This window comes from Lontra canadensis, unplaced genomic scaffold (genome assembly GCF_010015895.1).
Source record: "Lontra canadensis isolate GAN:19392208 unplaced genomic scaffold, GSC_riverotter_1.0 scaffold10, whole genome shotgun sequence".
Lineage (NCBI taxonomy): Eukaryota > Metazoa > Chordata > Mammalia > Carnivora > Mustelidae > Lontra > Lontra canadensis.
In genome coordinates, this window is record NW_022631004.1 from 19227590 (window position 1) to 19371768 (window position 144179).

General features: G+C 36.0%; 2 protein-coding genes across 6 annotated transcripts; one reads left to right on the forward strand and one right to left on the reverse strand.

Annotated features, from left to right (window-relative positions):
- Positions 1–5296: 5296 nt before the first annotated feature.
- CEP44 (centrosomal protein 44) lies at positions 5297–28715 on the reverse strand. Of its 4 annotated transcripts, XM_032855760.1 has the most exons (13): positions 28604–28715; positions 27271–27380; positions 26349–26380; positions 21288–21426; positions 18364–18511; positions 17115–17261; positions 16635–16757; positions 13274–13444; positions 12089–12295; positions 11173–11248; positions 6568–6692; positions 6277–6314; positions 5297–5505 (listed from the first exon to the last, which is right to left on the reverse strand). In XM_032855760.1, the coding sequence occupies exons 4-13, from the start codon at positions 21374–21376 to the stop codon at positions 5463–5465; spliced, it is 1167 nt and encodes a 388-aa protein (XP_032711651.1). In that variant the 5' UTR covers positions 21377–21426; positions 26349–26380; positions 27271–27380; positions 28604–28715; the 3' UTR covers positions 5297–5462. The 4 variants fall into 4 exon arrangements, with proteins under 4 accessions (XP_032711651.1, XP_032711654.1, XP_032711653.1 ...); XM_032855763.1 differs by lacking the exon at positions 6277–6314; XM_032855762.1 differs by lacking the exon at positions 27271–27380 and having other exon boundaries at positions 28604–28652.
- A 466-nt stretch (positions 28716–29181) lies between these two features.
- On the forward strand, positions 29182–78114 carry FBXO8 (F-box protein 8). Of its 2 annotated transcripts, none has more exons than XM_032855766.1 (6): positions 29182–29435; positions 48766–49102; positions 52043–52169; positions 73861–73979; positions 75063–75259; positions 76701–78114. In XM_032855766.1, exons 2-6 carry the CDS (start codon positions 48774–48776, stop codon positions 76886–76888), a joined length of 960 nt encoding a protein of 319 aa, XP_032711657.1. In that variant the 5' UTR covers positions 29182–29435; positions 48766–48773; the 3' UTR covers positions 76889–78114. The 2 variants fall into 2 exon arrangements, with proteins under 2 accessions (XP_032711657.1, XP_032711656.1); XM_032855765.1 differs by lacking the exon at positions 29182–29435 and adding an exon at positions 46211–46312.
- The last annotated feature ends 66065 nt before the right edge of the window (positions 78115–144179 follow it).

Below are 144179 nucleotides of genomic sequence, written 5' to 3' on the forward strand. Positions count from 1 at the left end.
TGGCTTCTGTAGTTGAGAAAAGCTTTTAAAGGAAGGTACAGAGAAAAAAGCCTTTTAAGGAAGGTACAGTGTCTTAGAAGATAAGCCAAATGGAGGGAAAATCATTCTCTGCAAAAGAAATAGTGTGCAAAAGGGGTGCCTGGTGGCTCAGTGGGTTAGAGTCTCTGCCTTCCGCTCAGGTCATGACCTCTGGGTCCTGGCATGTCCCCCCACCCCGAATCAGGTTCTCTGCTCAGCAGGGAGCCTGCTTCCCCCACCCCTCTCCCTGCCTGCCTCTCTGCCTACTTGTGATCTCTGTCTGCCAAATAATTAAATAAAATCTTAAAAAAAAAAAGATTAAAAAAATAAAACAAAACAACAAAACAAAACAAAGAAATAGTGTGCAAAAGCACGGCTAAAGAGTCCTATGTATACAGACAGTAGATGTGTAGATGATGACTCTAGAAATGTAGATGAGACTTTAAAGAAAAAGATCTTCACTGTCTAGGGTAAGAAGTTTGGGATTTGCTCAGCAGGAATAAGAGAAATTTAAAGAACATATTAAGGAGCAGCGCAGCATAATCAAAGAAAAACTTCAAAAAACACACTTTCCTAGCAGTGTGGCTACATTAAAGGAGGCAAGGCTATAAGCAGAGAAGATTAGTGAACAGTGCAAACAAAGAACAGAAGTGGGAATGCAGTGGCGATGGGAAAGGAGTTTGATGGGTAAAATAGTATAAAGGGTAGGATTTGCAGTGGGATTAGGAGTAGTCATCTGGCTGAGTGAGATTCTGTATTGTGTTGATAGCAACTGTCACTTTGTAAAGCAAGCAAAAAACTGAACTACCTGAATTAGGATTTAGAGAAGCTAACACATATTTCTTTTCTTTTCTTTTTTTTTTTTTTTTTTGCTAATTTCTTCACCAAAGTGGGGGATGAGAGAAATGGAAAGTGAGTCAGAAGTAATGTGCCTAGAAATGATCAATCATGGCACCATTTTAATTTGAATGAGTTTTACACTTTTATAATAATCACTAACCAGTCAATATTTTATTTTAAAAAACTTTTTCATAAATATCCTAACAAGGATACGTTCTTAAAGAATCTCAGAAGTTAGTTTCAGAGGCAAGCAAAATAACTAAAGAAGTAGAAACACTGTCTAGTGAGGACCCAGAAAGAAGGAACTTGGGCGGGTAAATTTTACTGATACACCACAAAAGTGAAAAGCAGTAGTAGATGGAGAGACCTATGGTTCCATCCATTGGGATGATCAAAAGACATTTAAAAAACAGGTATAGAATAATTCTAGTGCATATCTATGTGCATGTCTTTATAATTCTAGCTCATGTCTTTCAGGATTTCAACACCAAAGAAACTGGAGATCTATAACCAATGAGTTCATAAATTGATTGCTGTCCAAGTGGTACAGATCAACTTGAGGAAACTGAATGATTGGGTCTATAAATTAGGACTTAGGCCACGACATTCAGCTTTCCCATGTCTCTAAGTTCCACAGTTCAACTTTCTTGAGTAATTAGTACTGATTCTCTGCTTTTTCTTACCACCTATCCATAATATAAAATTCAAATAATTTACACGTTTGGGATACTTAAGTCTTCTGTTCTTAATTTGAAATGTTGAGTTGAGCATCTAAAACCCTTTTTGCATCTAAACCCTTTTCACAAAAATCAAATTACAATTTCCTATTAGTGATTTAGTTGGCTTCAGAGAGAAAAATAAGGCATATATGATATATAGTCCCCATTCCTACAACTATTAGCTATAATGAAAACCATTATAAAATTAATATAAACTTTCACCACCACCATCCCAAATAAATTTGCAGGTTCTTAGTGTGATACTGTTGTCAGTACCGGTTTTCCAGCTTCCTCCTCTCTGTGAATAGTATAAGAAACTTGCAGTTTTCACTAGAAACATTAAAACTCAAGTAACACTACAATTAAAGATTTAATTTTGTAGTTTAACTTTAAAGTTTTACCCTACTCCACCTCTTCACCCTTTCTACAACTTTCAGCTTGAAAGAAAGGACAGATGAACCTGGGGATTGTTAAAAAGTAAAAATTGAATCCATAATGTTGTTACTTAAGCTCCAAAAGTGTTGTAGTCTGTAAAATTGACAAGGTCCTTTAATTTTTAATGCTTCCCTAAGTGCCTGTCAATTATATAAAGCTGCATGTAATGAATGTTATAAAATACTCTTCCAAAGTCTTTAAGTTTTATTTTTCAGTGAATATATTTAGTCCACGTACATTATGTTAAAAATACTAGAATAAAAAAAAAAGAGCTACTTTTTCCAATGTATTAATCCTTATCTTTGTCTACAATTTTCACACTGTTTAAAATTTTTTTTAAGGTTTTATATATTTATTTGACAGAAAGAGAGATCACAAGTAAGCAGAAAGGCAGGCAGGGAGAGAGGGGGAAGCAGGCTCTCTGCTGAGCAGAGAGCCAGATGCGGGGCTTGATCCCAGGACCCTGAGACCATGACCTGAGCCAAATGCAGAGGCTTAACTCACTGAGCCACCCAGGCACCCCCAGGATTTTCACATTGTTGATGTTACTTTTCTTTAATCTGTTCTAACTAGTATTTTACCTCAACATATTCTTTATGTAACTGTTCCTAAATAATCTTTATCCAGACCTATTCACAAAGTATAGTACAGATAGAGCAGCACAAGCTGCAGATGTTTTTGTTGGTAGTATAATAAATACATTTTATCCAGGTTATGGGAGAATTAAGGGAATGGAGTTAGTGAAAATTCCAATTAATTAAGACTTTAATAACGTAGCTCCAAATAATCTCTCCGGGATTCTCTTCTCTCATTTTCTCAAGGCCCTCAAGTTAATCAAAAAGGGTTTAAGGTTACAAGCTACTTACCAAATTATGAGAGAAAACTTTTCTACTATTTCTAGAGGAGCTAAGAAATAATTTGGCTCTTCAATAACTTCAACAAAGTCAAAATAGCTTTGTTTTCTGCAAAGATTGTGTTGTCAGGGTAGTACTGAGATTCTTTGTAAGTGTAGATGTATAGTGTTAATATGAGTTGATTTACCCCTTTTTGTTTCGAGTTGTTACATAAAAATATTTTTTAATTGGATTCCAAATTTCCACTTGATAATGTAAGACATCTTTCACTATATTTTCAATAGCTATTTATATTTTGTATACTGTATGTAAATTCAAATTAAAGAAGTTTCAAATAATCTAATTGTATATACAGTTGACCCTTGAACAACACAGGTGTTGGGGAGCCTACTGTCCATGCAGTCAAATCTGCATTTAACTCTGGACTCCCCAGAAACCTAACTACTAATAGGTACTGTTGACCAGAATCTTTTCCGATGACACAAAGTTGATGTAACACATTGTTTTTGTTATATGTACCACATGCTGCATTCTTTTTTTTTTTTTTTAAGATTTATTTATTTATTTGAAAGACAGAGATAGAGACACAGAGCATGAGCAGGGGAAGGAGGCAGAAAGAGAGGGAGAAGCAGATTCTCCACTGAGCAGGGAGCCCCATGTGGGCCTCCATCCCAGGACCCCAGGATTCTGACCTAAACTGAAGGCAACCGACTGAGTCACCCAGGCACCCCATACATGGTATTATTACAATGAAGTAAGCTAGAGAAAACAACAACAACAATGTTATTAAGAAAATCATAAGGAAGAAAGCACCTGGGTGGCTCAGTCGGTTAAGCGTCACCTTTGGCTTTGGTCATTGTCCCAGGGTCCTGGGATTAAGTCTCTCATCAGGCTCCCTGCTTAGCAGGGAGTCTGCTTCTCCCTCTCACCCTCTCAGAGCTTTCTCTCTCTCTCTCAAATAAATAAAATCTTTTTTAAAAAAAGAAAGAAAAAGAATCATAAAGATGAGAAAATACATTTACAGTACTGTGTTGTAAAAACAATCCATGTACAAGTGGACCTATGCGGTTCTGGGCCATTCACACCCGTGTTGTAGAAGGGTCAACTGTGTATGTATGCTATATAAAACAGACAGGGAGGCAAGAAAAAGACAAAGAGAAAAGAAGACTTCTTCTTCTGTGTTGCACAAGAAAACTTAAAATATTTCTTTCCTAAATTGAGTTTTTTAAAAGAGAAAATATAAAATAAGTTTTTATAGGAAACCCGCTGTTTTAATAGAAGGTAAAATATTGACATATGAACCACAAGGTGGAGCTATAATTCCATGCTGGTACTGATAGTTTAGAAGTTAATAGATTTTTCTTTTACAAGAAAATCTTTTAATCTTGATTTCTGTAATTTTTTTTATAATGGAAAAATCTAAGTGGGTTCATTAATCCTAGAAATATTTGCTGAAATTCTACTAAATTTAGGCTTGTATGCTAACTTTTAAAATTCATAAATTTTAAAGTTTAATGACTGAACACATTAGAATACTAAAAATGCTTTATTTCTACAGCGAATATAATGTTAATATTAACTTTTAATGTTTAGTCTCATGTGACAATATCAAATTACACACAGAATATAAACAGATAATAAATAAGTAAAATACAATCAGATAATCTAAATAATAATAAAAAAGGAAAAAAAACCTCCTTTTTTCCTTCCAAATAATGGAATCAATTTTCTTAAGAATTTCTCAGGCCCGTTATTACATTTTTTACGTACAACATTTTTAAAAAGATCATCTGTCTAGTAATGTATATAGTAATTTAAAGTGAATTTCATTTTTCTCTTGATTTAACTTCATCTAAGACCTTTTCTCTCTCTAGAAAAATATATAACTTCCCATCACTTAAAAGAAAACAAAAAACCATACTGTGTATCTTGTAATATTGGATGGCCACCATCTGTGTCTGTATTGCTGGTCTTAAAATGTGTTATGGAATAGAGCACTAAAATACTCAACACACTTTTCGTGGTGAACTTTCTTACCTGTTGCCAAATACAAAAAGAAAATCAGACTCTCACTTTTTCAATGTTAACTAAAAATGTATTACTGCTTTTTGATTAAGCATAAAATTGTATTTTTATTTAATTGTCAATGAGCATTTTAAACTTTTCATTACAACATATTAGTCAGTACAGATGGCAAGATGGTATGCATGAGAGCCTCCTGGGTACAATACGCAAATCCCAGCTGGAATGTTTCCAACAGGATGTAAACCATGGTCCACAAGCCTGTACTTTAAAAAACATATTACTTAGCACACTGCCAACAAATGTCAACACAAAAACATACTGCTGTAATGACTTCACTCTCTAAAAGAAATGTACTGGCACATAAGTTTTTCTTAAAAAAGTAAAACAGAGTAAAGAAGTGTAATCATAGCATAAAAAGTATTTATTCAATATTGAAAAAACTCATATACCAAATGGAATTCAAATTCTTCATAAAAACATTGTAGCATATTAAAATTTATAGAGAATTCTTAAATATACAATATGTACAGTAGCCAAAGTCCTAGAGAAGTTGAGGCAGACAATTCTATAATTAGTGATTTGGACATTTCAGTAACTCTGCGGTTTCTTCAAACCTGCAATACAACAAATAAATCATATTAAGTAAAAAAAAATTCATAATGAGGCATAGGTTTAAGTGGCTGAAATTAGGCTTTTGAACCTAAAATAAATTTTAGTATTTTTCTTATTTAAAGGTATAAACAGTAATTAAGTATATACTATGGCCAGAGGGGAGAAATAGCAACCAAAGTGAATTATGAGTCCTTAATTCTTAGGCCTAAGTTATTTTAATACCTAGCAAATTTCAAAATGATATAGTTCATTAAAGTAGTAGACTTCATAATAATCTTACACAAGTTCATTTCATATTTCCTTTTAATTGCTCTTTAATAACCATTGGTAGTTCCACATTTGTACAAGAAACAAGTATCATTTTTAGTAGTGCTTTACCAATAGCTGTCTGAAAGACTGGCAATACTCTAATAATATTTAAAATGTCTCCAAACCAACCACCGACATATATTAAATATTTTGCTACATTAGTTATCAAAAGTACATAATACCCTTGATTAACTTTCAACCACAAATATCTTTGCACTGCTTAATCCCACAATTAATTCCATTAACAATGTTTTACATCACTTGTTGGAAACCAAAACAGTGACTCATCTCACAAACACGTAACTGTAGGTGGATTTATTACCCACTGGAGTCCTGAAGGGAATCCCACACCTGATTGAGAGACCTTTAAGGTTTGAAACACACATGCACTTTCCATATATACTGTAATCCTATACAATTCCCTATAGAGAAATGAATTTCTGTTGCCCCTTTCTGTTACTTACATTTTTTTCATCCTTTCCATTTTCTGGATTGTTGTTTCCTTTAATTTAAAAAGCAACAAATTTAGGCAATTTCTCAAAATAAACCATCATCAAAGATGGACCATGAACATATAAAACACATTCTAAAACATTGCATTAAGTACTATTTACTTATCATAAAGAATTTTTACGAGAGATTAAGATTTACAGTTTCACTATTTTTTCTTGCCAATGGCATCTGCAACTAAATCTAATGCTTGCTCGTTCGGACCTTAGAAAGGAAACCATCTAAGCAGCTGCCAGTTTTCTTACCTCTGAATTCTCTTTCAAACCACAGTAACTACCAGCTGAGGTTCTGGGAGTTCCATCTGATGACACCGTACTATAGCCAGAGGATAGAGGAATACTTGTTTGCCTCTCCTCTTTTCTTTTTCCAGCTGTGGAGAAATTCATTTTTAGGTTACCTTTTCCTTTCACAGTGGAGTCATATCTAAAAATTTCATGTATATATTGAAGAGAAATAGACATTTTAATATGAAATGACTACTGGTGTAGACCCAGATAAATTTCTATTATTCTTTTAAGATAATGACCTAGACATAGAGAACTAGATGTTCAAAACAGGCCAATAAAAATGACCAAAAGGTACTATTGCCTTTATCACAGCAATCAATTGAATAAATAGGCAAGTTCACAATTTTTAAGTATAAGCTACTGACTCAGCTATATAGTTTTCTTAAAGTGGTGGTAACTATTACTAACACTGACTATACTTTTTGAAAATCAAGAAATATTCTATCCTAAATATGCATGGGGAAAAAAGGGGGGGGTTTACAGGTTTTTTTTTTCCTAAAGAACTGAACAACTTTCCAGTTCCAGTATGCCGATACCATTCACTCAATAAATGATGGTAAAGTTTTCCTACAACTCAATCAATTATAAAACATCATAGATAAGACATGCTGCTATTAAATCTAGCCCTATGTTTTAGTCAAGATACATATGGCTGCAAAATCAAGGTAAAAAAAAAAAAGACACCCATTTAAGGTAGTATACATAGGACAGTTTTATTGTAAGCCTACACAGACAACCTCAATTAGGAAAAAAGTATTACCACCTGAGGACGGAAACAACTAGACTTTTACTTTCATCTCAAAGGGAGAAAGGCTCTTTTGTCTACTTCTATTACTTATTTACTCCATTCCTCTGCTGGCTTATCAACATGAATTTCAACAAAATGGCCACCCCATTCCAGGCTCAACACCTTTTGGATTGGTATTCCCTGGGTTGGGTGTCTACTTTTGATCCAGTTGGGTCAAGATCACATGGTAGATTAGCTACCCCCAGGTCTTTTAGCAGGGGCTGCTGGCAATAGGTAATTTCAAGTAATAACTTGACACTAGGTAGGAACTCTATCTACCACTCCCTAATCTTGGGTTATTTTCTATGAATAGAGAGAAGTCCTTTGAAAGGACACTTCTGAATTAAGCTGTTCAAAAATAGGTGGGTTTTGAGTCCAAGGAAAGGAAATAAAGAGTGGGAAGACAGAGTAGAAGGTGAAGGAATGGCTCTGTCTGCTGTTTTCTGGGGCCTAGCCTTGGAGGTATCTATCTAGCCTTCAAGGGTGTACCTCATGATGGGAGAAACCTGGTATTAGGCAGGCTAGGGGGCTATTCAGAGAGCCATATACAGCATTCCAGAGATTACAGGGGCATATACTGCACACCAGCCACATGTGATAGCCAGATCAGCTAAGTGTGTATTACTTTCTGTGACGATTTTTCCTATTGCGTTCCTGAGCCTCTAGTACAGTCTTCCTTGTACAAATGTAATGGTTTCTTAGCTGTGCTATGGGAGATTTGAGAAAAGACTGGTAACTAAGCTCAGGCTAGAAAGCAAAGGGGAGAGTAATGGCCCTGAAGGGGAGTTTCCGAGTCGCCACTAATAGACCTCTGTGAAGAAAGCAGATCTCTAAGATCTAGATTTTTTAGCCAACTCTCTCCATATGACCATTAAGCTTTCACTGCCAACTTTGGAGAATTATGACCTGACTGCATTAAGAGAACTAGTTAGGTCCTTTGCCATTTAACTATACAGGTATCTCCCACTTTGTCAGTTTTTGAATTATGCACTTTACTTTTAACAAAAGACCCACATTAGTATCTATTTGCTAACCAAAAGAAATCAACGAGGATGTTGACTTTTATGAATAAAGGTGAAAAATGAAAATAGTGTTCAGCATTTGTTTTGCAGCGAGTCATTACAGAGGCCTCATACCCTGAGCAGCGAGAGTGGCCCGGCCAAGAGGCTTCCTTGGGAGCTACACTCAGCGGCTTTCCGGGGAACTACACTCAGCGGCTCAGCACCAGGCCTCCACAGCTCTGAACTGCTCCTGCGAGCAACTGTGCTTTATCACAATTTAACTGTGCTTCTGTTAGCAAGATGTGTCCGTAGGTATCAGAAAAGTCTAAGAGAAGTCATTTTTGGGGTCTGGGAATGGTTAAAGAAGTTTTTATATAAATTAGTGGTAACTGTTTCTTTGCTTTATGCCATTTAGGCTTATGAAAGGTTTCACAGTAATGCTCTTCTGATAGCAGGGAAACCTATAATTTATAAACTAGTACTTCCCAATCAGGGAAAAATTTACGTCCAACTGATTTCTGGATATTTTGTCTTAAGTATATCATACACAATTTAATATTTTCAAAAGTGAACTCGTTATTTTTTCCCAAGCCTTCTCTTTCTCTATTTTATTAAGTATTTATTAATAATTTAATAAATTATATTAAATCATATTATTTAATATTAATCATTAATTCAATAAATTGTATTATAAATTATTAATTGATATTTATTTTATTATTAATAATCCTCTATTTTATTAAAGTAACAATTAGTTACTTTGATAGTTACTTGTATAACCAGTCATACAAGTCAAACATAAGTGATCAGTCTTGACTTTTTCCCCCTCCTTCACCACTTCTACTTCTATCAGCAATCAAGGCCTATCAATTCTAACAGCTAAATAAATTACTTCCTCTTTATTCTATCATAGCCTTGGTAGACACCCCCATTATTCTGAAATAAAGATAACTGAAAGACCCTTCAAATTACTCTCCTTCCCAGTGTTACTTTCCTGTAATGAATCACTATTCTGTTTTAAGATGACTTCCCTGAAACAAATCTGATCATTATCAGCTTTGTTAAAAATCTACACATAAACATTATTTTGTCTTTCTACTCTTCTGCTTCAGTTTCCTTCATATACCCACATGTACCCTTCCTTCTAGTCATACTGGAACCACACTCTTGTGATATCATAACTTTATTTTCTTGGGAGGAAAAAGGCACAAAAAAAACCCCAAAGCAAAAACAGAAAGAGCCTCAATGTCATGGCCTATCTAGTAATTAACAACTAGATCACTGCATCCCCTCCTAAACATAAAAAATTTCACAGAAAATGAACATCATCCGAGGTCACTTCATTACCGTCATGAAACAAAATAAGACTGCTGTCACGTATGAATATAGACAAGGACAGAATATAAGTAAATACACAAATCACCAGCTATAGTGATCTCCCAACTAACATGAGTGCTTCTTTTCCACTGAAAATTTCAGCTCTTTTTTTTCATTCTTATTATCAGTCATCAAACCGTTCCTGCTTCCTGAAAGCACCCAAACTAGAAGAACCCTTGCTTGTTTAAACTGTCTCCAAAATCACCCCACATAAGCCCAATCAATAATAAAAACCTCTTCTCACTGATTTTTACCAAGACAGAGAGATGCCTACAGCCATGGACACACTATTTCTGATAAAAGGGAAACAAATCAGGAATTTCACAAAACCATTCCCAACTTAATACTAAAATCAGCTTGGTGAACTATTGCTTTCAACTCCTGAGATCAAACTCTGCTTCCATGTAGCATATATATGCAAGGTGCAAAGTATAAGAATTTACATATAAGTTTGACTATTTTAATTGATCACATTTGGATTATAAGCTTTGAGACCAGACATTTACCTTGTTCGTAATCCATAACTCATTTCAGATGTGGCCTGTCTGCCCATCAGTAAATTCTTACCCCTAACACCTGGTCCAGTACCCTTAGCCCATCAGTCTAAGTCATAGCACAGCGGCTTAAACTTGTATATATTTTAACTAAATGGGCTAAAGCTATGTTCTGTAATAACATTAATAAAATTATAACTATGAAAATGCAAAAGCAAAGTCGGAAAAGGCAAGGTTTTTTTTTTTTTTTTTTTTTTTTTTTTTAAGATTTTATTTGTTTGTCAGAGATCACAAGCAGGAGGAGCAGCAGGTAGAGGGAGAAGCAGGTTCCTTCCTCGCTGAGCAAGGAACCCCATGCAGGATTTGATCCCAGCAACCTGGGATAACAACCTGAGCTGAAGGCAGCCGCTTAACCAACTAAGTCACCATCCCAGGAAAAGGCAAGGTTTTGCAAATAGTAGGCATTCAGGATTCTTTCACTATATAAAAAATTGAGCTCTATTATATACAGATATTGGAGATAGAAATACGGGCCTATTTTCTGCCTGCTAGACAGAATACAAGGTAAGATCTTGATTTCAAGGACCTCACAGTTAAGCTTTGGAATTTTTTGAATAAATCAATGACAAATGCAGAGAGGAAACATTTTACCAAATCTGAAATGTGTAGTCTAATAAATTTAGTGCCCAAACCACTATGTCATATAAGATATGTAAGCTGGCTTTTTTTAGCAATGCTTGGCTTCAGTAGTCTGTAAGTTCAATACTGTTTTTGTTCTAGGGGTGCCACAGTTTCTAAAAAATAAGGCTTGGGAATATAAAAATTATCAAACACCTATATAAATCATCCTCCTGAAAACTTCTTGCCATACCACCAATACCACTGCCATAACATTAGAACTTACCGGGACTCAGAATATCCATGTCGTTACTAGATTCGTAGTCTTCATTCATTTCACTGAAGTCTATATATTCATTATTCTAGAATAATACAGATTAGTATTTAGAATAAAATGGAAAGAAAAATGTACTCATTTTATATTCTTACTGTTAAGCATAAATATAAAGATGACATGATGAATGTTTAAACATTTTTAACTGAACCAGAAATTGAAATCCTAAGTAAATAAAAAAACAAATTTCTTAGATTTGATAAGACCATGGCAAATTTGGTTAACTGTTTCTATGAAATTTATAATTTGATCAGAGCAAATGAATAAAAACAGGAAGTCATGATTTTAATTCTTCCTGTCCATTTTTTCGTTTCTCCATAAAAATAGGCCATTTAGGCTACTAAAGAATACAATCTCAAGCTTCTCATAAAAATCAAACATTAGGGTGCCTGGGTGGTTCACTGGGTTAAGGCTCTGCCTTCGGCTCAGGTCCTGATCTTGGGGTCCTGGGATCAAGTCCCACATTGGGCTCTCTGCTCGGCGGAGAGCCTGCTTCCCCCCTCTCTCTCTGCCTCCCTCTCTGCCTACTTTGTAATTTCTCTCTCTGTGTGTCAAATAAATAAATAAAATCTTTAAAAAGAAAATCAAACATTATCTTACCTTATTTTAAATGCTTAGAGCTGTTCAAGTATTAACAGCTCTGAAAGCGGAAGCTAGAGAGTTTTGCTAGGTTATCTTAGTTGATAAAGAGAAAAACAATAACCACAACAGCAACAAAATAGGCTGTATCCAAACAAAACCTCATTTCAACTATGTATCCACTACCTTAATATTATCATAATTAGCTTTTCTAAAAGAATACACACTTTACAATGAATGAAAACTTAATTGTATCTGAGATCCTAGAAATGTTAAGGAAAGAAAATACCTTTTTAGACAGAAGCATTTCTGTTTCAAGAAGAGTGATACGACTTAGAAGATTAGTCCACATTTTTTCATTTACCATCACTTTTCCTTTCATTTTTTCTTCCAAAGAGTCTAATCTACTCTCTACCAAAGTCAGTTTCTGAAGCTTTTCTTGGCATTCAACAAGCATAGTCTGTAGTACAGTAATCTCAGGATTGATTTGAACATCCTAAAACGAATACAGAGGTTAAAAATTATACTACACCAACTAAAATTCCCTTAAAATTCAATGTATCCCATTTTTCAGTGTACTGTGTTATTTCAGTAGTTACAACAGGCAGTATAGTGTGAGAATTGAGTGCGATCTGGAGAGATAGAATGCTCAGACACTGAAACTACCTCATCTGAGGTGTATGACCTTGGGGTCTCAATTTCCTTATATACGTTAAAACAAACAAACAAACAAAAAAACAACCCAGTACCTACTTTACGTGGTTCCTGAGAGGATTAAATTAATTTGCATGAAGCTCTTAGAACAACACCTGGTGGTATGAGAAAACTGTCACAAACTTTTTTGTAAAAGCCCCTAGCACAAAGCTTAGAGGGAGTGACAAAGAAATGACAGTGCATTGAGACTGTTCAGTTTGCTACAAAAAGGAATTAAGCTTCATGACCCTGTGTTAATTTTTATAAGGGACAACTGTATACTGTGATGTAGAGAAGTTATAAGAAAGAGAAGAAAGAAAAGTTTAAGCAGGAGAAATACAGATTAGACACTATAATAGAGTCTGTGACAATAAAGTAATAGGAAAGGTATTCTCAGAGTGAGAGAGGGACGGTGAGGGCCCAAAAAGGAAAATGAAATGGCATGAGTATACTAGTTTTTCATTCATTAATGACGGGCATAGATAAACAACAGAACCCTCACTGTACAAAATAGTATATTACAGTCTCTCACCAGTGTAAATTCCCTGAAGCAGTAAATTCTTACCCGTAACACCTGGTCCAGGACCCTAAACATAAGCAGCAAATAGTATCTGTTGATCCTATACAGTACACTTATTTATTCTTAAATAATGGTAAAAGGTGTTATATTATGATTCGTGACTCAAAAGGTTAGAGGCATTCCAAAGTTTAGATGCTGAAGTAATCATGTACATCAAAGCAAGAAATCCTTGCATCTGTTAAAGAAGACCAAAATTCTTACTTGTTGTTCAGACTTGATTTCAGGGAACTTTACTTCAGGAATCTTTGTTTCAGTAGTCTTTAAGTTACACACATCAAATGTTTCACTAACATCTGTTACAGTACTTATCGTATCTTCAGGAATGTTAACACCATCTTCATTATACAGGTGACGGATCACCACAGCTTTTTTCTGCATAAAGGAAAATACATCAGAGCTGCTTCAATGGTTTCCTCATAAAATTATTTTAAACATAGACACAATAACTTTTCAGAAGAAATATCTTTCTTCCCTTTAAGATTTACCAAAGTTTAAGTAACATATTAAGGTATATATCAAACACTATTGATTAAACTGTTATTACTATTACTAATATTTTGTATGATGAAATTGTAGTCCTGATTTTTAAAGCATTCTCATGGACCAGAAAAACTGAAATACCTATTCAATGATGTCTGGGATTTGACTCATTGTTTCAGATTTGGGGGGAAAGATGCTAGAAAAGTGGTTACAATAAAGATGAAACAAGATTAAGGACGGGCTGGGACCCCTCGGTAGTTCAGTTAGTTAAGAGTCTGCCTTTTGGGGTGCCTGGGTGGCTCAGTGGGTTAAAACCTCTGCCTTCGGCTCGGGTCATGATCCTAGGGTCCTGGGATTGAGCACCACATCGGGCTCTCTGCTTAGCAGGAAGCTTGCTTCCTCCTCTTTCTCTCTGCCTGCCTCTCTGCATACTTGTGATCTCTGTCTGTCAAATAAATAAATAAAATCTTTAAAAAAAAAAAATAGAGTCTGCCTTCAGCTCGGGTCATGATCCCAGGGTCCTGGGATCAAGTCTCACATCAGGTTCCTTGCTCAGCAGGGAGCCTATTTCCCCCTCTGCCTGCCACTCCCCCTGCTTGTGCTCTCTCTCTCTCTCTAACAAATAAATAAATAAAATCTTTAAAAAATAAAAAAAAAAAAGATTAAGGAGGGGTTGATAAACTTCTAATAGTGGGAATGGGTAATTTTTAAAAGATTATTTATTCATTTATTTGACAGAGAGAGAGAAAGAGAGCAAGCAGGGGGAGCAGCAAGCAGAGAGAGAAAGAGAAGCAGGCTTTCTGCTAAGCAGGAAGCCCGATGTGGGGCTCAATCCCAGGACTTGGGATCATCACCCAAGCCCAAGGCAGATGCTTAACCAACTGACCCACCTAGGCTCCCTGGGAATGAGTACTTTTATGAATGTTTGGAACATTCCATAATAGGTTGCCACATAATTTACATATAAATAATCAAGAACTGGCTCCATGAAGGAGACCACTGCAATTTTTTTTCTAATAAACAAGCCAGAAAATATTAGACCTTCATCTAATAATTCAAACTTAATAATGACAAAGAGAAAGTCCTAAGAGTAAGGCATGAGGTCAAACTATGCACTCACACAAGCCTTTTCTGCCTACTTCCTCTACTACAGACACACTGCATATGCACTATAAAGATGTCATATAATGTACGATAGAATTCACAAATCATATTCTACAGAGAAGATACTGGGAAAAGAAACCATTTGCTTTAGTATTGACTCAATCTCTACCCATAAAGTAGTGACTCTAACTTTTCTAAGTTGGAAAGATTATTTATTTCCAACTTTTCTAAGTTGGAATACTTTTAAAATTTACTCAAATTTCTGTTAATTAAAGATCTGGTGGCACTGATTAAATTTTGATTAATAGGGAAAGCTGGGTGGCTCAGTTGGTTAAGCGGCTGCCTTTGGCTCAGGTCATGATCCCAGGGTGCTGGGATCGAGCCCTGCATCAGGTTCCCTGCTTGTCAGGAAGCCTGCTTCTCCCTCTGCCTCTGCCTGCCACTCTGCCTGTTTGTGCACCCTCTCTCTCTCTCTGACAAATAAATAGATAATCTTTTTAAATAAATAAATTTTTATTAATGACAAAGAATACTTTGTTCTAAGAAAACGAAAACAAACTTAATGCCTTTAAGTTTTGCACCTTATTGGGGCAATTTAGATCATTACTCAGCCCCAAAACTGAAATAGCAGATTGAAAAATATATTTAGTTTTATCAGCTCATATTTAGTAAGTGCTTACAGTGCCTGTGCTAAGGACAGGAAGGTTATAAAAAAAGCTGTATAATAAAATTCCTGTTCATATAAATTCTAGTTGGGGAGGGACACTATATATAAACCATTTAGAAATTAGAAAATAAAATATAAAACTAACAAGAGTTAGATAAGTTAGAGATTCAAGTTTACAAGAAGTATGGGCACTTATTCAGAAACAATGTGTCTCTTAATTCCTTTTCTTATTGCTCTTTTACATGTTGCAAAATGGTTATATTTAAAAAAGTAATTAAGAACATTTCTCCCCCAGTAAAATGTCATTTTTTAATAGATTCTACTTTTAATAGATTCTATTAATACAACTCATGCAGTTTTGACTAGGGAGAAATAATTCTCTAGATTTTATCTCAATCAGAAACTATTCATATCTTTTACCTAATTATACCTTGATTATTTGATAATTCTATCCTTCAATTTCAGAAATGGTTTGCCCAAAGAGAAAGACAGCTGAAAATATACTAATTGTTATAAAGTAATATTTTGGCCTCAATGTCTCTTGGAGATAGAAAAGCTATCTCTAAAGGCATTAGACTCATTCATCCGCTAGTGCTCGAAGGCGACAAGGGTAGGTTATTTATTAACAAAAAAAAAAAAATGTTCAAAAACCTAACCCAAAACCAGATTATATGTGTAGGGACTATCAATCACTGGATAATATACACTCCTGGTATCAAAATATGAACATATGCAAATGAATCATCATAACCTATCACTATAAGTAATGGTATGCTCTTCAAACATTCCCATGTTTTCAAAAAACTAGATACATAATTAAGAGTACAGGTCAAGACCACGTAACATAACCTTCCCAAATCACTGTTATTCTACCTGGGCAATGAGACAGAAGTAAGCATTAGAAACATAAAGAGAAACATTCGTCAATTTTACATGTCTAACCTCTTATAATGTGAGGACTGTCCTCTGGATAATATGGTATACATTGTTAAAAATCTTTTACTATCTGATTATTTTTTAAAGATTTTATTTACCTGTTTGACAGAGAGAGAGATCACAAGTAGGCAGAGAGGCAGGCAGAGAGAGAGAGGGAGAACCAGGCCCCCACTGAGCAAAGAGCCCAATGAGGGGCTTGATCCCAGGACCCTGAGATCATGACCTGAGCTGAAGGCAAAGCTTAACCCACTGAGCCACCCAGGTGCCCCTGACTAAAATGTTTTACTAGCTACCAGTCAGAAAAGTGAAACTTGTACACTGATTAATTAGGTAGATAATTCTTAGCACTAACACATTTTCTTTCTATTTTTCTACCTTTCCTGAAGTCATAAACCGGCCAGTGATGTCAATGCCAACAGGTTCTGTAGATGTCTTCTCAGTGCTTGAAGAAGGTTCTGACTTAACAGAACTGACTTTCTTTCTCTGTTGTGAGGGAATCTTAAAAAAAATAAAATATTAAGACTTATTTTATATGAAAGCTGACATATATTTAAATTATATTATTTAAATGTTCATATATGAATACAACTGCCAAATGATAAGAAACTAATGAGACATACATGTCTTTTGAAAACTAAGATGTGAAGAAAATGTGTTGTCAGAACAGTTAGCTTAGGACTAGTAGCTCAAAGTCACAAATGTGTAAAAACAAGTGACCAGTATTTAAAGCAAACATTCAGGTGTACGGTTATCCAGTAATTGTACATCTGTGTTAGTTTGCTATCTAGGATACTGACTTCATACATTAAAATACTGGGCTACTTGGAGTAAGTTAAAATCAATTAACAAAATTACCTTCTCAAGACTACTCAATTCCTTGTGCTTTTTCATCACGCAATTCAAAATATCACAAATAATTTGAATTTTCCATTCTGCAAATCCACACTGGAGAAACTGCTTTTTTGTCAAGATTGGTTTATAATTAAATTGATCACGAAGAAGCTGTAAAGAGGGAATAGACCAAAATCCAAAAATCATAAATGGCCACCCAGTCAGGAATGTAATAACATCTTTGAGAGGAAAAGAAGGACCAAGCCATTAGATTAAGGGTATTAAAGAGATTCATAGGGGTGATATGAGTCATAGGAGGAGATAGGTATTCACATAGGAATCAGCAGAGAATAGATGACTATCTAGGAAGATGAAAAAATATAGTAAATGATCAACAAGTTCAAATAGCCTCATTGGTACTAGAAAAACTCCTTAACTTACTAGATAATAAAGAATAATACCATGCCAGATGTCACAAAAATCATAATTTAATTCCTCCACAACATGGTCAGTAGGTCTCTGTGTTTCAATGTCTCATTTGTAAAGCAAAAGAAATAGAGTAGATCAGCATTTTTCAAAGCCTACATTGTAGAACCCTAGGATTTCTTAGAAGTGCCTCTTAGGTTTCCATGGAAGCTTGTTGGGGTTAGAGGCAAAGACAGGGAAGACTAAAAAGAGACTCTACACATAAAAGGTACCATTTCATCAAATGCAATTGGTTATTTAAAAAATATTAGATTTGATAAACGGGTTTTATTAACAGAAGTGAGAAAACCAGTGCTTGAGTAAAAATTAATGATAATCTGGAGGTATTTTTTACTCGTGAGATTAAGTTCAGTGTACATACAGTATAGATATAGATACTGGACTAGATATAAGACATGGTTCCAGACATCAATGAACATAAAATCTCAAAGTTATAGTTTCCTCTTACTAATTACAGTAGTCATAATTCTATAAACTACAAATTTTACTCAATAAAGTCACATTTCTAAATTCTGCCAATATGCCAAATATTACTAAAATTCTGATATAAAAAGAACAAACGGTAACCAATGACAAATTTTTACCAAGTGCCACTTATTAGATTATAAAACATAATGGGAACTTAAATTATCTTGATTATAATAGGGACTGCGTCTAAATGAGAAATACATATCAAAATACTGTTAAACAGATGTGGTTCACATTTAATTAAGGGGTTATAAAACATTACTCTTAAAAAAATCATTCAATGACTTCTGAAAGAATTATTTCATAAACTCAAAAATACCTTATAGACGGTATCTATAAAGCGCAAGTCATTCTTCGCTATGAGCTCTATATTGGATTCCATCAGAAGTTCTGCTACATAAGGTGAATATGAGGTAAGGGAATAGCTGATGATGGGCAAAGATGCTGCTGTATCTCCCTTTACCAAACTGTTCAGGAGAAAAGGGAAAGACTTAATGAGCATAATACCACAAACTCAGATAAGAAAGGAAATATAAAATATGGTGTCAATAATTTGTAAATTAACACTACAGCCAAATAATTAGGAGATACACAAAACGCTTTAGATTCCATCTCCTACTCTAACTCACTATAGCCAAGTTACTATGAAATAAGTTCATTTAATTAAGCAGTTAGCTGTTTAGTAATAGTATAGTCTATTTACCACAGTATTTTGAGTTTCCAAAGCTTAGTCTTACTTGATCAGTCCATTTTCTCTAATTAAACAAGTAAACCACTTGAATATACTTGCAAACACTTGTTACATTACCTCATTTGCTCTTTATGATAAACCTGCAAGGGTAAAATATTATGAATTCTACGTTACAGAGGGGAAACAGGCTGGAAAAGGCATCTACTGCAACTGGGCTGATTAGTTTGCAATCCTCCACTTGTATCAAGCTCAGCAGAAATCTGTGCCTTGGTAGAGTATGCTAATTTCTCCAGCCTAGAACGGTATCCCATTCTTCTTGGCCTGTTAGTCCCTCTTATGAACTATTTGGCAGATCTCAAGCCTCCCAGAGAGCCACCCTCAATTTTCTGATCCACACTGATCTCTCACAGAATGAGTCCCAGGGCATTCAGTCTCTGATGCCTTAGGCTCTGTCTTGTACTCTTTTCTACTTGTCTACATATGGACCTTATTTTCTCAATGGGAAGTATCTTCACTGATTCTCCCACAACAAAGCAAGGAGGTATTTCTTCAATTAGCCAGTTATATGTGTCCGACGGAAGTAAAAATGCACTTACAGAAAACATTCGTTTTCCACAAAATTCAAGACATACATAAATTTCCCCATCCTCACCTGAAACTTTTTTAAAAGGCAGAGAACAAGTATACAATGATAAAATAACATTTTATTTTTCAAGACAAATATAATTGTTTCTTTTACATTTATACATATGATAATACTCTACCCAATGAGAAAACTATTCTAGCAACCTTGTGTATTAGCTCAAAACAGGAAATGAAAATAATACTTTTGAACAGCAAAATCTGTCCATTTTATGCACATTATGACTATAAGGCAGCTGGGGTCTACATTTAATACCACTTGTTTTAATTCAAAAATCTTGATTATATAGTTTCTAGGGTATTTGATTAGAAATAGTAATAAACAGTTATAAACTAGCAGACTAACAGGAGATGCTGAGAAAAAGGTTAAAAATGAGTAAGAAATATAAGAATCAAAACACGTGTGGTGGAGTGTGTTGTGGGTGAGGGGGGCACCCTGAATAAGCAGCTGCAAGTAATGTGACTTATTTCAAAAGACCCTGCAGAGTACTATGTTGTGAAACAGTCTAAAAATTATTATTCTTAATGATATTCCTGAGTCAGCTAAAAAATCAAATATTAAATTCCAAACTCAAAAGATAGTGGAATAATTGGTACATTTTCCAAGTATTCCTATCCAGAATGTATCTTAAAATGATGCTTCAAGTAGGAAGAAGAAAATGTGGCTATTCAAACTGGTTAAATCCCAGCGAGACAACAACATAGCATGTCCCTGTGTTAAGGAAGCAGGATCTGATTGGTACATGCTGTGGAGCAACTTCTGATTCTCACACAGAAGGCCTGGAATCCGTCTTTAGAGCTCAACTTTCTCCCATGGTCCTCATTATCCTTTCATTTTGCCATCTCTTGGGGTTAGCTCTCCCTATGGTCCATCCACATGTATATGTAAAGCACATCCCTAGAACATCCACGCTTACATGTAAAGCACATTATTCTAAGATTCTCTTTTTTTACTGTTTTAACCAATTTTACTCTACTACTTGAACATATAGCTAATCTGGACTTGTCCCTTGACACTTATTCATTGAATGTCTAGTTAGCTCTAAAGGCACAATTCTAGATGTGGGGATACTGTGATGAACAAAACAAAGTCCCAGTCTTCAGCTTATATTCTAGTGGGGAATACTTTATTTGACAGAGAGAGACACAGCAAGAGAGGGAACACAAGCAGGGAGATTGGGAGAGGGAGAAGAAGGCTTCCTGCTGAGCAGGGAGCCGGACGGACATACCCCAGGACCCTGGGATCATGATCTGAGCCAAAGGCAGATGCTTAACGAGTGAGCCACCCAGGCGCCCCATAGTGGGGAAAACTTTTAATCAGTAATCCCAAGTAAGAAGAGAAAAGAAATATGAAGGGGTAGATGATGAGAGTACCATATTTAGATAAGCATGAATATAGAAGAAATGCAAGTTGCTACATACTACAAAAGCAAGTAAGTCATATTTGGAAAGTGAAAACTATAGCGAAAGGTTCAAGTGGGGTCTATTAAATGAGTTAGCTTAATAACAATCTTAGCATGTGGTGTAAATTGTCATAAGAAACCCGTCAACTAGAATCTTCCGAATCAAAAATACCATCTAACTGAATGTGAGAGGATAGCAAATTATATAATTAATGAGAGCCATTTTACTTTAATGAGTTTAAAAGTTGTATAGAAACCATACCTTGTACCACTGTATTTCGTGGTTCTACTTCTAAAAGGTGTTTTAAACCTCTTGAGTTAGAATTTTTCACTCATACTTAGCAAAAAACTCCTGTAATTCCCTGCCTTCTAAAACATTTAATCATTTCAAGGAAAATTTTTAAACAACCCAGTAAAACCTGTCTCTACTTAGATAGACCCTTAATGTCCAATCTTAATTCAAATCATTATCAAAAAGAACACAAATAAGTTTGATATATAGCTCACCCAACACAATCCACCTCTTGAGGATAATTTAGTGAACGAAGAACTTGTTCTAGGTTCCGTAAGCTTCTTTTTAAGTCACCTGTTGCCATTATTTAACATTACATTTGGCTCCAGCTTTTGAAATAATCTAATATTTCACCTAAAAATAAAAATCCATAAAACACTTCTTAAGTCTATTTCTTTTTTTTTAATTTAATTTTATTTTTTTTATTTTTTATAAACATATAATGTATTTTTATCCCAAGGGGTACAGGTCATGGTTAAGTCTATTTCTGAATCTTTTATATTTTGTTCACATCTCTTACACTTACCATACTTATCTTAGCTATTTCTCCACTAACTTATCTTCCCTACTGGTCCAGTGCTATCATCTATCTACAGTATATTCCCAAATATAAGATAATGCATTTTCCCCAAATACTTTTTCCCTACAAAAAAATAAGTTTGCCTTATGTTCATATTCTTACAATGTGTCTCATGATACTCTCCCTAATAGTTTATTTTTAACAAAGTACCATTTGGGGAGAGAAATCAACCTGAAATAATCTCCATCAATGGCTATCTTAGATGCTTATAATGGTTACATAATAAAATCAGTAAAAAATGAAGACAAAGAAATTTATTACAGATTTAGTCATTATTCCCAGGGCTTTGATCTCATATAGTTGCCAATAAGATGTTTTGTTTAAAAAATAAAAATAGATTAGTCAAAAAAAAATTAGGATTCGCCTTGTAAAATATGGCAGATTAAATGCATGTTATCTTTATTTCTTTTGTTTAAACATCACTAAAATGAAAGTAAATGATTAAAACCCATATACACTCAACAGGGCAAAATGAATTAGAGGGGATTCCACATGACAGAAAGTATCAACAAAGTTTTGGAAGATGGAAAGCAGATGATTAAGTGAAAACCAACCTAGCAAAGCAGAGACAGGCTAATTTTATCTGCCCATTTAAGAGGAAACAAACAGCCGCAAGATAAGTCCAGAAATGAAGGGCCTCTAATGCTTAGGAAAGGCTAAGGGGTAAGGCCAAGGGGGTTGAAATAAGGATGATTATTTCAAAGTCCATGTAGGAGCTGCTAAACCCTAGATTTTTATTTTCTCTCCCCCCACATCCCCTCCCACATATTTTGTTCAGCTAAGCAACTATCTCTCTGCTTCCCCAGGTTTACCTATGAGTTTTTAGGTAATATCAGAGCATTATCAAATGTTTAAAAAATAAGTTGTATATCATTAAAATGTAAAACTTCTTTTCTAAAAAGACATGTCAAGAGAATGAAAAAATAGTTCACAGACTGGGAAAGAATATTTACAAAAATACATATTGAATAAAAGACTTGTTCCCAAAATATACAAATAACTCTTACAAGAGCAAGGAAAAAAAAAAAAAAAACCCAGCCAATTAAGAAATAGGCAAATATCTGAACATTCATCTCACCAAAGAAGACATACATATAGCAATAATCATACAAGATCCTCAGTCTTACATATCATTAGGTAATTGCAAATTTAAAAAAAAAGAGAGAGACCTATTATAATGGCTAGAATCCAAAAAACTGATGATACCAAATGCATATGGGATATGGAACAACAGAAACTCTCACTTATTGCTGGAAGAAATGTAAATGGCACAGTCATTTTGGAGGGCAGTTTAGCAGATACAAAGCTAAATAGTCTTACCAATACAATCAGCAATCAGGTAAACAAGGTATCAACCAAATCAAACTTAAAAAGTATGCACCCTACATCCTGCACACGAATGTTTATAGCAGCTCTATTCATAATCGCCAAAAAGTGAAAGCAACCAAAATGTCCTCCAATTGGTGAATGGATGCAAAGAATCGTGGTACATCCATACAACAGGATATTAAGTCAGCAATGAGGAAATGAGCAGCGACAAAATGACATGGATGGACCTTACTGCATCTTCCTAAGTGAAAGAAACCAGTCTGAAAAGGCTACATACTGTACGATCTTAATTATATGACATTCTGGAAAAGACAAAACTGTAGTGAAAGTGAAAACAATAGAGATCAGTGGTTAAACAAGGACGCAGAGGGAAGGAGAAGAGAGGGCTGAATAAGTCAGCCTAGGGAAATTTTTGAGGGTAGTGAAAGTATTCTGTATGATACTGCAGTGGTAGATTCACAACAGTATGCATTTGTCAAAACCTATAAAACAGGATAGCACAAAGAGAATCCTAACGTATGCAACCTTTAAAACACCATTTAAAAACTGGGAAACAACCTCATAGAAGGGGATGCATGGAAAAGATGTTAACTAAGTAACTTTGGAAATGAGTGCAAGGCTAAAGACAAAACCACTTGCATATAAACACTGTATGCTGGTTTATAAACTACATGTAAGTTTAGAAAGTTGTTTCCCATGTACTTATGCATTAAGTCTGATACATCTGTGCATGAGTTACTACAATTCCAGTAACACACACTGGGAACTGAAAAATTAAGTAAACAAGGCAGAACAGAAGTCACGTTTCTTATTGCTAGAGTAGGAATTTATAGATCAGTAAACAGAGGAGACTAGAATGAGCCATGCCTGCCTAATGCATTAGAGTTAGAAAATTCCAGTATGAACTCATGTTCAGCTTAATGTAGATACAAAGTTACATACTGAAGTATTTCTCCATAAGTGTATATAGACAGCTAGTATATATACGTATTGCCTTCCTCTGCCAGCTGAAAGTGATTAAAAGCAACAACACCCCAGCAGTAAAGATCACACACTTCACATTCAAATCTTAGTGTGTATAATGTTAGTGTGTATAATGTTCTCCAATAAAAGGAACAAGGACTCTCTGTAGAAATGGTTAATTCTAAGGCTGGGACAGAACATATACAAGATGAGTCTAAAGTATTACATAGTTCCAGAAAGTGAGAATGTATACACAAAATAAACCAATCCCCATGTGATGGGGATATGTCAACAGGACACAGGAGACAAATGAAACAGTTCCCAATGGTCAAAAGTAAAACTATCTGAAGGACAAAATTAATTGAATACTATTGGACTATAATCCAAAATATAAGCAAAACAAAAAATGAATTACTATAATGTCAGTGCATTAACAAGTAAAGGAGAAAGTGTTATCCTACCAATACATTTCATAAAATTCAACATTCGCTCATAATATAATTCTTAGGACATTAGAAAAGAAGGAATTGTGTGCATTTGATAAAGGATATCTACCAAAAAAAACCAAAAACAAAAACAAACAAAAACCTACTGCAAACATCATGCTTTATGGCGAATAAAGGAAACCTTCTTCCCGAGACTGGGAATGAATTTTGTTCCCTCTCATCATTTCTCTTTAACCTGGTACTAGAGGTCACAGACAGTACAAAAATGCAAGAAGAAGAAATAAAAGGAATAAATGCTAAAAAGGAAGAAATAATATTGTCCTTATTCACAGATGACATTAACTGTGAATAAAATAAATAATAAAAGAGTCCAAAAGAAATAAGTGAATTTAGCAAGACTGCTGGATAGAAGGCCAATACATAAAAACTAGTTGTACTTCTCTGTATCCCCCAAGTAATTGTATAATTTTAAAAACAGATTTTCTATGTATAAATCAAGTAGCCTCAAAAGTATCACAAACATGTGAATAAATCTAGAAAAGATGTTTAAGACCTCAAAACAAAAAACCCTAACTTTATTGAGATGAATTAAAGAAGCAATAAATAGAAAAAGTATACAACGTCTTTAAGGATTGGAAGACTCAAAAAATTGATCCAGAGATTCAATGAATTTCCCCCTTCAAAAAAACTCTCAAGGGTTTTTTTTTTTTAATGGAAATTGACAAGCTGATTTGAAAATGTATCCAGAAATGCAAAAGATAAAGGATAACTATCAATCTTGATAAAATTCAAAATTGGAGGACTTAACCACTGGATATCAAGACTCATTATAAAGTTACATTTGGAATTAGTGAAAATGTACAAATAAAACAATGGAACAGAAAAGTCCAGAAAAAGACAATGCTTATAGTGACACTAGATTTATAACAAAGTTGATGCTGAGTAGCCCTGGAGAAAAGATGGTCTTTTCCAATAAATGGTACTGTGTCAACTTAATACCCAGATAGAATAAATAAATCTTGACCCCTTGATGTAAATGGTACCTCACATCTTTTACCAAATTAATTCCAGGTTTGTTGAAGATCTAAACATAAAATGTAAGACAACCAGGTTTGCTGGAGATCATAGAGGAGAATATCTTTGATCTTTAGGTAGAGAAAGATTTCTTATCTTATAACTATTAAGATGAACCACATTAAAATTAGCAACTCTGTTCATCAAAAGACACCTTCAAGAGAGTGGAAAGATAAACCACTGAGAGAAAATGTTGCGATAGAGCTATAAAACCAATAAAAGAAATTCATATCTAGAATATGTAAAGAATTCCCTTCAAAGCAATAAGAAAAGGAAAGACAATAGAAAACGGGAAAGAGACCTGAACAAGAACTTCACAAGAGTAAACATGTGAAAAGATACGCAATCTTATTTATCATTAGGGAATTCCAAACTAAATCCAAAATGTGAAACTATAGAACATATGAAACTCATATAATGCTCTGGAAGGGTAAATTAGCATAATTACTTTAGAAAACTTTATGGTGCTATCTACTAAAGCTGACATATAAAGGGCCTATGAAATAGGAATACAACTCCAGAGAACATATGTATGAAACAGTATGGTATGTATATATGCACCAAAAGACAGAAACATTATTTGAGATTTTAAATAAAATAGTTTTTTAAATTCCAAAGAAAACACCATGGGATTATATTTTTAAATGACTCATTGCATGGTGTAGGGCTTTCATTAGATTCTCGAAGACTATTCTCAAAAGAGGTTCATATAATAAATAAATATTGACAGGTAATTAAATGGTTAAGAATCTGCTAGAAAGAGCTAAAAGGCTTCTAAACTCTAAGTTTAGTCAATCAGTAAGGCAGTGCCCAATAACACACTTAAAAAGATCTATTTGTAACTGTCCATGGACACTCCATAGAAGGAAAATTTATAACAATACCTTGAATAATGAATCCTCTGGGAATGAAGCTCTTTTAAAATGAAGTCATTGACATTAAAAACAAAACAGAACAATTCATAAATTAGGTAGAGTTAGTACAATCTTTTTCCCCAGTCAACATTCTAGCAGTTGCACAGGATACAAAATATTCCCTTACACTTTTTCTCTGTATTTATGTATAACTAGAGGTAATAAGGTCAGCAATTTGCAAATCCCAAATTTAGTAGGCTTTCTATTTTAAGCCCATGGCCACCAAATTCTGCTTCCCCCCCTCTTTAGGAACACAGTATCTTCCTGCTCCAAGACTCCTCTCCTTTAGCAACATAGTAAAGAACAGGTTATTGAGTATAATTTATATGCTCATGCACGGATTCTAGTCAGTATTTTTCAGTTAATCAATTACTACTAAATATTCACATTTTTAGGTAAAGGGAATATCTGCCAAATGGGAGACAACAGGAAAAAAGAAGTGATCCTGAAATCACATTATACAAAACATTAGCCAAGAAGATAAGCCTTATTAAATATCTTTTAAGATGACTAGGGGATAGATGGACATAAGGAAGCAGTAAGAAAGGACTTCCCAAGACCAGCCTTTACTTTCCCGGGAAAGATGAAGTGGGAATTAATCTGGTTGTAACTGCAAAATATATGTATTCTTAGGTACTGCCACTGGCCAATATAGTATTTATTGTATTAAGTTCCAGACCCACCTACCTTAATATGACTCTTCTAGGGGTACCTTTTCCTAAGGCATTCTACAACTTTAATATAAATTGTATCTCCCTCTGTAGACTTTAATTCTTCCAAATATATATTCCATGTTTTTAGTACACGTAATTTTGTTTTACTTAGCACTTTATGGTATCTTTCCCTTCTCTGGAGTCCTGGAACATAGATCAATGTCTCATATTATTTCTACCTCTGATAATGGACTTTCTGACAACAAAGTATGTCCTTGGAACACATCCTCTTCAGTATCAGCAGAATAAATATTTTTGACGGAGAGTAAGATACAAGTACAGGTTGGATCTGTAGGTGAAGGAGGTAAATAATAGAACAGGATAGAAAAAATAAAGGGATTAAAAAGTGAGTATTATACCAAAAATTGACAGCCACTATTCTACCTTTTCATGAGACTTTGCTAAATCTACTATGAAACTGAAAAACACTAAAACCAAGATATTAAGACAATCTACAAGTCATGCACATTTTAGCACAGTACTTTCAGAAATGAAAAAATAACTTACTTTTTAAAAAAGGATTAATGTTTTCCCTTTATAACCCTTATTAAAAGAAATTAAGGGAAAAGAGCCATTACTCTGCTTGTAGCATAGTTTCAACCATTAAGATGGATTCAATATTGCTTCCCAGCATCCTCCAGAGAATTTTCTCTGCAAGTCAGACTGCTCGACTACACTTATTGGGGAGACATAGTGAAAAGGGTATACAATAGCAGTTTATGATTTTTAATCTAGCTCAATCTCATTGTGATTATAAGTCTTAAATGATTCCTCCCAATGGAATGCCATTGAACTCAGAGTGATTTTTTCTTCAGAACAAAGCAAGTACACTGACTTTAATGATTATATAGTCCACGGCTAAGAGTTTGTGACATATCTTACAACACTACATATTATCTAAAAACCGTATATAAAAATCGAGTAGATAGAGGTAAAGTTCAGTTTATGAAATTTTCTCAAAATGTATTAGGGGAAATACTGTTCTAAGAGTTAGGTAGAAAGGTCTAGAAAAGGGAAAACACAGAAAATTGGGCGAAAAACAATGGGGGTATAGGACAAGAATATGGCTCAATAGGACTGCTGTGTTCACCTATAAAACTGCTCAAAATACAAAATATTTGTGGATAATTTTAGAAAGTCTTGTGTACCCATAATTTCGGAATCAAAATACCAAGATGGATTTTCTTCGCAGCGAGGGGGAAAAACTGTAAGTTGTCTAGAAAGCAGAGATATAAGGAAACTCAAAGAAATGCAGGCAAGAAAAACTCACTACTTTCACCTCTTCCTTCTAGTCAATGTTTCGGAGGAGTAGGATCCTTTCCTCAGCTCATAGGTTCCAACTGAAGGAATCGGTCTGTAATTTCCCAACCCTCACCCTAAACTAAGAAAATTAGATACCACGATTCTTCCTATTTCGCTGTTTATCACAACGCTATACCAGTTGGGTTTATAGGCAAGGCATATCTAGGGCTCCCCTCCCTCCATTTGATTTAAAAGAATGAAAAGGCAGACCTGGTCATTTGCTCCCTTCCGTGGTTTCCGTAAGGGCTACAGAGACAGGCTTCTTCCCCTGCTTAACCTGGGGCGCACTCTCGCCAGCTTCCCCAGCAGCCGCCAAGCAAAGAGGACCCCGAAGGCCTCTGGCCCCTCACAGCCGGGAGAGGGGGAGGTAGCATATGCGACCAGAGATAGCCACCGGAGCCCAGCCTCCAACAGCTACTTGCTGCAGCCGGACGCCTGCACCTCCGCGCACCTCTCGAGTCGACCGTTGGTATTTAAACAGTGGGTCGAAGCCCGCCTCGCGCCGCGGGAAGACCTTCAAAGCAGCCGGCTCCTCGGTGCTTCACGATTCCTCGCCGCAGATTCCACACCACATTTGTCCAGACCGCTGAGGAGACTTGACTCTGCGGAGAGGTTTTTCAACAGCCAGTCCGACCCCAAGTTGCAGATTACAATTTTGTCTAGTGTCGATGGTTAAAGTGGCTTGGGTTGCGATGTGAGAAACGGGGAATCTATAGCGAATCGTAAACACCGGGAATAAAAATGCTTCTTCTCTAAGGCTCAGAACCCTAACGTCACTTCCGGCAACAATAGGAAACGTCAAAAGTCGGACAGGCGGCCGCTCTGGCTGCTGCAGCTTGAGGTGCGCTGAGTTCAGAGGGATCCTGTGCTGCTTCTGCTATTCTCGCTGCTGATACCTCCACCGGCGTGAACAAGTAAAGTTTGAACCGGCATCTCCATGGCCTGGGCACCAGTTCCCGGCTGAGCCATTTTCTTTTTGACTAAAAGCCCCCGCCCAGAGGCCGATTCGTCGCGGCGGCGGTGGGGATCGCAGGTCGCTCAGGTACAAGATATTTCAGAACTCTTGCGTCTTTTCTCTACATGCCCTTGCTTTTCTTCTTGGAAATAAAGACAACCGGTGTTTGCCAGTTGGCAGAAACTTGCCAACCAGCAAGACTTTGGGACCAATGGCAGTGCAGAGCACTTTGAGTGACAGCTGTACTGGCGTGTTAAAATGTAGACTCTGTATCAGGAGGCGGGAGAAGGTGTGTTCCTTGTGTTTCTAGGCCACTGGAGTATAGGTTAAGTTGGGACCCAAGGTGGTGTCCCAGCCCCATCATGAAGTAAAGCCGACAATGGCAAAGATTACTCTTTTCTAGCCCAAGTGTTGCTTTTCAAGTCGAGTGTTTTCTTGATGCATAGGCGGTTTTCGGTTCTTTACTTACTTTTCAGTTATGTGAATGCAAACACTTTTACTTAAGATCATGATGGCTTTGCCGGGTACTTCAGCCATCAAACTTGTGTTACAAATTTGGCAGATTATTAATTTATCTCTTATTTGTTTCTTTGTAACTGGTCTCTACTCTCTTCTGTGTCGGGTTTTCCAGTTAAGTATTATACATAAATTCCAATGACCATTCATTCAAGTTTTTTTGTTTTTATTTTTAGGTTCTGTATGTAATTAGTAGTTTAATGACTGAGGCTACTTATTTTAACAAATTGAATTTTTATTTTCAAGGATCCTAGATGTTTCTCTCCAAATCAATATATCATGATCTTTGCTACTGCAAAGTGAAGCTAATTTATGTTTTTCATTTCTGCTTTCTTTCTCCTTTTAATATTTGGAGTATGGTGACCATATTTATGGCATAGGAGGGTTTTTACCTCCCTAATGGCTTACAAAATCGACCAGATCTGAGAATGAAGGAAAATTTTATTCTGTTTTTCAAGTTGAGTAGGAAACTTCCCATTTTTAGCCAGTTAATTTGATAATTTGTCTGAGATACTGTATTAGTTATCTATTGCGGGGTAAAAAATTACTCCAAAATTTAGCAGCTTAAAACAACAAATGTTTATTATCTCACAGTTTCTGTGGGATGGAGATTTGGTTACAGGTTAGCAAAGAGCCTCTGACCCAAGGCCTTTCATGAATTTGTAGTTTAGCTACAGGTGGGGACTTTGATCCCATCTGAAGGCTTACTGAGGGGTAGGAGGATCTGCTTCCAAATGCATGCACATGGTTGTTGGTAGGCCTAGGTTCTCTACCACATGGGCTTTTCACACAATAAATTGCTCCCATAGGGTGAGCAATAAAGAGTGCACAAGACTGTCCATAGTCTCCTATGACCTAATCTCAGCAGTGGTATCTCACCACTACTGCCATTGTATTAGAAGTGAGTAGTAAATTCAACCAGAAGTTTTGGGGGCTATCCTCTAGACTGCCTAACCCAGCCTGGCTGATAACATTTAGGAGTTACTAGATAGGGATAACTAAGCAAAAATGCATCCAAGAGAAGTGTAGTCAGACAAGGAGCAACGTCAACTTGTAAAAAAACAAATTTGTGCAAGGATTATCTCTCTTGGAAAAAAAGTTGTTCTTATTTTTTGTCCTTTTTTCCCCTACTAATTATCAAAGAAGCATTTACTATTTTTCTTGGGAAATTATGCCTCATGAGGGATGATGTGCGTGAGAGGAAATGTTTGTATTTTTAGGGTCTACATGAGCAAAGCATATCTCAACTGGAGATTGTGTATTTCTTACTCATTGTCATTTTCTAGGTTGACACTGTACCAAAATAAACATGACCATAGGTAGCTCTTGAGGAGGAGAGAGATTAGAAAAGCTAGAGGTAATGCTTTTCTAGTATAGAAAGAATGCAAGTCATTGGCTGTCTTTATGTTGGTGTGAGATCAAATAAGGATGGGAAAGGTGTATCTTAGAACAGAAGTGTGTTTTTCATGTCTGCTTTCAGCATTATTATTCGGTGGCAGGTACCACCTTCTATCAGCATTACCTGGCTGTCCATCACCAGCACAGCTTCTGTCAGTGAATCACATAACCTTCTTACAAATTAAAGGTACATATAGGCTTTCAGGGCTTGTTGTGACACTGTTTGAAGGATGATCTATGGTAAAACCGCATACACTTCTTCCAGGTTTGAAAGATGTTGTAAAGCCTTACCTATTAGTAAAGTATTAGTCAGGTTTATCTTTTATAACTTAAGTGCTTAACACCAGCCTAAATGTGTCAATTCTCAAAGTGTAAGTTTGACTTTTAAGTTGAGATTCCCTGTCAGGTTTACATATTTCATTTATAGTAGGTTATAGCCAATTAATGAATGTGATTTGGGGCCCTTATATATTTGCAAAATTTTAAACATTTGCTTGAGAAAAATAACACAGTTGAGACGCTTCCAGCCACGAAATACCTTACGATACTAATGGCTAAATAAGTGAAAACATGCATTGTCATTTATTATGTGATCAATTTAATAGGGAATGTTTGTGTGTTTACTGTGCTTTTGTGTAGATTGAGTCATTTTCCTCTTTTCATAATATAAAACAATTGATTTACCAAGAGATTATCTTACTTGATCACAGCGCATTGAAGTTAGTCATGCAAACTTAATGATTTTACCGTTTACTACTTATCCAAGTGCTATGTTCAGCTATTCTGCATTTTGATTCAAATTTGGAAACTGAGGCTAAAAAAATCCTTTGGCTGGCCTGTGATTAATGCATCAAAATCATTGTCTGTGAAATACACATCTAACTCATTGCTTTCTCATTGAATTATTTTACTATTTTAAAACAACTTTAAATATATCCACTTCTAGGAATTTGTATTCCCTATTTCTTTTATTTTCTTATTTTGTTTTTCTGACAAGTTTATTGATGTACATTCTACAATAAAACTAAAGCACCCTGACTTGATTAAATTTTACATTGTATTTGGGACAAATAACTTTAGTGACATAGAGATGATAAAACATAACTGTGGTTTCAATGTTAGGCATTGGGTTTAGTCATGAACATAGGGGAAAAGAGATGGAAAGAACAGATGCTTACACACACACATTCACCCTTCCATCACCTCTTCATTTTATTTATTTATTTTTAGGATTTTTTTTTTCCTCACTTAAATTTTATAGAATCATAGAATTTTACAGCTAAAAGAGATCTTAGGGATTGATCATCAGGTTCAAACCCTTTGTTTTACAGGTGAGGAAACTGAGACATAGAAAATTAAGTGAATTTCCCAATACAGTTGGTAAAGAGGAGGAGTCTGAATCAAATCTAGGTTTCATGTCTCTTTATTACTAGATATTTTGTCATCTCATTTCTGACTTTCATTTTACTTAGGCTGCCCTCAATATTTTAGTATCTTGTTTTATTTGTCTAAAAGCTGTTCAGTGAGAATTACAGTTTTTGTTTTGCTTTGTTTTTTTAATTCCTCAACTTCCATAGAAATGACCATTTTGGTTAGTGAGCATGGAGTGTGGTGTGCCACAGGGAGGTGGGTTGGGATATGGTGCTGTGGCAGTTGCTGATTACAAGGGGTTTGAGTAAATAGTGCAGTTAAGTAAGAACCAGTAATGCTGGTGAGAAGTATAATTGTTTTTGCTTTAAAAGTTAAAACAAGTGAGAAGTATGATAAATTTATTTTATTTAAAGATTAAAACAGTGGGGTATTTCTTGTAAACTAAGCCAAAAAAAATTAAGTAAGGCTAAAATTCTCAGCTTTTGGATTACATTTAAATGACACATTTTAATTTTTGCATTTGTTTAAATGCCATTTGGTAACACTCATTTTAGAATCAAATTACAGAACTGGAAAAAAGCTTCAGAAAGTAATATTGTAAATCTTTTTGAATTAAAAAGAAAACCTACAAATGGTATGCCTTTTAGTAACACAAGCTGCTCTTGTAGAACCAGATCTTTAAATTTAATGAGTGGGTTTTTTTTTTTATGTGTTTAACGTACCTTGTGACCTCTTAGTACTTAGCTATTTCCCTTTTTCTCCGTAGAAAGACCTCCTTGTGGGCTTACCCTTCCTTCTTTCTCTACAGTGGTTGCCATTCAGTTTTAGGGGTGTGATTGGTTATCATGTTTTTTTCTTCTTCTTCTTCTTTTTTTCTTTTTTAAATTTCTCCACCTAGTGTGTTCTAAACTACTTTGGTGGTCTGTTCTTTTGGAAGTAGAGAAATAAATGCTGGGCTGCCCATTTGATTCTAAATGTATTGTAGAGAATATTTCATCAGAGCATTCCTCATATTCTTATGCCATAGAGTAATATCACATCACAAAGATTTTTAAAACCTAAAATAATCAAAATCTGATTGTTACTTTCTAATTGAAAATATTGAAAATCTCTAAAAAGATAAAAGGAAGTGAATCACCTTGTCTTTAAGTCTTTATAAAATTAACATTTTAGAGATAACATTTCTGACACACATCTTAGATCTTTATCTAAGATAAGAAATGTTTTATTTCTTATTCACTGTTCAGTGAAATTCCACTGTTCAGATGTTTAAGAATTACTGAATAAAACTAACTTTGATAATGAGTTATTTTAATTAGATTATTTGTATGTCAGTCCTCCCACACCAGTGCTTTAACAGTGTTTGCTCAGGAAGAGACTGATGAAATTAGTTTGCTTCAAGCAAAAGTATTTAAACACAATTGCTTTTTTGATCCCCCAGACTCATTTCTATTCTTCCCATCTTACACATGTATTTTCTACTTAAATGGTGTGTAAGCCATTCTTTATTACATAAAGTCATTTCCACAGCATGTGCTATTTGAATGCTTGGTGCCATGGAATTACTAAAAGCACTAGTGCAATTACCCTTTTCTTATAGAATAGCATTTTATTTAATGTTTAATTTGTTACCTAGACACATTTTGATTAAAGTTGCTTACCATTTTGTAGATAAGCTTTGTATTAGATATATCAAGGACTATTAATAAATCCTATATTGTGCTTTTTTGAAAATACTCTACTCTTGAAAAGAGTAACAAGACATTACAAATACAGTCAAAAATACTATCTATTTTAGAAACATAGCCATGTACTGCATAGAAAAGTGTTACGGTTCTTAGAAACTTTAATAAATTGGTGGCTAATACAGTCATTGGTGATTGATTTAGACTGCCTTTAGATAGAAGTGTCATTGTGTGATGTTATACTAGATTCATGTTGTCTAAAACTGTATTTCGCTTTTTAAAAATGAGAAAACTACCTCTAAGATCATGTCAGAAAAGTATTATTCTTTCTTGGATTTTTGCATTAGAAAAAAAAAGTGGGTCAGGACCTACATACTGTTTTACCAATTAAAAAATGTCTTTAGGGGCACCTGGGTGGCTCAGTGGGTTAAAGCCTCTGCCTTCGGCTCAGGTCATGATCTCAGGGTCCTGGGATCGAGCCCCGCATCGGGCTTTCTGCTCAGAAGGGAGCCTGCTTCCTCCTCTCTCTCCACCTGCATCTCTGCCTACTTGAGATCTCTGTCAAATAAATAAATTCTTTAAAAAAAAATATGTCTTTATATGTTATCTCAACTAAGACATACAGCAATCCTGTAAAATAGACAGGAGTGATTTCCCCCATTTTATAGGAAACAGAAGCTCACAAACCTTGTTTGAAATATCTAAGGTCACACAGCATATGGCATAATTGGAGCTGTAACTTTTAAATTCACGCTCCAAGAGTAGCTATGTCAAGAAATCTTACACATTTTTCTCAAGCAGACATCATATAGCCTGCATTCTCTAAACTCAGCATAATAAAACTAGAAATAAACTTCAAAAAGTCAAAAAGGCCTGAATACCTATTTTTTTAAAAAATAGTCTCTTCCAAATAATTATTACATCAATGCACAATGAAAGTATTATTATTAATGTTGCTGTTATTTTAATGGAAACCAGGATATGTAAGAATTTAGGAGATTTAAACAAAACTTACTCTGATTTTTAAAATATTTTTGATAAAATTATGTCTATACCTTAGAAATGATATCAGTTGAAGCAATCCAAATTTACATTAGTTTATGTACTTTGATGTATAATTACCTCAATAAAAATCAAAGTTTTCTCTTTAATGTATTTTGCATTTAAATGTTTATTAGATCAAGGAGGAGGCACACAAACATCAATCCTTTAGCATTTATACATTTACCCAATTATGATACAGCCTATGTAAATAGTTAAAACATAGTGTTTGTATCTTTAAGGATTTGTATCCTTGATCAAGTCTTCTTTTGACCTATACGGTAAATTCCATGAAATCAGAGAGGATTCCTAGGGTGTCTTTATTTTTTTTAATTTAAAAAAAATTTTTTAAAGATTTATTTATTAGAGAGAGAGAGCGTGCGCACAAGCTAGGGGAGAGGGAGAGGGAGAGAGAACTTCAAGTAGACTCTCTGCTGAGCCGCAGAGCCCTAGGTGGCTCTCAGGACCGTGAGATCACGACCTGAGCCAAAATCGAGAGTCAGTGCTCAACCGACTGAGCCACCCAGGCACCCCTTATTCTTTTTTTAAAGCCGTTTATTGAGGTATGATTCACATACCATAAAATTCACCCATTTTAAGTATACAATTTGTCCCCCCCTTTTTTGAGGTAATTGTGGATGCACATGCAATTTCAAGAAATAACACAGGTAGATTTCTTGTACTCTTTACCTAGTTTCCATGGATGGTAACAATTTACAAAACTATAATATACTATCACAACTCAGACATTGATATTAATAGTCCATCTTTTTTATTTATATTCCCCCAGTTGTATTTTTACTCCCATGTGTAAATGAGTATATGAAATTCTGCACAGGTTCACGTATCTGGCATCACAGTCAAGGTACTGAACAGCTCAGATACCACAGGGATCCCTCATATTACCCCTTTATGATTGTAACCACTTCCCTCCTGGGTAATGATGGTAAGCATGTCACCATATGCTTATGTGCCATTTGTTATATCTTCTTTGGTGAAATATCTATTCATGTCTTTAATTGAAATTTTTTATTTCTTTACTGTTGAGTTTTGAGAGTTGTTTATGTATTCTAGATACTAGTCCTTTGTCAGATATGAGGTTTTCAAATATTTTTTATCAGTCTGTACATAGCTTGTGTTTTAATCTTCATATGGTCTTTCGAAGAGTGAGTTTTTGGTTATAGAGGTGCACCTTGTCTGTTTTTACTTTTATGGATCATGCTTTTCATGTCAAGTATGAGAACTTCTTGCCCAGTCCTGGATCCTTAAGATTTTCTTCTATGAATTTAAGGTGAAGTTTAGGTCAAGGTTCATCTAAATTGGTTTTTATTTTTATCATTGCTTACCATTCATCCATTTGTTCATTCAGCAAATATTTACTGAGCACTTTATAGATCTAAGTACTGGATTTATCCATGTAGCCTATTGTGTGGAATCAATTCCTCATCTTAATACTTACAGTCAGTACTTACTTTGCATGGTACCATGTTAATTGAAATGAGCATATTAGAGATGGGGCCTCACTTTACACTGTCCCATGGTTACTATTAATCTCTACCCCAATACTGTACAAAGCAAGGACTGCCTCTATACAGGCATACCTAGGAGATATTGAGTATTTGCTTCCAGACCATCACAATAAATTGAACATCACAATAAAGCAAATCAGATGAATTTTTTGGTTTCCCAATGCATATAAAAGTTGTTTACTCTATACTGTAATATATTAAGTGTGCAATAGTATTATATCTAAAACATGTACATACCTTAATTAGAAAATACTTTATGGCTAAAAGATGCTAACCATCATCTGAGCTTTTGGTGAGTCCTGATCACTGATCACAGACCACCATCACAAATACAATAATGGAAAAGTTTATATTGAGAGAATTACCAAAATGTGACATAGACTCAAAGTGAACAAATACTGTTGGGAAAATGGTACTGATACACTTGCTTGTTGCAGAGTTGCCTGAAACCTTCAATTTCTTAAACTCACTATCTGTGAAGTGTAGTAAAGCAAAACACGATAAAACAAGGTCTGTGTGTATATACATTTTTTAAAATTTGTATTTCTTTTAATAAACTAAATAATAAACTTTAGGGATTCCTGGGTGGCTCATTCAGTTAAGCAGCTGCCTTCGGCTCAGGTCATGATCCCAGCATCCTGGGATTGAGTCCCACATTGGGCTCCTTGCTCCACAAGGAGCCTGCTTCTCCCTCTGCCTCTGCCTGCCACTCTGCCTGCCTGTACTCTCTCTATTTCTCTGACAAACAAATAAATAAAATCTTTAAAATAAATAAATAATAAACTTTAAAAAGCACAATAGATAGGTGAGTTTTAAAGTATTGTCTTAGTGAACATATTTGAGTAAATATTAGTATTCTGTAATTAATATGCTTAAAATATGAATCTCGACAATTGCAGCATTGATTTTAAAGATCTAAAAAATTAACATACTATTCACAAACCACTTTAAAAATTTAATTACTGGGGCACCTGGGTGGCTCACTGGGTTAAAGCCTCTGCCTTTGGCTCAGGTCATGATCCCAGAGTCCTGGGATCGAGCCCCGCATCGGGCTCTCTGCTCGGCAGGAAGCCTGCTTCCCTTACTCTCTCTCTCTGCCTGCCTCTCTGCCTACTTGTCGATCTCTGTCTGTCAAATAAATAAAATCTTTTAAAAAAAATTTTAATTACTGGTCTTCTAAATATCTGTAGTAGAAATTTCCTCTTATTAATTGACAGATTTATTTTGTGATACTGCCAAAGGAACTTTGACATGTTGAATCTTTCCGTGAAGTCTTAAAAGTTTTCATTTCTAGAAACATTGATCAGGACTAAAGATGGTAGTAGTACTTAAGTGCCAAAAAGTTATCTCTCTTATAACTGACTGATGACTAAGTATTTGCTTTACTTGCCAAACTTTGTTTATATATATATAGTAGGTAAATCTAGGCCAAGTTAGTTGATGCTTCTTACTTAAGTAAGTACTTAGCAGTTTTTTTCTCCTAGCAAAGGTAAATGTCATCTCTCCAAATTTCACAGATCCTAAATTAATGAAAATTAGAAGCAAGACTATAACGACTCTAATTAACTAATTAAATCCAAAATAATTGTATGTACTCAGAAATGAAAAAAGCAACATAAGATTATTATTTAAAGAGGGTTGAGAGATGAATACAAAACTACCTGTTATTGTAAATTACCTGCTGTTGGCTAGGTTTTCTAAATGTTAGCCCCTCTAAATCCCATGGGGTAAGAATTATCCGTTATTGGGACACCTGGGTGGCTCAGTAGGTTAAGTTTCCGACTCTTGGTTTTGGCTCAGGTCATGATCTCATGGGTTCTGAGTCCAGCCCCATATGGGGCTCTGTGCTAAGCATGAGGTTCTCTCTCTCCCTTTGTCTCCCCTCCCCCATAAATAAATCTTTAAAAAAAATTATCCATTATTTTACTGATGAGGAAAATGAAGACCACAGACTATAGGTAAATCAGATTCTGTGTCGCAGTTTGAGCCAGATCTTTTTTCACATCAAAGCCTATGAGAAGAGAGCTGCAGCTGGGAACAACAATGGAGGTAATAAGCAGTGACAGAGAAAGAAGAGATGAGAGCCAGTGATGAAGAAACAGATGGTAGATTGCCTTTGCCATCTGTGGGCTCAAACAATTCTGGGCATAAGGTTTGGTGGTTAAGAATAAAGTCTTTGGACTCAGACCTAAGTTTGAATCCTAAATTTTACATTTCTCAGCTAGGAGATCTCAGGCAAAGTTGCTTAACCTCTCTGGGTCACAGTTTCCTCAGGTATAAAATTAGAATAATTTCTACCTATTAAGATTATTATGAGGATTAAAATGAGATCATATATAAAAGCTTTAACAGAGTGCTTAGCACAGAGAAAGTATTAAATGGTGGTTTATAGTACAAAAACAATATTATTGTTTAATATTTTTATTAGGTATTATATACATAATATGTACAGGAGGAGGGAACACAGCCAGGAATTCCAAGCCTTAAATATGAACAAAAAAAGTTAAAGGGTATTTTTTCCAACTTTATTTAAAAAAAAAAATGTCCTCCATCCTTTAAAAATTTTGGTCAAAAATAATTCTTGCTATTTTGATATTTTCTTTGATAGAGTCTCCTACTTCTCTTAAGCCATAATGCCAGGCATTTATTTCTAAACCTTTGAGCGGTAATTTTTAAACTGCATGTACACCTAACAAAGAACTTTTTCAAATTCACATACCTGGATTCCACACCAAATTTTTGTTTACAGAAAAGTTGTAAGAATAATAAAAATAACTAGTATGTACTCTTTACCGATATTCCTCAATTTGAAAATTTTTCCAACATTGCTCTATCACTCTCTCTGTGTAGAGATAGATATTACTGTTCTGCACCATTTGAGACTAGGTTGCATATATTATGCCGTAATACTTCAGTGTATTTCCTAAAAACGAGAATATACTGTGATACAGCCACTGCACAGTTACCAAATTCAGGAAATTTAACATCGATACAATATTTTATCCAGTCTTCAGCCCATATGCCTAGTTTTTCAGTTATCCCAAAAATGTCCTTGAACTATTCCTCTGCTTTTCTTTGGCTTCACAGCATTTTTGAAGATAAAAAATTTCTGTCATTTTGCAGACTCCATTTGGGTTCATTCCTCTGATATGCCTCATGTTTAGAGTCCGCTTACATATCCACGGTTGGCTGGAATACTGCTAATGGATGGTGTGCCCTTCTCAGGGTATCATGGCCAGAAGCACATGTCGTCCATTTGTCTCTTACTGATAAATGTTCATTTTGATCGTTTGGTTAAAAACTATCTTCATAATTCTGGTAACTAATGAGTAATATGTGAGAAGATACTTGATACTTGGAGATGCTGTAAGTATTCCATTCTTGACCAGATTCCAGATCCAGCATCCACTCATAATTTTTGCCAGAATTATTTTTCCCACAATGATTATAAAATGATTCTTCCAACCCATTATTCCTTTTATCTTTATTAGTTGACATTTTCCTGTAAAGGAGACCTTTCTTTTCTCCTTTATTTATGTATTTATTGATCATCAGTGTAAACTCTTGGATCCTTTTCTTTTATGTGATGGATTTTAATCTATTACTGTCCTTATTTTATTTTGATGCTCAAATTGTCCTGGGTTTGACCAATAGGAGCTTTTTCATAATAGCGCCTAACATCCCCTTTGACATTCTCTAATTGCTTTTGTTTTGTTTTGATTTGATTTTCTTTAGCTCACTGGACATTCTTTTTTTTTTTTATTTCTTTTCAACAAAACAGTATTCATTGTTTTTGCACCACACCCAGTGCTCCATGCAATATGTGCCCTCCCTAATACCCACCACCTGGTTCCCCCAACCTCCGACCCCCCCGCCCCTTCAAAACCCTCTGGTTGTTTTCACTGGACATTCTTAACCTGCACTTAAGAAACACTGCCTTAGGATTTTTTGGTAGCCCTTGAGGGGGTCACAAGTGGACTAGAAAAGTTAAAGTTGGGAGAAAGATGTATCTTTTTGCCATATTTATATGTTACAGAGCTTCAGTTCGTTCCTTCTCTAAGCAAACTCTCAAAAATGTGTAATATTGGGGCATCTGGGTGGCTCAGTGGGTTAAACCTCTGCCTTTGGCTCAGGTCATGATCTCAGGGATTGAGCCCCACATCAGGCTCTCTGCTCAGCAGGGAGCCTGCTTCCCCCTCTCTCTCCACCTGCCTACTTGTAATCTCTCTCTCTGTGTCAAATACATAAATAAAATCTTAAAAAAATATATATGTAATAGGTAGAGTTTTTTATTTTGTTTATTAGATTAAAATTAACTTGTTAACTTTTGTCAGAGTGTCACTGGATGAAATCAGTAAAAAATAAGCCAAGCAATCCTTGTGCAAATGCTTCAGGCACACTTTAATGATTGAACTTTGCATCTTTAAGACAGTAACATGTTGAATTGTAGGTATATGCACTTGTATAGAGCTGGTAGCCCTTGCTTTGGGATGATTAGTTTGATAGCCATTATGCTGGGCCACTTATAAATGTTAGAAAAGAAGGGGAGTCTTTTCTCTAGGGTTCAGTTTCTTTAGATGAAATCCTAGGGTTCAATTTCTTTAGATGAAACCCTTTTTCATTCAACCTGGATAAGGGAAAGGGGTTAGAGTATATGTCTAATAATTCTAGATACTTTATGTTTATGTTTTGTCATCCCATATTATTTCATTTAATTTTCATAAAGATTGTAAAGGAACTGATCTTTTTCATTATTGTGTAAAGATGGAAATAGTGACCCAGTAATCCCTTGATTTTTGTTTCTCATTTTAGTCTCATTTATTTCCATACTTACACTCTTTGGACCCCCAAAAGCCTTTTGAGGATCCTCCAAGGTACATAAGCTTCTGCTTAACTCTCTGCACTATTCCATTCTCTTTCTGCTTTTTCTTCATGGCTTCTTTAGTAACCACTACTCCTTCCACTTTCATATTACAGAAATCTATTGAAATGTTTTGTCCACTCAGCAGCCTATTTTCCCCTCTCTTTTAGGCTTAAATTTTCCCTTTTTTAAAATTTCTTTTCTCTCATCTTAATAGGAAGAAAAAGTGATTAAATATATGTGCTCAGTCTTAAAATTTTAACAAGAAGCTAGGAATTGACTGTAAAAGATTTTTCTAAAACCGAGTTAGAATATTTTTCTATCTACTATTGTCTAATAGGTAGCTCATAAATCACGTTAATGAGATGGTATGCTACCATTTATATTTATCCTGGTCCTGGCTTAAGACTTATTCCTGAAATCACATTAGCATGAATCAAAATAATTTTATGGTTTAAGACTATTAAAATCAAGCTATGTAATACTGAAAGAGCTTTCTCAGAAGGGAATCATAACCTGGATGTAACATGCCTAAAATATTGTCAGGTAGAGGTGAGACAGATCATTAGAGGTGATAGTGCCTGTTTGCTCCATAAATGGACCTTAGCTAAGCAAGAAGCTTTATTCACTTTTATTGATAAATATTTTTCAAAGACTGTTTATTTTTTAAAAATGCTGGAATCCTCCTAAAGCCATGTTAATTTCCATTTATGTTATCCCAGGTACTGTGCCATGGTAGCATAAGAGTTTAGGAACACAAAGTTAAATTTGAAATGTAAGATAATAAACAAAAATAATAAATTCCTTATGCATGGGATCAAATTAATAAAATAGCTGTCTCTTTCAGCTAATGTGACATATTTATACACACTGCCGCTGAGTTTTCAAAGCTGTTCAGTCGCATTACCCATTCCATAACCAGTAGTTCCAAGGCTTTTGAGTCTTCTATCCATGTGAAACATTTGCATATACATGTACTTATGTACATGAGTACATGTGCAAGTAGTACAGAATTGAATATAAATATTTGGCCCTTACACAAAAACAGAATGTAGTAGCTCTGACATATAGAGAGCATTACTTGACTACCATTGAAAATGAAAATTAATTAAATTGAAAGACATGTTCAAATAATTCCAGGAAAATAGAAATTCTTGCATAACATTCATTTGCATGTTTGGCCATTTTTTTTTAATATTTTATTTGTTTATTTGACAGAGAGCTAGAGAGAGAGCACAAATAAGCAGAGCGGCAGGGAGAGGGGGAGAGAGAGAAGCAGGCTCTCTGCTGAGCAGGGAGCCCGATGCGGGGCTCGATCCCAAGACCCTGGAATCATGACCCGAGCCGAAGGCAGCCACTTAACCAACTGAGCCACCCGGGCGCCCCGGGCCATTGTTTTATTTGAGATTCTTCATCCATTTTAAAAAGGCATTCTGAGATTTTTTTTTTTTTTTTTTGCATTACTCATTCTCTGGAAAAACGGAAATTTAAACTTACTAAATAGTATCTAAATCTTCGTTTATAATTATCATTCTGCGAAAATAAGAAAATACAGCATCGTAATTGCCTTGTTTCTTTTTCTGATAATTTTTTCTTTTCTCTGCAAGGAAGAATTTCAACTTTGAAATCTTGTATGGCATTTTTGTTAGAATAATTTCTCCTCTGTAATCTACATAATTATGAAATTTTAATTTATTTCCATCAGCTGAGAAATAATGAATCATTGTTCTACATAATTATAAAATTTTAATTTATTTCCATCAGCTGAGAAATAATGAAGCACTGTTTCTAACTTTGGAGACCAAGAGAAAATATCTTTGGTTTCATTTTGAAGGTCCTTAGCATTTTATAAATTCTCCGAACATGATAAACTTTAAATAAAATAAATTCAAATTTGGAGGAAAAGGCATCAGATATTTTAAATTGTATTCATTACAGTCTATCTTCCTTTTTTGCAGATTTTGTATTTGTGAAGTCTTCTACTCACTAAAATTTATGTTTTTATACCCCAAATCGATGCTCTTGGCACTTTCATAGTCATTCTCTGACATATACAGACAGACCTGCAGAAAATTTGTGTCTCTGACATGCTGTTCTTGCATAAGGTCAAATAAGGCGATTGCTCTGCTCTCTTAGATCTCATATAGTGAACAAGTATCCTTTTTGTAATCTATTTAGTGGCACATTTTTTACATTTTTGTGCATTTTTCGTTGATGATTTCACTGTTTTAAATGGCCCCACGCTTATTGATGAAGTGCTGTCTAGTGTCCTAAGTGTAAGAAGGCTGTGATGGTTCTTTAGAGAGAAAATACCTGTGTCAGATGAGCTCTGATCAGGTTTGCTGAGTTCAGTGATAATGAATCTACAATGTATATTAAACAAGATATCTTTAAACAGAAATACGCATAAAACAAGATTATGTATTAATGAGTTGGCAAAAATGTGGCCAGAACCTTGCAGGAACCTAACTCCATGTATCTCCTGGGAATAATGGTTCAGTATTGGCTAATTCACTGTAGTGACTTTATAGAACATAACTACCAGGAATTACAAGGATTAACCATATTTCTTTTATTTGTACATTAAACAGACTAACTATGCTCTTATAAGAGTACAATTTCCTAGAAGTATCTATATTCCTCAACTTATTTTGAGTGAACAGATTATCAGCAGTGATTTTATCACAAAAATCCGTACTTACAATGAAGTATTTATTTCAAATACAAAAAAAATTCTTTTGTGTTTAGTTCTTTTTTTCAGTTTGAAACTCTGTATATTCAATGATTCCACTATGCAGCTTGATGTTTATTGGACTGAATTCCTGGCACAAATGACAGAGTACTGTATGTTTTATGATGTTATGTTTTAATGTTGAAAATCTTTATACTAAGATTTTTATTAAAACTTTAATAGAAATCTGAAAATTTTATACTTTGAAGTCAGATTTTTATTGATTCCGTTCAAAAACCTATTTTCAAGAATTTTGAAATCATGTAAGACCCCAGCATGAAACTCTATCATATTTTATATCTTTTAGAGACAGATGTTGACTCATTACTAATAATAACACAAGGATCTGTTTCATGCCATTCTTTTTTTTTTTTTAAGATTTTATTTATTTATTTGACAGAGAGAGATCACAAGTAGGCAGAGGCAGGCAGAGAGAGAGAGAAGGAAGCAGGCTCCCTGCTGAGCAGAAAGCCAGATGTGGGGCTCCATCCCAGGGTCCTGGGATCATGACCTGAGCCGAAGTCAGAGGCTTTAACCCACTGAGCCACCCAGGCGCCCCTGTTTCATGCCATTCTTATTGGCACTATCATAAGACATGCTGCAGTTTTAAAATTTTGTGGAACATAATACAGGCTTTTTGGTTTTTCAGGTTTGGGTTTATTTGGTTGATTGGTTGGTTTGGTCATCAGTATGAAAGAATGGGATTTACGAGCAAAAGAATAACCATGGCTGATCAAGTATCAATATGAACAAATGAGTTTATTCAGCAGGCATAACATCTGGACAACTGAAGTATCATTAAATTTTACCAAAGTTCTTCTCATTTTCATTTTATGAAAATAGGATCTTGTTACAACAAACAAATAGCCAATATTGTCATAGCTGTGAAATGAACTTTATATGCATTATCTCATTCAATTCAACAACCTTTTGAACTGTAGGTATTATTTAATATGCAAATGATCCCATTACATATGAAGAAACTAAATCTTAGAATAGTTGAATTCCCCAAGATCCTGTTAGTAATAACCAGTGGAGTCAGGATTTAAACTCAAGTCTGTTTGATTTCAGAGTCCACAACATTGTTCTCCCTCCATGACTTACTATACAGCTTCTGCAGTGGATGGCATGTCATTTTAAGAATTTTATCACTTTTCTGACAGTTCCACCCACATTCCACATCCCTGTTACCCTAAGGAGAATGGGGATGGAACTCTGTAAACACCCTTTCCTTTCCCCAGAGCACAATTTTTTGATATTAATCTTCCTCAAGTGGTTTACCATACTTTGTTTTTGCCCAGTATGAAGAACTGCTTTAAAGGGAAAAGGATATTCCAAAAAGGCAATTTGTGGTGTTATTCATCAGTAGGAAAATAGAAAATGCAGTTTTCTTTGTCTAAATTATGTGTATATGAACCTCAAACTTCCACCCTCCCCATCAAGGTTTTGTTGGCTTTTTTTTCCCCCCCTCCAAGAGCCAGCTGCTAGCTTTACCTCTTTCTACCTGCCGGATGCTTTCTGAATCACATTATCCAGTGCTCAACTTAAGTGATCCCCATTAAAGTCCAGAGCCTAGGGAAATCACCCTGATTCTGTGTTCCCTAGCAACATCCCTGAGAATAACAACAGCTGCTTAACAGCTGCTTAACCAGAAAGATGCTGCAGGGGAAATACACAGAAATTGATATTACATGCTTTAAATCTTGAGACTTCAAACATTATAGTTACCATGTTGTATTATTTACCTTTAGTGATACAAAAACAAAAGAGAAAACTAAATGTGATCATCAGAAAAAAAGGACAAGATATGCTGAATGACCTTAGCAAGCAAGGTGATTCTAGATATTTTCTTGCTATGATAAACAGGGAAATAACCATGATGGAAATAATATACCTTTCTTTATGATTTTGAATATTAAAATGTTATATTTGTGTCAATTAAATTATACTTATGTTGTAATATGACATGACATTGTTTAAACACTTAGCAAACTTAAAATTCCCTACAAATTTTTGTTGATATTCTTTATTTTTTCTGTTAATCATTTTTACTCTCTCTGTAATTTGCCTTTTCCATCCAGAATGTCAAATAATTGGACTCATACATTATGTAGCCTTTCCAGATCATTTTCTTTCTCTTAGTAATATCCATTTGTTTCCTCCATGTCTTTTCATGGCTTCCTAGCTCATTTCTTTTAGTTCTAAATATTTCATTGTATGGATGTACCAAGGTTTATCAATTGACCTATTGAAAGAAATCTTGGTTGCTTACAAGTTTTGTAGTTAGATTAAAGATGTTACAGACATTTGTGTAGAAATTTTTATGTGGACAAAAGTTTTCAACTTATTCGGGTAAATACTAAGGATCACAAATGCCGGATCATATGGTAAAGAAACTGCCAAACTGTTTTCCAAAATGAGTGTACCATTTTGCATTCCCACACCTTTGCCTGTATTTGGTATTGTCAGTGTTTTGGATTTCAAGCATTCTAATATATGTATAGCATTGATTATCTCATTGTTTTGATTTGAGATTGTAGAGTAATACATGATGTGGAGTGTGTTTTCATAAGCTTATTTACTACCTATATATCTTTTTTGGTGAGACATCTGTTGATCTTTTGCAAATTTTTAAGTAGGTTCTCTTATTGTTGAATTTTAAGAATTCTTTGTATATTTTAGATACTAGTCCTTTGTCAGATAAGTGTTTTGCAGATATTTTCTCTGTCTTGTCTTTTCAGTCTTTTAATATCCTATATTAAAATGCAAATTTGATTATTATAGCCTAATCACTAATTTAAGAACTGCTACCATTATTATGGTATGTATTTTAGGGATAAAAGATTATTTTTTATGGTTTCTTTGTAAAAATAAATCTCCCCACATTTAAAAACTACTAATATGTTCCTTTTCTTAGAACCCCCCCATCCCTTTATACCTTAAATTCTTGGAATTCCAAGCAGTTCACTGTGAAGAAGAGTGAAAAATTATCCTGGACTGTTTTCCTGTTCTGATCAACAAGTAACCCATTACAGTAGTCATTATCTGAATAATAGCCAATAACTCAGTAAACATACATGTGGAGCATGTCTTTTTAAATACTGAAAAAGTAATATCTTTGACAATCTCTGAATTTCCTAATTTTTAAAATTTCTAGTCACCCCTGGGTGTTTTTTATTTTCTTTCTTTTTTTGTTAGTTCTCATTATAAACATCTAATTAAAACTATTTTATAGATAGGCCATGCTATAAAATTTATTTTATGATTTTCTATGCAAATCAGTCCCCCTCCCAATTTTTAAATTACACACACACATATTAGTAGCCAACTCAGATTTATAAAACAAGAATATTTTGTTTGGAAAAGGGATCATGGAAGTACCTATATTAGTTAAAATCTCTTCCTGATTTTATGTTCCTCTATTTATTTATTTACCTAGGAAAAATTACTTATTTTAAAGCCAAGATCAAATAGAAAGTCTAGGCCAGTAGTTTCCTAACATTTGTAAACTAGCTAGTCCAGTATTTCTTAACAGATAAGTGTAGAGCCCCTCTGGTTGGAGGTCAAATGAAGTTAGAGGAGGCTGGAGTACACTCTCTTCTATCTTTTCCCAGGTACCTCTAAGGAATCTACAGGACTATATGGAGAAGAACTGGAAAATTAGACTAAATTATGATTTTTATTTAAAGTAACAACAAAACCAAATAGTCATTACTAAGCTATTTATCATGGAGTTCTAGGTGTCTAATTTATAAGGTTTCTGAATTAGACTTCAGGGCCTATGTTACATTTTATTACAGTCTACAATTTAAGTGTAGACTGGCAAGAATTAAAGGAAAAGCCTGTTTCACAGCTGTTATGCATCTGGGAGTTTGTTTAAAAGGGTCTAGCTTAGCTTAGCCTGAGTTGTGATAAAAAGCAGGGTCTAGAGGCCTTTTAACTAAAGTCCTGTGCTCTGATCAGAGCTGTATTTAATACAGGCCCGTAAGTCCACATAATTATAATTTGTAAGAGTCTTTAGGACATCAGTAACTTTTAAATCTTACCATGTGAAAAATGATTATGTCACCTGTGGACTTTAAAAGTAGTTAGCAAACTGGGATAAAAGTAATGATCAAATCAAATATTTCTGCAACTTTCTCTGTCCAAGTTTCATACTTACGATGTTCCAGCTATATTTTGTAACATACCGCTCCTTTTAATGTGCTTTAATGAGGAATGTTAATTCTAGTAAATTAATGCTTCGTGTCACAGTTAACCGTACTACATTCTGGCTTTCTCCCAGGCTTGCAGATGGGTCAGGGGCTGTGGAGAGTGGCCAGAAACCAGCAGCTACAGCAAGAAGGTTATAGTGAGCAAGGCTACCTCAGCAGAGAGCAGAGCAGGAGGATGGCTGCCAACAACATTTCTAACACCAGTCATCGTAAACAAGTCCAAGGAGGCATTGATATATATCATCTTTTGAAGGCACGGAAATCTAAAGAACAGGAAGGATTCATTAATTTGGAAATGTTGCCCCCTGAGCTAAGCTTTACCATCTTGTCCTACCTGAACGCAACTGACCTTTGCTTAGCTTCATGTGTTTGGCAGGACCTTGCGAATGATGAACTTCTCTGGCAAGGGTAAGTTCAGCCTAACGTGTTTGATTCAGATATCTCTAAACACAATCATGCTTAGATGTTTTTATTATTATTACACACACACACACACACAGACACACACACGTGTTGTGATCTATTTCTTTTTAACCTTGGTTTGTATTTTAACTTTCTCTTTATTAAAACCCAGAAAGATAATGAGGCATCATCACAGTCAAATTTGATATTGGGAAAAGAAAGACAGTATAAAGGTAAATGACTCTACAGTTAGAAGTTACAAGTGAAGAGATGTCAGTTTATTCTAAAAATACAAGTTGTTGAGGTGCCTGCCAGCCTCAGTCGGTAGAGCATGCATCTAACTCTTGATCTCAGGGCTGTAAGTTCTAGCTGCACATTGGATGTAGAGATTACTTAAAAAAATAATAAAATATCTAAAAAAGAATACAAGTTAAGTGAGAATTTATAATCCAAAATTTAGTGTTCACACCCCTGGTATAGTTTGTGCTTCCCATATGAAGATTGTGTGTTTACTAATTTACATCCTTCTTTCTATCACAGAGGTGCTTGTTAATATAAACTGTGATAACTATTTCATCAAGTTTTTATTTTTTCTAACCAACATTTCATCAATGGAGTAGGAAAATAGCAGAATGCAAGGAGATACTCTGCTTGCTGAAGTGAAAGTGGACTGTAGAAATTATAGCAGCGATTATATCAGTTTAAATTTAACCTATAAATTTAAGAATGTTTGAAATAGAATCTATTTTATGTATAACTTCAGTCTTCAGTTACTCCTTAAATAGCATCATATACTTGAGTCATAAATATGTTACCAAACTTAGAAGAGTCTTTGGGATCTTCAACTTCTGGTGTCTAAGGTTTATTAATATCATTATTTCTAGTTATTTAAAACATGTCTAAAAACAAAGGTCTTTTTGTGACTTTAAATAATTTCTAAATGAAAATCTAATTGAGAGAATTAGTAAATTATCCAAATAACCAAACTTTAGTAAAAATGTATTACCAATAATGACATTTCTAACTCTGGGCTTTCTGATGCTACAGAATTACAGTATTAATTATATAGTTAATTTCTCAACCTCTAAATAGATAAAAATCATAAGTGTCATCCTGTTACTCTCATTGTCTTGTTATAGTGAAGGTACTGTGAAAATACTATTATTAGTAGTGTTTATGGTTATTAATTTCTTACTCAGTAAAAGAAGTAAAAATACTTCTAAACTGGCTCATTAATTATTAAAAATTTCTGCATCTTAGTATTTCCAGGAAACTTAATTCGTAATCCTATATTTGAACTCTGAAGAAAAAGTTTATTTCTAAGCTTATCTGAACCCAATCAGAATGTCCTCTTTACCTGAGATTTAATTCTGGATGTTCATTTCTGAAAGAAATGCTTCCTTTATTTTTACCACATAATTATGCCTATTTTTATGACACTTGCTTTTTTTTTTCTTAGTGGTAAAGTGCTTCTATTTTAAAGTCCAGCTTAGTTTTTATTTTAACTTTAGATGTGTGAAACATTTATTAATGTTGAGAGGTTCTATTTTCACATCACTCAGTAATAAAAGTCAAAAGCTATAGGACTAAAGCTTCTGCTAAAATATTGACAATTTTCTAAACAAGTTCCTAAACTCACTAAAACTCACTAAACTCAAACGAAATCAGGGATTTCATTTGGTTGGTAAAAATAATGCAAGGATATAAATAACTATTAAGATATTCTCATTAAATTACATATTTTACCCACTATGCTCACAATTTTTGATGTTACAGTCTGAGACAGTAACTTTTTCTTGCTGCCCTACACATTGTATGTGTGTGACATGAAATTTGAGTCAAAAATCAATAATGATTATCAGAAAATGATAACTATTTTTAATATCACTACAAGTAAGTGTTTTGAACACACAAAACATCAGAAAATTTTGAGATAGTGTCATTAAAAGTGTACTAAAATATAATTGCAGTATTCTCTATATCTCTAGAGTAATGTACTTTTAAGATTTAATGATCTATAGTCTAATGATCCAGAATTTCTAGGCACTGTAATAAGATAAAATGAGACAAAACTTAAGCATTCAAATAATAACCAGTAGCTAATGGCTTTGTATAGAGTTGGACACAACTATCCCAAACTGCAAAAATAGTATGTTTTGCTATAAACTATTAGCATTTTAGGTTTCCTAGAATTTTTAAACAATCATGTATCACTGTGATGTTAAAACAAACAAACAAACAAACAAACAAAAACGTGTTCTGAAGCAGCATCTTAAAAGCAAGTACGCTTAATGTCATACCCAGCTTTTGATGTATGTACTAAAGTTAATAGCATTGTAATTTCTATGTTTATTTTGCCTGTTATCAATATATATATTGTTAAAAAACAACAACAACAAAGTTCTCCCCCCAACCTAACAATCTTTACCCTCATTCAACTTTACTTTGCAATAGATCATAGTAACTTAAACCTATTTAGCCTCTTGGTTAAGATTTCTAGCTCTGGAGTAAACTTCTTGGGTTCAGGTCAACTTTTTTATCTTTCATTCTTATCTTTAGCACCAATATCATAACATTGTTGTAAAGATTAAGCAAGTTAATACTCGTATAATGTTTTAAATAGTGCCTGACATCTAGTAAGCACTGGGTAAATGTTTTAAATAAATAGCTATCGTTGCTATTATTAGTAGTAGTTTCTATTTAATTTCAAATAGTACTCATGAATATTATTATCTTTAACTCATGTTTATTAAGTACTATCAGAATTCCTAAACTGAAGGCATTTGTCAATCATACTCTAGTAAACAAATAAAAAACAAGTACAGAATTAAACATTCACAACTTTCGAGCTATAAATTTCATGTTACTATTTTATCATGTGTATACATGTTTAACTTAGGAAATTAAATATAGTAATGTTTTCTTGTCTGATTTTATCCTTTACAGGTTGTGTAAATCCACTTGGGGTCACTGTTCCATATATAATAAGAACCCACCTCTAGGATTTTCTTTCAGAAAATTGTATATGCAGCTGGATGAAGGCAGCCTTACCTTTAATGCTAACCCAGAGGAGGTAAGTGAAGAACTTGAGTATTTGGAAGAGTTGAACTTTATTATGATCTTACTGCAGCTTTCCAATATAATAAACTTGCAAGTAAAGTAACAGGTCATTGAATATTCCTGTTCAATGAGGAAATGACTGAGAAGCCCACTAAGTAAAGTTAATGCTATGTAACATAGTCATTTCTCTTTACCTTACCAACTCACATTTTAAATCGTTCTACCTGCTCATGTTGTGTGGCAGCTTCCGTGACATATATGCAGTCCTCTGCTGGACCTGATTACAATATGACTGCATTATATGTGGAGAGCACAGAATATGTTCATCAGATTTTATCTGCAGCATTTGCTTCCTGTTTTATTTTTCTATTTAGTAGCGAGGCTATTTTTATCAGAGATAATCACAAAGGACATTGTTCATTGGTGACACATCAAAATGTTGTCTTCTTAATGCCTTTAACAGTCCCTATTGCCATAGAAACTGCTTATAGATTGCCATAAAATCGAATAATTTTATCAAAATATCAAAATATGAAGACCATGCTTTCACTGATTTTTTCCCCTCCATTCTTGCTTTAATATATATCCTGGAAAGTACAGATTCTCAGAAATGCTGTTTTTTTTTTTTCCTCAGAAATGTTTAAATGTCTACTAGGCTTATTTTTAGAAATCTAACAAATTATACAGCCCTCAGAACTACTACTTATAGTTGAATTATTTTCTGTGGAAAAATTTAAGTGGCAGTTATTTTGATTTAATTTTCAAAAACCAACTTTTTTTCATTTGTTGTAGAGGTATTAAAGGACTATTTAAATTATGCAAATATATCAAATATATGCATGCATATACAAATGTATGCATACATATGCAAAATATATCAAATTTTTAAAAATATCTTAACTTTAGCTATAATTAAAAACCTGTTTCCCCCATGTAAAATATTTGAATATTATACAAATACTGATTTTATAAATATACATATAATACAAATGACATTTTAAAAATTGATTTTTACCTATTACATATGATTTCTTAACTTCTTACATACAAATAAAAAATATAACACCATTGCAAAGCTTTACTGAAACACCATCCATTATCAGTTACGTCTTAGCACCACAAATATAAAAATCTATATATATAGAGCCTAATATACATATTTAAATTAAGAAATCTGTTTTCTCACTACTGTTTAAGAGTTTTGACATTCAGATTGAATAGAGGACTGATAGTTAATTTAGAAGGCAAATGAATAAACTGTCATAAATTTAGGTTTTATAACTTATCCCTTGATTGTAAATTTTTTTCTGCTGCATTTCATCATAAAAGACACTTGTTTTTACTTTATTTTTTGTCAAATCCAAGTTCTGTTCCTTCTAAATATGTAGCAACAGTGAGCATGTCACTTTTTGATCTTGCACTATGGCATAGCTACTCTGTACAAGATATTCTTCTACTTAACGTATTTGAAGAATGATATGGTTTCAAAGACTTCGTTATTCTGTTTGCTAGCATTTGACATTACTTGCAGCTAGTTAAAACAGTTCATATGACGAACTTTATAATAAGATACATATATTGTATCACTCTCTTAAGTTATAGTGAAATGATGATTACTGGAGAATCTTGGCAGAATAGTACAGTATTTTACTTTAGATATGTAAGGAAAGGCAGCTGTTGCAAGCTCCAGTCTTATTATGCCCAATTTATTAAGGCATTCTGGTTCCTGTCATGAATTATACTGATAATGAGTAAAACTGTCATCTTTAATTCATATCACTTGCAATGTTACATTCTAAGGAAAGTAATAACTTGGTACATTCTAAGGAAAGTATAACTTGGTAAGTACTGGTATATTTACAAAGTCAGAAAAGTTGGATGTAACTGCTGGTATTAATTATGGTAAGTAGTCATTTCTTGCTAAAGCAGTACCAATTTTTAAAACAAATTATAAAGCCATCATTTTTATGCAAAGATGAAACCATAGATAGACCCTCATTTACTAGAATATGGTATGGATAGTTTTAAATCTCTAAGTTGGAAAAGCTAGATGTCAAAATATGTTTCCATCTTTGCAGCTACACATATCAGATTATAGAATTCTTGTTATACCTCCTCTACTGTGTTTGGGGGAGTGGACAGAGAAGAAAGGTAAAATTAAAAGACCTCTTTTTATCTAACAAAACTTTTTAAAGTTTTTTTAAGTCAAATGTTTGCTAAGAGAGGGGATTGAAATTATTAATTAAAATAAGATTTTTAGGGGCACCTGGGTGGCTCAGTGGGTTAAAGCCTCTGCCTTCGGCTCAGGTCATGGTCTCAGGGTCCTGGGATCGAGCCCCGCATCGGGTTCTCTCTGCTCAGCAGGGAGCCTGCTTCCCCCTCTCTCTCTGCCTGCCTCTCTGCCTACTTGTGATCTCTCTCTGTCAAATAAATAAAATCTTTAAAATAAATAAAATAAAATAAGATTTTTAGATATTCAGATTTTACTTAACCATCCTACCTTCCATTGTTATTGAGAGTTGGCTGTATTTTCTTTCTCTTCACTCCCTTGCTTGACTTAAAGATATTCTGGAGCATTCCAGAAAATTGAATTCAGTCTCTGAAAGGGGCTCTCAAGAGGCATAGAGCTGAACCTTTCAGAGTGACTTGTGGTTCCAGAATTCTGATTCTATTCTTTTATGAACATCAGTAGCTTAGCAGGTCCTGATGACAAAATAGAATCCTATCTTTAGCAGAAGGCACCTAGGTTATAAATAGGCAAAGAAGGACATTGAGGTAAATACACTTGTAGATGCAGAGAAATGAGGGAAAGTACTTTAACGACTATATTCTATACTTTACTTTGTTGACAAACATAAATAGTATCACTTGGTTGTTTATCCAAGTCAAGACTTCAGAATTAAAACCATGTAATTAAAAGAGTTATCCTAATGGATGTTTTTATATAGAACTTAATCTGTATGACTCATACTTTAGCCAGGTCTTAGAATGACTCTTGCCAAGTTTTTTGAGTGCTAGAAATCAGGAAGTACTTTTTATTTGGAGGTTAATATTTTTCCCCTCTAATTGGAGCAGTATTGTCAGATGTGTTATTTTGGGTTCATTTAAGCCTGAGAATTAAATTAGTTTTGATGATATGTGTAAATATAAGTGTTTATTGCAAGTACCTGAGGTAAGATGTGTATAATTGTTCAGTATTATAAAAAGTCTACTTTTCCATAATTTCTAGTTCTGTACTTATCATTTTGATAGCAAGCATCATTAAAGTATTATAAAAATAAGAATACTTACAGCCACAGGGAACAAGATTCTCCAAAGGACATCGTTCATGTCACGGATATGGGTAACCAAACTCCACAGCAACTGCTGGCAGTGGCTCATGGGGTGGGGGAGAACATCCGCCCAGTTTGTGGTACGATTATCTAGCACGCTGTTGTTATCTGCATGACCTGTGATCTCAGCTGTATGTAAAGTCTTGATCTTGTGCATGAGCTTGTGTACTTTGTGGCAGGTGACCACATTCTAGTAGAGGAATGTGCTAAACACCATCTGTTTACATTAGGCTATATTTCCCCTGCATGTACAAGTTACGTGTGTTGATTTTATTTTGCTAACAGTATTATAATAAAATAATTTATCCTCTCAACCAATTAGCTATATTCCTTGAGCTCCATTTGGTATGAAACATCTTTCTTGACCTAGTTATTTTTAAATTTCAAGTCTGGAAAAATTGGGGAGCAAATATGGTTTAATTTCAATACATTATAGGTTTTACTTTTGTTTGTGTAAATATGTTTAAATTTTTTTTAAAATAATATTCTCAGGAGACCTGGGTGGCTAAGTCAGTTGAGCATTGGACTCTTGGTTTTAGCTCAGGTCACGATCTCAGGCTCTGTGGGATCGAGCCCCTCAATGGGAGTCTGCTGGAGAGTCTTCCTCTGCCCCACCACCAACCACGCTCACATACTCTCTCTCTCTCAAATAAATAAATACATCTTAAAAAAAAATAATATTCCCATTGGGATCAGTTAAAAAGTCTTAACTATTATATAAGCACAGTTTTCTTGCCTTCATAGAGGAAGACCCACATGCATGCATATAATTTTCTGCATAATTATTAGATTGATCTGGATTAGAATCTGTTACGAGAAATATTTTAAATTGAACCTGTGTGTATATTTTAGGTGGAAATGCATATGCAATTTATTTTCATGATAATGTATTCTTTTTGTTGTTGGACCAGCTAAAATATAAATGGGAAATTTGTAGTTTTCCATTTTAAAAAAGAACTCAGGAGTTTATACTCAGATATTAAATCTCACTAACTTTTTGCTCCAGTATACAACAGCAAAATGTTTATTACCATTACTTCATAGCATAGCAACAGTAATAAAAAATAACTTTTATTTTTATTCCTAGACATAGAAAGCCCTGATTGGTATCATCAGAATGTACAGATAAGCATTTTCCAAATGTATTCTTTTGAATAATTATTCCACAGGTTAAAGAACATAGTCAAAGGAGTTCCCAAATCTAATAAATTTGACCATGATAGGTTATGATTAGCTGGCTTATTTAATGAATAACTTTTCCAAGTCTTTAATACATTGGTGCACATTGTGAGTATGTGTTATATGTAGTAGTATCCAAATTTATTTGACATATTGTTAAATTTATTTGACAGTATCTTTTTCTTGTTTTTTCCCTTTGGTAAAGTAACATTCCAGGGGACACATTCTGCGATATGCTAGTATAGATTATCTGTATCTTACTATGTGTAAATAAATATATGTTCCTAAATGGATAGCCACCTAGCTTGAATACCCTCTTGTTCACTGACAGTTATCTGATGCCTATGTTACGGGTAATCTTTTTTCTTTTGAAAGTCTATGAATTTATGTTTGTTCTCTCTCCTTTTGTCTGATAGTATTATAAAAAAAAATTAAAACTGAGAGTTGTGCCCTGAAAGACTGAGAGATTTATCTATGTTCTGTATTTTGATTGTCATCTAATATGTTACAGAAAATGTTACTTTGTAAAATAAGGGTAGGACAACAAACCTGATAGAAATATTGAATTCAAATAATTACCTTTAGATATTGATACAGGCATTCATATCAAATAATTTATACAGATAATTTATCATTATACCCTTGATATCTCATTCTCTATACTAACTCTATCTCTTGCAACACATTTTTCAGCGAAGGCTGATAGGCCACTAGGATGCTTTTAAGTTTGGCACATATACTGCCCACTTTCTCCTATATGTATCACATAGGGTGTTTTGGCTGGAACAAACAGTTTAATAGTGGATTAACCATGTATATTTACCTCCAAAGAGACCCATATGTGGGTATCCGAGAGTTATTTCAGTGATAGACTGATCTCATCACAGACTCTTAAGGTGTGTTGTTGACTTCTACTTACTTTTGATAGTAAGTTGGCCACCACCACTCAAAATATCACATCCTTGAATGAAAGTATCCTCAGCACAAAGATGGGGGCAAAACAAAGAAACTCTCCTAGAATTTCTTATGCTTATTAGGAAGAAAAATCAGGAGCCTTTCATGTACTTTTCCTGATTTCTAATGGACATAGTGAATCACATGAACATTCCTAGACCTATTGAAAACAGAATAGATGGGATTACTAATTGGTTTAGAGTTACCATGATTTAGCAACTGTGGCTAAAATGGTAAAGCAATGAAAAGATTTAGCAACTGTGGCTAAAATGGTAAAGCAAAAAAAAAGAGTAAAATGGCTTTGAGGCAGGCCCAAGCATCTGCAGCATGAGTTTCACTACTGGGCCACTTACTGAATTTGTTTTTCTGCTTCTTTTATTTCTGGGCTCTACTGGCTTAGAAGCCTTAGTACCCAAAGGAGGATTATTGATAAGTGGCACAACAATTCAGATTGGTTGCTGAGACTCTCTACTTGCGGTTATAGATCCTCCTGCCACTGATCAAAAATGACCCAAAAAAAGGATGAGGGTCGGTAATTATGCTGTGGTTGAAATAATGAAGCCTAGTTATCAGTGGAAAATAGTTTTTCCTGCAAAGTGGGGAAAACAGAAGGATAGAAGTGGAACTCAGGAGATGTCTTCAAGGTCTTTCTAATACCCCTATATCCTATCATAAAAGGAATTAAAAAAAAATCACATAGACCTGTATGGACACGGTTTAAATCACATCACTTAGACTACTCAGATACTCACTTAGACTACTACTAGATAAAGAACTTCAGGTAGCTGAAAGGATAGCTCCATTCCCAGCCTCAGGAGTTGTACACAGATTATTCCAAGATAATCATGATAATATTATTCCTCTTGGCTTGGTGTCTATGCTGTCTAGTTCTGACCTATAAGATTGGAAGAAACATGTGCAAAGAAAATTTTAAGTTTCAAAAAAGAGACAAAAGAAGGTAATACCATATCTGTGTGTATGTGTACATACCTGTACATGTGTATACTTCTGGGACTAATGTATGAGTGTATAATGATAGGAACAGATGCAGCCATTTTGCAGCCATAAGCACTATTAACACAGGCAAATAGAACATTAAGAAGAAAGAATTGGGTCCATGAGCCTAACAACCTTGGAGCCAAAATACTTTGAAATTTCTTATTGCATAAGAAAGTAAATCCCTTTACTTTTTTGAATAGGGGTTCCTGTTGTTTGCAATCAAGAGCATCCTAGTGCATCATCATCACCATCATCATTACATGGACTCATTAAGAATTTGATACGTAATCCTGAACACAAATTATTTTTATAAGAATAAACAGTGCTAATTTTCGTTAGCAAATTAATTTTATCCCCAATTTGCTGATGAGAATCAAGTCAGAGCAAGGGAACTAGTTGACACAGAGAGGAGTCCATCACTGTATATAGCTTGAAAAGCTTTCTCTATTGGAATTATTTACCCGAGAAAGCTAAAATACTCAAGTTAATTTGCAAAACCCCTTTCTCTTGATTTGTATTAGAGTCAAAGTGAAAAACTATGCCTCTCAGACACTGAATATTACCCTCTGGCTACATAATTTAATATTTTCAGTCTGGTTATCATGAGTCAGGTCATACTAAACTGGAGGCCATTCACTTTTTTGAGGGCAACATGCATGTATATGGTACGTATGGATGGATATATCTTCTCTCTTTTTACTCTGATCCATCGTGTGTTAATTTTACATTTAAGTAGGTAACTTTATCCTGTGTCTTTCAGGTCAACTTTATTTTACACACTGCCCTGACCATAATAGATCTTGACTACCCTCCCCTTCGCTTGTCACTGAATCATTCCAGTATGTGGTATACAATGAGTCCACAGAAGTATGTGGACTTAGAGTAAACCCTTTAGAAGCTTCAAAGGGAAACAAATTTCCCAGGCCATCTTTCATCTTAATATAATTGAACAAGAGATTCAGACCTAGAATATTCTATAGCTTATTCATCAGTCAAACCACCTGATGCATTTTGCTTTTGTTTTCCCCCTAGTATGTCATAGGAGATACTGTTACCTCATTTAGTGTGAATTACCTAGGGTAAATATAAACAGAAATTAGTGGGCAATGTATTAATCTAGGACTTTCAACTAGAAGAAAGAATAAAGGTAGAATATTTTAGCACCACAGCAACCATGCTACAAATTTTAAAATGTGCAGTGCTGAAATGAGCAAAAAAATTTTTTTTGCTTGAATTTTCCTATTGTTGCCAATTTAGATGCCTCTACCTGGTGAATTTACAATATTGTATTAATATTTTAAGTACAATTCAAGTAAAAATTTGTTTACCTTTTATTTCCTTGCAGTATCCTGACCATCTTAATATGTCCATGTTCTTTGTTATCTGCTGTGACCAGTTTCAGTGAAACTTTACAACACTTTCTAGACCTAAGTTCTCAATTTTAATGTCCAAAATTGGACACATCTTATGTCCAATCATCTTATGTAGAACACATCTTATCCTACACATCTTGTCTGAATGTAGCAATTGTGAATACCAATACCGCAGTAAATGTCACTCTAAAAGATGAATTCTTTATCAGAAATCTAAAAAATAATATTTCCTCAGTTCTTGGATATCATCAGTTGTACTGCATCCATCAAATTAATTGCGACTTTTTAAAAAATATTTTATTTATTAATTTGACAGAGAGAGTGAGAGAGAGTACACAACCAAGGGGGAGTGAGAGAGGGAGAAGCAGGCTTCCTGCTGAGCAGGGAGCCCAATGTGGGCTCGATCCCAGGGTCTTCAGGGCTAGATCCAAAGACTCTGGGATCATGACCTGAGCCGAAGGCAGATGCTTAATGACTGAGCCAGCTAGGTGCTGCTAACTGCAGCCTTTGAAATATGAAAATATAAAGGAAACACTGCATTAATGCAAATGTATTACCAATTAATTGTAGTATACATTTATTCCTAATAATATATAACATTTTCTTTCATGTCGTAAATATTTTGAAGATGTCTTCTTTATAATAAAAATGTTAAGAACTTTGGCCATTAGCAAGTAAAGATATCATGACCTGTTGCTTTTTATTATTTGTACTGGTGACGCCCAAGTTTTGAGAGTTTATAATTTGAGGCATTTCAAAGTATGCTGGAGTTTTAATCCAACTCCCAAGTTTTTGTTGTAGTTATTTCTGTTCTTTTTTAACCCCTTAGTTTAATTATATAATCCTTAAAAGTCGATAGCTTCTCTTGAAAGCCACCTGGAGGCTTTGTACAGATTCAAACATTCATTCAGCAAATATTTATTAAGTATCTCTCCACTTACTAATTATATGACTTAGACCATGTGAATTATTTAACCGCTGGGCTTCAGTTTCCCCATCTATAAAATGAAGACAATAATATTTGTGATACACAGTATGTTACTGTGAATATTAAATAGTGTATGGTAAATGCTTAGTGCCTCTAAGTGCTCCCCATAATGTAGCTTTATATTTATACTAGAGGTACAACTATGACAACTTAAACTATGAAGAGCCAAACACTGCTGTAGGCCTTGAGGTTCATCCTCCCTTAACTTTCGGATCCTAGTAGATAAATATTTGACACGTGAGTAATGTTCCTTCATAATGTATGTATCAGTTACACCAACATCTGCTAGCTTTGAAATGATAATACCCTTTACCTTTAATTTCATTTTCTAGCATGTGATGAACACTGTTTTGCATATACAGTAACTTTTTGTGTTATTGGTGATGCTTAGTTTAATCTTTTTAAGGACATTTTAAGCAGTAATTAGGCATCCAAAATTATGTTCAGATTAAAACCTGCGTCGTGTCTGAATATAGGTAGGATGAACAGATACTGTAATTACATGAAGAAGTGTACACATGTGCTGGCAGTGAAACTACTGTTTAAATCCCAGCTTGCTTCTCTGTTTGTCTTCCTTGAAGACTTGGAGTTTTTTCTTAATGTTGTTTATTTCAAAATTGTTTCAGGGCTATTGAACTATATTTATAAATGTACATATTAGAATCTAAGTAATATGAGAAAATTTTTATTTATCAAAGTCAAGTTGGTCATTTAAATCTATTTGCATGTGATTTTTATTAAGCAGGAATTCTAAATTAGCCAGTATTGTATTCAAATGTGTTACTTACAAATTAGTTTGAATTATTAATTGTACCTTCACCTAATAGAGTTTTATTTCCAGATTTTGACTAGAATGCTTTCTTTTTCTAATTTATAGACAGTTTAGAGAAGAAGGGGCCTTTCCAAGTAACTTGCTTTAGCTACCAGCAACTTATCAATAATGTTAATAGTAGTAATTTAGCATTAAAAATTAACATCATGTTCTTCATCTTATTGATCTATCCCAGTCAGCAGAGTGACACTTTTGGGGACTATTAGAACTCAAAATGTGATGCTTTTTCTGATTGAGTCTATTAAAACTAATTAATAGGAACTAACTTTTATTTGTTATTTAAAACCTAGATAATGACCTTTGTGTGATTTTTGTCTGATGTTATTGCTTTCTTGCCTATGAAAAAAGAAGCACAATGATCTGTCTTACATTTCTGCATTTCCCCTGGACTCCATTAGAAGGATTTTCATTTTTCTTTAGATTTTCTTTGAACTATCCCTCCTTTGTGTGAGATTTCCCATTAACATCTTCTGGCTAGAAATAATTTAGGCTCTATGTGTGATTATTCTTAGCAGTTCATCAACATTGTACACTCTGATGTATGGAAAAAAAAGCCCATAAATTGTTTTGGAAAGCTGAAATCCTTGCCACTTCAAACAGGGTCTGTAAATAAGTTGATTTCATTCCATATTTCATACTTGAAACTGAACAGTATGATTCTTCATTATCCTCCAGAATGTCTCATTCTGACCACTTTCAGTAATGGTACAAGAAGGAATTGGGTGACCAATGCACCAACACAAGATGCTTATACTAGGGGAAAGTGGATGGGGTGGGCACATCGAGGGGTGGAGCCAAGACGGGAACTGCTTTACTTTTGTTCACATTGCAAAACTGAAACTGTTCTAACAAATATAATCTATTAATTAAAAAAAAAAAAAAGGAATTGACTGCAGTATATCAGCACTGTCTTGTCGCAACTGTCACTTCTCCCACATAAGCATGGACGGTGTGTGCTCTCTGTTCTTCCTAGGGAACAGACAAGACTGGAATCTGCCGTTCATATTTCAAACTGACATCAAAATCATCTTAACATTTCTGTCCCAGTTGTCATGACATCCTTTCCTCTTAATTATAACTAAGTCACACAGAGGCTTCCACTGAATAAATAGCCTACCTGTAGGCACCTCAATAAGAGGAACACTTTTCTTGTCAATTGTGTAGTCTCTCTATATAGACAACTTTAAGAACCTTGGCATAGTTTTTACTTTAGTCTTGGACTGTAGTGACTAGGTTAGGAATAACAATTACACTACGCATGAACAGCTTAAATTAACATGAAAAAGCAATATGTTATTTCTAAAGTTTATGCTGAAGGTCATTGTTACAACAGAGGAAAGTGGTATGGAAACTTACAGATGAAAACCCTGCAAAAGTTTGTGGGTAGAACAAAATGAAATGACAGAACAAAAACTTCCATACTTAGTCTTAACTTGCTTATTAAGTAATCTTCTGCATTTACTTTGCTGCAACTAAAAAGCAAGGTGTTAATTTAATTTAATTTAAATTTTGCACTCTATATATGTATATATATATATCCCCATATGGATTTCACCTGTTCAAGTTCTATGTGTTTTTTTCCCTTAACTATAGAATACATATTCTCTGATTAAATATGGAGAGTGAGAACTGCCAACTGAACAAAAATTAATAGATTTTGCATCTTGCTTAAGTGATTCTGAAAGCACTATAAAAAAGAAGAAATAATATCACCATCAGTACTATTTTCAAACAAGACAATAGGAATACTCCGTTTAACCTATAAAAGGCTGACTTCTCTTTATTGTGCTATTTTTTACTAAAATAAATATCCATAACGTTTTTTGTGTCTCTTAATTTTTACATTATTTTTAATGTGAAAGATGACATTTCAATTGTTCATTTCACTGTGGCTGCAATACATATTTGAATATTATTATATCTCTTCTCACTGAAAGAAAAGTTGGAAATCTAGATTGAACTATGTTATGTTATATATATATTTTATTTTACGAATATTTATTGTTGAAATTTAAAGATTGTTATTTTAAAAGTCTTCAAATGTTCTTTAAAAATGTGGTGTCCAGTTTGCTTTCTATTATGTAATGCTCTAAGGATACGTTTGTTACCTGAAAAATAGTAATCGTGGTTCTGGATTTTACATTGTATACAAAAGCAAATTGGAACAAATTTAGTTAAAGCGAGTTTTTTTTTCTAAATATCTATATTATGCTGTCCTCTAGGAAAACAAAGATATCACCAGTTTTGTTTTTGGAGTGATTTCTGTTATTGATACAGACTGCTACATAATGTTTCTACCAACTCTCTGTGCCAGTAGCCAATACTTTCAGTACCAGTGGTCAGTGGTTTTTGTTTTTGTTTTTGTTTTTTAATTAAGAATGTATTTTTTTATAATTTTTTATTTTTTTATAAACATATATTTTTATCCCCAGGGGTACAGGTCTGTGAATCGCCAGGTTTACACACTTCACAGCACTCACCAAGGCACATACCCTCCCCGATGTCCATAACCCCACCCCCCCTCCCAAACCCCCTCCCCCCAGCAGCCCTCGGTTTGTTTTGTGAGATTAAGAGTCACTTATGGTTTGTCTCCCTCCCAATCCCATCTTGTTTCATTTATTCTTCTCCTACCCCCTTAACCCCCCATGTTGCATCTCCACTTCCTCATATCAGGGAGATCATAGTTGTCTTTCTCCAATTGACTTATTTCACTAAGCATGAACTAGAGTGTATCATGCTTAGAAGAATGTATATTTTTAAAGTCAGTTTTAGGTTTGCAACAACAGCTGGTTCTTTTTTATTTGGTTTTGCATAGCTGTTTTTGTAGAATTCACTCCATTACCTGTATAATTTCTGATCCTGAATATATGTATGGTAGATTTTTGCTTCTGAACCACACCAGATAATAATGGATAATAATGATTTGAATAAAAAAAAATAAGACTTTATTAAAAGGGGAGAGAAAATGTGGGTATTGATGTAATAGAAGGAGTGAAACATAGAAGGATCTTAAAATATGAATTGTGTGCAAAGAGCTGTTCTTAAAATAATAAAAAAATAGATGACTAATACCTAACATTTTTTCTTTTGATTTTTTAAGTTCAATTAAGTAACATACAGTGTATTATTAGTTTCAGAGGTAATTTAGTGATTCATAAGTTGTATATAACACCCAATTCTCATTATGTCACGTGCCCTCCTTAATGTCCATCACCCAGTATCCCCTCACCTCCAGAAGCCCTCAATTTGTTTCCTGTAGTTAAGCATCTCTTATGGTTTGTCTCCCTCTCTGATTTCTTCCTACTTTATTTTTTCCACCCTTCCCTTATGATCCTCTATTCTGTTTCTTGAATTCCACATATGAATGAAATCATATGATAATTGTCTTTCTCCAAATGACTTACTTTGCTTAGCATAATACCCTCTAGGTCCATCCATGTCCTTGCAGATGGTAAGATTCCATTTTTTGATGGCTGAATAATATTCCATTGTGTATATACACACCACATCTTCTTTATCCAACACATTTTTTTCTTGATTATAAATTCCTTCTTAATATTGGTGTAAACTATCTGTTCATGATTTCTTGAATTATTTGTTTGCCTCCTAAATAAATTACATCAAAACAGTTTACCACTCTAATTTGATTCTGTAAGTCTTGAGGCTCTCATTTGCATAAGTTTTTAATAACACACTATGGAGTCTACTTTACAAAATTTCTTAATTTTTTTTAATTACTGCAAACATCTGTTCTATCAAATCAAACAAAAAAAATGAATTACATTAACATCACCAATTACATTAACATCACCCTGCTTGCTCGGCACTCCTTCTGTTTATTCCTAGTAGATTCCCAGTGTATCATATGTGAAATTAAAGAACAGGGAACAGGAATTTATTCCTAGTAGATTCCCATTGTTAATTGAAATCTTTTTCACTTCACTGTGGGATCCAATTCAGCTCTTTTCCAACTATTTCTAGATGGTTTATGCACCCTAAGAAGAAAACCAATATGTGCTGTTTTCTGCCTTTATCAGTTTCTTAATATGCCTGTCTCTGAACCAGCTCTACTGTCCTCTCTTCCAGTCTCAGAAAGCATTATCAACTCCTTAAGTCTACATTCATGATCCAAGATTTTTCCTTCCCTCTCTTGATCAGTTTCATTACTTTCTAATAATTCTATCTTCTCTATCACTTAATTGGTTACTCTGATTCTTCCATCCTTATGGTCATTGCGTCCAGTCAGTTTCAAATCTCAGTTATTGCATTTTTCATTTTGGCCTGATTGGTTTTAAGCTCTTTTATCCCTTCAGCAAGAGACTACCTTGGTGTCTTCTATGTGTTTCTCAAGCCCAGCTAGTATCCTTATGATTATTGCTTTAAAGTCTGGATCCGGCATATTACTTGTCTTATTCACTTAGATCCCTGGCCATGACCTTTTCTTGTTCTTTCTTTTGGGATGAATTTCTCCATCTTAGCATTTTGTCTAGGTCTCTGTCTTTGTGTTTGGAAGGCCATTTATGTTTCTTGCTCCTGAGAGTAATGACTTTATGAAGAAGAGGTCATATACTCTCCAAGATCTGGTGCTTCAGGAAGTGTCTTGGTGTGTGCTAGTGTACTCTGCCACAGTGTTATGGGCTGCTCTGTCCCTCAGGTCAGTCCTCTGCAGGCTTTCTCCTTGCCTACAGTGGGAAGTGTTTGGACCTTGGCCAGAGCATGGTGAGTTTTGATTCCACTTGTATTTTCAGTCTTTCCCCTGCTCCCCTTTTCTCTATCTTGCCGCTTTCATTATCTCTTATTGTTTCTTTGCCAATCGTTTCCTCTCCCTGTTGATTCTCTTTCTTGCATCTTCTAATATGCATGGGTCAGAATTGTCTTGAAAAAACAGTTGTTTCTCTCTTTGACCTTCAGTGTTCTTTAATATTTTTTTCCTCCTTTGTACTAATAAATTTTTCAAGTGACTGGGCTCTCAGTTTCCTTACCTTGAGCTCATTCCTTAGCTTTCTTCTTAGACTTGAGCCCCCATCACTCTGTGGAAAGAGACCCCTTGAAAAGCACTACTTTCTTTTCTCCCAGTCACCAAATCTACTGCCTTCTTTCTCATTTTCATCTCCTTGAGCTACCTAAAGGAAAAAGGATATTAGCCATGTTCTATGCTAGACACTCTCATATCTTCACAGTAGCCACTTAAATAAGATTTTTACTGATTAAGAAACTAATAAGGTTTGGAAAGTTTGAGTAAATTATGTTCACAAAATCACAGAACCATGATTTGGTCCCTCTTCTAATTATACTAAGTAATTATACTTTCATTTATACTAGGTAATTGCATTGTATACCCTTTTCTTTACATTTCAAAGACTTTTAGCCTCTGGGACATTATTCTGTCTCTGCTTTCTTCCATCTCTGCCTCCTCCTTTACTAATTCTTATTATTCAGTATCCTTAGTCTATAGCTTCAACTCTCACTTTTTTCTTTATGTCTTATTACATTGTCAGATGCCTATTTTGCCTTTCTAGTTTTACCTGTCATCATCTAAAGGTAACATTTTGAAGTCCAAACTCATTACTGTTTTCTTTAAATCAACACCCTCTTAACCTGAGTTTTCACCCTGTCAATCATTTCCCTTTTTGTCTAAGCCAGAAACATCAGTTAACTTTATCTTTCACTTTTCATTATTCCTTGACTTGATAGCCAACATGATAATAATATATGCTCTCACATCATATTTTCATATACCTACATAGCATATGTGGGTTTTTTCATATGTTTTTAGGATAGATTATTTCCTTTGCATTTCTGTTGCTTTAAGCCTGGACAGCTGTAGTAGCTTACTGTCTAATTTCCCTTTTATTATTTCTCTTTATATTACTGTCATATTTATATTGCAGGCCATTGCTTCATCATATAAGGCTTCCAATTACATATGAGGGAGAAGATAAACCCTTTAGCTTAAAATTCAGTGCTGTTTCTGCTACAGTCTAGTTCCAGACTTGGCTCTCAAACCCAAGATAGTTACCCTATTTTCCTGAAAATGGCCTGATTTTTTATCTTATAATGCTTTTGCTCATATAATACAACACTGACTAAAATTTTCATCTCCAGTGTTCCCCTCATTTTGAGCTATTTAAACCACTCCGTCGAAATAGGTATTCCAGGAAAACTTACCTAAATGTCCTGTCCCACAGTGATTTTTCCTTCCAATGAACTACTGAAATACTTGAAATGCAACTGACTTCTGTGCATTGATTTTATATCCTGACACTTTACTGAATTCCTGTACAAGTTCTAGCAGACTTGGAGTGGAGTCTTTTGGGTTTTCCACATATAGTATCATATCATCTGCAAAGAGTGATAGTTTGACTTCTTCTTTGCCAATTTGGATGTCTTTAATTTCTTTTTGTTGTCTGATTGCTGAAGCTAGGACTTCTAGTACTATGTTGAATTGCAATAGTGATAGTGGACATCACTGCCATGTTCCTGATCTTAGGGGAAAAGCTCTCAGTTTTTCACCATTGAGAATGATATTCGTTGTGGGTTTTTCATAGATGGCTTTGATGATATTGAGGTATGTACTCTCTATCCCTACACTTCGAAGAGTTTTGATCAGGAAAGGATGCTGTACTTTGTCAAATGCTTTTTCAGCATCTATTGAGAGTATCGTATGGTTCTTGTTCTTTCTTTTATTAATGTATTGTTTGACATTGATTGCTTTGTGGATGTTAAACTGACCATGCAGCCCAGGAATAAATCCCACTTGGTTATGGTGAATAATCCTTTTAATGTACTGTTGGATCCTATTGGCTAGTATTTTGGCGAGAATTTTTGCATCTGTGTTCATCAGAGATATTGGTCTGTAATTCTCCTTTTTGATGGGGTCTTTGTCTGGTTTGGGGACCAAGGTAATGCTGACCTCATAAAATGAGTTTGGAAGTTTTCCTTCCATTTCTATTTTTTGGAACAGTTTCAGGAGAATAGGTATTAATTCTTCTTTAAATATTTGGTAGAATTCCCCTGGGAAGCTATCTGGTCCTGGGCTCTTGTTTTTGGGAGATTTTTGGTGACTGCTTCAATCTCCTTACTGGTTATGTGTCTGTTCAGGTTTTCTATTTCTTCCTGGTTCAGTTTGTTTATATGTCTTGAGGAATCCATCCATTTCTTCCAGATTGTCAGATTTGCTGGTGTATAGTTGCTCATAATATGTTCTTAAAATTGTTTGTATTTCTTTGGTGTTGGTCGTGATCTCTCCTCTTTCATTCATGATTTTATTTATTTGGGTCCTTTCTGTTTTCTTTTTGGTAAGTCTGGCCAGGGGTTTATCAGCCTTATTAATTCTTTCAGAGAACCAGCTCCTAGCAAAATAAGTGAATCAGAGAAAGACAATTATCCTATGATCTCCCTGATATGAGGAATTTGAGAGGCAGGGTGTGGGGGTTAGAGGGTAAAGAAGGAAAAAATGAAACAAGGTGGGATCAGGAGGGAGACAAACTGTAAGAGACTCTTAATCTCACAAAACAAACTGAGGGTTGCTCGGGAGAGAGGGGGTTTTGAGAGAGTGGTTGGGTTATGGACATTGAGGAGGATATGTGATATGGCGAGTGCTGTGAAATGTGTAAGCCTGACGATTCACAGACCTGTATCCCTGGGGCAAATAATACATTACATGTTAATAAAAATAATTAATAGAAAAAACAAATATCTGAAAAAAAATTACATTACTGGGGCACCGATCCTGTTAGCAGCGAGAAAGATTGACACATTTGTCGAGTTATAGAGTGGATTTTAAATTTTTGGATTTTTTTCCAAATTAATATTTATGGTTATAAGAATATCTCTTTTCTCTGGCACTTGGGTGACTCAGTTGGTTAAGTATCTGACTCTTGATTTTGGCTCAGGTCATGATCTCAGGGTTGTGAGATCAAGCCCCTAGTATGCACTGAGCATAGAGCTTGCTTAAGATTTTCTCTCTGCCCCACCCCTGCTCAGGCACATGATCGCTCACTCTCTCTCTCACATTAGTAAGGAATTTAGAATTTGTAATATGAATATTATTTACTTTTATTATTTTCCAGAGAAATAATGAATCTTAATGTATATAGCCAACCTATTTTCATGATACGACTTTCATTTATCCCACTGTAACTTTCCTTTAAAACTATTGAAAAAATTTTAAAAATAAAAATAAAACTTTTTTTTTTTAGGGATGCCTCGGTGGCTTAGTTGATTAGGTGTCTGCCTTTGACTCGGGTCATGATCCCAGTGGGATCAAGTCCACCTGGGACTCCTTGTTCAGTGGGGCTCCTTGCTCAGTGGGGAGCCTGCTCCTCCCTCCATCTGCCACTCCCCCTGCTGTGCTCCCTCTCTCTCTCTCTGACAGATAAATAAATAAAATCTTTAATAAATAAATAAATAAATAAATAAGACTTTTTTTTTTTTTTTTAATAAAATCCATTTTGGTCAATTGTCTTCTTCCAGATGACAAAGCTTCCCTTTATGCTATGGAGCCAATTCATTATAGGACTGGCACCATCATGATTTATATGTTATATAAGTTTATAAGTTATATGACAGAAATGTCATAGAATTATTACCATGTGAAAGAGGAGGAACTACACCATAACTAAGAATCCAGATAATTCTGCAAGTTGAACAGTGTCGAGTTTGCATAATGGAGTTAAAATGTATACAGATTAAGCAATCAAACTAAACTAAGTAATAATTTGAAGCTTAAGCTTATTTTGGAATGTAAAAAAAAAAAAAAAAAAGAATCAAGCAAATGACAAACCACACTGGCCTTGAACAACTCAGCTATAATTCCAAGCATGGTCTTCCTTATATGGCACTAACCTCCCTTTGTATTATGGACACTCAGTAGCCATACTCCTGCATCATCTAGGATAGGGATTCCCAACTTGGAGTCCTTAGATGGGCTTCAGGCATTTAATGTATATTTTAAAAATGTGTATGTGCATTATTCTGGAAAGAAGTTCTTTACTTTTCATCAGCTTAAGATCTTGACTAAAACCACATACAATGTTCTTTTTCCTTATGATAAAACCTTTCAGATGTCTCAAAATCTTAATCTTCTTAAGTATCTTCTTTATGCCTAATATCAGTTCATCCTTCAGCTCTTCCTTCCTTATCTAACAGGGATTCTATACCCTTCAACAATCTTATGAGGTCCTGATTTCCTTTATCCAGATAAATTCTAGTTTGTCAATATACCCCACAAAATGTGACGTCCAGAATCTGACACTTTTGTAGTGAATTATGTGACCAATAGTGAGCTACTGCCTTCTGTTTTTTTTTCTGGAAACTATGTTAGTATAGACTAATACTGATGTTCATGATTTCCTTTGTCTATGAGACACCACATGCATACTCTCACTCTGCTGAGAGCTCTAGTCCTGATTAGTAACATGCTTTGTGGTGTGGGGATCTCTCTGTACCATTCTTTTAAAACTATATTTGGGGCACCTGGGTGGCTCAGTCATTAAGCGTCTGCCTTTGCCTCGCGTCATGATCCTGGGGTCCTGGGATCAAGCCCTGCATCTAGCTCCCTGCTCAGTGGGAAGCCTGCTTCTCTCTCTCTCACTCCCTCTGCTTGTGTTCCCTCTCTCACTGTGTCTCTCTGTCAAATAAATAAATAAAATCTTTTTAAAAAACCCACTATATTAAAAATTTTTAAAAATACGTATACCATGTAGTAAACAAATGTAGTTATTTAGCCAATCTCATATTGTGTTTTCTTTTGTAGTTCATCAGTTACATAACAAGATAAGAATTTGGATGGTTGCCGCTTGGTTATTGAAAAAAATTATAAACTGATCTCGTGCCTTTTCCTGTTTCATACCCCTTGACCCATCACTTTGATAGCCCTTCTGAAGTAATCTTCCTTTCCAGAGAAATCCCAGGCTTGAAAACTGATACCTCCTTTCCTCATAAAGCCAACAGAGTTGGCTTATTTCAAGCTATGTCCCTCATTTTCAGGATTGGGTTTAAAGCTGTTTGTGTTCTTGCTTACACCTCTGTATATGATTGATTTTGGAGACTTCGAGTTAGGTGAGAGATTAAATTTTTAAAACTTGTATTCCTTAAAAAAGAAAATTATCAACAACATATTTTTAGGATGCTTACATGAGGCAAATACCAATGCTATTTTGTAACTAAGGAGCATCAAATGATATTAAAAGACATATATCATGTTTAGGGAATTATGTACTATTTAATGGATCATTTAGTTTTTTTAATATTTTGTATAATTCTAAAAATTGATTAGAATTAGTTTTGCATCTCTTAAGTATTGAGCATAAATAAAGACCTTATTAAATAATTAGTTGACATTCCTTGGGGTTTGACTAGCTTAGATTTAAATTAAGCACAATATACTTCTGAAATTTTGTTATTCTCTCAAATGGAGGAATTTTGGAAAAAATCAAAAGACAGTTTTTACTAAGTAGATGAATTAAAACATACAGTCAACTCTCGATTTTTCAAACTAATGGAGGAAAGGATGGAACAAGCATTACTATTTCTTTAGTTCCTACCCCTTCAGACAATTGCTGAGAGCCTCATTCCAGACAAATTCTTTGGCTTTCCATCTTGACCATGTTGTATTTCCTAGCCTTGTATCCAGGATGCAGTCTGAAATACCACTTACATTTGAGTTGACCAGAAAGTTTCATGTTTTCACATTCTGTTCTTCTTAGACACATTTTTAAATCCAGTGCTTTAGCACTGCTTTTGTGCTATTAAAATTCACATGAGAAACTGATAACATTGTCATTAGGATATTATCCTCATGGCTCATAAAATTAGTTTTATATTAAAAAATCTTATCTTTGAATTATAATTTACAGATAATTATAACCTTTCAAAGGTATTACCTCATGGTACCAAACTGATTTTTAATTTTTTAATACAAAAATTTTATGACACTTTTTTATCTGAAGAGTGTGTCATAAAAATTCTTCCAACTTTTTGAATTCTTAATGGGTGCAATATTTCTGAGTACTATATGTGTTTGTAAAAGGGAAGAAATGCTGAAGGAATTTATGTGTGAAAACACTATGTTGCGTGTATATAATACATCATTTTCTCTACTAATTAGCTGCACACAGTGTGCTATTATCCAGACATAAGTATTCATGGGAACGCATGTATCTGGATAACTACGAGTTGAAATAAACACACCTGCCTTTTATTTCAATAACTGCACATTCAAATCCACATAAGGTATTTATTTGAATGTGACCTCCATATACATAAGAAAACATTGGTTTCATTGTTCAGTTTTTTGGTTGATGTTTTGTTGTTGATTTAAATCTAAAATAGGTACAAAATGTGGATAATGCTTCTCTGGAAAACTTTGCATGCAGGGAAAAGGAAATTCAAAGATAAATCCTATGAAAAAACATTGCAATTGTTTTGTCTTATATTTTGCCTCACTATATGTTGAAGCTAAATTCTTGTGTAACGTAGCGATGCTACACACTAAAGCCAAAGTGTGTACAGACAATAAACCCACCTGGAACTGTGCCTACTTTAAGTCAAATAATTTAATTATCTTTCTTTATAGAATAAAATTGTTGATCTTTGATTTGGAGAATCTTTTTTTCTCAAGAAGCTTTTTCCTTGAATAGTGTATTAGAATATGTCTAAGAAATCACGTTTTCTATTAGGCAGTGGAACTGTTTGTTTCAAGGCTTATTTTATCGTCTGCATAGTAGTTTCCCCTGCCCCCCAACCACCACCACCATATAAGCCATATTTCTGTATAGTTAGTTTTAACTGACATGAGCCAGAAAATTGAATTAAGGTGACTTTAGGAGTCTTAACTTTGAATTTCCTACTTTTCATTGCATGTAAACTCTCAACCACATGTAATAGTTTCAGCTCAAGTTCTAGCTTGTATTTTGCATGTTAAAGCTATAAAAAGTCTATTTATGCTGGAAAGAATTTATGGCTATTGTTCCGCTATCACCTGATTGATAAAATTTATAAATAAAGACTGACTTTATTTATGTAGACTTGTCTTTCTGCCTTAGGGAGTGAACTACTTTATGTCCAAGGGTATCCTAGATGATTCACCAAAGGAAATAGCAAAGTTTATCTTCTGTACAAGAACACTAAATTGGAAAAAACTGAGAATCTATCTTGATGAAAGGTAAAAAAAAAAAAAATTCAAGTTTTCATCAGAAATGAGTTAGATAATGCTTTTAATGAGTTAAGCTTTACTTTTATAACTATACCATATAGCGGTCATGTAGTTGAGAAATTTTTCTCACAGCTATTTATAACTGCCATTGTAGTCTGAAAGCAGACAAACGGTATGTAAACAAATGAGTATGGCTGTGTTCTAATAAAATTTTATTTATAAAAATAGGTAGTGGGCCATATTTGGCTCACTAGCTATAATTTGCCTATCCCTACCATAAACAATTGATAGAAATTAAAGATTATGATCTTATAATCATGGTTGAGCTCAGCAAGAATTGAAGTGTAGTTAAACAGAGGATGACTATATATTAGATTGTCATTGATAAAAAATACGTGTACACATATACAAATATTTATACACACATGTACACACATACACTTACACAAATATTTATTTAATTGTAAATAACCCAAATGTATATAAGTAGAATTGTTACCTCCATAAGATGGGGTACTGATGAGTCATTAAAAAGAATGACTTAGATCTGTGTGTAAAGATATAGAAAGCTGTTCACAATATACCGGATGAAATGAGAAAAGCAAATACTAGAAAAATATATACTATATGTTGACATTTTTTAAAGTCTACATAAATAGTTGTTACCTCTGGTGGTGTGGATTGCTGTGAAAAGTGAAAACTGTTATTATTTTCATAGTTAAAAAACATAAAGAATTCTGTTGCTGTTTGAATTTAGCCAAAACACACACACACACACACACACACACACACACACACACGAAAAGAAGCTGCCCCTTTTAATATTGCAAAATTTTTTCTTCATTTTATAATTAGAATTACTAGTTTCACCTTACTTTGTTATAACCTATTCACAGAAAATTTAAAAATTATTTAATGTCTCAAATAATCAGAGTTGGATTTTTTAATTTTAAGGATTATGTATACTTTGTAGGATTAGCTGATCTGAGAATTGATAATAAAGTTTCATCCAAAAACATAATTTATGAGTCCTTATCATTTTTTTAGTGGAGAACTGTTGACTAAAGCTATATCCTTTTCTTTTTCCACTAGGAGAGATGTCTTGGATGACCTTGTAACGTTGCATAATTTTAGAAATCAATTTTTGCCTAACGCACTGAGAGAATTTTTTCGTCATATCCATGCCCCTGAAGAGCGTGGGGAGTATCTTGAAACTCTAATAACAAAGTTCTCACATAGATTCTGTGCTTGTAACCCTGATTTAATGCGAGAACTTGGCCTTAGTCCTGGTAAGAATATGTATAGTGAATTCCTTCCATTCCCCTTCCCACCTGTAGGTAAAAATAGTAGTATATGAGACTTTTTTTCTCACCAGGGGGAAACATGCTTTCAGTCATTACAAGTATTTCTTTTACTACTTGTAGCAATGAGTAATTCTATAGACTACAACATTTATGTGAGTTTAGAATAGTTTTGTCATGGCTGTCATTTATATGTAGTAAACACACTCTTTTAGGAAGAAAGTTAAGACTTAGCTATAGATGCATTAAAATTATTCTTGATTGAGAATTGGGTATTACTAATTTAAATAAAAACTTGAGAAATTATTTTTAAAGCTTTTCATAGTTTATATATTACATAGGTTAACACCTAGAATTTTTCTACTAAAATTTATTTTTAATACAACTAATTTTCATAATGTGTGTATGAGTGTATATCTACATATGTGCAATAGAACCTGAGTATCCTGTGTATTTTTTCATTTGATAAAGCTTCACTTTTCTCTTCATCTCAAAAATTTTATTGTGCTTATTAAGTGGAGATTACAAAAACATTTACCCATCACATGAAATTGGTTGAAAATGCCTTTATAAAACATAATATTTAACTTTGCTTTATAAAGACTGTAGGATTCTGAAATTAAAACCCCATAATACTAGCAAGTAGTTGTAGCAAATAATAATACAAGTATCTTGTGGTTTGTTAATATTTTGATAGTAAACATCAGATATTGCCTTGTGTAGATATAAAGACGTTTTGTTGTTGTTGTTGCATACTGCTCAGGTTTAACAATCTTGTCCCTAAAAATTTACTTTTGAAATTAATACATAAATTCCATGGACCTTAAAAATACATGTCTCAAAGGAAGATATTAATTTAATAATCTTATAAATTGTTTACATTTTATTTTGAAGGACTGTTAATGCATGTCTTTGTCATTAAATATTTTCCAGTTAGATTTTTATAAAAACATTCTATGTAAATAAATATGTGGTTTTTTTTTTAAATAGGAAGTAGTTTTTTAACTACTATACTTGTAACAGTACAAATGTATTTTACGGGTCATTGAAAGGGAGTATCACATTTGAAAGCAAAGATGAAAATAAAGCCAATTCTGAAATTTTTTAATTTGAAATGAGCTTTTATTATAAATTCCTAAACTATTCTAAAATGCTTTAGGAGTTGAAGGAAATAGTCATTAATTGGTGATCAGTTAGGATGATCAACTATCCCTGTTTGTCTGGGACTGAAGAATTTCCCATGACACAGGATTTTCAATGCTAAAATTGGAAAAGGCCCAGACAAACTGAGATGAGTTAGCCATTCTATGTTTAGTTATGAGCCAATCTCAATTTATTTATATTATGAAAAATTTTGCATTAGATAATTCCTTTAGGACCACATTTTTCAAACCACCTAATAATTTGAGGTGTTTCTTTTTAATTCCAGATGCTGTCTATGTACTGTGCTACTCTTTGATTCTACTTTCCATTGACCTCACTAGCCCTCATGTGAAGAATAAAATGTCAAAAAGAGAATTTATTCGAAATACCCGTCGTGCTGCTCAAAACATTAGTGAAGATTTTGTAGGGCACCTTTATGACAACATCTACCTTATTGGCCATGTGGCTGCATAAAAGCACAATTGCTAGGACTTCAACTATTAACTTCAAACTAAAGTTACCCAAGGACTTATTTAGCAGATATGGGGGTTATATTAGTGCTGGTCATTCTAGCCTCTGTATACAATCAAGCTCGAGTGTACACCTTTTTTTTCCCTTTTACTATTTTCTTTTTTAGTAATTTCCTTGGTGAACTAAAGAATTTTGCAGAATTTTTCTTAATTTTGCTTATCATGTTTTGCACAAAGCAGAGCCATTGTCTGACACAGCTGTTTAAGAATGTTCAACTGACATTATACTCTAAAAGATGGTATATTTGTGCATTAGATTTGCTTGAAAAACTACTCACTTTCATTCTTTTTTAAAATACCATGTAATGTGTACATATTTAACTGAAGAGATTTATAATCATAATTATTTTATTGTAAAGATTTTAACTAAAGCCCTTCCTTTTCCTCTCAAACTGAGTTCTGAAATTTATTTGATTCTGATCTGAGCTTATTACTGTCTTCATAAAAGTTGGATCTGACTTAGATAAAGACAAATACCAGTTTCTCTTTCCTTTGAACTTCATAAGAATATAGATTTATTACTAGTAATAAGCAAAACAGGCACTTATTTTTATAATATAAAGTCATCGCTCGACTTTCCATTTTTAAAAGTTTTGAGTTAGTCATTTCTCAGTAAGTCCTTTAAACTATTTGAGATAGCAAAATATGTTGAAATCTAGGATTCCCATACATAGGAACAGAATGCTATTAAAACTTATATCTCTTGTAATTAGTCAAAATTTGCCATTCTCTTAACTTGATAATTTCTGTTTACAATCAGTTGAGAAAGGGGTATTGTGAGTCAGTCATCCAATAATATTTACCAAGGACCTTCTGTGTACTAAACACTGTGCTAGGTAGCAATACCTAGACATGGGCCTTGCCTTCATAGATGTTACATGATTGATAAGGAAAAATACTGCTTTCTAAGCAGGGTCGGGCCTGGTTAGTACTTGGATGGGAGGAAAAATACTGCTTCTTGGAGAGTATATCTATGAAGCATAGCTTAATTAACAATTATTTAATTATGAAACACTTAGCATTGAAATGATAAAGAAGAATATATTTATATGGTAAGTCAAAAGTTTCCTGGAAATATTGCTAAGTGAAAAGCATCAGCTTTGAAATGAGACACTAGGTGATGAGTAGAGCTGCTAGTTTAGGGGGTGGAACTTGGAAGATTAGAAACTTTTTACTTTCCGGATCTGGTCCTAAGTAAATAGTGGTTGATAATATTACAACTGCAATTGATGCCCTATAGAATTTTCAATGGCAAAACATATAGTCAAACAATTTTGGAAGTCAAAGGGACTTTTAGACCGGAAGTAAACAAGTTTTCAGATCTTGAGGAAAATACCTAAATTTTCACATGTGCATAATATTGAATTCCATAACAAGATACTTCTTTGTAATTTTTAACTTCAAAACTAATTTATTGGAAAGTTTCTGAAGACCAACAGTAATAATAACATTTTATCATTTCCATTTTCCCATGAATCTCCTTTTCTTTCTCTCTTTTTTTTTCCCCCATCCCTATCTCTCCCTTATCATTTAGTTCTTTCTACCTCTGTTTTAGTTTTATTCTCTTTTCTTTCCTTCTATATAGTTTTTTGTATCCTCCATTTCACAGTTTTCCCCTTTTTCCTGTTTTATTTTTTCCACCCTGACCTGATTACAAACGTAGATTGGCAGTATTCTTTTTTTAACATTTTCTTATGAAAATTTTCAAACATATAAAAGTTAAAATATATTTTACAGAGAATGTGTATATAACCACCATGTAGGTTCTACAATTAAAATATTACTGCATTCACTTTAGCACGCATTTATCCATCCCTCTATCCATCAATCCACCTATCTTATTGTTTTAATACAGGCAATACAAGTTTCGGACATCACAGTACTCTTTCTTCCTATAGAATTCAACTTGTATATTGTTAGCTAAAGATTTACTTTAAAAAAAATTTTTTTTCTTTATAGGTAAAATTTGCATTCCATGAAATACATAAATGTGAAGTGTACTAATCCATGAATCTTAATAAATGCATACACTTGAGTAAACCAAGCCCATATCAAGATATAAAACTTGACACAACCTATTTACAGTTAATATTTGTCCCACTTCACATAAAATATAGAAACCTTGTAACCATACAGGGTGTTTACCCACTTCCTTCATTTGTTATCTTAGAGTTGTTCTATGAATTGCAGGTAGCATACATTACAGACTCCCCACCGTGATAATTTACTTTGAGTAGTCGTGTCACTTTAAACAAGGGGAAAAAACCTCATTTATATTGACCCACATTGTCATTTCCAATGCTTTTTTCCTTTCTGAAAATCCAAGTTTCCTTGTAATATCATTCATGTCAGCCTGAAAAATATTACCATCTATATGACTGTTCAGGTATGCTGGCAATGAATTATCCTAGTTTCCTTATACATGAAAATGTCTTTACTTTCTTTTCCTTTTTGAAGAGTGCTTTGCTGCATATATAATTCTGCATTGACAGTTTATTCCCCCCTTTCGCGCTTTAAAGATAGTCCTCCACTGTCTTCTGGCCTCCATTGTTTCCAGTAAGAAGTCAGTATATTCAAATTGTTTTCTCCCTGTGTGTATAAAAAAACCTATTTCCCTCTGAAAATGAAAATTTTGTCAGCTATTTCTCAATCTCATTTTTCTTTCCTCCCCTTTTACATATGTGCTAGAACTTTTGATATCATCTCATAGATCTTTTTTTTTTCATCTTTTTTTCCTCTTTTCTTCAGTTGGATTATATCTGTTGATCACTGTTCTAGGTCACTGACTTTTCTGTAATCCCTTTTAAGCTCATTCAGTGAACTTTTTTAACTACTATATTTCTTAGTTCTAGAAATCCCTTCACATTTTTATAATTTATATGTCTGTGCTGCTGCGATTTCCTATCTTCATTTACGGCAAGCACATTTTCCTTACAACCTTGAACATAGTTAAATAGCTGCTTTAAATCTTTATCTGCTCATTTCATCTTCTTCAATTGCCTCTTCTTTTGAGAATAGACTATATTTTCCTGTTTCTTCATATGTTAGTAATTTAGACTTTGTCCGAGACATGGCTAATAAAATATGTAGAAACTCTATGTTATGATACATTTCTCCAAAGACTTTTTTTTTTAAAGCTGGAAGTTAACTGGCAGAACTCAGTTGCAACTCTTGCTCCCCTGAAGTAGTTCAAATGTCCATTCCCTTCTTTAACCTGGAATCTTTTGTGTGTGTCCACAGTTTAGAGAGAAGCCAGAGTGTGTGGCACAGTTCATACACAGAAATTAGGGAGCTCGCTCTTCTTTTCTTGCCATTATTTCTTTTTTCCTTTTCTTGCAGCTACTATTGCCCCAAACTCTGCCCCAGGGTTCTTCAAGTCTGTGAAACTAAAGGCTCCAATGATGCAGCCTGAGGGCTGCCCTCAGGCAAAAACTATAAAATGGGAAATTCATCTCCTATCTTCTTCCAAGCACTCTCTTCAGTGTCAGCCTGAAAAAAAAAAAAAATTACTGATCAGCCTTTATTGGGTTGCTTTCCATTTCTATACTTTGTCCAGAGTTTGTGGTTTTATCTCTTCAAGAGCTTGTCTGAAAGAGCCATCAGTTGAAGTAGACCCCTCTTGAATTGGGCAGTATTCTTTTTACTACTTTCTATACTTACTGAATAGGGATTTATTCCTGGCATCTTAAAAACTAGGTGAGTATAAATTTACATGTTTATTTTTAAAAACCCATCATAATAAACATTTATTGAATGCTTAACTCAGAAGTTCAGTGTTTTCCAGTGAGGTCCTGCTGGCTTTTAGGGAAGGATGTTCATTATGGGAGACTGCTCCCTACAGCGGAGAACATCAACGTGCCTGGATTTTGCCTGCTAGATGCCAGTAGCATCCCTCAGTTATTGTGACATACAAATAATGTCCCCACATGTTTCCAAGTGCCTAAAGTTTGGAACTAGTGGACCTTCCTTCTGATAAAACAAGTTTATCTTTCTAAAACACAAGCTCCTTTTAACACTTCTGTTTCAAGTACTCAATATCTCCCTTTCTACAAAATTAAGCCTCCTCAGCATGGCATAAAGGGCTGTATGATCTGCGGGCACCTGGGTGGCTCAGTTGGTTGAACATCTGACTCTTGATTTTGGCTCAGGTTGTGATCTCAGAGTCCTGGAATTGAGCCAAGAGTCAGGCTCCCTGCTTAGCAGGGAGCTTGCTTCTCCCGTCCCTCTGCCCCTCCCTACCCATCCTCACACACACACTCTCTCTCTCTGAAATAAATAAATCTTTAAAAACAAAAAAGGCTGTACAATCTGGCCTCAGCTTATCTTTCTTTAAAGCCTCATATCCAACATTCCTCAAATGTGATGTGATCTGATCTTTGTCTTTTACAAGCTGGTCTTTCTGTGATGTCTTGCTCTCCCTTCTGTATCTAAAGTTCCCCTACTCATCATCCAAGATCTACCTCAAATATAGCTTATTCAGCAAAGCTTTCAAAGACTGGCTTTCTATTATAAGGGCTAAACTAGGTAAGTGGCAGAGGACTTAGGAGGAACGAATAAAAAACAAAAACTGAAAATTGATGGGGTTTAGTGATTTTGAAAGAACAAGTTTGATAAAAGGGTCTAGTTTTCCTACTATCAAAGGTAGCTACTAAGAGGCAACCAGTGGAGTGATATGGAACAGATGCAATCCCAGTTTTTTGAATTTGAAAGTATCAACAGAACTTTGGTTGCAGCTAGAGAATAAGGCTAGGAAAAAGAAATCAGGGCTGGATAATGTAAGTTTGGAGGTCTTACTGGTATTTAAAAGGTATTTTCTTAAGTGAAGCACTGGAGAAAGCTCCTCTAGAAGGTTTGTTGAGTAAAAAGAAATGTTTGGGAAACAGCATTTTAGGTTTTGGTAGAGAAAATGAGGGTTTGTGAAGACTGTAGAAGGACCAGAGAAGAATGGTGGCCTGAGAGCTAGGGAAGCCGAGTTTCAAGAAGGATGCTGAATTTGTATTTGGTGCTGCTCAACCAAGTAGTTTTTTTTCCCATCTACACTCAAGCTTCTTTGTCTACCTTTTCCACTTAAGGCTGAGTTCTTTCGTTACAGTAGTGCTAATGGCTTTTATATTGTCTCTGACCAAATATTCTCTTACCCAACACGTAATCTGAGCTCTGCTGAAACCCACAAGAGTACTTATGGTCCTCCGCAACTCAGGCCTGTCTACACCTTCCCTCCCCACTAAGGGCTGTGCTGTTTCAGGGCCAGAACATACCATACCAACTGGGTACTGGTAGTGCATTTTTCCTATGCATGATTACCAGTTCTGTTTTCTAATATACAGGTTAGTTTGTGGGTTTTTTTTTTTGGTTTTTGTTGTTTGTTTTTGTTTTTTGTTTTTGTTTTTTTTTAAGAAAAGAAGGCAAAGAAAAAAAGTGCTCAAAAACTTTTGAGTTCTCCAGATTTATCATTAAGATTTTTCCCAAGTATATTTTTTAAAACTAATACTCTCTAATCTCAATGAACCCTGCATTTTCATTCTTCCATTAATTTTGCTTTTTTTTTTTTTTTTTTTTAATAATTGTAACCTCTCCCTCACATTTACCTGTTGAAATGTTATTTGCCCTTCAAAGTCCTCTTAGATTCTTTCCTCTCCAGGGTAACTGTTCCAGTTCTTTCAGGTGGAAATTTTATTCTTTTATCTCCCTCAGTACCTAGCATAGACCTTGGCCAACTGAATTATTTTAGATCTGGTTTAGTTTGTACATAAGCACATAGGAAGATGGTTTTACTATGTCCATTTTTTAAAAATATATTTGGAGCTTTCAGTTGTACACAACTTATAAATTGGAACATATTAGAGTTAACTTCTTAAAAATATTTAAAAACTCATTCAACCTCTGTTTTATTCTTGATATAAATTCATCTCTAGAGAACTTCTGATCTTAAATATTTGGATGAATCTCTACTTTAGGACTGTCTTTTTTTTAATTTCAAGAGTTTAAGCCATTGATCTTTTTACTTCTCTAAATTGATCTTTTACATTTTTTACAGTATGATTAATATGGTGCTTGATGACAGTAAGCCTATTCAGAAGTCTTAACATTTAAGATAACAACTTGTTTATTGTAATTTGAATCTGTTTTCCTGTGTTTAAAACGAACTCCTTAAATGTCATACTGTTAACTTCCTAGTTCCTTTTTAAGCATTCATAACTGAATATGTCTACTGTGAGAAGCCATCCTAAGGAAATAATCCAAAATAAGCAAAAGGCAATACTTACATCATTAGTTCTGCAATTGTTTTTAATTTAAGGGGAAAAAAAATAACTGGAATGCCCAAAACTTGGGGCTGTTCAAGCAAATAACTAGCAGATATTTGAGAACATGCTATGTATGAGACACTATGCTAGGCACTGGTCAAGTAGACCAAAATACATCCTCATCATGTATTATCGTGAAGCTATGATGTTTATAAATAATGTAGGAAAGCAGTTACAAATCATGATGAATACCAGAAGGATATGAAATTATGCATATATGTATGTATGTGTATGTGTGCACACACACACATCACAATTACTGTGTAAAACGCCACAAAAATCTGATTGGAAAATAGACACTAGAGTAAAATATACCAAGATATGGATAATGATCTCATTTCCTCTTTCAAATATTATTAAGGATCATATATTTTCAATAGAACTAAATAAATTCCCTGAACTATTCAGAAAATAAAGATAAATTGTGTCCCCAAATTAACCAATATAGTTTCCCCCCAGAATGTTTCCCTGTATTTTTATTCAAAATTTGTTTTATTTTTAAAAGACACTTGGTTGATCTTTTAAATGATTTCTGGACAAATGTTTTGTTTTCAAGCTTCAAAAAGTGGATTGTTTTATATTATTTTTGTCTCATCGAATTAAAGGCCAACAATAGAAAGATACCAAATCTTTACTGAGGAAATTTTCATTTGTTTAAAAAAAAAAAAATGGCTTTCTTCTTGGCGCGGTTGGACAGGAAGGTTGGATTTAATTTAAAATGATTAATGAGATTTTGTCAGGCTCCTTGACTTTACCACCACTGCAGTTCGTCAGTGCAACAACCCAGGGAGCCCGGACGCCACTCTGTCGCCCAAAACCACTCTCCAGGGAGAAAATTAACTGGCAGAAGTAGTGCCAGGTACACGTCAATAGCCTTGTCTCCTGGGTATCGACAGTTTAAAAGTCTGAATCAGAAATATGTAAGTTTTGGGGATACACATACCTAAGATAATGTTTTCACTCATAAATATTTCAGTGGGGGGAAAAAAAAGAAAAATTTAAGTTGTTGATGCTTTCTAAAGGAAACTGTAAAGCCCAGCTCTTCACTAATGTCTCTCGTCCCTAATTTATTTGAAAAATTAAAATAAACGAGGGTTCAATGATCGAAGGATATTTTCTGCTTTTCTTTCTTTTTTTTTAAGAATTATGGTGAAGCATTCTTAGAAAGTGAAATCATTTTTCACTTTTGAAAACATGTCTTAGCCTTCAGCATGACCCAGTTTTATTATCAAGTTTTTAAATTAACCTGAAAGGTTGTGATATGACTTAACACACCCTTTTATGCTTATTTGTGTACTTAAGTTTAAAACTAATCAATATGATTAGCTAAAGCCAAATTACTGCATGTGGTTAGTTATGGATGGTTAAAGCAATACATATTTTTGCTTTGGTGTTAAACTGCAAAAGAAAGCAATACCAGTGTTGATCTTCTCTAAAAGCCTGTCTGAAAGAGTTCAGGCAAAAGGAATTTCTTCCAACAAAATAATAGTGAAGGTTTGAGGATATGATAGACGTCTGAAGACTACCTTTGTAGAAGTTTAACATAATGAATATTCGCCCATTTTTATCCAAACAAAACATGAACAAATAATGCTTTCATGTTAAAAGTTTCAGAGGAGTCCTCTCTTCTAACGATGAATGTATGCAACCAGAGGAGACAGACCCTCTATCAGCGCCAGACTGCCAAGGAATCTGCTTGCACTTCTGCTGGAGGCAGCCTGAGAAAAGCACAGAGGAGTGGAAACTTCTAGAAACGTTGATCAAGGCCACTGCTCTTACTGAGAAGACAATAAAAGGACCAAAACAGAGTAGGTCTGGGTATATTCCAGCACATTGTCACCCATCACGTTGCCTCATAGTGAGTGTCTGTTAGGACAAATGTCATTTTCAATTCTGAGGCCATCAAATCGTTTATTGTATCTCTAAAACACTCAAAAATTATATGCACTGTTTTTAATAAGTATCAATTTTAGTGTTGCAATCTAGCTGCTTCATTATGTGTTTTTTTCCCCCATAAGTGGATTGCAGTATCCAATGTAGGTAATCATGTTTCTGAAGGGATTCAGTTATTCATTTTATTTTACTTTGGAGATATTTGTTTTTACTACATAACTCAAATATGCATATTTTCTCCTTCCCTTAGTTAATCTTGGGACAAAGAAAATAATGCATAGTATTTTCCGAAATGCCACCCAAAAAACATTATGGGCCTTGTCAATAATAAGCCAGAGAAATGACAAACCCTTGAGTGAGGCCAAGCTCAGATTAGATGAGGAGAAATCAATGCTCTTGTAACAGCGTTCCCTGAGTAGCATTTATCACCATGATGAATCTGTTGGTTCTGGGTTCTAAGCCTCAAAATCTGATTTTATCAACAGACCTCAAGCAGTGTATTTTTCATGGCATTGATTTTTAAATCTAGAACTGAAGGAAATGTTACAAAGACAACTTTGTAAGTGTAATCAGTACATTCTCTCTCTTTACAAGCCTCCAGAAAGTTGGTTGAGGATCATGGAGTTAGAGCAAGGAAAGGTAACAGAATCAAACACTGTATGTTTTGTATCAAACAGCATAGTCTGAACGCATCACACTCTCAATAGAGATGACTTTTGCACATTTAGAGTTTGACAGCTGAAGTGACATTGCACTAGGTAATGCCATCTTTCTTTTCTTTTTTAATATTTATTTATTTATTTTTGAGAGAGAGAGAGAGCATGAGCAAGAGCATGAGCGGGGGAAGTGCAGAAGGAGAAGCAGACTCCCTGCTGAGCAGGGAGCCCAACAAGAGGTTGATCCCAAGACCCTAGGATCATGACCAGAGCCGAAGGCAGACCTTTAACCAACTGAGCCACCCAGGTGCCTCATATTTCTTTTAATTTTAAACCGTTAAGTGTAATAATGCTTTAACTTTTCCCTCTTCACCAGTTTCCCTTTTCATTGACTCAAAAGTGTTTCTAATACTTTTTTTTAGCAGGTTTTTATTTAAATTTCAGTTCGTTAACACACAGTGTAATATTAGTTTCAGGTGTAGAATGTAGTTTCTAAAACTTTGAATTATTATTACATTAATTTCTTTAAAACCTTATTACAGGCATGGCCTGCTTCCTAAAAGCCATTCTCATGCATTTTGTGCTTTTCTCACTCTTTAAGGGAAATCTCATTCCTCACGTATTCAAGTTCACTATACCTCCCCCCAAGTACCTATAACGTGGCATAAATTTAGGACATTGTTTTACATTATAGTGATGTTTTAATTTAAATATCCAAATAAGCATTTATAGATGGCTCATTTTTTGTGAGGAAGGTATTAGCCAGGTGATATGAAAGAGACAAAAAACGAAGAACACTATCCCTCACCATCAAAGGCTTCAGTGGGGGGAAGGCAATCCTAATCCATACAGTTCTATAATATTTTATATATAACGCCAAATTCTGCAGTGGTCTGAAGAAGTTATGTGACTTTTGGAGGTTCACATGAACATTTACAGGGACCAAGAGAGGCCAACTCCCAAGTACATTTTGTACATTATTAATCTGAATGAACAGTAGGAGAAAAATGTGCTAAAAGATAGTAGAAAAGAAAAAGACAACCAGCACTTTAGAAAGAGTGAATAATTAACACTCAGTAGCTCAGAGATGTCAGGGTGGCTCAGTGGGTTAAGCATCTGCCTTCAGCTGAGGTCATGATCCCAGGGTCCTGGGATCGAGTCCTGCATCACGCTGGTTGCTCAGTGGGGAGCCTGCTTCTCCCTCTTGCCTCCTGCTTGTCCTACTTATGCTCTCTCTCTTTCTAGGTCTCTGACAAATAAATAAATAAAATCTTAAAAAAAAAAAAAAAAGAAAAGAAAAGAAAACACTCAACTAATGGAATGTGAAGGAGGAATGTTACATCAATAGGTATGTTACCGGTTCTGGGGGAACAGCCTGATCCAAGCCATGGCAACACTGCCAAGGAGGAGTGTGGAATGGCCAGTCATCTGCTGGAACTGGAGGATAAGGTGTGAGCAATGAGTTAGTGGAAGAGACGACCAGAAAATATACACTGAAGAGAGTAAGCTGAAATAGAGAGTTGGTACTTTAGTTTTGTAGGCAATTGGAAAGTTTCGTGAAGAATGGTGTCATGTCCAATCTGTGATTTAGGAAGATTCTTCCAAAGCCAGTTTAAAACATGAGGTCAAAATGCAACAGAATGTAGAGCATTCAAGGAAATCAGTGAAGAGGTCCTTTTACTTAAACAAGCGAAATATGGAAAGCTGACCTTCAGCATCGATACTAGACATGGAAATGGGGGAAAGTTTTGGGAGACATTTTGGAAGTAAACTATCTTGGCTACTAGGGGCTGTTGGATAAAAAGAGGAAGTAATTAAAAAGTACTCCAAATGATCTGAAGGAGGTGTTGCCATTACAGATAGAGGGGCACAGTTGAAGGGCAAGTTTGCTTGGCTTGAGTGTAAGTAAGGTGGTGATTAGAAGGAGAGAATGATCTCTCTTTTCTCAGTCAGATGTAAAGTACGAATAGGACAATTATGTGAATTATTTTTCAGCAGTTAGTTTAGAAATGTATAATACAAAGATTAGAGATGAATGCTGAGATAACATTTTGGGAGAGTACTTAGCATAAAAATGTAGAAGAAATAGCAGAGGAGGCACATATATTGTCATGATCAGTTAGCACAGTGCATGAAGAATTGTAGGGTCTACGGGACACCTGGGTGCCTTAGTCCGTTAAGTGTCTGACTTTGGCTCAGGTCATGATCCCAGGCTCCTGGGATTCAGCCCTGCATCGGACTCCCTGCTCCACGTGAAGCCTGCTTCTCCCTCTCCCACTCCCCTGCTTGTGTTCCCTCTCTCGCTCCCTCTCCCTCTGTCAAATAAATACAATCTTAAAAAAAAAAAAAAACTGTAGGCTCTAAAGAAGCAGTTGTTGAATGAACACGATACTGATAAGTGTTCTCAAACCACATATCCAAAAATCTCTAAGTACTTCAATAAATTGCCTTAGACATAAAACTTTCAACCTGTTTCATTTAAAAATCTTTCCCAGTACAATTTTAAAACTAAATAACCAAGGTACTGTCTGCTCAGAAAATATTCCTCTTGGACATGATGTGTTCCACTATTCAACAATTCTTTGTACATTGATAGACTGTAACTGATCCTATAATTGGAATACTCAAAACTAAAATTATCCTAGAGCAAAATTAAATCTTGCCCTGGTGAGTAAGACCCATGCAAATCCGCCCCTACCCCGCACCTGAATATTTCTCAGAAGGCCTAGAAACTCTGATTAACTGTTTTCACACCTCACTGGGGCTAAGGGTTACAAAGCTTCTCCTAGGTTACGGCCCATTGCCTTCATTTCTTCCCCAGGATACAGCCCGATAATACATTTATACAAGCTGTCGCAGACCCAAAATGGTTCTGTTCTCTGCAGTCCTCACCTCACTGTCTTAGAATAGGGGTCTTCTTAGAATAGGGGGTGGGGGAGGAAGAGGAGTCCCCTCCTCACAGGACTAAGCCACAGTCTTTGAGGCCCTCCTGACTTCGCTGCTTCTGCCTTCAGCTACCAGTGGCCAACTTTTCCTCCCAAAGCCCTTCTCAGCGTGCAGACCAGCCAGACTTCTCTGAGTCACCAGCCTCCCCAATTTCTCCAGCTGGCCCACACTCGGCTCAGGACCACCCCAGTGTTCCTCAGCCTCTCCAGCCAGGCACCTGCCTCATAACTTGGGGGACTACAGAGTTTATTGTCTAAGCCAGGACACTTTCGAGAGTGCTAAAATGCTAAACCAGATGGTACTTCAAGACAACAGGCATAAACTAGGAAGTATGGTCACCCTACCCATGACTATAATACAATGTGATAAATACAATAATAAAAGTTTAAACGCTTTTCAGTGGAAACATTGTGAATGTAATGCGCCAAAGGGTCAAAATTTGTTTCCAATCAAGAACATCCCTAAATTATTTCCCAGTTGGCATCCACGATAAAAACCATACCATTGGGCTTGTGTCATGCTTCCCAGCAGAACTCCAACTCTGGGAGGAAATCACCTTTCAGCATCTTGGAAATGTATTTTGTGACTTAGGATTCTTGTCGAAAAGAACTCATTTTGTAGTTTGGTCAGCACTCTAAGGAATGGAGTCTCAGAAATCTCTGGGATGATTAAGCAAATATTTAATTGACAATACTGATGATAAAATCAAAATTCCAGAGAACTTTTATCTTACTGCCCTATCATGACTACTCTGCTAATGGCTTTGTATTCCTTAAGTCATTTGCTTTCACAAGTACACTCAGAAGATACACGTGACTTTAGAGGTCACCATATATTGGCTATAGTGACATAGATGTACGTGCCTCCCTATATCTGTCTAAAGACAACCATCGCTGAGAAGATCGGAGGAAGAATATTCCAAAACAGAGGGAGCAGCAAATGCCAAAGCTGTGAGACAGAAACATTCACGTACAATCGAATGTAAGCTTCAGGAAACAAGACGCTGTTTCATTCATGTCTTGATTCCAAGCACCTTAAAAAATCACTGAAACAGAATACATCACTAAATATTTGGAGAATGCATACACGAATGAATGAAGGAGTAAATTCATTCAGGAAGGAAGGCAGGTTTTGAGAAGAAGGCAGAAGTCCCATCTTGCCTGGCCTGGCAGGTGGTAGAAAGGCATTTGGATCTTATCCAAGTACCACGAATAGTTACAGAGGGATTTAAATAGAGGAGTGATGTCGTGCGATTTTTTTTTTTAAGATTTTATTTATTTATTTGACAGACAGAGATCACAAGGAGGCAGAGAGGCAGGCAGAGAGAGAGAGGGGGAAGCAGGCTCCTGCTGAGCAGAGAGCCTGATGTGGGGCTCAATCCTAGGACCCTGGAATCATGACCTGAGCCGATGGCAGAGGCTTTAACCCACTGAGCCACCCAGGTGCCCCAGTGCGATTTATGTTTTTGAAATATACTGTGACTGCTGTGTGAGGAATGGATCACCGGCTGGAGCAAGAATGAAAGTAAGGAGAGCAGTTGTCTCAGGCTTCTGAGGTTGGTCAGATGAAATCTGGGAAGGCTTGGAAAAGGATGATGGCCAGAGGGATCTTTTTTTTTTTTTTTTAAGATTTTTATTTATTTGTTTGACAGAGAGAGACAGCGAGAGAGAGAACACAAGCAGGGGGAGTGGGAGAGGGAGAAGCAGGCTTCCCATGCTGCAGGGAGCCAGATACGGGACTCGATCCCAAGACCCTGGAATCATGACCTGAGCCGAAGGCAGACGCTTAACCCAGGAACCCCCGGAGGGATCCCAAGAACTGGATGCTTCTGGGGTTTTGGCTTTAAAAACTAGGTAGGTGATGGTGCCACTCACTTGAGTTGAGGAACATTGGCAAGGACTATGTTTAGAGAAGACCTAGGGGAATTTATCCATTAGGACAATATAAAAACTAGCTAAGAATTAGGGAACTGTTTATGATAAATGTTAAGTAAAAGAAACCCATACTAATTGTATACAGTAATTACAACTCTGAAAAAATATGTTCGTGTACTGAAAAAATGAGTAGAAAATACGATTGAATGAAAGCTTTGATTTGTTGAGGACTTTGTGGCTTTTAAAAATTTTAGTTTAAAGTTTTACTCTGCTTATTATAATACTAGAAAAGTAAAATTCTGGTTAAGAAAAAAACAAACAAACAGTAAGTCAATAAGAACAACCTAATATGAATGCAGCCCAGAATATAATTTTATAATAAATTCATTAAAGAATTTTATAATGGGATTACTTTAAAACCACTAAAAGCTGTATTCTCAGGTCTGAAAATCCAGAGCAGAAGTAATGAGGGGTGAAGGGAGAAGGAATAGAGGTAGAGACCAAAAAATAAAAAAAAATTTAAGAAATAAAATCGAACTCAGATTGTTGATATAAAATGCTACTGGTAAAGACTTGAAAAGAAGGAGATTCCATGAGCTCCCATTATAATCCAGTCCATTATTCATAACTCTAATTTCTGTAAACACTTTTCCACCTTTTTCTAACATAAATTCCTCAAGTCTCTCTGTGCTTAACTTTGAGGCTTTTTCTTGTGTCACTCTCAGTAGGGATAACAACTAGCTGCCATCTTCAGTTTGGAGCACTTTACATACCTGAACCACTCGTAATTGTCCCCTTCTTTGTTCATACAAAGAAATTCTTTTACAATTAAAATTATATTAAAAATACATTGTGGGGCCTTGGATGTCTCAATCTGTTAAGCGTCTGCTTCGATCTGGTCCTGCATCAGGCTCTCTGCTCAGCAGGGAACCTGCTTCCCCTCTATATCTGCCTGTCTCTCTGCCTACTTGTGATCTCTCTCTCTCTCTCTCTCTCTCTCTGTCAAATAAATAAATAAATAAATAAATAAAATTTAAAAAGGAAAAGAACACAGAGACTTTCCTTGTGTGTTGGAGGGAGCATCTTCACATAGACAAATACTTTAACATCTCACTTTCATATTTAAAGAACATTCATCTGTAAACAAAGATCCTGACTTCATATAGTAAAAAAGCACAGGAAAACCTCCAACTTTATGTTTAAACAACACTAGAACTATTTTTCATGGTGTATAAACCATTTTTTCTAATAAGAAAATTATTTTTATCTCCTTAGGAGATATAAAGATGAATAAAATTCCAATTTCACTTGGGAATAATATCTTAATTCTGTCCTAAAGAAGAGATTTGATTAAATGAAATTATTTTATTTCTTCATGGTAAGTGTGAGTCTCATTTAAGGGGTCTCTGAAAACAAAACATGCATGATTGCATGTATGTATATATTGGCATATGTGTTTGGCTACTTGTTAACATGGATGTTATTCCAATATGTTAATGTTTTGGACGATAACTCCCTAAATTTGAAATCGCTGTGTGATACCTAAATTTGTCACTGTAAATTTGAATAAAATTGATCTTAGGCATTGTGGGACCTTATGCAAACCAAGTTGTTCAGACCCTTAGGTATCTTTCTGTAATCCACACACCTGAGAATAAGAGAAATATGCAAAAGAGAAAAGCAAAATTTCTTAAAATAAGCTAGGGGATCTTGTAGAAAGACTTCTGTGGAATGTAGCCGGCATTGGAATGCTATGTAAACTGAAAACAAAATGTATTCTTACCATTAGCTGTTAGCTGTAATGCTCAAAAAGAGACATTTGAAACAAAATATGGTGGAAGGTTTCATAGAAATAGGCTATTCTTTGTAACAAATTTTACTCCTAGTGGTCAGTTTTGCACACTTTGCCATCTAGTGGACAACGTGAAAACTACAGGATTTACCCCCCCACAACGCACCCCCGTCCCCACCCCCGCCCCCGCCCCCGCCCCAACTATTGATATCCAAACTCTTCAGAAAGAATTGCCCAACTACCTAGGGCAAGGATTTTGCTTGTTTTGTTCATTGGTGCTCCTAGAATAGTGCCTGCTACTTGATGGATGGTCAATAAATAATTGGAGGTAACTTCATTAAAGACTATTCTTATGGAGAATGTAATTGAACATACATTTACAGTATGATATTGGCTAAAAGTGTTTCCTAACTAAATGGAAAGTTCCAAATTTCCAAAGTAAATGGTGGGTTCTATGTTGTTGGGTTAGAGATATATCTACATAGCTCATTAGGAACAGAAGATGTCCTCACTGAATCCAGATAGTTTAATTTAGTTGCTGAGAACCTACTTCTCTTTCACCCCAACAGCTCCAAATAGAATTAAATCTAGCCTGGAAAATGCCCTTTCTTCTTTGTCTAAAAACCATGGCTGGCTTTCTTCTTGCTTTGGGCTGTGATATTTGCTATTCCATTTTTCTGCTGCCCCAAATTATGAAGCCCTTCCAGCTCTCTACTCAAAAAGAGTACATAGGCAGGCAGAGAGAGAGGGAGAAGCAGGCCCCCCACCCAACAGAGAGCCTGATGTGGGGCTTGATCCCAGGACTCTGGGATCATGACCTGAGCCAAAGGCAGAGGCTTAACCCACTGAACCACCGAGGCGCCCCTCTTTTGGAAATATTTTAAACAGTAAAGCATATCCCTATGTTTTAGCATCTTAAAATTTGGGCCGGAAAAAATTCATTAAGTGATCTACCTCAAATTTCTTTCTCAGAAGGATTATATTCCATTCTAAAACAGCAAAATATGTATACACATAACATATGACAGTATGTTAGTAGTTCCTTAAAAGACCTTAATCATTTTTTTTTCAAATCAAGCTAATCTTAGACTGACAATATCCTAACACAATAATAGGTTACAAATCTTTTTTTGGCTGAAATTCTATATTCCTTATGTAAAACTCATTTATATTGCATAGAATTAAAACTCTCTCAAGGGCTTATAGTTTTAAACAAATATGCACACACATTCAAATATATATTATTCCAAAGCAATAACTTTACTTTGACCCAGTCAATAGGAAATGTAACCTCACATACATAGCCTAATACAGAAGACATGTTAGAATAACAGCTCTGATAAAGCACAATTTTTTTTGGAATGATAAAGATAGAACTTACGAATTAAAATACTCAAGTTTCAAAGACTTTGAAAATGGAAGTTACAATGCAATTGCTTCCTAAGGTATTTTTGCTCTTCTGAGAAAAAAAAAAAAGCTTAAGTAACATTTTTATAAGTATAATCATTTCTTACATATCTGTGTAACTGAGTATAACATTCATATGCACATACAAAATAACACACACAAGAAAAAGTTTAGAATAACATTTTAATTATTTTTTAATGTATGTGAAATTGTTTGCTTTTTCTCAGCTATATCCCAGGGAAAGGTCTATAGCATGTATTTGAACCAACTATCTATCTTATTTTTTAAGAGTCTCAGGAGGCAATAGTCAGACATTGTTACTTCAGCCTTCACCAAGGTAAAACAGTACAGAGCCCAGGACTGTAACAGACAACATGGCCAGGGCCCTCTTTCAGTTCCTGTTACATTGAAAAGACTTCTGCAGGTAAAAGACTAAAACATTCTTTCATCATTATAAGGTTAGTTACCATTTTAATGGAATAAAAGGATTATTCCTGCTACATTGGGGATAGGAGGTTTAGGGTGTGAGTATATAGGAAAGATGTCTTTTCCTTTTAGGCTTGTGCTGTTCACGAGCTCTCCTTAATTGGAATAAAGCTACCTCTAGGATTTCAATATACATTTATAATAAAAGCTAGTGCCGACACAGATTGTACAGACAGCCTGTTCAAAGAATTCAATGGACATTTTTGTAAACATCAAGAGAAGGCAGGTAGGTAATTTTCACAGGCTGAGAGGTTTTGCCTTTTAACATCAACAATATAGTACCATGTATATTTGCTCTGTCATTGTGACTGAAATGAAATTTTACATTTAGTTTACTCACCTCACAGGGATGATGTGTAACATTTTTTAAATAAGTAGGGGTTTCAGAATTAATTTTCTTGCCTAATGTGCAGGATTCCCAACTAAATGCAATATTTCTTAGTTGTGTGTTTTTTGTTTGGAGATAGTTATAAAATGAATTTTTGACCTGCTGGGTTGAGAAACAAATGGGGAGGAACCTGGAAAGGTCAAGGGAAAAGATAGTGAAGGTCAATTATTCACACTTGTAAATTATGAAAGAGAGAGACAGAGAGAAGAGATAACCCAACAAATATAATCTTTGGAGTTTTTAAAGTACTTTCAAATAATCGATCTTTAGATTTTATGTTTTGATAAAATTTGCTCTTTCAAGAAAAACATTCCTCTTTTGGGAGGGAAGCTTTTAAAAGTAAAAGTAAATCAACAGAAGTGATATTACAATATTAGCTTAGAATAAAAAATAAGGTTTCCTTTCTGCTGCAAAATAAATATAACACAAGTAAATTATATTTCATAAAAGTGTAAAATTACAAGTGACAGTTTCATATGGCTGTATATGGAATGTATGAAAATTGTGTTTTACAAGAAAGATTGTACAGCATTTTAATCTTGATTTTTAGTGTTTTCTGACAAATATTCCTTTGTTACTTGCCAATCTATCTCTAGGAATAAGAAAAGGAGATTGTTTAACTTGAAGAGTTAGTTGTTATTTCTTGGTTTAAGTGGGGTAAATTCTGATTGCATTGAGGAGAATGTATTATAATAATTTCTAAAATATAACCAAGTTTTTAGTGATTTGTGTATGTGCCAGGCAGTTAAAACATTTCATTTCAAAATAACCAGGTATATTTAAAAGTCCAATATACTATCTGCTCTCATGGTGTTATAATTTGATAGGGAAGCAATATTTTTTCCTGCAAAATAAAGTTTTATAACCAAGCGTCATCGATGTAGGAAATCTGTGCAAACGACTGAAATAAATTTTATTAAATTGCAAATTTAATTTCATTGTAACTATTCATATAACCCATAAAAATTATGTGAGCGTTGTGCACATGGTTATCTTAAATATTATATGTGTCCTTCTAAAAACTTTCAGTTCCTTTTTCCTTTCCCTTTAAAGGTGTGTTTGCGTGTGACTAGCACAAACCATACCCAATCTTTTCCTGCATCTTACGTGTACCACCGGAGATTCCAAATGGAATAAAAAATCAGTTAAAGTCTTTGACACAATTGGACTAATATTTATGAATAAGGGAGGGTTGTCGCCTTTAGATCTTTTTTTGCGCTGAACCGTTGATAGATTTTCTTAGCCTCTTAATTGACTTCCACCAGACCTAAGTGGATTGTGTGGCCTTAGAAGATTTTGGTGGTGGGAGTGGGGGAGATGCATGTCTTGGGCAACTACCTCTCCCGGCCCCTGGCTCTACCTGCAGGGGGGTGGGGGGAGGAGAAGTGGGCGGGAACCGGACGGTAGAAACAGGAGGCAAGTAGGGAGGGAAGCGGGGCTAAATTCTTCAGGATTCTGGGACCTTATCTCCTAGGAGCACTTAAAGCCTCCCTTATCTCACGGTCTTCCTACTGCAGGGCCTGGTGCCCAGAGTCTGGCAGCTTTTCCCGTGTCACTGCTCCCATGGTGGGTGTGGGGGTGGAGATGGGGTTCGGGCACTTAACACTAAAGGGAATGACAGAAACCTGTTACGTCCCAATCCGTTTCAAGGCCAGGCCTGCGTAGCCTTCCGGAACCAAGACAATCAGAAAGTTGGAAGAAGTAGCGCGAACGGCAGTGGGGGAGGGAGAGTACCCCGGTGTCCGCCTCCAAAGGAAAATCCAGAACACTGGTGCCAGTTTAATTCTTTAGCATCTTCCTTAGTTGTTTTTGTTTGGAAAGAGTTATGAAATGAATTTTTGAACTGAGAAACAAAGGGGAAGGAACCTGGAAAGATCAAGCCAGCGTTCACTGTCCATGTTAGTGTTCTCGTAGCCTTTCCGGAGGCCTGCCCAGCGGAGGCGTCTGCTTGAGCGGCTCAAGCTTGCGGGAGGCAGCCTGCGGAAAACTGAATGGCGAGAGAAGGGCTTCGGGATCTGATTGCTTTAAAAAAAAAAAAAAAAAAAAGTTATTTGTAATCGGATGGAACCAGTTTCTCTCCTTCTTCGAGAGCGCAATTTGGCCGCTTGCCTGGCGCTGGGGCTTTAGGCGCAGTCGCTGGTGGGTTCTGGAGAAGTTCACATCTTAAAATAAATGACGAAGGATAACTCTTTCCCTAGGCAAACAGCCCGTCCCCCAACCCCGCTATCAAGGCAATGCGCGTTGAACTCTAGGGCGTTCTGTTCTCACCGACCGCGTGCGGGACTTGGACTTGGACGCGCGGTGGCTTCTCTGCCGCCTGCGCACGAGCTCTGCGGGCGCGCGACCTCCAGGACCCCCTACCAGCCTCCGGCCTGGAGTCCCTAGAGGCCCGCGGGCCAGACAGGTCAAAGAATGGATATACTTTGAGTTAACCGAGGGGTTTGAAATTGAATCCGACCAGCAGGAAAAACTGCCATCTCCTCGCCCCGGAGCTGCAGAGCACCGGGTGGAGAGGTTGGGGAAAGGTGTGTAGGTTGAAGGATCCTTCCCCTGGGCTGAGCAGTCCTGTGTTAACTCTGCCGCAGCTCCCAAATACAGTCTAACGATTCAGGTTTACGGCCGACTTGTGTCACCAGCGCGTAAATCACTGTCAGCCCGGATAGAGAGTGCAGAGCGTTCCCGCATGCCCTGGCCACTCTGGCCCGAGGCAGGTTAACTGCAGGGGGCTCCGCACGAAATTTCCGGACCCAGAGTATTTGCCCCAATCTTTCCAACCTTGTCGCCGTGGCTCCAAATAGGTGGTTCCCACAGACAGGCCAAAGACGCTGGGGGAGAAGGTTCTAGCAATAGATCGCGTCTGCTCGCGATGGCCTGATTATTGTTCCACAATCAGAGCACGCAAGAGCACATCGTCAGGTTCTCATTTTGTGGAACGTTAAAGTCACGGTCTCAAAGACACACGAAGCTGTCATAAAACTGTGGCTTGATCCAAAATCTCTTGATTCCCCCTCTCCTGCCTGACCCCCTCCACCGTTCCGCCTCTCCAATTCATTGTTTTAGAGATGACAGATCTAAGGATGCTCGTAAAGAAGGATTCACTATTTACCGTCATGGCAAATTATCAGCATAATTTTCAGTGCGATGTCTCCAGTTCTTGTCCCAGGAATGTACTGGAGATCTTTTCTTACTCTACTCACAAATACAGACAAATGGACTGTCAGGCAACTCGGACAGATAACTGGGTGCTAGACACCCACAGCACCACCCCGTCTCTTGGGCCTCTGGGCAAAGTGTTACCGGCACCCATCTCTGTCTGGGAAGGAATTCCGCGTACAGCCGGAGGACTAGGGGCGATGAGGGTCGAGGAGGGTGGGCTCGGGCTTAGAGAAATCCTGTAGTGAGGCAAGTGGGCAATCAACTTTCACCTTCTCCTAGCAATTTGAAAAGGGACTGGTTTTTGTCCAGCCAACGGTACCCTCAGGCGTTCAGGGCCTGACTTTATTGTGATTATTTCTCACTATTCACATTATTTTAGGAAAACACACACGCACACCCCTCCACGCTTTGAGTAAAGGAGAACACGAGTCATTTTGAATTCTTTGTCAAGTTTCCTTTATTTGTTTATTTTTTAAAATCTCTGTTAGAACGTTGATAGTACCCAAAGCATTTATTTCTGAAGAGGCCATGAAGGTAGTGGTCTCTTCCTTGTTCTTTTCATTCAAATTCTCTCTTTCTCTGCCTCTCTGCCTCCCAGTACAAGAGTAGAAAAGAGAGAAACCTCAGCCTTCAACTGTCAACTGTTTTCCAAACACCAGATTAACGTTCCCCAGGACTCGGTAGTAATGTGACCTTTCTGTTTTCAGATGTGTTTTTCAACATGTAATCGTTTGTTTGTTATGTCTCTCAGCGTGGAATAAGAAAAGCTGGGGGAAGGGGTGCCTGTTGCCAGAGGGGGGAAAATGAATTTAGAGCCTGTTTTTGTTCTGTCCTCAATACAGGAAAGCTTGAAGAATTTATTTTTATTTTCCAGAAGATAATTCCCAGGAAAAAAAATCCACAATACTGGAACTGAAAAGAAATCTGACCATTTGATAAGCAACAATTTAAAAACAACATACCCCAAATAAAAATCTGATAAATTGATTTTTTTTTTTTAAATGAGGGGGACCTCTGAGGTACTGGTAATTCCCCTCCCTGCTTTTTTATTTAGGTGGTTACATGAGAAGTATTTAAAAATATGTATATTTTCCAAGCTTGTTACTTATGATTTGTGTCCCTCTAGGGATTGTTATACTTCAATAAAATTGTTTTTATAATCTGAGAAATAGGAAACCTTTGATGTGTGTGTGTGTGTCCTTAAAACTCTAAAACTTATTCCTAAAATAAGTTTTAGGAACAAAACTTATTCTTCTAAAACTTATTCCTAAAAAGTTTTCAAAGGAATATATTAACCAAAAAGTTGATTTCTAAACAATAGGTTCTGAATCAAATTGACAACAGTATTTAATTGGCTATTTGGCAGCCAGTATAAATATTGGATTGTTGTTCCTAATGTATTAAAATATCAAAGAAACAATGAGAGTTTAGGCTTGTTTTAAGAAATACCTAAAGAAATAAAATAGCTATTTGGTTAACAACAACCAGACATCGTGTTTTAAAATAGTATTTAACTGTTTGAGACTAAGTCCTGTTAGAAAATGTTTTATCCCAAACAAGAATTTAAAAAGCACTTCACCCATACTCAAAAGTGAATTCCTGCTAGAAATATGTCAGTTTTAAACTTGTTTTCCCCCCATAAAATATTATTAGGCTGCTTTCATGGTTGGTGATTAAGTATTTCGCCAAGAACCAAAAACGAAATTGCTGTCCCCACTTAATCAATAGCTTTTATTGCTGGCATCAACCTCACTAATGGCCCACTCTTGCCCCCTCTACTCCTCATTTCTTCCTTTCTCTCATCATCCGCTTCCAAGGCAGCCCAGTGTCCCCCACCCCCATTAAACTTGGAGAGAGCGTGATTCTCAATCTGGGAAATTATTTCCTCGACAAATAGCTTTATGGTTGACTCTCACCCCCTTCTTCTTTCTCTCCTTCTCTAACCGACCCTTTACCACCGAGAACAATTGCTAAACCCTCACTGCCCACATGGAGGCTTCGCCGCAACTTGACTTTATAGGCCCTTCCGCGGTTTTATGATTGGTTGCTGTGGTTGGAATGTTTATAGATAATAAACAACTAATCCATTTCTTGCCTAATGAATTGCACCACCCGCGTACCAGTTTAACACCCATAACTAGCTCCAGGATCAATCTGATCCCGTGAGTTGTGAGTTGCGGGACCGAAACCACCCAACTTCTCTCCGGATTCATATCGAAGGCGAATAACCCAAAGTCAGCAGACCGCGTTTTCTCATTTTCCAGCTCCTCTCCCCCAATCTCCCCACCCTCAGCTCGGGCCCTACTTCACCCTCTCCTCTCCCCACCAGTGCAAGGGATGAAATCCAATGAAAGGATGTTTTGGTCGCTTTTGTTGCCTCTAAAAAAGCGAGACCGGGGTCTGGAAGCCTGGACGCGCTGCGACATCAGCGTGCCCCCAAGGACCGGGCCCTCCCAAAGCTGGTGTCTGCGGCGGCGCTTCATTTGTCCAGCTCAGCCTCCAGTGTCAGGCAGCACACAGCCTAGCGGGAGTTTGAACCGCCCTGGTTCTGAAGGAGGATGGGCCCGCGGACCGCGGGAAAGGCGGACGTTTGCCAGAGCGCGCGCTCCTGCTCCCCGACGGCCGAAAAGGACGCGCTCTCGGCTGGGACGACCATAGGTAGTAGGGAGTTCACAGTCTAGTTAACACTTCGGAATCTAGTCTGAAATAAAGAAAATGCATGTTTATCCTCCCAAGAGACCTGGAAAACGTGGAGGATGTGCCGAAAGCATTCCAAGAACAGAGGAAACCAACGTCTGGCAGAGATTCTTTTATACACATTATGGCAGCTGCACATGGCCTCCGTCAGTAGCCGGGGCAGGGGGTGTGATGACGGTTGTGGGGGCGGGGTCCCCGGCACCAAACACGGGCATCTCCTACTGGGTTGCGATGAGAGAGCCAACTGTCTAGTTTGGTCTGTGAGTGACCCAGAGAACGCTGACGTTCGCCACGGGGCACTCCCTTTCCGTAAGCACCCCAAGGAGGGAAGCCCAATGAGTCTCAAACGAAAGGTCCAAGTTCAACAATTCCTTCACTAGAGCCGTTTCCAAAACCCATTTATCAGCTGTATTTTGAATGAATAGATTTCTTTTACTTAGACAGTAGTTTGAAAGTTCTGCAATTCTACGTTTATAAATCCAATTTTACAAAGCTAATGTTTATGTCGCCTTCCATCTGAGCGCCCCCCCTCCCTTCGCAGGATCTCTTCTAAGAACCCATTCACTCCCTTCCGCATCCCACGTGTGATTTTGCCTCTCTTTATTATAAAGAGAAGGTGGAGATGTTGTTGAGTCAAAATTTATTCTCCTGGGTGGGCAGTTCTTTCACTAGTCTTGGTTTACAAATCCCTTTGTTCCCTGGTGGTGGTGGTGGTGGTGGTGGTGTGTGTAGGCGTGTGTAGGCGGGGAGGACTTCTAATATTCTATCATTCAATTAACAAGTAGTTATTGAATGCCTACTGGTCTAGGCAATGGGGACACAGCAATTAAAACAACAACAACAACAACAACAACAAAAACCTTTCCTGGAGCTGCCACTCAAGCAGGGAAGATTAGGTTTACATTAGAACTCACTTGGGGCTGGATCCCAAGAGAATGTGGTTTTAAATAAAAGCATGAGGCACAGTCCCAGCCATTGAAACCTCTCTTTTTGTTACCTAAAGGTTGTTTTTTTGTTTTTTGTTTTTTCTTCTTCTTTTTTTTTTAATGTGTGTTTCAATCATACTGACTTTCCAGTCTTTCTACAATGTACCTGACCTACTGGATAGCAGATAACACTTTCCCACTCTTTCCCCTCACAGAGCCATTTCCCTGTGCGATGTGTTGGTGAGAGGGGTACTCCAGGCCACTCTCAACTCGTGTTGGCCATTATTCAAGACATGAAGTCAACAATTCAATAATTTTAGTGTCCCCTAAGGAATCTTGGCCCCATGAATCTTCAGTGACCCCAGGCCAACTTCAAAACAAAAAGCAGATCAGGTTCCTCAGTGAGAGAGGGGATTTTCTTCCTTCATCAGCATCCGTGTTTGGATCCTCTACCCACCTGGGATCGCATTCTCTTCCTGCCCTCAGGGCACATAGGTGTTGCCCCGGGAAGAATTAGCAGCTTCTCGTTGGCCGCCAGAACTGGCCAGGTTTCTGCAGACAGTGACCGATTTTGCTGGAAGATCTTTCAGCCCCTTGCTCTTTCTCAGCTAAGACCCTGCTTTTCCGTGGGGAGGAAAGTTGCCCTTTTAATACCAGGACAAGAAAGCTTTCAGGGCCTGAGCGGTTTGGCTTGGCCTCCTGCCCTCGCACTGCGCGCAAGGATGTTGATTTAATTACCCCACCTATGAAGCAGAGAATTAAAAAACCCTCCTCGAAGAAAAACTCGAATGCCAGAAAACAAAAAAAAAAAAAAAAAAAAAAAAGGCGAGAGAGAGAAAGGAAGAAAGAAAGAAAAAAGGCAAAAAGCGCACGGCGACCTGCTTGATTATTTTCTCTGACTTTGCTGTTTGATTTGAATCTGCCTCATCAGAGATGAAAATAAATAAGACAAAACGTTGACTGGTTCTCTAGCACTGAATGTGTGCATGTTGATATAGAGAAAAGAAAATAAAGCCTGGTTACTTAATGAAAGGAAGAGGTAATTTGCGTAAATAGAGCTTTAGATCAAGGAACAGAACGCGCAGGAAAAGCCTGCCGCGACCAGCGACCATCGTACCTTCGCAGAGGCGCGGACTAGGAAGCGGCGAGTGAACGAGTCATCGCGGACGCCCCCCCACCCCCTCCACCAGGCTCGGATAGCCCTGAGAGCCTGGATGGAGCCGCACATCAAAGGGCGGGGAAGCCGGGCTTAATTTTATTTGATCATCAAAGGAATGGATAAATCAGCAAGGCATTGATGTCTGCATCCTAGGTAGCGCTGAGACCTTTACAAAGGTGTTTGCATTTCCGCGGGACTTTTTCTGACTGACATTAGACTGTGCAAAACAAAGGCTCTTACCTGCGGGAAGGCACAGCTGTTCCTCGTGCCTGGACCATACCGGGTACCGTAAAGACACGGTGCGCGAACTTCCTACAGACCTGGGACCTCCCGTCCAGGGGGCCTTTCCCAGAGAGGTGGCGCCTGAAGACCGTGGGGTCCGGAGGCGCCTTATCCTTCAGCCTCAGATAGAATCCTAGACGGCTTTCGGATGGGTCCGCGAGCCTTTTCAGGCATCACAGCCTGCAGAGGGGAAAATGCCTGTGAAAGCCCCCCTTTAACTGTAAAGGCATTAGGTTGCATTGTCACTGTGTGCCTCTGAAATTTTCATGTACAGATGTGGGGACGATCGGTAAGAAAACCCTTGCCAGAGTTCCGGTTTCGTTTCATTCATATTCTCTGCCACCCCTCCTTTTGCTCCTGAAATTGACAGGTACGGAAACCTTACACAGTATTTCTCAAAGACAGTCTTGTTGCCTTCTCCCTTTGTAAAGTTAAGTTGCCTGCAAACTTGGCTTTAGAGTTAACCAAGGATCACCCTCCATTCAGAGGCGCAAAGTTGCTGTGTGTATACAGGTATGTTTTAAGGCAATTTCCTCCAGTGCAGGCCTGAAGATGTGGAATAATAATTTGCACCAAGTGAGTCATAGCTATAATTCCATTTTACTTATCACTTTAATGTAATGTAAAATAACTAAACCCGGTAGGCTTTTTTTCTCCCTTCGCTTTACAAATTGTGGAAGATAAATAAATATTCTGCCTATACCTTGCCGCAGGAAGGGAGAATACAGTTAGAGAGCTTATGGCATTACATTTTACTTTTGTACCCTAGAAGAGCCTTTATCAGCAACTTCCAATGCAAAAATAGGGGCACAAAATGTTAAGTGTATAAAGAATTTTGTGAGCAGATTTGATGGCTTTCTTACCTGAATTTGGGGAAGAATGGACACATTTTGTGAAAGAAACGTAACTCAGGATGAATATATGTTAGGTATTATTATCTGTATCAGTGACGACAGAAGCCTTTTAGAGTAAAATTCAGTTAAAAGAAAAATACTTATCGTTGACATGATCAGAAGAGTAAAGCACTCATATCAGAAAAGAAAATTTCAGGGTGCCTGGGAGGCTCAATTGGTTAAGCATCTGCCTTCAGCTCAGTTCATGCTCCCGGAGTCCCAGGATCAAGCCCCCCTATCAGTCTCCCTGCTCAGCAGGGAGTCTGCTTCTCCCTCTGCCCTTCACCCTGCCCCTTTTCTCTCCCTCGCTCTCTCTCAAATAAATAAAATCTTTAAAATAGAAAAGAAAAGAAAATTTCTGCTGATCTGAAGGTAGGAGCTCTGCTGACCAAGGGGGGGTTCAAGTGAGAACTGTCCCCCACATTTTACTAGACATTAGGCCCTCTACACTCTTGATTCAAGAGCCTCAACTCTGAGATCCTGGGTTCCCTGACTTCTGTTGCTCAGGATTCCATTCCTTTTCTTCTTGTCCTCTCCACTCTCCAGCCACAGGGTAACTTACAATTCCCTGAAGTGGTGACTTAGGTAACATTCTTCTGTCCCCTCCCCCACCAAAACTTACTAGGTTTTCTCCAGGCCCTATTAGGTCCCAAGAGCTGGTAGATAAACTTATTCATATGCAAGTGCTAATGGACGGCTTAATGTGCTCTCCTGTCCTGTCTATTACAGTTCTTCTAAAATTGATGTTTTCAATTCTGGTAGGACCAGAAGTGGACAATATAGTCGGCTTTGTCACAAGGAGAGATATTTGGAGGAGGTTGCTAATAAACGCCCGTTCAACTATAATAGTCTCTTATCTATCTTTGGTTCTGCTGGCCTGGAGTCAGGTCTAGTAGTGAGTGAATTGTTACTCTCTAAATTCATAGCAAACCCTCTTTTCCAAAACAAATTTTGCTTGGTAGTCCAATACGTGAAAGAAATTTAAAAAGAACTGCCTTGGTGGCTAGGATGGTGACGGACTTGTAACCTGAAAATTAGACTAGTAGGAAGCCAGCACCTCTATCTCTTTCACTTCTTGGAAGTCAAGTTTGAAAATCATTATTTTGCATGAGACCAATATGGAAGATGTAGACATCACGGTAGACAGAAGAAACAGCCAGCTGGAAGTGGAGAGTGATTGTATCAGAAGAAGTATCAGTGATCATGAGTGAGGACCATCACATACATGTATGTATTGTGTGCAGAATTAATAGATCCCATATTCATACATAGATTCATAAGTGTATTTATAAGCAATGATTACTGGAAAGGGTCCACTTTATATCTCCTTGAACCAAGGGTCTCATAATGTCACCATCTGGGTTGAGGAACGTACATGAGAAAATCACAAAGCAAGGTCTGGGAAGAGAGCCACAGGAGTGAAACGCTGTGAAAGTTGTGGAGATATTTTTCTCTGTTATCCCCATTCGCAACAGGTCAGACTGTACTGATAACAGCTGCAGAAACAATTGGGGACCTTATTCATAAAATCAAAGGCACAATGCCAGATGGCAACTAACCAGAGGAGTTGGGGATGGAGAGGATTACAAAATGCTGGTGAAACAGGGAACAAGTCCTTTGGGGAATACACATCCTTGGGTTTTGGCTAAAATGTAGAAATCAAATATTTCTGGGTGCAAAAGTGCCATCACACAGCACAAAATGAAAACAATAAGTGTTTGTTAATGAGGAAGTTTATTCCTGGAGAAAAACAATTTTTGTAGTAAAGAGTTTGACAGGCTGTTCAGGCTGCTCTGTCACTTTTCTTGTCTTTCCTCATAATCTCTATGTAATCCAGAAACAGTCAGTAAAAGGAAAGAATCTCTGCTTCTTTAATTATTTCCAGGAAATTTGACAACTCCTACCTCAGTCTCATTGGCTAGCCCACCTATAAATAGACCACTCTTTGAAAGACAGCGTAATTATTTGGGTACACCTACTTCCCTAGCTATATATCATGCCTATCAAAATTAAGTGCTTCCAACCTACCTTAACAGTGTCTTCCCATTTTACTTGAGCAGTAGGTTTAACTGTGAAATTTTACTGAATTTTTTAGCTGGTAAATTTTCAAGCCATTGATGATGATATATACCCACAGTCCGAAATAAAACCCGAAACAAAATTTATCAATATTAAGAATAAAGAATAAAATCCCTCTTTGTGATGAATCGGAATTATTGAATCCCACTTAATCTCACTCACTCTTGAAGATTTTGTAACTTGCTACAGATTTTACACTTAATGAGACTCTTCTAGGTGAGAGGGCCATAGAAACAAAAGTGAGCTTATGATAACTTTGTATGTGTATGTTTTGTGGGGAAGGAAATATGCCATTGAGAAAAGTAGCATACACCAGAATTCTATTGCAATTCTGATGATTTAATGAGTTATTAAAATTCTTAAGCCTAAAATACTAGTATTTTCCATAGACATCTGAGGACAGCAATGCAAATTTTTAAAAAACTTCACTGATGATACGGATAAAATAATTTAGATAAACTTTTTAAAACTAGAATTTTACTTATTGGTTCCAGATACTATTTCCTAAGAAAAATTGGACCTTTATAATTAATATTTAAACCTTGAGCATTGATTTAAGTACAAGATTAGTCAGAAATATGCCAATTGAAGGAATATGTGTGAAGCACACGTTAAAGTTCTTTTTTGTAGAGTGTGAACTACAGGAGACATTTGGCACCTGCTAGTTACTTTGATCCAACCAGTTTGACAGTTAAGACCCTTTAATGAATTTCAAAGGGTTCTGGCTTATCTGCTTTGGTTCTCTATTGACCCAGTCATCCATTCGATTAGAAATATGTATTTTATTATGTACTGGGTAATGCTTTAAATTAGTAGAGCTGGGTGTAGTGTTTAGTTATAGATGAAACTTACTCTGATTCCAGGGCTTGACCCCTAGGTATCATTTTATAGCTTTTTACTAATAAAAAGTATTTGGGGGCTTTATTTTTTCACAGTTTGGTGTATGTGTTGAAAAGAATAGGAGCTGTAGGGCATTTAGAAAGCAGTAACAAGGTGGGTGGGCTCTCTTGTCATTTCTAATATGTGCAACATGAAATGGGGTGTATACAATGATGAAACAAAAATATGAGTGCAAACTTACCTTCAGTGAACTTGGAAAGCTGCAGGAATGGGAGATTTCAAAAAAGAAACAGAATCATCCATTACAAATCAGTGATTCTGTTAATCTTTGTATCAGCAGATGTATCAGAACCAAAGGAAATATGGTAATATGTGCTTGTGTCTGGAACACATTAAGCTATTGCAGTAAAACAATGCACATCTGCATACGTGATTAGTCATGCTTTAATTTTCCTTTAATGGCTGTGTATGGGGAGGAAGTGTTTGAAAAAACCCACTTCTTACTTTTTTATCCTTTAATTGAGGAGGAAGGTGGTGGAGATTCAGTCTTAGCATTGAATTGTCTATCCCCAACTTGAAAGAAAGAATTGCACAATCAATCAAGGAATGTTTGTGTGACAGACAATTCTATAAAGAAGCCAAGGCACACAGTCTCCATAAGTGGGAAGATAATGTGTAAGTATTTAAGATGTTAAATAACTATAAAGGAGATAAATAGCTACATATTTGCTTGGTACAAAATGCTAAACATATTAAAAGGCAGTAAATTTTATTTGCTTCTAATAAAATATCTCTAGAAGGATACACGAGAAGCTGATAACAGTGGTTGCTTCCAAGAGGGAACCTAGCTGGTTGAAGGAAGGGGTTGAGAGAGAATTTTTTTTTTAATGTGCTTTTTGCACCCCTTGCTTTTTGAACACCAAGAATGTATCATAAAACTGTATCAAAACTAACAAAATAAAAGAAAGTAAATAAGCTCATGGTCAGTTTCTGAAATAAGGGTTCAAGTGGACACCATTATACTTGGAATTTTTTGTTGGGCCTTAATGAATACATAGTAATCTGGCCTGTGTATTAATAGATGGATAATATTTGAAAAGACTGAAATGAGGAGGAAGCATTCCATTAAGCAGAAGCCCTGAGGAAGAAGATCCAAGACTCTTGGGGTCTTAGTAAGTAGATCAGGAAGACTATGGCAAGAGATTAAGGTGAAGATTATGAAGGTCCTTGAACGCTAAGATAAGGAGCTTAGACTTAATAAACAGCAAGAAGCTTTGGACATTTTTGAACAGGATAAATTGGTCTCTGATTAATGTTTCATATTAATTGAGATGGAAGATATCAGAGTCTAATATAATCTTCCAGGCAAGGAGTCTGGGGTGTAGACGTTGGGGTTAGTTTGTAAAGGTCAGAGCAAAGAGACTGAGAAAAGGTCACAGTGTTTGGAGTGTGAAGATGTAGGAGAGAAAGAGAGGGTCCCCAAAGAACCTATCCTCATCAGCATCTGATTCTTAAGAATGAGGACTGAGGAAAAATTATTTTATTTACTGATTTGTAAGTTGTTATTGAGAAAGTATAGACCATATATCTTCGATGAGTGTACATGAGAATAGAGGGGTAGGAGTAATGGTGAAAGTGGTAAGAAAAAAAGGGAAACATTTATTAAAATTAAATAGTTCAGTATAATCAGTATTGTTTGAATGTTTACTATGTGCTGGCAAAAGTATTAGGCAGTGAGGATACAGTGTGGAGCAAGATGACTTAATCTCTGTCTTTATGGATTTTATAAGTCCCTTGTGAATATAGACATGAAACAGGGAATTAAGATGAGTGGCTTATGTGCCACAGAAGGAGAGGACTGGGTGCTGGGGAAGTTTACAGCATGAAAAGTAGGATAGAAATGGGGAAATAGCTGGGAGAAGGTGGTGGAGACACATGAAGTGTAGTTTTTTTGTTGTTGTTGTTTTGTTTTTTCCCAACTGGATCCATCTTTGAAGGCAGATTGGAAAGAGTCCACGGTGAGGACAAGAGCAGGTAATTGATGAGGCAAAGTCCTTGGGGAGTTGAGAGGAGAAAGAATGAACCCCAGGTGGAGAAGTTTACCTGTGAAAGAAGGACATCTTTTTTTTTTTTTTTTTTTTTTTTCAGCAAGAAGAAAGAAACAAAAACTGTAATATAGAGGAAATGCTGTTTAGAGGTTGGGAGGAAGATAGGCAGTATTTAAGCCTGGGTACTTCACCTTTCGACTATAGCTGGAGCTTCAAGAATATGGGTTTGGAATCACCATTGTGGGATTACGCTGAGATGAGCTGGGTTCATTCTGTTTCAAGGTTCTAGGCTGTGCTGTTAACCCCATGGCAACTCAAGGCAGTGGCCTGGCGAATGGAAGGCGTACTTGGTAAAATGGTTTGATATACGTCCGCCCAAATCTTTTTTACCACTAATTGAAAACCCTCACAGAACATGTCCTAAGTGGGGACTTTTAAAACCAATACGATTGTATAAAAGGCCTTATTTTTCTCATATTATATGAAAAAGTTTCTATTATTTACTCATATCTGTTAACTTCTCACATAGTAGGCAGCCCAGGTATAGTAAAAAGGAGTAATTTTTGAAAAAGATGGGCCCAAAAAGAGATTTTCAGCTGGCTTGGAAACCTCCCTAAATTTTCACAATGTAACTGTCACAGTATGGTGGCAACGGGACCTTTGAAGGGTAAGAACTCAGAATTTGGAGTAATTTGGGGGCCAGAGTCAGGGGGCTGAGTCCACAGGTTTCTGTTCCCAGCCCCAGTTTCTGAGAAAAGCAACTGTGAAATGGGAAAAAGCCTTGGTGACGGATGTTCCCCAGTGATAGACAAGACGGATGTCTCCGGAGGGGCCTCACTAACGTCAGCTCTGGGGCAGCCCTCAAAGGAAAAGGACAGACAGGAGGCCAGGTGACCGGCTGCCTGCTGCCCTGGGATGCCTCCCTCACATCTTTTCCCCTGACCATCGGACCTCTTCTTCCTCTTTACTTCAGCCAAAGAAGAAAGCCTGCCTCTCAACAGGCCAGGGAAGATGAAGGCTAAGCATCCAAAGCTGTGCAGATGGTAATCAGGATTTATACTAGCACATTTAACACATTTAATTGTTTGGGGAGTGTAATCCAGATTTAAGTATCCAGAGAAAGGATAACTTCTGGCTAGAGACCGGGCTATATAAATCAAGCAGTTTACTGGAAATACAGTGTTGATGGGGCCGCTCTAGTTCATGCATAGATATTTTAATGAGTAAAACTACATATTATGTTGTCATACACTCCCTGGAAAATATCTCTCTGCCATTTGGTTATGAATGCCTTTCCATTTTTATGAAACCATGTTGCCTATCATTTTATATCATGTGATAAACTGCAGCTAAATATCAAAAGTTATTGCAACTTAAAAATAGATATAATTCCACTATTGCCACGTTTTACAGGGCATCAGAAGTCAGTCTGTCCTCATTATTTTTCTTAAATCAAATCTATCAGATAACCTAAGCCTTTAAAGCCATATATCCTATTTTAATTAAAAAAAATTCTGGTTGTGATCATTGTATAGAATTAAAATCCCATGTAAAATATGGGAAGAAGGGAGGTAAGGGGAGGTCATCTAGTGTTACCTGATAAAAGGAGACAGTAATATTTAAAATGAGGTAAGTGTTGCGCCGATTTATGATGTATTTTATCTTCAGGAGAAACCATAGTTTATCGTGGTGTCATTCAGCTTGAATCGTCAGCTGTATATCTTTGACTTTTTTAATGTAACTGTTGAAAGGAAAAGACTTTCAGAGATGTGAGCTATGAGACAGATCAAAAGCTTCAAGCAATTTTGCTCCGCTAGTTCAAATATATTTTTATTGAAACATATTTTGTTGTCATGCATGCATAAATATCACAGAGCATCAGTTAAAGACGGTGAGAGTCCCAGGGTTGCTGGGTGTCGTTAGCAGAGAGGCAAGGAAGAATTAAAATATCTTTTTAACTTCTATTATCTCAAACACTTTGCTCTCTCTATTTTTCTTCTTTTCACATCTGATTTTGCAGCCGCCACTCTTGTCCTTAGGTGATTCGTACTGTAGAAAATAAAATAAATTCCTGATGTTAGGTTCACAGACTAAATTTAACCATCAATTTAAGGGACATAAATCCTTAGGAGATAATAGTAAACACTAGTCAGAGAGTCTTAAGAAGTTGGTAATAGTTCCACATTCTACACGAGCCAATATACGTAATCTATACTGTTAGTTTTTGGATTTTAATTTATTTTTTCTGTCATTTTGTTTGTATTCCTTTGTTGCTTCCAACTGGTAACACTGTAAATAGTCATTAAACAGTTAAAGCTTGGTAACAATCAGTACTCTGACAGCAACTTGTTAATCTGAGTTAGGTTTATTTTTTTACTTTAGCTGCAGACTTTCTCAGGATAGTAACTCTTTCCTTATATTTAAGTATCTTTAGAAACCAAGTAAAAATATATATTTTTTTAACCAGTGGCATAGATTTCTACAATTTTTAGCATTTCCCTTTTCAGGAGTTGGTTTCAGTTTAGAATGGAATAATGAAAATAAGCTATTAAAAGTCAGGAGATCACTAGAAGTAGGGTCGAACAATGCTACAGTCTGAAGACAGGAAGGAATTTAAGTTAGTTAAACAGTCTTTGTGGAAGTTAATCACAAAATATTTAAATGATTGGATTAAAAAATATTTAGGAGAAAAGACAGGGGAGAACAAGAGGAGACGTTCTACTGCTTGTTCTACGCTTTTAGAATCTACTGTCTTCATTTTAGTTTTTAAGATAACAGTTGACAAAGTGATCAGAGGTGAATTGGCTTTTCTGTGTCCCCTTCACCTATGTCTTTCTTAGGAATAAATGCTTAGAATGTGCTCACGTTCATGCCATCCTTGGTACCCTCATGGAGCTGATGATTTGAGGTTTGAGGAGGAAAAACAAAATCAGGACTCGTCCATTGAATGTACTGGCTCCTTCCACGAAAAAGCATCTTACAGAATATAGATTCCTCACTGCTGTGTTCTCACCTCTCTGCAAAGTGGAAGAGTAACAAGAGATTTTCCGAAAAGGACTTAGAAAATGTTAAAGCAGCCTAGTATTTTGAGCCGGCGTAGCAATTTATACAAGGAACTTGGAGACTCTCATAATTCCTAGTATTATTTAGAGAGCAGCAGCTTAAAGGGCTCTGATGTCTTGTATATCTTACCCAGACTTTATTAGAATGTTTACAAAAGGACTCACTTCATAACTCACATCCTTTCTTAAAGCAGTAACTATAAAGCAGCAAACATATGACAGATGTGTGTCTGTGTGTCTTTTCTGCCTTGTTTAGGCTTTATAGAAAGTTTTTTTTTTTTTAAAGAAAATCATTAGTGGAGGATCATTTCACATTAACATGCATTCTTTTGCTTGTACTCTTGTTTTTAAGCTTGCTTGAAGTGTATTCTCATTAGGTCCATCAGGGAAAATATTGTACACTTATCTGTATTTAATGTTACACCTTATAGGAACAAAAAATACCTTTCGATATTACACTTTGCTCATTCAAAGATTTTTTTTTTTTTTTGGTACTTCAGCAAGAGGAACATCTGATTGAATAGAGTTTTCAAAAGTGAAAAAGCATCTTATGAAAACATTTGGGAAAAATGAGTCCTAGAGTTTCTTACATTTAAACAGGGAATTAATGTAACTGACATATCTTCAAATAAATACTGAATGAAAACAGCACATGGGGGTAGATAAGGGAGTGAAATGAATACTGAATGCTAGCATTTGCAAACAAAAACAAATCCATTTATTTAGGCAAAAATTACTTCTGATATTTTATAAATATGTTATTGGCAGATGTTGCATTAGATATTTTAATTTTACAACCTCAACACCACTATCAACTATCGTAACTTCTTGTTTTTCAGAAAGGAATTAAATACACCACATAGGATGAACTAGCGCTAATTTGTATTCCGCCGTTTAACCATTGGTTTAAATGGCAATAAATTAGTTCCATTAGGGAACACTACTAGGAATTTGTAACGACCTAAAGCAAAGTAAGTTTATTAAAATGATTAAAGTAAAAAAAACATAATTTTGTGAAAATATCTGAGTCCCGAGTGCAAAGGAAAAAAGAGAAATTTAAAATGAGAGGTTTTTACATTGTGTCCTCAGTGCTGAAATACAGCACATTCTTTCCCTGCCAAAGCTTTCTGTTAATTATAGCTTATGCATTAAATGCTAATGGGCTAATATATTTCATTACAGTATAATTATAATATAGTATTATAATATTTTATTATATATTTCAATATTTTGATCTATTTAGATTCTTAACATATTAAATTTCAATATAGCCTGTATTGTGGAATCATAAACAACCATTTCTTAAAACATGATACAAGTTTGACTGAAGATGATTAAACTGGTATTTTTGCTCTGCATCCTTTTCCCTGATTTTTTCCTGTTTCTCCATTTCCCATTATCTGAGAAAGACATTTTCCATCATTTCTATCATTGTGGTCTCATTTATTAGGCTTTTGCTTTTCAGATCTATTTTAAGGTTTTCTCTCAGTAAATTATTACTTCTTTGACATTGCATTAAATGTCAGTTTCTATTGTTTTAGGAGCTGCTTGATGGTCTAGGAGGGAGTTTTTCCACATTTTTCCTAACAAGTTCATTAAGTGCCTTCCAATTAGCTGACCCCTTCAGACTTTTGATAACTGTTTACTACAAGCAAATAGCATTTAGAGCTCATTAAAAATTCTTTTTAAATTTTTTTAAAATAGTGAGCTTTATTAATAAAAATAGTAAGGCAGTTGTGATGATTTTAATGATCATATTCATGTATTTTGTTACTAATTTATAATCCTCTCATTAACTATTTTTCTTAGAAATTTCATAGTTTTCCATCACCTACTTTGGTAGCCATCAAAATCAATCCTTTGCTATTTTGAAATAGCTATTCAAGTCTTCCAAATGTCCTGAAGCTTGACTTTATTATTTGCATTTATCTTTAAAGTGCTATATTCGAGAGAAATGGCACTGTACCCTCATAATGCCTCATAATTCAGAAGCATTACAAGAATAAAGATGCTTTTATTTTAAGCCATATTAAAGTGATTATTCAAGTTTTTTAATAACCAGTATAAACATATTTGCAATAACAAAGCATGTTTCCAATTAAATTATTATTAAATTATGATTAGTATCGGATGTCAAAGTAAAACTTCAGGTCCAAATGGCACAAAAGGAAAAGTTACCTGAAGATAACTAGTTGATTATTATGGGACTCACTGTCTTCCTGGAAGCCCAAAAACCACCATGTTGACTGTATTATTTTATTATTATGTGTATTTTTTCTGATCATTAAACAGGCATACTTTACAAAGCATGGAATTTTGTGAGTTGGAATAAGTCCTTGGTAAAAGGGAAGAGGCACTGTCCACTTTCAGTTTATTTATTAGTTAAGAGGAATTATAAAAATGTATTATCATTGTGAGTTTTGATCATGTGTCTTTTCATCGCTGTAAAAAAAAATCAAGCCTCTCTGCCTGTTACGTTGCTACATTTCACCCGTCGGAAGACCGGACTATGAGAATCTGCAATAGCCTTCGATGTGACTTGATGAATAGCAAGAGAGCTTAGTGGAAATGTTGAACTCCTTCATGATTAAAAAGCAAACCTTTAATGTAGTTTTTGTTTACCATGTCATAAGTGCAGCGTTGGAAGTTACTGCCAAAGAGTCATTGGAACAGGCATCAGTAAGGCAATGTCAGCCAGCCAATGCTTTGAAAATGATTCAGTTCCTCTAGCCTTATGACTAAAATAATATCCAGTGGCTCCAGCCCCAAGCCTGGTTAATGCATCTGTCCAGAACACATAATTACTCGGTCATAACATTCCCCGGCCACCAGCCAACAAACCAATCAGCATTTCTTCCTAACTTACCAGAATTTTTGCTGTGTCAAACTGTTTGATCTCTAGGTAGTAAAAACGCAAAAAAATGGAAGGACACTGCACTGGAAGGTTTTAATTTAAAATAGTTTCTCATGGAAATTAAATTTGAAGAGAAACATGTTTTTGTTGTCTTGACTAAAGTTGAAATTTTAATTTGAAATCCCTTTGCATATCGTGTAGCTTATTTTTTCATCATAAACTAACATTTTTTAGTCATTTTGATGAGGAAAGATTCTAACAACAAAATGCCAGTACACGTACCTCCAGTTACTATTAAAAGATGATTTTGCTTCCAAAACATTGCAAATATAGTGGCAACATTTTCTTTTTGGTTAACATAAATATTGCATGTGCATATATTCATGTGTACCAAAAATATAGAATTCTTCATATCATCTTCAGACGGCAGTTACAAAAGTCTATATCTCTTCACAGACATGGGTGTGTGTATAGTCTAAGTTTTTACACAAACCATTACATGTGAGTAATTGTTAATGAAATCCTTGAAATTGCTCTAGATTAAGTTACATTATTTTCCCATGTTTTTCACAGACTGGTCTAAAAATGTTTTAAGATGGATTTCAAAAATCATTTTTTATGAGGTGAAGGTTCACTGAGCTTACTTCTAAAGAATAAATAGATTTAAGCCACTAGAGGAAGTGAGGAAGAACACTCCAGATAGAAGTGAAAGCATGTGGGAAGAAGTGTAAGTGTGAAAGAAAACGGCATGTTCAGGAAAGTATAAGAAAGTTGGTCTTTCTGGAGTGCAAAGGGCACGCGTGAGAGTAATATGAGATGAAGCTGGGATGGCTGGCGTGAGTGAGGTTGTGAATGACCTTAAAACACAAAATAGAAGCATAAATATTAGGGCCGATAATTTGAAGAAATGACATTGGAATCCTTCAAAGGGTTAATTTGTGGACACGTTAAAAACATTTTCTCAAGTGTTTATCCCCCTCTCAACGTCTTCCTGTGCCATGGTTTAGGTGGTGATGTACCAGTTGGGTCTTATTCTTGCCTTCATGTTTGGTAGGAGAAAGAAGCATGGAATGACTTTGTTCTCACAAAGAGCTGGTGAATTTTCTATAGCATCATTTCCTTATCTCAGGCACACTGACCCACAAGGTAACAGGAACTGGAATGAAGATAAAAGATAGTGTCACAGAACAAATTTTATCTTCCAAATATCTGGTTACTGAATATTCTGGAGGAAGAGCACAGTAAATTTCCCTTCGAGCTCAAGAGGGGAGAATTCGGCACATACATAGTATATACACCCACGTACATGCACGTCATGCTTTCTGCCTGGTGTCTCTCTGTGCTCTGGGGTATCATCGTGTATGTCTGTGGGTGGACATTCACAATCACAATTTATGGGCTGGGCTTCGTGGGTCATTTCATTTCCCATGTGCTATTTGCAGTGCGGTTTGCATGGTCAAAACCTTGAAGTATTTACTGAGATACAGTAATAAATAACAAACATGAACCCATCTCTACAAAGTAACTGCTTTCCTTTTTAAGTAATTGAATGTTTTATAATTCCAAAGGTACTTGAGCTTCCACTTGTGTAGATCGGATGAGCTTTTTCCAGGAAGGTGATTTCATGGTGAAAACGTGTGGAGTGCGAGGCTGCTCCTACCATTGAAAATCTGCATTTTAATGTCCAACCATATCCTTAAAAAGTAAAAGTCCTTTAAAAATGTCCTTTAAAAAAATATAGTATAAAAAAAACCCAATTTTTAAAGGACTTTTGTCTGAAGGATAGATGTAACTCTCAAAGCGATAAATTTAAGAAACGATCTCAAAGAGAAGAAGACATAGTGTTGGTGAATTACTGTTGTTTCTGCTGTTAATAAAATATATGATTTCAGTGATTCAGTGATTTCAGAGTGGATCTCAAATATGGAACTGACCATTTTGAGGTAATGGAATTCATGCTCTAAGGGAGCACTGTCCAGTAAAAACAGAATGAGATCCCTATATGTAATTTTAAAATTTGTAGTAGTCTAATAGCTACATTAGAACAAGTATAAAAAAGATGAAATTAATTTTAACAAGATATTACTTCACCCAATACATCCATAATATTGTCCTAGTACTTAATCAATAGAAAGTACTAAAATATTTATATATTTTTATAAAAATTAAGTTTCTTAAATCCAATGTGTCCTTCATATTTACAACGTTCCTCAGTTTAGACTAGCCATTTCCGGTGCTCCATAGCCACATGTGGCTAGTGGCTACCATGTTATACAGCAGAGCTCTGAAGTGCGGAAGCTGAACTCGTAATTATGGCATGCTAGCCTGGAGGCGCATTTGAAATTGATTTATACCTTTATGTTTCAGTCCTTGGATAGCAACATCATAAAGACCTTCACTGTTGAAGTTTTTTATCAGTTTATTTATTCAGATTCACCCACATATTTATCTTTATTTTTTATTATTTCTTAAATTTCTGAGTTCCCTTAGGGATACATTTCATTCAGCCCCCAAAATATTTTAGATTCAGGTCTGCTGGAGGTGAATTTTCTGTTTTTGTTGCTCTGAAAAAATATCTTAATTTCATCTTTGTTCTTGGAGGATATTTTTGCTGTGCATAAAATTCTAACTTAAATCATTATTTTATTTAAATACTTCCAGTAGAGCTTTAAAAATAGCTTTCTGGATATTTTTTGGGTTTTGTTTTAAGTTTTCCTTATGTTGTTTGTGTTGAGGAGACAGATGTCAGTCTAACTATTGTCTGTATGAAGGTATTCTGTTCTTTCTTCTGTTAATTGTTGTTGATTTTTCTCTTTGAATTGGTTTTCAGCATGGTTTTTCAACATTATCAGTGTAGCCATAATGTGAGCAGGTGTGGATTCTTTTTAGCCTTTTCTTTTCTTTTTTTTCTTTTTTTCTTTTTAGCCTTTTCTACTTGAGCTTTGTATGTCTTCTTGAGTACGTGGCTTGATTTTTGTTTGTTTGTTTGTTTGTTTCCCATCAATTTGGTTTCATTCTCAACCATTTTCTCTTTTTTTTTTTTTTAAGATTTATTTGTTTATTTTAGAGAGAGAGAGAGAGAGAGAGAGCGAGAGCACGTGCGCACTGCTGGTGGAGGAGGGGCAGAAGGAGAAGAGACTCTTAAGCAGATTCCCTAAGTGGAACCTGGCATGGGACTTGATCTTAGGAACCTGAGATCACAACTTGAGCTGAAACCAAGAGTTGGACACTTAACCGACTGTGCTGACCAGTCGCCCTTAGGCCCTTAGCCATTTTCTCTTTACATATAACTGCTAGTCCATTCTCTATCTGTTCTTTTGGGATCTCCATTATATTTACTTTAGGCTTTTCCTTTCCTTTTTTTTTTTTTGGAGAAAGAGAGAGAGAAGGTGTGCATGTGTGAGCAGTGTGGGGGAAGGGGAAAGGGACAGATGGCGAGGGAGAGACAGAATCTTATGCAGGCTCCACGCTCAGTGCAGAGCCCAGAGGTAGGGCTCAGTCTCACAACCCTGAGATCATGACCTGAGCAGAAATCAAGTCAGACGCTCACTTACTGAACCACCCAAGCATCCTGATATTAGGCTTTATATTATATCTTTGTATAATTTTTGTTTTCTTTCCTGTATTTTTCATTCTTTGGTCTCAACATGCTTCATTCTGAGCCTTTTCTTCTGACCTTATCTGTTTGCTAATTCTCTTTTCAATTGTTTTTAATTCATTGCAAGACCTGTTCATTGAGATTTTAATTTTGGTAATTAGTTTTTTGATTGCTCTGAAATTTCTATTTTAAGAAATAGATTTCAGTTCTTTGCTAAAGTTTAAACTTTTATCTTTTATGTCCTTGAGCAGTGTTAACTCCAAATTGGAGTTCCTGTTTGTCTATTTCTATTTTTTGTTTTATTTTTTAAAGATTTTATTTATTTATTTGACAGAGAGAGACATAGCTAGAAAGGGAATACAAGCAGGGGGGAGTGGGAGAGGGAGAAGCAGGCTTCCCACCGAGCAGGGAGCCCGATATGGGGCTCGATCGCAGGACACTGGGATCATGACCTGAGCCAAAGGCAGAGGCTTAACCCACTGATCCACCCAGGCGCCCCTCTATTTTTTGTTTTTGCTATTTTTCAGTAGCATTACTTTTCTGTGTCTGCACGTGGGAGCATTAGCTAGATTGGGGATCATCTTAATCCAGCTTCATGTATTGAGATGATTTTAAGCTGAACTATAGTTCTGGCAAGTGCTGTGTACTACATTTCATTCTTTTTTTTTTTTTTTTTTAAGATTCTATTTATTTATTCGACAAAGAGAGATCACGAGTAGGCAGAGAGGCAGGCAGAGAAAGAGGGGGAAGCAGGCTCCGCCCCACCAGCAGAGAGCCCGACGCAGGACTCGATCCCAGAACCTCGAGACCATGACCCGAGCCAAGGCAGAGGCCCAACCCACTGAGCCACCCAGGCGCCCTACACTTCATTCTTATCCTTGTCCTTCACCGTTGTCATCTAAATTTGTGATATCCAGAGTTCTAACAGAAGATAAGGGACTGAACTCGGAACTCCTATTGGCAAACTCTGGACTGTTTCTGTTCTCTCTATAAAGACACCACTCACTCTCCCATTCTTCCTCTTTCAAATTAAGAAAAAAAAAAAAAGAAAAAAGAAAAGTGGTTACAAAGCTGGGCACACTTTTCTGTTTCTCTTTTGTACCTCAAAATCCCAAACTAGCAAATTTTTACTAACATGTTATCTCCCAATGCCTTAAAGATGATGTTTTAGTCCAGTTTTTCTAATACATAAGAGAGAAATACCCTAAACGACCTAGCCTACCACTGTCCCTTTAAGTCTTTCTAATGTCCTTTTTTTTTAATTTAAAAAAAAATTTCCTTTTAAATATTTTCTTTATTTATTTGACAGAGAGAAACACAGTGAGAGAGGGAAGACAAGCAGGGGGACAGGGAGAGGGAGAAGCAAGCTTCCCACTCAGCAGGGAGCCCTATGCGGGACTGGATCCCAGGACCCTGGGACCATGACCTGAACCTAAGGCGGATGCTTAACAACTGAGCCATCCAGGTGCTCCAAGTCTTTCTAATTTCTAAAACTGATGCGATTTTTGTCCATTTTATATCAAACTTACCTTACTACAGTGACAACTTATCTACTTTTGGTTGAAGCTGATTTAACAGATTAAGGCAGAATCCCTCTGGGCTAACCATCATCTTCTAAAAATCTTCATATTTTTCACCCCAAATTATTTTTCCATTCAAAGTTAACCAGAATACTTTTCAAAAGCTTTCCCATTATTTTACATTTTCTTTGAGATAAAGGAAATAATTTTAAGTTATATCATATACCCCCAAATAGTTCTGGTTTTTATCTTGAGGTCATAGTATCTCAGTAAACTATATGTCAAATATTAACTAGTACAAGAACCTTAAATAAACTTTTGTCTATGAATTATTTAATATGAGCAATGTTTAGCATAGCTTTTGAAAATAATTGAGGTTCTTTTGTTCATGTGTAGCATGTTTTTTAACTGCACTGTTATTGTTTCGGTTAATTTTTTTTTGGTTCATGTTTGAGTTTTTTGCTCATTTACTTGCCAGAGAATGAAATGGCATTTGAGAAAACTGAAGATCAATTACAGTACCAGATTTCTTGGAGTCTAAAGAGATGCTCATATAGAGTTTGTGTGTGAGTGTTTTAGATATTCAGAGACACTTGATATACCCCAGGCGCAGCTAATTTAGAAGAGAAAGAGATATGATTTGATTTGTCTAGGAATTCTGTCCTATTTCCCTTAACTCTGAGCTCCTTTAGCTAGAGCGTGAATCAGAGTCAGTTTATGCACCACTCCAATTCCATGCACTTGCCTTGAGGTCTGATGAGAGACATCCCTGCTTCTATAGGCTTACTGTTCCTATAGGCTTAGCTGTTCCCTGTTTCCTCATGTTTTTGAGGAGCATGCCCCTAAAACATTAGCTCATCCTCCTTACTGAACACCTCTTGCTCTAGCCCTGTGGCTTCCCTATCTGAGAAGCAAGATACTAAGGTTTCCACAAGGAGCCCATGCGTGTGCAAGCTCCAAGCGTTAATAATGCCCTTGGGGCAAGTTTTGAACAATGAAAGTACTGGTAGATACATTCTACTCTCTTCCACCATCATAAGAAGCCTGTTTAGAGATTAAGTAGCTTCATAAATGCACACTAAAGATATCTTGTGAAAATGAGCATCCAGCTCATCAGGAAACTCTGTCCAGCCTTACTTGTATTTGATCTCTCACCCTTCTTCCCTCATGCCTATGTTTCTGGATAACATTCCTCAATAAAGCATTAGCACATCTGTTTTTGCCTGGGCTCTGTTTCTAGGAAAAGACCCTAAGATAGGCTATATCAGCAACATAATGAATATTTATGACTCTGATATTGCTAGCTTAGTAGATTCTTGGTAGACCCATGTGGGATATTGATAAAAGACTTAAGAAGATACTTTGATAAAGATGTTTAGCCAATGAGGTTTAAAATGGTAATAATAGCAAAGATTTAGTGAAAATTTACTGCCTGCCAGATACTGTGATAAATGCTTTCCAACTGTTATCTCTTTTAGCTTTTAACAGTCCAACTGGTTGGTACTACCATTAACCCAGTTTTTACATAATGCAAAAGTAAAGTTCCTAGCAGTTAAATAACTCATCTAAGATCATGAGTGAGTATCAGAACTGGATTCAAATAGTACAGTTCAGAACTTACATGCTTGACCACAAACTCTAGTGTCTGCCCCAATTTTTATTTTTGTTTATATACTTCTATATAGTTTTGTTGGCCATGATATTGGACAGTTTAAAAAATCTAGTCCATTTCCCATATTAAACAGCTGAGGAAATATTTTTAAAAATGAGTAATGTTACAACTAATGAAGAAGACATCTGTTAATTCAGATTAATTATCAAAATCAATAAACTGGTATTTCCCTGAGGGAAGAAAAATGTGAATATAAATAGATGGTTAAAACAATTCCATATTCACTATCTTAATCATCCCAAGCAATAATATATTATTTCACTAGATTACCAAGGATTTTCAATCTGGTTTTCCACCTCATGTCAACTCATTTTAAACAGATACATTTTTTTTAAAGATAGCAAATTAAAAAAAAAAAAAGTTCGAGGGGCTCCTGGGTAACTCAGTAGGTTAGGCATCAGACTCTTGATTTCTGCTCAGGTTATGATCTCAGGGTGGTGAGACTGAGCCCTAAGTGGGTTTCATGCTCAGCAGGGAGTCTGCTTGAGAGACTCTCCCTCTGCTCCTCTCCCTCCTGCAAGTAAATATATCTTTTTTATTTTTATTTATTTATTTATTTATTTATTTTAAAAGATTTTGTTTATTTATTTATTTGACACACAGAGAGAGAGATCACAAGTAGGCAGAGAGGCAGGTAGAGGGAAAGGGGGAAGCAGGCTCCCTGCTGAGCAGAGAGCCCGATGTGGGGCTCGATCCCAGGATCCTGAGATCATGACCTGAGCCGAAGTCAGAGGCTTTAACCCACTGAGCCACCCAGGCGCCCCAAATATATCTTTTTTAAAACAGAGCCTTTAAAAATAGTTTGAAGCAATGAGAGCAGTAAAATCATATAACTAATTTATTTTATTCTTTTTTTCCTTTAGTGAGAAACGGGATTAAAATGACATTGTCTTAGCAAAATGCCTCTAAATCAGGATATGGATGATATATAAGTCACAAGTAAGAAATGTTCTTAGAAACTACTTGACTTGAAAATGGATTCTAAGTAGGTAGGCATGCGTTTCAGGAGGAAAGCTGACATATCAAGTATTTTCATAAACAATAATATTCAACATGTTTGAGCCTACTATCTGTGCGGTACTATTGTCGGTGCTAGAAATGTGCAAGGGGAAAAGACACAAAATTTCTGCCCTCATGAAGTCTACCTTCTACTGAGGGAAATAAAAAAAAAAAAAGAAATATTTTTTCAGATTGATGTAAGTAGTATGAGAAATAATAAATCAGTGTGGGATGATAGCCCTTGATGAGGTGGCAGCCGTGGGAATTGGCCATTTTTCCTAGAGAGGGATTTTAGAGTCTAGATTCTCAAGTACAGAATGTTATTGATGATAAAGATCTAAAGATTTATTCCTCCACCCAGGAGGTATAGATCAACATGGAATCACAAAGGCAGAAAGGTCTTGTCTAACCCCTTGATGTTGTAGACAAGATTGAGAACAGAAAATTCCAGCTGATTTTACTTTATTTACACAAGAGTCAGTAGGAAGGCTAGCTTTCTAATTTAAGTTTCCTACTACTTGGTCAGGTATTCTTTAGTAATGTTTTATTCACTACGTTTTTGTATGAATAAAATAGAATGATTCAACTGCAGATAGCCACAAAGCTTCTTCCAATACCACATTTTTCAGGTCTTCATTCCAACTTCTGTCTTTCCCTGTCACTTTATCTACATGCCCTCCATGGTGCAAGGCTGACTTGGAGGCACTCTCATCCTGTGCCATGCACGTAGATCCCACTTGGAGACCTTTAACAATTGCAAGCGACACTTCCTTTCCAGGGAAACCACATGGAACCCTTAGAACTATACTCATTGTATAGAAGCCAGGCATTAACTTGCTTCTTTTTCCCTAAAATGGTAAGTTGCATCACCAGGATGATCGCAAATGACCTTCCACGGTTTAGAGAAATACCAGCAGTAGATTCTGTAGCCCTCAGATTACAGAGAAGGATCTTTCCACATGACACTTCTCTTTCTTGGAAGGTGTCCTGGAGAGATAATGGACTTATTATAACTGAGGTTATCCCTACCTTGGGAATCACCCATTTAGAAAAGATGGTATGAAAGTTGGTGCTTAACTTTAGCAAAAGTGATTAATGACACAGCCTTGGTCCTGAAAGTCATGCAGGCTAGTCTCATATCATCGATCAAGGTGGTTGTCAAGGTAGTAATGCCCTTAGACTTCTTTTTGTCCCTGGATTGATTTCTTTAGCAAAGGTGAGAGGCCAAAAAAAACTTTAGGAGAAAATCACCTGACTTTCTTGGTAGACCCTGATGGTTTGGGACTTGTTCGTATGGTTGGGTCTTGGATCCTGTGTAGCATGATTGAGATCAAGATTGACCTCATCCTGCTTCTTGGCATTCTGTTGGTCATAGCCTTAATAAAAATGCTGTATGAAAATGATTGAACATATTTGGTATAAAGGAGGAGCTGATATTGCTGGGAGACCACCCTCCATGTATCTCTCACAAATACAAGAGCTATTTAATTTGGACTATCTTTTTACGAATGTTTGTATGGCTAATATCCCTGGAATATAGAAAGAGTTTTGGCTTTTAAAACAGACAAACAAATAAAGGTATAGTTGCTTCTAATATAAAAAAGGGAATTTTCCCTCTGGAGAAAAGATCAGGCAGGCTCACTGTTGTTTTAAAAAATTTGGCTTCCCTAAGCTCAGAGTTCCTTTCCTATAATGTAACACACTATGTGTGCAGGCATTATCTGTCATCCTTCTTATCTCCCTGTGGAAATTCAGTTGTCAGGAAATGTGCAAGTTTATACTCTGGCTACTGCTTACTCTGAGTAATAAAGTTCTTTGTCTCTGACCCAGGAGTCTTGTGTCTTCTGCTAGTACCCAGGAAACTATTGCAGGTTAATTGCAGGCTTGCAAATAGGGTAAATGCTCACACCCTTTGCTCTTGACATTACCCTTCCTATCACTTTCCTGTTTGTTTTTCTTCTCCTCCTCTGTCTCCTCCATCCTCTTCCTCCTCCCCCTCTTCCTCCCCCTTCTTCTACTTCCTCCTCCTCTTCCTGGTCTCCTCCTCCTCCTCCTTAACTCTTTTTTCTCCTCCCCCTCCTCCTCCTCCCCCTCCCCCTTCCTCTCCCCATCCTCCTCCTCCTCTTCCTCCTCCTCCTCCTCCTGTGTTTTCTTCTAAGCATGCATCATTATCTAAGTTATCATATATATAATTTATTTACCGTGTCTATTGTTTTCTCTATTTTGTACACTGATGTAAGCCCATTGCCAGGAACAGGGATGGGTCCATAGTAGATAACTCGCAAATAGTTTTGAGCAAACGAATTCATTGCATTGCATCTTCGTCATCCATACAAATAGAAAGTAGCTAAATGGATTATGCTGTGGTCCAGGCTCATGATCGATGTTGTTGATGATACTCATATGTGGACAAAACCAGTATGTATGGACATGAGTAACACAGTTTCGTTTCGGCACAGAAAACTGCAACATACAACATGAACTCCTTTGTATTCTCTTTCCTGCCCTTAAATAATCTGTCAGTAGAGAACTTTGCTCATCCTTGGAGAAGAGGAAACTTGAAAAGGTTAAATTTACCAAAGCTTTTATTATCATCACTACCTGCTTCTTCTGGGGTGTTTCGCCAATATTATTTTACACCTTCTATCTCTTAATTTTTAGCATTTTCCCCTGCTTTCTACCAAATGGTCATTTGTCCCTTGTTTTAAAACTATGTACAATTTTTTAAAAGATTTTATTTATTTATTTGACAGACAGAGATTACAAGGAGGCAGAAAGGCAGGCAGAGAGAGAGGGGGAAACAGGCTCCCTGCTGAGCAGAGAGCCCGATGTGGGGCTCGATCCCAGGACCTGAGATCATGACCTGAGCCGAAGGCAGAGACCCAATCTACTGAGCTGCCCAGGCACCGCAAAACTATGTACATTTTTAAATTCCTGTTACTACCTCAAACTTCTTTTTTACTGCTCTTGCTAGTCACTACTAAATTTCTTAAAAGGGTGGTCTTTGCTAGATGTTCTTCCTTCTCTCAACATGGCTTCATTTTCAACCTTTTGCTATCTGATTTCTTCACTCATCACCACTGAAATTGTTCTGTCATGATCAATGATCTGGATTTGCTCAATCCAAAAATCTCTTTGCAGACTCCTTCCTAAAACACTTAATAGCTATATCATTTCCTACCTACTTATTACTTATTTCTTTTCTTCGTTTGTTTCTACCATATAAAGTGATCTTATGTTTATCTTCCCATGTTATGATTGCTCTTTCTGGCAGTTCTCTTCTTCAATATTTACTGTCCTAAATATACACAGGTATTCATTAATTCAACAAAAATTTATTGAGTGCTTACTGTGGTCCAAGTGTTTAGGCTGCATTAGTGAACAGAATGGTCAAAGATCCCAACCTTCATGAACTTACATTCTAACAAGGGGCGTTGGGCAACAATAAATATAATCTATAAATTAAAAAATAATTTTTAATAATTAATTTAAATTATAAAATAATAATTATAATTATACTACATATTATATTATACATTATATATTATAATTATTAAATAATAATAAAAATAAATAATTTTAATAGCTTTAAAATCAATAGAAAGAAAGAAAATTCAATCAGGATAAGGGGCATCCTGAGGGTAAGTGGGGGCACAGAAGACTAAAAGCAGGAAGTGGGTAATAGCAATAAAAATAGGCCTCATGGGAAGATAGTCCACCAAAAGCTCATCTCTTTTTCCTCAGCACCACATCCACTGGGGCATTCTTCCACTTTAAATTCTATAACCAGTTCCTTTATGCTGGTGATTTCCCAATCTATACCTCTAATATTGCCTCTCCTTTGAGGTGTAGTCCCATTTAAGTCTTACTTAGCATTATTCATTGATTTAACAAAGTTTTAAGCACCTACTGCATGCCAGGATTGTAAAAGTGATGCAAAGATGAATGAATCAATATCCCTGAATTCAAAGAAACTCTGTAGTAGAAGATACTATGATATAGCAGCATCATTTTAGAATCACCAAGAAAGGCATTAATAGGGTTATGGGAATACTAAAAATTCAGTCTTGGGGAGAAAGTCATGGAAAGATTCCTGGAAAAGGTGACACCTTGTTTGAGACTTAGCAATAGTAGGAATGAAGCAAGTGGATAGGAGGATTCCTAAGGTCTAAGGCCCAGACATCATGATTTTTTTATTCCTTCCCAGTTGAATAATACCAATCCTGCCTTTGGACCCTCATCCCCAAACCAGTAGCACTTTACTTACATTTTCTTCCCTCTCATAGGAGAGACATCTTATACTACAATGTATCATAGTCATAAGTATACCAGACTATAATGGCAAGTCTGACTTACCAATATTCGTATCTACTGTGTACACATATGCTTATGGAATCAAATGTTTATGCTCATTTATGGAATCAAATCCTACAAAGAAGTAGGCTAATGAACCAAATGGAAAATGGAAAATTACCATGTGTTTTTGACTTGTTTGTGTAAGGTCCAAATGTGCTGAAAGGGAAGAAATACTGTGTAATGTAGAAAGGATGTAAATTTACTGTTAGAAATACTGAGGAAAGATATTTCACTTTTTTTTTTCTTTCAGTTCAGCCTCCTCAGACATCATCACATCTCCAAGCAAACCACTCTTTTTGCTGAGTCCTTGACTCTTCCAAGGACCTGCCTACATGACAACTACTGCTTTGTGATCTGGCAGATGTAAATTGCAGGTTAGGTTTCTCTAGGGTAGAATAACGTCTTAGATAATTTGCATGGAAATTGCTGTGATTATATAGCTCTATTTCAACTGAGAAATTCCATATTATGCAATAATTGTTATTATTCATAGTAGCTGAACCTGAAAGTTTTTTCTACCCTGGCTTTACAAGTAGGACAGTGACAAAGCAATTCACCTTAGAGAAAGATATTTAGGCATGAAAATTATTTTAAAAGATATATTCTATTGGAATAAGGAACTGTGTGGAATGACAACATTGAAAACAAACAACCACTAGGGACACCTGGGTGGCTCAGTCAGTTAAGTGTCTGCCTTTGGCTCAGGTCATGATCCCAGTATCCTGGGATCCAGTGCCATATCAGTCTTCCTGCTCAGCGGGGAGCCTGCTTCTCCATCTGTCTGCTGCTCCCCCTGATTATATTCTTGCTTTCTCTTACTCTCTTTCTGGAAATTAAAAAAAAAAATTAAAAAACAAGCAAACACCCTTAAAACCGTCACCAGCCATAGGCACCTACGTGTTATCTGCCCCTCACCAGACTGTGCACAGTGCCGTGGAGACATGTTAAATTGTAGTAAGTGTTACCTCCTGGGACTTACTCAGGTCGTGGTCAGCCTTCTCCCTGGCGGTCCTGCCTGTGTGTCAGGGCTGGCTGTATTTCTTTCTGCCTTTAGCACCTCAGAGCACCAATGGCCAGACACTTTTCTCAGGTTATAGCCAGATTCTCAAGAGTCTGTATCTCTAAGTCACAAGTTTTGATGAACTTTGGATAATTGAGAAAGAGGCATAAAGTGATTTCTATGACCACCTCGGTTTTTAGAATGTCATGTTACCTCGTGCCCTGAGCAAAATTCTTAGTTCCTGAAGTGTTGAAGAGCACTTCTATGTCCTTGCTGTTGTCACCGTAAAGTACCAGTCAGTATGGAGATATTAAAAAAAAATTCTAGAACAAGAAATTATCTTATATTAGAGAGCCGATGTAAAGTTTGCGTTCAGACACAGCTGTATCTGAATCCGTAGGAGGCCACACACCATCAGGGCACTTTGGACAGGATGCTCTACTTCTCAGAACTCTCGTGTTCTCATCTAGAAAATGGGGGTATTGATGGGACAACCTTCTTAAGGTTGTTTGGAGTATAATATAAAATGATGCTGCTTTAAAAAAAATCCTTATCTTTTAGACAATGTATAGTGAAGTATTTATGAATGAAATCATATAAAGTTTAGGATTTACTTCAAAATAACAAAGCTATGAGGACTCAGATGATAAGGGTGTGGAAATAAGAAGACTGGCCATGAGAGGATGGGTTATGAGGTGCATGGGGTTCATTATATTGTTTTATTTTTATATATATTAAAATCTTCCATAACAAAAAGTTTAAGAAGATAAAAGATAATGTGAGTAAAACTCTTAGCACAATGTTTAGCATATAGTATGCATTAAATAAATTACTGTAATGTAATCTTCACAGAGTAATGATTAGCATCATGAAGATGGTGAAATATTGATGTAAGTATATCATCTTCAAAATCAGTGTTCTATTATCAAACTCAACACCCAAAAAACAAATAACCCAGTTACGAAACAGAAGACATGAACAGACTTTTCTCTAAAGAAGACATCCAGATGGTTAACAGACACATGAAAAGATGCTCAACATCCCTCACCATCAGGGAAATACAAATCAAAGTCATAATGAGATACCACCTTGCACTAGTCAGAATGGCTAAAATTAACAACACAGGAAACAACAAGTGTTGGTGAGGATGTGGAGAAAGGGGAACCCTCCTACACTCTTGGTGGGAATGCAAGCTGGTGCAGCCACTCTGGAAAACAGTATGGAGGGTCCTCAAAAAGTTATAAATAGAGCTACCCCCTCACCCAGCAATTGCATTACTAGGTGTTTACCCAAAGGATGCAAAAATGCTGATTTGAAGGGGCACAAGCACCCCAATGTTTATAGCAGCATTGTCTACAATAGACAAATTGTGCAAAGAGCCCAAATGTCCATCAACTGATAAACTGGATAAGTAAGAGGTGATATATATATATCCATTCATCCAATGGAATATTACTCAGCCATCAAAAAGAATACAATCTTGCAATTTGCAGTGATATGGATGGGACTAGAATGTATAATGCAAAGCAAAATTGGTCATTCAGAGAAAGACAAATATACGATTTCAGTCATTTGTGGAACTTAAGAAACAAAACGGATTAACATTGGTGGAGGAGGGGAAGAAGCAAACCATAAGAAAGACTTAATGGTAGAGAACAAACTGAGGGTTGCTGAGGGGAGGTGGGGGATGAGTTAAATGGGTATTCATCCTTTCTTATGGCTGAGTAATATTCCATTGTATATATGGACCACATCATCTTTATCCATTCTTCTGTTGAAGGGCATCTTGGGTCCTTCCACAGTTTGGCTATTGTGGACATTGCTGCTATGAACTTTGGGGAGCATGTGGCCCTTCTTTTCACTACATGTGTGTATTTTTCTCCCCCCTGTTTTGATTGAGTTGGATATAACTCTCATTATTTGTCACAAATGAAGAACTTACTCACAGCTGGGTTTTTTTTTTCATCCTTTCATCACTAGGTGACCTGGAATGGGTAAAAAGAAGAAAATAGGCAATTTCTGAATGTTACGATATGATAGAAACAAAATTAACAGCACCTGCAAAACCCTAAGGCTATCAAGAACTATAGTTATTTGCTTAAGTAATGACAAAGAAATTCAATAATCACATGATACATTTTAGCAGAATAATATCTTAATATTGCTTATGGAAATGTTTCAATTAACGTTTCTTTGTTAAAATCAACTTTTCTTCTTCCTGTGGGACTTATGGGCAGCTCTCTGCCCAAGCCACAACCTGACCGCTCCCGTCTTTTCAGTGCTGAGGCTGGCCTTGCCCTCCCTCTCTGGCTGTGTACGGGGCTCTCTGCAGCCCCGTACAATGACATGTGGTAGATTTCTCCTTCTGGAACACAAAAACTCAACTGTAAAAGGCATCCTTCCTGGAGAATCTCACAAATCCTTCTCTTCAGAGATTTTCACCTTTTCTTACTGTTGAAAGTGAAGCAAATCCCCGGCACTCGTGTCCTCCAGTGGTCCTGCTCTTTTCGGTGACTTCTGGAAATAATTATCTTTGCACTTCAGAGATGAAAGCTTAGTTAAATATGTGAGAGACCAAGCAGATGTGGCAGAACATATGATGCTGCACATTGTCTTCTGTCACAGAGGTCCAGCTGATGAAGAGCTAGCCCGCAATGGTGGTGTTTGGAGATGTTAGGAGAGTTGGTTGTTTGGAGAGGAAAATTAACAACCCTGTTACCACAGGATCTGGTAGAGAAACTTCGGATCCATGTGTCCAAACGACATGGGGTTATTTTTTTTTCTTCAAAAATTCACCTAATTAAAGCATCGAGATGAAATAAAGCAAAAGAGACAAAAGTGAGTGTTTAGAAAAGTTTGTTAATATCCATCATGACACAGAAAGTAATTATTCAGTAAGAAACAATCGTGTCACTCGTTTAATTAAGAGTAGTATGTGGCCGTCCTGGGCACCTTAATTTCTCATTATCAGATGATTTTATCTTAATTATTGAACCAACGATACAGCATTTTTATACTTGTATTTTTTAGTCTTTAAGAAGAGAGGTTTTTCTTCTTTGGAGGATTCTACTAGTTAGTAATACCATCTAGCTAGATAGAGCTTTGCATTATTCAAATAATTTTATGCCCACTGTATTACTAGATGATTTAAAAAACATTTTTTGAAATGTGATACAGAGTAAGGAAGTGTTCCAGATGTGCCCCTTGTGTCACATAACACACATCAATCCTGCACACTAATTCATAATTCATTGATGGCTGAAGTGAAATGAAATGGATCCTTTGTTTTCTCAAGTCTGCAAAGGAGTAGGAAACACACAGAGTTCTCCTCCTGTGGTTTGGGGGCCTGGTGGGGCAACAAAACTTTAACTAAAATGCCAATCCAGAACCCTGGTTACGATGGGCCTTCACGTGTTTGATGGAGGGAGGACACAGTTTCATTTTGTTGGGAGACCAAGCTGTGGGAGCAGGCTTCATGATCTCCCCTGGCCCGGTGAGACCCCGAGAGTTAAAGAATTTTCCTTGAGTCACTCAGCAAATGGATGGCGGAATTCAAATCAGAGCTAGAGTCTACCAACCTTAGTCCATTTAATTGGGTTCCTGTTAAGATGAACATGGATTATTTCTCAGAAACATAGAAAAGGTTTCTGTTTTATTGGCTTGTATTTTAAATGATTGAGTCTGGGTGCTTACATATTTCATTTGCACTTTAGGAAGGACCTCTCTTGCCATAGTTTTTACAGGATTTGTCAGCATTTGAGGATTTTGTGACTTAGGGCGTTTTTCGTGTTCTAGACTAATAGTTTCACATTCACTCTCCCTCCTCTTCAGTTCTCTGTGCTGGAAATGGACTGCTTTGCTCCGCTGACTCACACACCGACCGTCACGAGAGCCCAATGAACTGGCAACTGCATTTTAGCATCATCTCGATGCCCTTTGGGAAAATTTATGTCTTTCTTTGAGCTCATGTAAAGTTTTGTCTTTACTGACCTTTATTCAGTTTCTCCTTTATAATGATCATGTGTATCTTATTCTCGTTACCTGTTTTTTGTGGACTGTATATTTTGATATCTTCCTACACAATATGTCACTTTAGTAGGTGATCAACACGTATTTGCAGTTGTTGCCTAGATATAGGAGAGAGATCACGGCTAACGTCCTTTCAAGAACTAACAGAAAGACCAACCCTGTCTCTGCTATTATTGTCAAAAAGTTAATAGCAGTATCAGTAATCCATGACAAATAATCACTAAATGATTGTGGGAATTTAAAACCGGTTGGGGAAGCACTTAAGTATAGGATCAATCTTTATCTATATTGAGCAAGTTTAAATGAGAAGTAAGCCAGACTTTCTATGGATGTTTCTTTATTGGATAATAAGTTGTATCTGCTCTGGAATATTTCTTAGCACTGAGACATTTAACATATCTTACAAGTAAACGATTACATTTTTGGTAAATGTTTTGATTTTTTTATTATGATACTGACTGTTTTCTTTGGCCTATGGTTTGTCAGCAGTTTGGAATACTTCTTTCTGAAATCCTAAATCCTCTCTGCCACCCCTTCTTTCAAAGATGAAGAAGCAACCCTCTGGGTAGGTGTAGAAGAGAGGAATGAACTGAAAGACGTAGAAATGGTTAATTTTTTTGATCCAAAGTATCAGGGACCAAATAAAAATTGTTTTCTTTCTAATTCCTTTCCTTTCTTTTTTTTCTTTCCTCTTCCCCTTCTGCTATCTTTGCATATTCTTCCCATTTTTAAAAGGGAAAACAGTGTGACTAGTGAAAGACCTGAGAAGCAACGTGTAAGGACGAGATTGCTAAGTAAGACTTAGGACTTGGCATGTTATAGAGAACATTTCTAAAATCGTATTCTACTCACTGTTACCAAACCAACGTTCCTCATTGCAAAAAAGATAGAAGATTCTGCTTCAAAGCAAAAATACTTAGATACTTTTATATATTTGGAGATTCAATGAACTAATGTCAATGGAGATGAGAGATGATTTTGACCTACAATTGGTTTGACTAGATTTTTAAATTAACCTTTAAAGCAACTTAATGCATCAATAGGAAATCTGTAGACCCAACACTGGTAATTATGATAAAATGGGGGAAACTGAAAGACATTCTGTATGACTAAAATATATCTGCATTTTCTATTCTGAAATGACTATAAATTATATGATGTAAATTTCGTTTTTCAGAGGTTTTAGTCTTTCTGTAGTAATAAAATTATCCTAATAATTTTATATTACTTTGGACATTCTGAAATAATTTTATTTCTTTCTGAGTAAATACCTAACAAGACATATATTGTCTTATACAAAGATATGAAAGCTTAGCTGCTTTAAAGGTCATAAGTCACAATTAGGAAAGTAAGCAAAATCAAAAAACCCCTTAGGAAAATGTTCACATCTTTTAATGCTTCAAACATATTTAAGTTAAACTTGATTGAAGATTAAATATTTTTTATATTTATGAATCTCAGATAACAGTTGTAGCAGGATAATAATTCTGAGATATTAGAGAGTTTTTTTCCCTTTGCATTACTAAATTTATATGTCTTGGCTTCCTCCATTCTCCCAAGTAAAGAGTCCCACCTTCACTGCTTCTGTGAGTTTTGAAAGAGATTCTTGAAACTAGCATACATCTCTTTTTGAACATTTGGAAATTTAGGTTTGGGCATTAAAACTAGAAGCTTTGAGGAAGTTCAATTGGAGCAGGTTTGTCTGTGTCTTAGCGCTGGGGCTGGGAGGGAGGGAGGAGAGCGTGGAGAGGAACTTGGCAAGTTAGATACAGGGCAGCCCTGCACCTTCTCCCCACGCATGGCTGGTGGTGATGAGCCCAGGGTAGAACATGAGAGAACTTCCTTTGAGATTTAAGGGCTCAAGAGCAGAAAGGCCTGTCTCTCCCTCTTCAGGGAAAGAGAGGGACAGAGTGCCTTACTGAAGAAGACCCGGAGCACTTCTCTGACTTCATGACTTAAACCTAAGAGGGCAGAGCTGCCCCTCAGTTTCCCACAGCTCCGAGTGATCTGGGTATCTGCCCAGATGGCTATCTGCCGACTCTAGATTAGGACCCAGAAGGAAGGGGAGAAGAATGAGGGAGACACGGCTCTGTAGCAAGTGAGCTCTGTAGGTGGTGGGTCAGTGGACTAAGCGTGGTTGCCTTACTGGGAACTGGCTGAGTCAGAGTTCTCTCGCAGCCGGTGCGGGGATCAAGAGGGACCTACCTGGTCCCGTGGTGCCTTGATTACTACGATAGTTACATTTTTGCACTTTTCATGTTGTGGCTGAGCTTTATATCAGCCTCATATCTATACTTTAAATGTATGCATCGAATCATACCCTGGCTCAGAGGTGATTCTCCAGAGTGAACTCACCTGTCAAGCACTTTCTCCTGCCCTTACAGCAGCCTTTCTCTTCCTGACAAACTCATAGACCTACTTCACTTTCTGCCTTATCTTGGTAACCGGCCCCCACGTGAGTTCAAATGTCTGGGTTGTCTTTGTGAACCTACTAAGGAGCCTCTGTCCGGAGAACTTTGGATATTTTGGGCAATGCAAGAGAGAAAGAAGAGGACAAAACTGAAAGACAGGGGGGAGAATCGATTTTAACGGAGTGAGTGTATATGAGCTTTCTCAGGTTGCCATGGCAAAGCACCACAGAATGGGTGTCTTAAATAACAGGAATTAATTTCCTCACAGTCCTGGAGGCTGGAAAAACAAGATCAAGGTTTGGCAGAGTTTGAGGCCTCTTTTCATGGCTTGTGGATAGCTGTCTTTTTCTTGTGTCTTCACATGGTCTTCCTTCTAGTTTGTGTATTAATTTCCTCTTCTTTTTTTTAAAGATTTTCTTTCTTTTTTTTTTTTATTTTAAATATTTACTTATTTGACAGAGACACAGCGAGAGAGGGAACATAGCAGGGGGAGTGGGGAGGGAGAAGCAGGCTTCCTGCTGAGAAGGAAGCCCAATGTGGGGCTGGATCCCAGGACCCTGGGATTATGACCTGAGGCGAAGGTATACGCTTAAGGACTGAGCCACCCAGGCGCCCCTAATTTCCTCTTCTTAAAAGGACGCCAGTCATACTGGATTAAGGCTGACCAATATGACCTCATGTAACCTTAATTAACTCTTTAAAGATCCTATCTTCAAATACAGTCACATTCTGAGATACATATGAATTTTGGGAGGATTCAGTTCAGTCCAGAACAAGGAGCATAAAATGAGGGGAGGCCACGTTGGAAGAGGTCAAAGCCCTTAGTGAAAAGTGGTCAGACAACCCAGCCTGGAGAGAGTCTCTGCAGGTTATCTCAGCAGGCAAAATAAGTGAAAAGCTAAGCGTCTCAAGAACTTGCCAGAATGGGTTACAGGTATGAGATCTACCAATGTGTTTTAAACTCTTCTTTCCCACCCTTAACCTCCTGTATGCAAGATCATTTCCCTCTATATTCTCTCTCCTCTTTGTAAGAAAATTTTCCCAGCCTCCACCCCAACAGGATCTATATGGTTTTTGTCTGTTTTTTTCACATCCCTGACTAATTCTGTTGTCCTATCTTTTCCTCTAATATCCACCAGCCATTTCCAATATAATCAATATGTTCTTTGTATCTTTCCTTTTTTCTCTTGATTAGCATAAGTGAGCCTAGGAACCAAATATGCAAAGTATGTGAGGAAAGAAATGAGACTTAAGATCTCCCGCTCCCCCTCCTCCCACTACAAGGGACAGAGCAGATGTCATTTGATATTATTGATAAACAACTGTTCAACAACTGTTTGTGAATATTTGTACTGGATGCTGACTTGGTTGATAAATCTTCCCTTGGGAGAGTCTGTCTCTGGTTATGATCAAACTTATAACTACTGTAAAAGCTGTTCCCATGTTCAAAGAAAAAAACAGCTGTATTCGCTCTTCATTTGACTTCTTAGAAGAGGAAAATCTTAACATTTTAAGTGAACAATTTAAGAAGGAAAATAATACTTTCAGTTCAAATAATTGCTTTCTTTGAAAATTTTTATTAAAGCACAAATAATTTTCCCACCAAATGTAAATCGGGGACTTTGAGGATTATTTCCTCATCCTATCATGGTCCATCCCCCCTCAAAAAAAAAAAAAAAAAAAAAGAAGCCACCCAAATTCTAGATTTAAAAAGGCTTCCATCGGATGTTTTTGCCTGAGTTACTAAGTGACTGTCTAAATTTTATGTTGATATATCTTGTATTTATTAAGAATTTTTTTCTGCTAAATCTTATTCCACGAAAATGTGCTTTATTTAATGATTATTTTACTATCCAGTAGAATCTTGGTCAAAAAACTGAATAGAATTAAAAAAAAAAACAATCAAAGCCAACATTAGGCAGTCAATAAGCTATTTATTGTTCATATTTTGATACTCATACTCACTGAAAAAATCTGTTATATTAATGTGATGAATAGAAATTGTAGTGTTTCCAAAAAATTATATACAGATTGTGTTTTAAAGTGAACATATCACTTTTTGGTTGTTCAAAATTGAAGAAAATAACATTTCTTATCAGGACATACACACACACATTTTACTTGACCCGACATTACTTTATACACATTCAGAAAACACAACTAGTAGCTTTTTATAAGAGAAGTTTTACCTACCTCAATAGACATCAATATCTTTTAGCTTAACAGTATATTTATATCGAATTTATAATGAATACATTTATTTGAGATGACAACAGTGTCCAGCGAATACTAATTTTTGTTCACACAGTGGTTGTCGGAAGTGTGGTGAGAAGGCAGGATCTCGGGTTTTGATAATGTACTAAATTCTAGAGTTATATGATAACTCTCTCTCTCTCTCTCTATATATATATATACATATAAGTTATATATAAGATATATATAATATATATAAGTTATATAAGTTATATAAGTTATATGATAAGATATATATATAAGATAAGATATATATCTTATATATGATAAGATATATCATATAACTCTAGAATTTTAATAATGTTGAGACTGATTATGTTGTTTATATGAGTAATTTGTATGATTTACCTTCTTGACAAAATGATGCATGAGACTATCAACGTTAATTTGCTGTTAAAAATTATTGTCTGTGATTACATTTAGCTGCTTAAGTGGTCGGCATAGTATTGTGACTTCTCATATACACTCTTTGTCAAAGCTCAACTTGTTTTGTATAGATTTTTTTATTTCTTTGTAGAAAACTTATAAAGATGATAAAGTGTAACCATACTTTTAGGAAATGAAGGGAGCATATAGTGTTTGGGTTTAAAGACACATTGTAACTTAAAAATGTTAAGTCTTTTTTGGTATTTATCTAATTGTGCTATAGTGTATAGAAAATACATTATACCAGTTTTGAGAATATTTGTTGCTTTCTTTAGCTACTGTTCTTTCATTCTTTGTACATGGTTTGACTTGCTGAATTTTGATTCATATAAATGCTGGGAAATTATACACACACCACTCAATCTCAATAACCATTAGTTGCAGTGACATCAAGGATACTTGTTCCTCACAAAACTGTGTGTTTGGCATTGATTGAGGCTGAGGCATTTTTTTGTTGATTAGAACTTTCGTCAAACGAATAAATGCATTTTCTTCTAAAAGCTTAAGGCAATAAAGGCTTTTGATGGGCAAATTATTTAAATCACTTTTTATCTTCTAAAAAAAAAAGATTTTATTTATCCATTTGTCACAGAGAGCACAAGCAGGGGGAAGGCCAGGCAGAAGGAGAAGCAGACTCCCTGCTGAGCATGGAACCAAGTTCCAGACTCCATCCCAGGACCCCCAGATCATGATCTGGACTGAAGGCAGATGCTTAACCAATGCTTAACCACTCAGGCATCCCTCATTTTATGTATGTAAGGCAATTTTAGTTTTAAATCTTTCTATTAGGCACCTTTAGAAGTAGAGTATATACTCCTCTCTATTTGGGAGAGCTTGGTTCCCCAGCCTTTTTCTGCCTCTTCCTCCTGGGGTTCGGGGTGGCAAGAGAGGACACACTGATGTCCACTGCAGGGAACCCACCTGTGTGTAGTCACCCGGAGTCACTGTGATGTCCCAGCAGGGCTGTGAGCATCAAGCACACTAAATTAGGACAGCTTGTCCTTTGATGCTTTCCCCTAGCTTTGCTCTTGTCTTGATTTGTTCACGTCTGCTTGTTTGGTACTCCACGGCTGGAACTATTACTGGATTCTCACTGCCCCGGCCTGGCTTCAGTCCACTTGCCAAACTTCTCCCAATACTCTTTCCTTTCCCCAAACCCCTTCTTCACAAAACCACTTTTCTGTCTCTGTGATTCTTCAAAACTCAGGTCTTTAGAACAAATGTTCTTTCTCTAATTTTCATATATTGAATTGGAATTAATGACAAAAAGAATGTTCGCTTTTATTAGCTCCTTTCTTTTCATTTTCCCCCCTTGTTTTAAGACTCCCCCCAAAAGATCCAAGGCATGCATTTACTATTTGTCTTATTTGGCCAAAAACCAATGGCAAATGAAACAGTGTACTTGGCAAGTATCAGCGAAGTGTTCTGCTGCTTGACGCCCTTGTTAGATGTTGCCGCTGAAGGTGGGAAATAGAGCTGTTAAGATGGATGGAAGATGACACAATACATATCTACAGCTGAAATACCTCCTTGGGATCAGTGAGATGAAAGTAATTCACTGAAAGGCATTCACAGGACAGGCACCAGTCAGGCAGTTTCTATCTGTGTAGCTTAGGAAAACACCACAAACACCTTTTAAAACAAAAAGGTACAGAAAGATACTATAGTTAAAGGCATGCTTCTCCAGGTGTGTGTGTGTGTGTGTGTGTGTGTGTGTGTGTGTGTGTATGTACCACAATGTTTGACCTATGTTGGCCCCTTATTATAAGACCTTGCGAACATCAAGATGCTTCACAAGGAGAAATCCCTCTCCCTGTACAGCAGTTCCAGAACCGACCAGAACTGTGCAGTCAGACCACACTTTGGTTGATTTCTAAAAATCAGTAAAAAATTCTTTAGTATAAAAAGAAAGGAAGGGCTCCACCAAATTGTAGTGTTCCTTTAAGACCTCCCACGTGGCTCCCTTGACTGACAGTTCTGACATCCCTCATATTCACACAGCATTCCAACTAATTACTAAGAAACAGATAAACCCACCAAGAGCCTACCAGTAAGTAGGAACGTATGTGAGGAGTGATCTCATCTCGGGCTTCTCAAGGAGACAACACAGACATGGAAAAACAAAAAAAAGGCAAAAATAGTAATTGGTGGTTTTTATTCCAACCATCTCCCTTCTTCCTTCCCTGCTCCTCTGTTTTGATTGTCAATATTTCACAGTAAATGCATGCTCTATGAAAGATATTAGTGCAAATTCACTGGACAGACATTTGGTTTTATGAAATCACTAAACTTTATCAGAATCTAAAGCATCAAAATTTTAATAGGTATTGCCGTGAAATGATACTTGTACTATCGGGAATGTCCCTGGAAAATTAAAATATCTTAATTGTAGGCAGTTGTTTAGGGTAAGATTTTCTGAAGACAGTGGACAATGGATTTAACATAGAAGCTTAAAAAATTACCAACATTTCTTTCTTCTGCCTTAAGAAATTCTTCCCTATCTAAATGTGTCATAAAAATATTCTTATATTATCTTAAAATTTTCAGCTTTGTTTTCTTTTTTCAGCTTTGCTTTTTCACATGGTTTGACTTGCTGGATGTTGATTATGAATTTTCATTCATAATCTAGAATTTGGTTTTTGTCTGTGGTGTGTGATTCTTTTATTTTCCTTTCTTCAGCCAGAAAGGAAATGGTCTCATCAGCATCACTGTTCCAGTGATTTGTTATGCCAAAGCATAACATACCTGTCATAAGCAATACCCCTGTGAACACAGGGCTCTATTTCTGAGCCCTCCAGGTTGTTACTTATATCTCTGCAGGTAGCTGACCAGAATTCACATTTCAGCAACAGCACTTCCTAGCAATGTGGTCAGCTGGCTTGCAGTAGCTTTCATGGGTCCCTCAGTGGAGAAAATCATGACTAGATTCTTGGGTATGGTCTCTATAGATGATGTGCTGCTGGTGGAATCAAACAGGGGCTAATTTTATGCTTCCTCTCCACTGAAGAAAAGATGCATCCTAGAGATGCCTGGGTGGCTCAGTCAGTTAAGTGTCTCCTTCAGCTTGGGTCATAATCCCAGGGTCCTGGGATTGAGTCCGGTATTGGACTCCCTACTCAACAGAGAGCCTGCTTCTCCCACTGCCTGCCACTACCCCTGCTTGTGCTCTCTCTCTCACTCTGACAAATAAGTAAAAAAAAAAAAAAAAAAAAAAGATGCATCCTTTAAGAATCCATTAGGGCATTTGGCATTAACCACTGAGGCATAGCAAAGTACTTCAGCTCTGAAAGGAAAGTCTCCCAGTATGCTCTGCCCTTTCTGTCGCCTCAGTTACATCTGTAGCCTCAGATGCTACTCCTAGCATCTTCTTCCCCAAGATTATACTCAAATTTCCCTGCTTGTTCCCTGAATGTCTCTTCTAGCTGTTGTTATTTTTAATATCTTGACTATGCATTGTCTGTCTCTGTCCTTATACATATTAAACAGTTTCTCTCCTTTTGGGGGGCCAGAATGAATTTGCTATACTCTTACCTGTCAGAGCTAATAGCTGAGACTACATCTCCCATTTTTAGGTTACCAACTGCAAATTGAACAAATACGTATTTATACCAGTGAAAACAAGTAACACTCTCATTAAAACAGAACTCTCTGTCCCTACAGGCCAAAAAGAAAAAACATCTACACAACTGAGATATATTTCTGTTTAAAAAAATTCTTCAGAGTAATGAGTCTTCTAATATTTGTGGTTTAAAGTTTAAAGTTTCATGAATTTTGTATCTGCATACTTCTTTCAAAGTGTGCAGTATCTGGATACTTCCAAAGATTATCCAATAAAAAATTGTTTTCTTGTCCAAAGTGGCCCATTTGCTGAATATGTTTGCCAGTATCCACAGATATACGCTAATATATAGAAAAAAAAAAGTCAGGAAGTAAGATATATAATTATCTTAATTGTAAGATTAAGATATTATCTTATAATTAAGACATTATCCTAATAATAGTTCTTGGACATTTGGACATTGGGATAGATTAAGACATTATCCTAATAATAGTTTTTGGCTCCCTTTGATTCATTTGTTAACCTGATTAAGAGCTTGAGGTAATGACTTATTTTGTGTTGTTTGGGGATGGTTACTTAACTTCTTCTGGATATCAGTTTCCTTGTCTCTAAAATGGTAACAGTAGTGACTTTGCAGGGTCCCTATGAGGATTGAATATGGTAATTTGTAAGGAATGGAGCAGTACCAGATTTGCCATATAAGCGATGGTTAAAAATGGAAAGTATAGTAGTAGTAATAGTATAGTTTTCCATTTCATTACAAATATTAGGATTGGAAACATTTGCATATTTTATTCTTATATACTTGTAATAGGTGCTTATTTAATAAGAATATTTATAAGTGTCATAGTTACCTCTTGATAGTTTAAATTATTAAACTTTAAAGTCCAATATCTGTTGATCCTATTTATCTACCAAGTACATAATTTGAATTATTAATCATTGAAGTTGACTTTTTAAAGAGAGCAAATTGCTCATAGAACGGTTAGACTTTTATTAACTGAAGTTGATGGAAAAACTTCACACAATAGGTAAGAATAGTTTGGGTTCAAAAGGGGGAAGTTTGGAGAGAATAATGTTCTGTTTGTTTCTTCCTAACTTCAGCTCATTTAGTGAATTGAGTATAATCGTATCCCATAAAATATATTAATTTAATTTCTGAAAAATATCCTGTAAGGACTTAATATATTAAATACTAATTAAGGAGAGAAATTTGCTATTAACCCTCACTCATTTTTAGTATTTTATAGCTGCAACAATGCTTGCCTATCTTGCAGAAAACAAGTATCAGACTTTTTCAAGGAGTTCACTTTATGCAATAAAATGGATAGCTTTTCTTCTGAAGTAGGACTCATGTAGTATCATCTTGTAACGGGGTACAATGGGTTAGGATCAGAAGAAAGGTAGAAGAAAGGAAGAAGATACACTTACTCAGGGACTCATGTTTCGGTGAGACTAGAAGGGGATCGAGAATTTCTTTAAAGTTTCAAAGAAACGTGATTTTTTTGGTAAAGATACTTTGGAAGCATAGGAGTATGGAAACATGTCAGAAGAGGTAGAGTGATTCTAGACCACAGGCCTTATAAAATTGGGATCATCCTAATTTGGTATTCAATAGCAGTTCTCAGGACTTGGTCATTTCGTCTTCCTTGCTAAAGAGGGCGCTTGTCACTTTCTCCTACTGTCCTTTCAGCCTTTGTGTGGATCTTACATTTATACTCCACATAGTGAGGGACTTCCAAAGAGAAAGAGTGGAGAACAAAGAGAAGCAATTTATGTGGCAGAGGCCAGAACATTCCAGTAAGACTTTACATTATTTTGGGGCACCTGGATGGCTCAGTCGATAAGCATCTGCCTTCCTCTCAGGTCATGATCCCAGAGTCCTGAGATCAAGCCCCACATCAGGCCACTGCTTAGAGGGAAGCCTGCTTCTCCCTCTTCCACCCACCTCTTTTGTGTTCCCTTTCTTGCTATGTGTCTCTGTAAAGTAAATAAATAAAGTCTTTAGAAAAAAAAAGACTTTACATTATTTTTACCCCTCTGAAAAGGCAAAACTGGAGAAGAAACTTCAACAGGAAGGAATAAGTTTAAAGGTAAAATTGGGCGGCAAACAGTCAAACAAGATTCTACATCCACTTCTTCTACTTAGAAAGATTGGGAAGGACAAGCTTCAAGGTAGGATTGAATGATGAAAATCGAGTCTTTACTGCCAGAGGCTGAGGAGCTGAGAATAACTAAGTTACCACAAACATATGGCTGTAAATGAAGCAAGAGAAAGGTGGGGGAGAAGAGGGGTGGAAGAGTTACGAGCAATGTCTGAAGGAAAGAAAAACCCAGATGTCATTAATTTTAATAAATGTTCAGTGTCTTCAATCCACATCAAATAAATTCCTAATATTTTTTTGGTGAATAGAAACATACAAATTAAAACACAAGTCTTTCCTTGCCAATTTGGACAACTTTTACTATAATTATGAGGAAGCTTACCATAACTTAAATTTTATATATTGTCACTGAAGACAGTTTTCTGAAGAGTTTTCAGTGCTGACTTCTACAAATGCCCTTCAGCAGTTTTTTCTTCTCTCTCTCTCTCTCCCTTTTTTTTTTAAATAAAAAAAAACCATGTTGTCCATGCACAAACCACTTTCTAATGTTCTTTAACCTTCTGCCATTTGGACTTGCCTCTCCAAAGAGAGATATTGCAGTAAGTGGCCCATTACCATTACATAGAGGAAGAGCCTCATTTTTTTCCCCATCACCACTGAAGCTCTTGTTAGACATCCCTGGAGTTTGTACTGATAGAATAACCATGAAGCTCTTCAGCAAATGGCGACTCCAAACCAGCGCCTGTTGCAACCCTCAATCATCCAACCCCAGCTCACAGCAGACATTGTTTACACAGTGGTAATCAACAGGGTAAATTTAGAATACCCTAGAATAAATTATGATAAATTTCCTGCTGTAGGATGATAACTTAATGGAGTCGACAGTGACTATCTCCTTGAGAAGAGAGAGAATTGATGACTGCTCTCTTCAGTGGACAATTAGGAGAGAACTCTTTGCAGTTGTAAACTTTGAATTCGATTATTAGAAAATAATTTACACACATTTCTTTTTTTTCTTTTATTCCAAGTTCATGCTTTTAAAGTTAAGGATACTTGTGGGTCTTTTGTAGGTCAAGGAATAAACTGTTTACAGCAAAAGAGCAACAGGGTCTCGTTGGGAAGATGATCCTCTTTGGTTTTCTTCCTCCCACCAGTGTGACCTACTGATCTCCAGGGAAGAATCCCGAAGAGCGTGCCAGATATGCAATTCTTAAGCAGTCTTTTATTCTCTATAGTTGGGATGACTGGCTAATATCTCTTTGAATCTATCAAAGCAATTTTTTTATGTCCTCCTTCTTGGAATTTTATTTCCACATGTGAGACTGAGTAGCCTGAATGGAATTCATAGTTCACCTTTGACTTAAAAATCTGCACCAGCAGCCCCTAGTGAACAAAATAGCAGCCAGTGGATAGATCTAGTTTATTTCCATTTCCATCCGTCTGTGACCCTTTTCAGTTCCCATCATTTCAGCTTAACAATTTCATTTTTCACTCTAATGCCTTTATCCACTTGAGCAGAGATTACATTTCCCAACATGGACATTGTCTCCAGCTGAGAGGTTCT

Bases quoted from the DNA above. Each gene is read 5' to 3' on its own strand.
- CEP44 (XM_032855760.1), bottom strand. From the start codon at position 21,376: ATGGCAACAGGTGACTTAAAAAGAAGCTTACGGAACCTAGAACAAGTT. The intron at 18,512-21,287 runs GTGAGCTATATA...TCTCCTGAACAG, and splicing joins CAAGAGGTGGATTGTGTTGG to TTTGGTAAAGGGAGATACAG. The intron at 13,445-16,634 runs GTAGAAAAATAG...TCCTTTATGCAG, and splicing joins GGTTTATGACTTCAGGAAAG to AAAAAAGCTGTGGTGATCCG.
- FBXO8 (XM_032855765.1), top strand. From the start codon at position 46,288: ATGCTGAATGACCTTAGCAAGCAAG. The intron at 73,980-75,062 runs GTAAAAAAAAAA...TTTTTCCACTAG, and splicing joins AGAATCTATCTTGATGAAAG to GAGAGATGTCTTGGATGACC. The intron at 75,260-76,700 runs GTAAGAATATGT...TTTTAATTCCAG, and splicing joins AGAACTTGGCCTTAGTCCTG to ATGCTGTCTATGTACTGTGC.